This window comes from Chanodichthys erythropterus, chromosome 19, assembly GCF_024489055.1.
Source record: "Chanodichthys erythropterus isolate Z2021 chromosome 19, ASM2448905v1, whole genome shotgun sequence".
Lineage (NCBI taxonomy): Eukaryota > Metazoa > Chordata > Actinopteri > Cypriniformes > Xenocyprididae > Chanodichthys > Chanodichthys erythropterus.
This window is the reverse complement of record NC_090239.1, coordinates 14,168,681-14,291,981: the sequence shown is the minus strand read 5'-3', so window position 1 is coordinate 14,291,981 and position 123,301 is coordinate 14,168,681. Positions and strand designations below refer to the sequence as shown.

The following is a 123,301-nucleotide window of genomic DNA, read 5'->3' as shown; positions in this document are numbered from 1 at the left end:
GGATAAACTCACTAGAAAATCATGTGATATTATAAAATCTTGAGTGGGCTCTTTTAAAGAGTTAGTTCATCCAAAAATGAAAATTCTGTCATTTATTACTCACCCGTAACACCTTCGTTCATCTTCGGAACACAAATTATGATGTTTTTGAAGAAATCTGAGAGGTATCTTGTCCATACAAAGCAATTTAACTACCACTTTCAAGGTCCAGAAAGGTACTAAAGACATTGTTAAAAAAGTCGACGTGACTGCAGTGGTTCAACCTTTATTTTATGAAGCGACGAGAATACTTTTTGTGCACAAAAACAAACAAAAATAACAACTTTATTCAATAATATCTTCTCTTCTGTGTTATTCTCTGACACTGTTTACTTTCAGCATCTTTAGTACCTTTCTGGACCGTGAAAGTGCTGGTTAAATTGCTATCTATGTATGGAGGAGTCAGATACCTCTCAGATTTCATCAAAAATATCTTCATTTGTGTTCTGAAGATGAACGAAGGTCTTACAGGTGTGGAACGACATGAGTGTGAGTAATTAATGACAGAATTTTCATTTTTGGGTGAACTAACTCTGTAGGCGACCACCAAGCAATGCCACAACAACCCCACAGCAACGCTCTGGAAACAAACCACAACACCGTACCATTGTGGCAAGGACTTTTGCATAGGCAATCATCATTTACTTTTTTTCTGAAAATCTAAAAATCTAGTAGGCTTTTACATTTGTCTGCAAGGTAAGGCTTATGTTAGCTTATGTATAATCTATAAAGGTTCCTGGGGTGGTAAAAGGTTCAGTTTAGAAAATACACCATAGTACTTTCCTAAACACCTGTTTGTTGATATGCACTGAAAAAAATGAACCATAAAGTCATCATGCTCAATGATGATTTTGATGAAATTACATCTAACATGTAATCATATTTTGATTATTGCATAATTAGCAAATGAAAATCTCTGAAATTATCATGAATATAAACTCTTAAGTGCAACTAAAAATTCAACCAAATTGTTTTATGTCGCAACCAAAACACTGAAACACCACTAAAAATACATAACACCTGAAGTGCAACTATTGTTTTTCATCATTGGAAAGAAACAGGTATGCAAAATGGCTCACACTGAGTTCTCCTATCACAATGGAGAATAATTTGTAAAAACATGTTCAAATTGGAGCACCAAGATATTCACTGTACTGTACTAAAGGCAAAACAATAAATAAGTTCTTATAAAACATTTAAAAGGTTATGAAATGCCAAAGTGTTAAAATATACTACAAGTACAATTGTTTGGACTATCACAGTCTTTCCTGCAATTTGAGCCTCAGCTCATTTCATTGCCCAATAGCCCTGTGTAACTGCAAATAATAAATTGCACAACTTGACTTGACTAAGTACTTAATATGTTACTAAAAATAATTCTGTTCAAAACATCTGGATATTATGAGAGCATGTTTTTGCAGTATCACTTCCCCAGGGGCTTTTTGGCCAAGGTTGGAGGGGTGGGTGGCTTTTACCCTACATGTGGTGAAACCCCCCCCCCCCCCCAACCTTTTAACATTTCTTCTTACACATATTATGTTGGTCTATCAATATATACAGTACCTAAACATAATCAAAATAAATTGGCCTTGCTCTGATTAAATTCTGTTATTAATGTAATAACTTTCAAAACAGAAGACTGAGATTGTGCTGCCCCAATGTGATGTAGTCCCTAGTCTTTCACATGCATTAAGTGCTAGCTCAGCATCAAACTGCTGATTCAGAATTTTGCAAACAATTGTGAAAGGCAAGCAAAAGCTTTAATGATATGATGCAAATGAATCAAAGAGACTACACTGCATGAACAGGAGTCATTCCACTGAGCAAATGCAGGGCAGACCAAAAAAAAAAAAAAAAAAGAAAAAAAAAAAAGAAGCTATACACACTCCAAAAAAGAGCTAGGGTAAGTCATATACACTCTAAAAAATGTTTGGTTAAAAACAACCCAAGTTGGGTTGAAAATGGACAAACCCAGCAATTGGGTTGTTTTAACCCAGTGGTTGGGTTAAATGTTTGCCCAACCTGCTGGGTAGTTTTATTTAACCCAACTACTGATAAAAAAATGACTATATGGCTGGCTTAAAATTAATCCAAAATTAAAAATCAGACACATAATTACTAGAGGCAACGATAAAAATCAAAAGGGGTACATTTATTAATAAGCAATTTAATAAATGTTTATTGTTTATTATAGCATATTTTGGGTTAATTTTAAGCAAGCAATACAGTAATTTTTATACAACAGTTGAGTTAAATAAAACTACCCAGCACGTTGGGCAAACATTTAACCCAACCACTGGGTTAAAACAACCCAATTGCTGGGTTTGTCCATTTTCAACCCAACTTGGGTTGTTTTTAACCCAGCATTTTTTAGAGTGTATGTTCACCACATTTCATGTCCTGTCTCTGCATAAAACAAATATATTAAAATGATTTTTATTTATTAACTTTAACATAAAACGAGGGCAAGAAGTGGTGATGGCATAGTAGGCAAATTATTTCTAACAAAAATAATAAAAAGAAAAATAACAATAAAGACAACAAGAATGAGTAAATGTAAGAACATCTGTTTTTCACAATAAATGAATGGTACATTTATGTAGGCTATGTTTTCTATCAGTGTCACAGTACATCTCAGTAGCGAGGTAGATAGATCTGACACTAATGTATGCAATTCAGAGTGAATAATAGATTTCTAAACTACTTTTAATCACACAAATATGAACACTTCCGGTCGCCCCAGGGCAGTTGTGTGGCCTCGCCCTTTTTATAAACAGTGTAACAGAGTCGAAAACATTGCATAATATAATAATAGGCGCACCTGACTCGACCTACACAAAGATATGGAAACTTTATTTAAACAAACACACTGACCAGAGGCCTACGGTACCCTTTATAAAAATTACGGGTCGTTCAATGTGGAGAAAACATGGCCACAACTTAGACATTAGACCGCTGATGGTATACTCACGATCGATGGTCATGATATTAGATAGTGGCTGAGGCAAACATTGAGATAAAAAAGAGGTACAGTGGGTTTGGGCACGACTCGTTGCTGTCAAATCGCAGCAAACGAAAACACTTCAAGCGACAACAAATTCAAAACAGTATATGCTACTCAACTGTATTTTAACTGGGTCTAAAAATTAATATATGGTGGGAAAGGCAAATTCAGTTGCAATATTTTTAAATTCATTTGACTTTAATTTGAGACTCATGTCACAAAGTAGTTCGCCTACATCTCTTTAGGCTGTTTCATTTTCACAACAATGTGCTTTGCACTTCCTCTTCTTCTTCCCTCCGCGAACCGGTTCGTGTGTGTGTGGATAAGCTTATCTCTTTCAATTTTTTTTTTTATTTCACTCTCTGAACTCATTATGTGGGATGACAAGTGACCAACAAATACCTTAAAATTTTTCTGACCTACAATCGTTGACATTAGCATATTTTATTAGCTTTTATTTCTGTTTGGAGTCTTGAGAGTAAGAGATGGGGACGGCGGTTGATGACATCAGACAACTATTAAGAGGTACTCTCCATTGTTTCATTGTTAATTGAAATTGAATCAGATTTTTGTGCTTCTTTAATATGCGTAAATATACGCTACCTATTTTCTTACTGTATGTTTTATCTGTTTTTATTAAGGTAAACTATAGCATTTGATAAATGTCAACTTTTGTCTTTAAAGAAATGCTTCTAACATACTAGGCTAAATAAAGAAAAAAGAGGGAAATCACACACACACACACACACACACACACACACACACACACACACACACACACACACACACACACACACAAATCACAGGACTTAAAGCACCTGTTTAGGTTACATCTTAAAGTTAGTTTTCCAATTCATTGTAAACATGTCATAACCAGATTTGTGGTTTATGTTTGTTACAGACTCGATACAGACTATTTTATGATTTCAGTAGTTTTATTTTCTCTTGTAATTATTCTGCTTTGCTGTGTTTACTCTAGAGGAAATCATATTGTACAAAATGGTACTTCATGAATGATGCCATGAGATTGTTATCGTTGTTCTGACACGCAGACAGGATGACTATTGTCATTTAAACAATCTGGCGTCAATGACATTTGCATGAAAAGAACAATCCTTTTATGAGTATTTGCATCTTTCAAAACATGTATGCTACTGAATGGCAAAATCACATGAGATAAAGGTCACATTTTTCTCTTTCCACATGTTGAAATTCAACATAAAAGTTTGTTTCATTATGTCATTATTTTTGCTCATCTTGTAAACAGACTTTAACATAGCATTAGTAGTTTACTGAGGTTGTTTTTTCTCTCCTTTTTTCAGACTGTGAGCTGTTTGTTTTTGATATACTCCAAGATGAGAATCTCAGTAATGCTGCTGGAGAGGCCAGAGAAATTCTCCTACGAAATTTTCTTGTCATCCAGAAGAGGTGAGGGATGTCACAGTATGTTTTATTCACGTGCAAGTATTAGAGCTGACACATACTTGCTCCTCCTTGTTTGTATTGCACAATGAAGACCACAAAAAGTATATAGAAGCAAATCATCTGTGCTCCTAGTCGAGCTACAAATGAAACACAACAGTTAAACAGACAGGAAGCAAATTGCTCAGTTTTTCTATTGTTGTGTTTTTAGAAGCAAGGAGTACAATTACAGCGTTGGAGTGGTTTTGTGGTTTGCTGTGCTGAAACAAGGTGTTTGCAAGGAGAACAAACATGAATACTTAGATGTCAATGCATCGTTTGCAAACGCTGCAATGCACAGTTTTACAGTGCATGTGTTACAGATACTCAACCTGCCATCAATCAAACGCCTCTTCAAATCTTTTTGAATTTGTAGTACGACTTTCATTGTAGAGCTGAAATGTTTATCTAGACTAAGAAAGATGGTGGAACAATGCAAACATTACATGCACTTGATTATAAGCATTATGCATTTTAATAAAACTTTTGAGCATTGCAAAGTCCATTTGTTTAGAAGGTTATTTTAACGTTCTTCTCAAAAACATTTCTAAATTCTCTCTTTACAGGCACCCACAAGAATTTCCCCACAGAAGTAAGTGAACAGCTGTTTCATAATTCGAATTAATTGCTCAGCGAGATTTCCGTTCAGATTCAGTCTTTCCCGGAACAATGGTTCTTTAGAAAACAAGTCGTCGGTTTGAAAAAATGATTAAATTTTCCTTCCACTGCATGTATATCTGTCGAATTCACTCAACAAAGTTTCTACTTATGTGAAGCTCTTGCTTTTTTTATTTATTTTTTTTTTATCCTAGATGAATCCAATCTTGAGGATAGTTCAGATGACAACCGCAGCTCCAGTCTGGGACGCTCTGCCCCCTCAGATGATATGTCAGTGGCCTCTGACTACCAGGAGGAAGGAGCCACAGAGCGTGAGTTTAAGCCACTCTAAGAGCATTTGAGTGTGTTTACTCGTATGTCTAATGCATGTAAGCTGTGATAAGTCAAGACAGGAAACTTGTCTAAAGCATCTTTAGCACATTTCTTGTTGTGGGGGTTTCACTGGTAATGATGAAATACCCCAGTGGAGGTGTTTGGTAACAGATCACCCTCTAGTGGATTCCCACAACTCTGCTGCTGGCATTGAGGAGTGTGTGGAGGGGGAATGGGAGGGTGGTCATTTACCTCCATAGAAAAGGGATGAAGAGCTCCCTCTAGTGGCAGGCGGGGCGGGATGTTTGTGTGTTGAGGCATGCTGGGTTCTTGGGGTTAAACTGTGGCATGTTTGCCTGTGTTTAACAATGGTGTCTAAATGTTAGCTTTCTTGTGCTTCTGACACAAAGTAAATTTACTTTTTTGTATAGCCTACTAGAATTTGAAAAAAGTGAACTGGAATGAAATTCAAAGTTTAAAAAGAGTTTAAAAACAGGATGTACTACAGATTGAAAATGGCCTGACAAAAACTGTGTTTTGTGTTTGCTGATTGTTTTTTTTTGCCAATATGGCCAGTTTGCTGTTGCTTCGGGCCAGATCTGTGACTGATCATCCTTGGCTCCTCTGTAACCAGCTGGTCTTGAAACTCAACACTGTACCTGAGGGCCGTTTAATCCATTTTCTCTTCTTTATCACTCATCATACGGCTGACAATTTTTTTCAGAGGCACCAAAAGCCTGGAGCTTTGCAGAAAAAGCTAAAAGAAAAGAATTAAAGGACGTTCAATTCAATATCATTGATCTCTAGTTAACGGCTCTGAGATGCTTCTGTAATACGATTAAAGGCGAAGACAATTCTCTCTCTCTTTTCGCTAGATTTTACTTCATTGAAATATTTTCTTCTTTTAACAGTTTTCCAGATTGAACAGAAAAAAAAATGTCAGGCTACACAATTGCCAATTGTGAAAACCATAAATTATTGTTTTTATCTCGAATACATCTTCTTGTTCACTGACACGAAACTTCTCACCACCCTGGTAAAAATGAATACTCCATTGTCCCATTTATTTTATATGTTGTTTGTAATTTAGCAACAAAAGAGGTCAAACCTGGATGTGCTCCTTTGATTCGCTTCTTTGCCGGAAAAGGCATATAAGTCAAAGAGGAGTAACTCGAAGAAGATTCGCATCATGTTGCTCTTTCAATAAAGATAATGACCAGCAAGGGCAAGTGCAGTTCAGGGTTCATGTTTAGTTCACCAGTTGGGAATCTCACATCAAACCCTACGATAGGACATTTGGAATTTGAGCGGGAGAGCATTTCTGAGCATATGAAATTAGAGAGAGGAATATAATCAAGAAGATTAAGGTTCAAATGTGCACCTTTTTCAGCAATTCCGATTTAGTTTGTTTTCTCATTTGCCTTTGATTCAATAAAGACGCTCCATGCTGTGAGCCCTTCTGATTTTTTTGCTTAGCTCGATTGAATGAAAAACAAAATGCATATGTGATATGAATGAGCTGGTGTCCTTGCATGCTGATATTTTCAAATTTACCCTATTGTAGCGGAGGGTAAATATAGTTCAGGCATTCAATTCTTGCACCGTTACTCGCTCCGTGATGTCACATGCTTGCCAGTGTGAGGAAGGGAAATTGACTGTGTCTGCTTGTGCTCTAACCTGACTGGAAGACGAGGCAGCAGTTGACTCGTCGATGGGAGGAGTCAGTTTTATTTCATTTAGCCTGCTCTGCCTCCCTGTCTCCAGAGGGAGGTTTGACAGTAGATTTGTTATAGCTGACAGGAACAGATGGGCGCTCTATTGTCAGGGCCCCTGTCTGTATGGTAATGTGAACTGAGTTTCACCCGCAGACCGCACGGTTGACCCCACCGTGCCTGCAGCCTCGTCTGGATGACAGCAGCCCTGCAGCCGAGGATGGGAAGCCCAGGGCAGGAGGAGCCTCACAGTGGGGTGGACTTTTTGCCAGGTCAAGTTTAGGAAACGCAAAAGTAGTAGAATAAAAACCATTCTTATAACTTTGAATGGCCTGAGGCGTAGATATTTGACTGGGTTTTTCGCATTTTTATGTTGCATACACAAGATGTCAGTTCCACCAATCATTTCAGTAATAACAAATACAACAGAAAAAAGGCGTATGGTTTGTCAGCCTGACAGGAGTTTGTGTGTTTAAGAGGCTAATATCAATGCATGTCCTATCAAAGGCTGCACATGCTCTGGGCTCTTTGTGTGCACTGACTTGATTTATGTCCAGAAACAAAAGCCCCTCTCGTTCCTGTTATCTTACCCCACCACGGCTCTACAGGCAAAGCTGCAGAAGCCAATCAGAGAGAGAGAAAGGCCAAAGATTCAGAGTTAAGTTGTTTCTTTATCGCAAATTAGATCATCAAGATGTAAATTTGATTTTTTTTCAAGATCTTAGAGCCTCTTAATTAATGGTAGTGTTGCTTAGGAAATTGATTATTGTAATGAATCTCTGGAGAGGCCAAAAAGAGCTTGCATCAATGAAAAAGACATTTTAGCCTGGCAATTAAGCGATCCCTCGCAAACTAAAGTGACCAGCCTAACATGCAAATCATCATCGCGGTTACTGTCAAGAATTTCAGAGGGGCTCTATCCTGAAGCCTCATCTTGTCATAGTTATCCTAATGCAATGGCATGTGGCTATGCGAAGGTGGAGTCATGTGATTTTAAGCACCTTACATGACCTCACTGTTTGAGTCAGCTGGTCCTCATCCATGTAGCCTCCATACTTTGCAGTGAGTGCTCACACTTTGAGTGTTTTCCTCCCTACAGTAAACTTTTGACCCCTGGGTCTTGTTCTGGTCATTTCATGACCTGTCTGAACTCTGTCTAGGGCAACCGTGTCTACATTATTGACCTCAGTTGCCATAGCCACAGCACAGTTCAAATAAAGTTTCCCTGGCTAGGACAGGATTATCAAACACTTTTCCGAAAGCGTCCTTCCATTCTAGTAATCATCCATTAATTTTCCTCCAATCACGATTAATATTCCGAAGCGGTTATAGAAAGAGTAAAGTACGAGGCATTGGCAGGCTTCATAGGGCATGTTAAATGACTTCGGCAAAGATGACACCATCTTTCCTCTGCGCTGTCGTTTTTCCCACCCTCTGTTTCCCTTTGCTTTAATTAATTGAAATAGACACATATTAGACCCGAGCATCCTCAGTGCATCGCTGCTTCTGCCGTACGGGTTCAAAAGTTCACTCCACTCTCTGAAGGCTTCGATGCTGCTGAAAATGCTGATATTTGCTCTCGCTCTGTCTCTCGCTCATTTGTAATTTCACTGTTTCACCCAAAACACGCTCTCACTTTTCTCTCCTGCCCAGTAAACTGATCATTCGGAAGAGATTTTCAACTGTTAATGTCATATCATTGTCAGTCGCCCTATTCATTGTGCAATGATGAGTCAACAGAGCGTACATCACTATATTCATCAAGCGTTTTCTTTCATTGGTTAGGAAAATATTGCTTCTGTGCTCGATATAATATGTCCAGGTCTAGCAAAAGTTGGCATGGTTGACGAGAGGAAGTCTTTCATGATTTGCAAGGTATGAAATAAGCAGAATAGGAAGTCACAACCTTGAGTGTCTAATCTTTTTTGCAGCCTGTCAGTATCGCAGACAAATGGCAAAACGATTCAATGCTGTGGGTTCAGCTAGAGGTTAGCCTTCCCAGGTACCTCCAGCTCTCTCTCTCTTTCCTCTCCCCCTTACCCATCTTGCAAATGAGAATTTGATTTTTCTCTCCACTGGATTCCATTTCTGGAGATTGATGAAGTTTCAATGCAAGGCCCAGGTGGCCTGATGCTTTCATTGGGAAACAAATGAAAGCGTGTGTAGGTGTGTTTGCTGTACACCCACAGGGAAGCAGTGCTGTTCGAATGTCTTCTGTGTGTCTTTTTGAGTTTTAGCTAAATGCAGATTTGCTCTTGGCAACCGATGATGTGAATGATCATGTTGCATTCTTAATAATCGTTGTGTGTTTTACAAGGGCGTTTGTGGAGTGTTTTTATGCTAGAAATGAATCAAGAACTTCTTTTGTCTTTATATTTACCGACATAATCCATTTGACATGTCTGGCTCTCTGAGGTTCTGTTCTACAGCAGCATTTGGAATGTTTTCACATCTTTAAACTGACCAGAAGATCGTTTTTTCCATGAAATGTCTTTCTACCCTCTGATTTGTCAGCCTGTAGGTATCATTTATCTGTCCAAAAATGGAAAATATTATGCTAATTGCCTAATTTACCATATGTTTTCAATTGAGTGTTGAAACATGTAATAATCATAAAAGAGTCTTTTCCCCACACGGTTCTGAATTTGAGTAAGGATCTTCACGAGTGAGAGGCTATATTTAAGTTTGGGAGGCTTAGGCTGGCCTGGTAATGCACATCACTGCAATGTGTGTATGATAATAAAACACAGCCATCAGTAACCACTGAACCAAATCGGTTTCATGATGACTGGCAGGGCCATGATATGACAGATTCCAGTGTACAACAGAAAAAAACCCTCTTGATGTTATCACAAGATGAGGATTTTCTGTGAAGTGATCTTCTTTTTTTTTTTTCTTTTTTTTAAACAACATTTCCTGGCTGCAGTCTATAAGCATCTTGAGCCAATACAAACACTTCAAGTTAACTTATCCTGCACTCCTAAATTTTATAGAGTAGCTTAAGATGGAAAATTGTTTCCAGATTTTTGTTGTGTATATATAATAAATTATTTAAAATAAAGCACAAGTTTTATTATTATAAAGAGAATATTGCTCATATATGGCTGGATTAAGATTACAAACGTGTAACTGTTGGCTCGTGCACTTCTACCATTTAAACAGTTAAGCCTTTGAACTTTCTACTTATTTACTGAGGGGATGCGCGCGGTTCTTCACGCGCACTGTAGGCCTGCGCGTGCTACTCCACAAAGCCAATAGGCGAATAACTAGAATTTTTTTTAAAAGAAAGTATTTATAAAGCGTTTTTGCTACTGAATATTGTTCTGATATCTGTATATTGGGCTACCTAACTAAAACGAATTCTAAACGAATTTCTTTTTTTTTTTTTTAAATAAGAGAATCCCAAAATCATATAAAACATAGCAAAAGGGGAAAAGTAAATAATAATTATTCTTTTTTTTTTTTCTTTTTTGGAAACGAAAGTTGTTTAACAGAATGATAAATTCTATAGCATACGAATTAAATTTTCTTGCATTAAAAATAATTAATCTAAAAAAATGCATTATTTAATTCTACAAATACTATCTATTCAAATCATTTTCAAATAGGCTAAAGTACAATACTGTTTTGTGAAGTCCTCTGATAATTAGAAAAATCATAATTTTAAATTAATAAAGCTGACTGATTGTTTAAAATAAATAATTAAATATAAAGTTTTAAATGTGAACGGCGTCTGGAAGACCAACACATCCCAGGATTTTTTAAAACCTGGAAAAAAATCGTGATATATCCTTTTTAGGCCTAAACACACAAGAAATATCAACATTTGTGGGAAACAGTGACAGATGATATTGCTGTTATTTTTATTATTATGTCATTTAATTATTTTTCTTATTTGTATTCGTTGTCATGTTCTTTTAGATCTTTTGTATATATTGAATCAGGCTACTTTAATACAGTCAGTGTACTTGAAGTTCAGTCTTCACTTTCCCTCAACAGGCGCCCTCTGGTGGGCTTTTTAGTCCTTACCGATTTCCTAAAATTAAAGCAATTCTGATGATATTTACACGTTTTATATAAACTAAATGACACTTTTCGGCTCTCACTTAATACTATCGAATTTCACGGTTTTTTTTTTCTGAAATGCGAAATTTGATGATTTTTCACTCCCTCATTCTCAGTTAAATAAAACAGACCCACAATAGCAGCTTTCTGGAGTTTATCAAACGGTCATAAATACCTGTGTGACACACATGTATGCGAGCGTTAACAAACACGTCAAACTTTACGACCGTGCTGCATTCCTCATGTGATCGATGCTCGATTTCATGAATCTTGATTTGCCGTCTGCAGACAGTCGACACGTGTCCGCTGGCATATTTCATCGTTCTTGCATCAAAAGTGTTCAAAGAAAACCTAACAAACACGCAGACAAGAGCGTAATACATACTGAATATTCCAGCAGTATTCCTTTACAGACCTTTGATGTCATGTTATTTTTTATTTTCCTCGCGAGCTGTTCATATGCACTCATTTAAATCCAATAAATCGATATTGCATTTGGGAGACCTTGAAGTATCATAATAGACATATTTTGTTTCAGCATTAGTGTCAAGTACAAGAAAACATGAAATTTTATTTTATTGTTCGGCTAAACAAGACTTTTTTTTCTCAATACAGCATATTAAATGGGAAACGAATGTAAAAGAAAAAGAGCAATTCTAACAAAACTGGCAGTTGTTAGTTGTGACAAATGTAGCCTATACATTGTCCCATTCATTGCAGTAGAAATAGATTGTAACCTGTCTGGTTAGCCATGATATTTACACTTTTTTTTTTTTAAACATGTAGATGAAAACTGTGTGTGTGTATATCAAATTTAACAAATTGACCTGAATTAGTTGATACCAGTTCTGTTATTTAGCATCCATTAACAACTGCAATGCAATTATATATAAGAAATAAGAAATTATACTTCCTTACCTCCGTTTTTTTTTTTTTTTTTTCTTCAGTCCTGTAAATCCTTTATATTTTTACAGATTTACAACTGTCACCTCAGGAGGGAGCTGGACATGATTCAGCACTGAAGTTAATTTCTAATTGGTTGAACTGATGCTTTTACAATTCATCCCGAAATACAACACTCCCTGTCTCCCCCTTTTTTCTTCTCTTTTAGGAATGTCTCAATTTCTCCACACATTCGCTTGTGACAGAGTGTAGATCTAAAATTATATTGAACAGCTATTAGAAACAGCAGCAGTGCAATGCTATATTAAAAAATAATTATATTTGCCTGAATTAGACACTCTAATATATAAGCAGTTTATTTAAAAAAAAAAAGACTTAATAAAATAAATATCCCTTTTAGTTTCTTATGTAAAATAAATTGAGAACCTTTTTTAGGGTTTATCTTTTCTTTTCTTTTGCAGCATTTATTTGAAACAGGAACCTGCTCATAGTTTTTGTTGAAATAAACACACGCTCATTTTTATCGTATATTCATGTTTAGTTAGTTCATTTTTCTTTGTGAATTGGCTATAACCGACAGCACCGAATTCCAAGCTTTCTCATGCCTCAGCTCCACTAGTTTAAGTATATTTCCACATCTCGCCCAACTCATTTTTCTTTGCGGCCGTGTGTGATGATGACACTGCTTTCGAGTCATATCTCCTCTGGCTGTCGCACCCCAGTCCACCTCTCTGCCATCTCAGGATTATAGTATTTGCAGTTAAACTTTTGAATGGATGTCATAATATATGGGGGTAAAATTTATAGAGCTCTGGTCTCTCAACGGAGGACCCCCTTTGCTTTCCCTGCTCATTGCCAGGCTATAAATTCTCCTCTTGTACGGTGCGGCTCGTCAGTAAAGGAACAATGTTGTGGCACTAAAGCATGTTAAATGGTTTCCCACATCATGTGTGAAGCCCACAATTGCGCCGTTAAACAGAGGCCGGCTAAAGGTCCGTCCTGGAATCTTGTAAATAATAAGTAATACTGCAAAACTGTTCAGGGGCTGCATGATTTCAGGTCTCATGTTGTGAATAACAGATCCTTTTCATTCAAATCGAATCAGTTCTTGTTAAGGACAATTTAGAGAGGTGATGTTCAATTGAGCCATTCACCTAGGGATCTCTCTCTCTCTGTCTTTCACTCCCCCTCCCTAATGCCTTTCCTTCTTTTTTTTCCTCAGCCTCCTAATGTTTGCTATGCGCAGGCATCGCACAGAGGCCACTGCCTTTCCCTTTAATGAGGAAAAATGTGTCAATTTGCTGTTCTCTGTGTGCAGTTTGAGTATTGGTGTGCGGTACAGGGGGGTTAAGGATGCTCGGAGTTCTCCTTTTTTCTAATCAAGTGCTTTACAGGAGAGCGCAGTAATTCCGTTCTCTCCATCTCTCCCTGATCAGCATTCCTTCCCTGCCTCTCTCCTCAACCCCCCAGGGACCCTCGTGCCTTCTGTTTCACCTCATCTCTGAGGTTCACGCCGAGGTCAGCCGCAGGCCCGTGCGTCCCGTGCAAACAGGATAGGGCAGCGATATGATGCAGATTTTGTGCATTGTTTATACTGTATTTTTTTGTATTTTTGGCACATTATATATAGTGATTGGTTGAAATTCAATTTTTTATTTATCAATATTGATATTTAATAGTGCATGCTCATTTCCACCATTTTACAGTATCCTTTGCCGTCATCTTATGTTCACTTAATCATTTAAAATGCTATTATAATTTCATAAAACTGTTAAATGTCATCTTTAGCAAATCGCAAAATTCCATTTTCATACTGTACATTATAATGTTTTGATGACTAAATTTAGTTGTAGTGTTTAAAAGGATTAACTCATTTTTAATTTATTTAGACAAAATAGAATATAATTTTAATATTCATAATCTTTATCGACTTAGTAGCCAGAGAATTTGGTGCAGTATAACAAGATTCTTCAGTATGCAAATGTGATCACATGATTGGTTAGTAATCCTTCATGGACTTCTATAATCAATAGTGTAAATATGTTAGTGGTCTTGACTTTTGTGTCCACTAAATCTACAGTAAATCACTGTATTGTGTCGATGGTCGCATTTGGAAATGTCAAGGTAAACCTGTATGTAATGTAGTCATTTAATCTTTCAAGATATTTAATAATTTGATCAATTATGTGCATTTTTATCATTTCAAATGTCGTAAACAGAGAAGAGAAACATTATGCACACTATCTTGCAAAAAGATACCATATTTCAAAATTTAAAATATATTTATTTCATACTAAGTATACTTATTTACTGACATATCGCTTGAGACTTGCTGATATAAATATTATAATTAAACTTTATTTGGAGTACTTCTTTATTGCACATTGCACATTTCTTAATATTAGGCCTAAAATGTGTTTTAATATCACTATTAGTATAGGATGCACACTGTATAATATCAGTCTTTAAATGCAAGATATTTAAAGTGTACCTAAAGTATACTTGCAACTTTAGCACATTCAAATATACTTAAGTATATCTTTAGTTGGACCTCAGCACTACTTCCGGACAACTAAAGCGCATTAAAAGTACAAAATTCCAGTTTAGCAGACTTTACAATTTAATATACCAAAAGTACAATTGCAGGGTATTTATATTAAGTACATAAATATGTAAATATATTTGTAGTATACTTAGCACAAAATAAATCAGTTTTGGTATATTTATTTTTCACTAGAGCAGGCATTATAAAAAGATTGAAAACAATCTTAAATGTGTAAATGAAACTACATTTTGCTTCATTTATGTCTTTGACAAGCCTGACACTACTGACTGTGCCCCTTCATTGACTCATAGCCACTCAGCTGATGCTATTTAATGGTGTTTTACATTAAATTCCTTGGATCATTACAACATTAATCAAATTTTTATAGCTGGATCACCTGCTGTGCTCATAACATCACCTGTGAGCACAATATCATGCATGTTGGTGAGGATGTTAAATGCGCACAGAGCCCAGCTTTATTATCCAACACGAATACCTAATATGAGCTTATGACGAATGGTAATTAATTAAAAAGTATATGAGGTTGTTTGTTTGCCACTCATTTGAGACCTTCTGCTCTTGCTGTAAAATCCATTTTTGATGTCATTTTTACAGAAGGGTTCTCAGCAGAACGAGTCCGTGAGGAGTAAACACTGCAGCACATTGGTGGTGGCAGGCAGTGTGCTGTGGAGTGATAGGAGTAGTGTGACCTGGAGCTGTGCCTATACCTCCATGTTGCAGAAGGAGGGGGAGGGAGGCTGGGCCGGCCATCTCTTGGTTCTCCGGTATCCCGCCGAGCTGTTCTCGTGGCATCAGTCCCCGCTCTCCTGCTGCCATGGCACTGATGAACGTCCCTCTGCGTGGCACGCTCAATGCCTCACTCCACCAATCTCGCCCTGCCACATTGCAGAGGCCGCGTCATGCATCACCACAAAGCGTCTAGCAGCCGTGGAGAGCGCCTAGAGGAAAGTCATTAGCTTTGCGTCGCTCCCTTTCTCCTCTCCCCACATCTCTTCGTTTTTGTGTGGCTCTTGTGATGAGTTACTGACAAAATCAAGCTTGGAATTGGACGTCTGCTTAACGAAAACTAAATATATAAGTAGTCTGATTTATGTTTTTCCTTTTTTGATACAATTTGATGCTCTATTTTTATCACTGAATACTTTAGAATAATTGATGTTGGCACCAAACAACACGAGAAAACAAGTCGGAAAAGGCACAAAGCCTCTGAGAACGATGGTGATGTAACACTCTGAAATATTCATAAACATCTACAGCACATTTAAATGGAAATGATTGGCCTTATGCTAATTAAGTAGGGAGAATGCAGGGGGCGAGAGTTAAGAAACCTCACTGCTCTGAATAATTAAAAATGCAATTTATAGCCGAAATGAAAATCCTCAAGACCGGTTCCACGTGCATTTTTTATGATGCTTTAATAGTTCTACAGAGGTAATTGATTGTGTTTATGATGGTTTTGAATGTGCAGGTTAGAATCAAAGGAAACTGACCGAATGTAAGAATCAGGCAGAAATATAATATGGTTCGGCCTCTTGATTTTTCCCTGCCTTTTTGGCAGCTTTTTGTCCTCTGTGCCTTTAAAAATACCAAGCTCTGATTGGTTTGAAAGAAATGACTGAAGTTGAATGTTGCATCTGTTCGTCCAATCAGAATCTTGGGTTTCCTTGGAGACAGTTCAGAATGGAAAAACATGCCATTTTTTTCTGAAGGTGAAATGTTTGGTTACACTGCTACCCTGTGGAAGAATCACGAATATAGTGACTGGCCAGATACACGCCCACTGTTTAGTTTCCTCGGAAAGGCAGGTCGTAGGTTGTGAAGAATGGCGAATTTGTGTTCAGTCATTCATTTTACCGTTGCTTAAGTCTCTGAAAGCACCATGGGGTCAGACAGCGAGGCCTGAGGAAGAAGGTTGTCAGTAGGTGTGTGAAGATTAGAGAGACTGTTAATTGTACGCCATTCTCGCATTTCTTCTGTTTATTCTGTTTCTTCTGAACTATTACCGGGGCTTGACCTTTTAGATAAATGAACAGAGGGGGATGTGGATGGATGAGGGGAGTAAAAGGTGTCAGGACGAAAGCGCACAGGGAGAAAAATTAACAGAGAAGTGGCTGGACTGAGGCCTCGTTTTTTTTTCTATGATACATCAACTTACCCTTGACAAACAGTGTGTAGTTCAGTTGTATTTATGACAACGTAGATGTGACCGTGTGTACAGAAAAGGTTCATGTGTGTTCGTGAATGTGAGTGAGGGTCAAAGGGCTCCTCTCTGAGATGGTCATCTGTCTGATAAACTGGACACATAACATGGCAGGCTACAGAGCTCGGTGGTGATGTCACGCAGACTGGGTGCGTTTGATGAGCTGAGTCTTATTTATAGGGGCATTAGATTCTCCAAGCTGTTATATTCACCGCTCACATCCCAGTTGCACTCATCGTTGTTCTTTTAACATTTTTTTTTCCAATGACAAGTCCTAGACATCCCTCTTAAGATGGTTAAGACTGCAAAACATTGTCTGTTTTATGCATAGAATGGCAGCCTTAGCTCAAAGAGAACAGATACCACAGAGATTACTTCAACATCAGCGTGCAGGCAAGGAAGCATCTGCTCATGTCTAAATGAGTTTTAAATAAGTCTGGTAGCGTGCCCAGAGGCCCACCTGTCGCCTACGCTCTCTTGAGGTTTGAAGCTGATGAAAGCTGGATCGCGAGGGTGAGGATTTGTGTCTCGTTTCTCTGTTTGCAGCAAATTGTTCGCCTGCGCTGCCACTCTGATATGCCCTAGAAAACATGCTAAAAATAGATGTGTGGGTGCAGATTTAAGTGCAGCAAGCCCTGCACCACATTTTGATATATTCCTATTACAGTTGTCATCATATTAGTGCTGAGACAATTTTTTATGAGTGGGTCTCTCTTCCCCACGCCGAATGAGTCGGTTCTACCACAGAGGGCCCTAAGCTGTAAGATAATGGTAAAAGGTAAATTTAGTATATATACATATATCATATAGATTTATCATATATGCATTGCCGTTCGTAAGTTTGGGATCGGTAAGATTTTATGTTTTTAAAAGAAGTCTTACCAAGGCTGCATTTATTTGATTAAAAATAAAAAAAGAAGAAATATTATTACAATTAAAAAAAGCTGTTTTCTATTTTAATATATTTTAAAGTGTAATTTATTCCTGTGTTGGCAAATCTGAATTTTCAGCATCATTACTTCAGTCTTCAGTGTCACATGATCCTTCAGAAATCATTCTAATATGCTGATTTGCTGCTCAGGAAACATTTATTATTATTATCAATGTTGAGAACAGTTGTGTACGATTTTTTTATTTTTTTATTTATTCAAAATAACAGCATTTAACTGAATTTTTTTTTTTTTTTTTTTTACTATACTATGTGTTTGTGTAAATATATATATTTACACACACACACATTTGTTTTTGTGAATTGTAGGGACATTCCATAGGCGTAATGGTTTTTATACTGTACAAACCGTATTTTCTATCGCCCTACACCAACCCTATCCCTAAACTTACCCATCACAGAAAACTGTGCACATTTTTACTTTCTCAAAAAAACTAATTCTGTAGGATTTATAAGACTTTTGAAAACTGGGTACATGGGTAATGTCCTCATAAGTCACCCTCTCCTTGTAATATCTATGTCATACCCATGCAATTATACAAATTTGTGTCCTAATATGTCACAAAAACATACACACACACACACGCACACACACACACACACACACACACACCATTGCATTGACAGTGCCATTTACAATTTTGGGGTCAGTCAGTCAATTTTTTTTTTTTTTTTTTTTTTTTTTGAGAGAGAAATTAATTCTTTTATTCAGCAAGGACACAAAATGTGATCAAAATACTATAAATTATATTTCTAATAAATGCTGTTCTTTGTTACTTTTATGATAAAAAAAAAAAAAAAATCAGCAAATCAGCATGTTAGAATGATTTCTGCCATCACAGGAATAAATTATATTTTAAATATAATATTAAAATAGAAAACAGTTATTTTAAATTGTTACAATATTTTACAATATTACATTTGTACTGTATTTTTGATAAAATAAATACAGCCTTTGTGAACATAAGAGGCTTATAAAGAGTATAAAAACATGGGCCTTATGGGCTTGAATATATGTGTTACTCACTCATTTTCTTACTTCTTATGTGTCACATTACCACATTCACAACATAACATTTCCTTCGATTTCTGATTGACAGTTTTTGAAGAGATCCCTATGGTGGCTGCACAGGACCTGAGTAACATTCTAAAGCAAGGCTACCTGGAGAAGAAAAGACGTGGTAGGAATCTTAGAAATCACAACCATCATAAGTCACATAAGGTCCACAAGCATGTCTAATCTTTTTCTTTTTTCAGATCACAGTTTCTTCAGCATGGAATGGCAAAAGCGATGGTGTGTTCTGAACAACACCATATTTTATTACTTCGGGAGTGAGAAAGGTGTGTCCTGTCTCGTTGAATAAGTCTTTATATAAACATCAAAGACGGAGATATTAAGAAACTTTGGATTTTGTCTTCTAAATTCAGACAAGCAGCAGAAAGGCTCGTTTTATATCAACGGCTACAGTGCAGAGATGGTCCCCAGCTTACGCAAAGACTCCAAGAAGAATTCATGCTTCGAGATGAGCGCTCCTGGAAGACGTTCTTACCAGGTTCAACACACACAAAAATGCAGTCACATTGCTCATTACTGTATCTGTGTTCAATTATCTTGCTATCATTACAATGAAGAATGACAATAGCCGTCAAATCAACAATGATAGTTTCTCTCTGCAGTTCACTGCCAGCAGTCCCCGTGAGGCAAGGGAATGGGTGGACCAGATCAATTTTGTTCTTAAGGGTATGTGAGTTATGAAATACAGCTTTATTGGAATACATAACATATGTTATATTATGCTGAATGCATCTGACTTGAGCCAAGCACCACGGTGATCATATTGATGTGAAAAGGGCAGTTTTATAAAAAGAGGCATACCAATAACTTTCCTTCTGGCTCAGCCAATAAGATAGGCTCTAGACCTCCTCATGCAGCACGTCACTGAGCTTCTGAGTCCAACGTGCCTCAGGCTGCCTCCTCTTCCCCGTAGCGCAGCGCTCTTTACAGGAAATTGATTGGGATTTGCCCGGTCATCCTTTAGGGGCATCGATCTGGTCCTGCTTGGCATCCAGGCAGTGAGGATACGATAGCCTGTGTTACAGAGCTCAGTCACCTGCAATCAGGCCCTCACTTCATCTGAGACAGATCTGAGGCACCCTCGCCACTCTAAAATGGGCTCAATGCGGCCCTCTGATTTGCGGGAAGTAATAGACACTCCTGAGATAGTTTTCTCCCTTCCCATCCCCCTTCGCACATGTAGATACAGCCAAATGGCACAAGCATCATTCAGTATTAAGGAGTTATAAATGTCAATTTTGGCTTTTTTTTTAACAGATTTCTGTGCAGTTACATTTCTGATATTATTATTATTTATTTTATTTTTTTAATAAATCCTCCAAAGCTTCAGTGGGGTCCAAAAATGCTGAAAATCACATAAAGTTGAATTTAAACCTGGGAAAAAATGAATGTTTAACTAATTATAATATTTAATTTTACGCACTATTTGTATGCCACTCATTGAAAAAGCAAATTTGTGACATTAAATTTTCTTAAATCATGTTGAGAACCAACTTGTAGAGTTAATGCAGCTTAAATGTCAATGTCATTTAAGCTAAATTGTGACAAACCAAGAAAAAAAAAAAACAGGACTATGTAAATATGAAATTCTTGTTATTTTTGAAATTCAGCTTTGCACTCAAATTAATTTTATTTTATAATAGAAAAGCATTAAATAGAAGCCTTTTGACTAGTGGTCTCAGACTTTTGGGGCCCCACTGTATGTAGATATGCTGCCGTTTTTATTATTTAGGTGTTAATGATTGCTTTTTTGACTTTTCTGTAAGATCTGAGCTCTAACTTCATCCCCTTTGATGATGATGAGGAAGAGGAGGTGGAAGAAGAGGAAGAGACTTATGATGACATTGAACGAGCTACCACACCACCACCACCACGTCCTGGGCCAGCGCCTGCACCGGTTATAACCCCGACTCTGGCACAAACCCCCCGAAGCAGCCGCGAGGAATGGAAGGACCAAGCAGGGACTCAGGAGGATGACGAAGATGAAGAAGAGGACATTTATGAAGAGCTTCCAGGTATGGAAAAGAAACGTTAATTGGCCATTTAAACAAAAGAGGGTTAACCCTCTTTTGTTTAAATGGCCAATTGAAATTTTTTTTATTCTGATTGCCTTGATCACTTGCTTAAAATACTTAAATCACATCGGGTTTTTACTGGAGCAAAGCAACTGAAGTTATAACCATCAACTCTACAATGTTGAACACCATCAATAAGAGCAAATTCATCAAGATCTGGTCACCCAAAGTGATAGCAGGACCCTCGGAGGACCTAATGAGACCTCTGAGGAGAAATACATCACTCTGGAGTGCTGTCATTTTCACCTTACTTTGCCATGTGTGCTGGGCAGCTGAGCTGGCCACAGATGGCGGATCGAGTGACCACCTCTCTCACTTTTCCGTCCTTCATTCATCTCTCTCTCAACCTCTTGCACCTCTCAGATTTTCAGTTTGGAAAAGTGCTGAGCAGTCTTTTTATGGCATTGTCTAAAAGTGGTGAATTAACTGTGCTCATATATTAACTAATCTCATTAAAAGAATCATGCATATGCGATCGTGTATCATACCATTCAAAAGGTTGTATGATCAAGAAATTGATATATTTATTCAGCAAGGATACATTTAAGCAGCACAACCGTTTTCAGCATTGAAAATAATAATAAATGTTTCTTGAGCACTAAATCAGCATATTATAATGATTTCTGAAGGACATTAGTAATGGCTTTAAGTGTTAATGATGAATCTCATAGTATTTATATTTGATAGTATAGTATGATAGTATTATATATGATAATATAGTATCTATCATAAAAGTTTGTGTTTATATAATATGTGTGTGTATATATATTATATTTTTATATATATATATATATATATATATATATATATATATATATATATATATGTGTGTGTGTGTGTGTATATACAGTATATGCATAATAAGTATATGTTTGTGTACACATGCATACATATACAGAATATGGATACATATAATATATATATATATATATATATATATATATATATATATATATATATATATATATATATATATATATGGTTGTATATTCTGTATATGTATGCATGTGTACACAAACATACATGTATGCATATACTGTATATACACACACATATATATATGTATATAATGTGTGTATATATATATATATATATATATATATATATATGTATGTATATATATATATATATATATTATTATATAACACTATCACTAACACTAACACTATTACTGGAATTTTTTATGATTCAGAATGCACACATCAATTTACACTTTGACAATTTTGATATTGAGGTGATTATCGTCTCTATTCTTTTTCAATAAAGGCATATGTAACAGATTCCAACACATATTTTAGACATATTTTACCATATGCACACGCGCATATGGTCAAGGGCTACTTTAGCTTTACAGGTTTTTTCCTCATGCTGTTCCTGGAAGCTCAGGGCAAGCTCGTGCTGTGGGAAGTATAGGGTTGCTGGACGGTGGTTTTATCGGCAGGCTGACAGCGTGAGGATGGATGTGGGAGACAGAAAGCTGGGCTATCACTGTCACCTCATAGACCTAGAGGTGCCACGCCCAGAATCAATGTCTGTCTGCCTGAAACACACTAGCCATCTAACCCGGCCTGGCACCTCCCCTATAAATCAAACGGAAGCTGGCTATTCTGCCAGCACCACAGATATTGTTTAATATACATATAAAAGAGTTCAGAGGTACACAAAGTTGATCCAGAAGCAACACTCTCAGAAAAATGGTACAAAAGATGTCACTGGGACTGTACCCTTTTAAAAGGTACTATTTAGGTACTAATATATAGTATGCATCTTTGAGGACTCTTTAGGTACAAAGGTGTATCTTTTGAAAGGGTTCTTGTTTTATATTTCTATAACTTTTGACCCTCTGTATTTTTCAGATGATGAAATTTCTGACAACGTTGAAGAGTTCAGTGAAAAAGCTGGTGAGTACTTTGTGTGTGCATTGGTGGAGGGATGCTGTAAATTGCCTTTATTTTTCTTTTTAAATCTCTCCGTTGTTTTTTTTTTTTTAAATAAAGGGTCTTCAGATTATGCAAATTATTACCAAGGCTTGTGGGACTGTGAAGCGGATGGACCTGATGAGTTGGCCTTTCAGAGAGGAGATCTCATCTACATCCTCAGCAAGGTCTGTGTTTGCTCCCTCCATCTCTCACATAAATTCACACACACAAGGTCAGACTTTTAGTTCAGCACTGTTGGTTTGTGTCCTTGGCTGATTTGTTGGTTAAAGCGTTCTGCATGTTTTTTGATTTTCTTTTCCTTATCTCGCTCTATCCATCTCCTCACTAATGATGAATAATACGCAGCTGGCCATAAGATGAGTCATATCGGTCAATACTCACTGACTTTCTCTTAGCAGCTATTCATTTACTGTATTCTAAATGACAAAGCTGGGATGGTCTTCACTCAGTCAGTGCGTTCTTATTGCAGCATTTTACAAAGAAGACTTCAGACAAAATATAATGCATCAGGATTTGTACATTTTTATTTCTGTTGATAAATCACACAATTTAAAAAAAATGAATTGCATATCAGCTTTCTAACAAAGCAGTTACATTTTACATAAGATTATCCATACAGATATCCAAGAGATTTGCAGGCAATAAATTGAGCCTGTTTTGTAGCATGTCATATTGACTTAACAGAAAACTGTTGTACATCTGTGGTCTGTAGACCACTGCAATACTGTGGCCACACAGGCACATTCTCAATAATAGGCCGTTGATTCATCGCTGTAGTTGAGTCTTGGAACATTGAGCGATCGGCCAAGCAAACTACTTTATTTGATACATTCCCTTTAATCTATATATTTTTGTGTTTTACAAATGGGATGTGAGCAGGAATGCATAGTGTAGCTGTTTCTTAAAGATACACCACTGATAGAATCAATATATTTTAATTTTGCCTTTAACTGAGCTCAATGTTATCTTAAAGGATTAGTTCACTTTCAAATGAAAATTACCCCAAGCTTTACTCACCCTCAAACCATCCTAGGTGTATATGACTTTATTATTTCTGATGAACAGAATTGGAGTTATATTAATAAATATCCTGATGCATCCAAGTTTTATAATGGCAGTGAATGGGACCAACAAGTATGAATCTCAAGAAAGTGCATCAGTCCATCATAAACGTACTCCACACGGCTCTGGGGGGGTTAAAAAAGGCCTTCTGAAGCGAAGCGATGTGATGCATTTGTGTATGAAAAATATCCATATTTAACAAGTTATAAAATATCTAGCTTCCGCCAGACCGCCTTCCGTATTCAACTTACGAAGAAAGTGTAATGCCTCTCGTAGTTCAAAACACTTGCGCTACGTCCTACGCTTTCCCTATTCAAATTACGAAAAAAACATAACTAATGCAACATCAGTTATGCCCTTATGTAAGTTGAATATGGAAAGCGGTCTGGCGGAAGCTATATATTTTACTTTATAACTTGTTAAATATCGATAGTTTTCTTACACAAACGCATATTTTCGATTCAGAAGGCCTTTATTAACTCCTGGAGCCGTGTGGAGTACATTTATAATGGATGGATGCATTTTTTTGAGCTTCATACTCATTGGTCCCGTTCACTGCCATTATAAAGTTTAGATGCGTCAGGATATTTATTAATATAACTCTGATTGTGTTCATCAGAAAGAAAAAAATATACACCTATGATGGCTTGAGGGTGAGTAAATCTTAGGGTAATTTTTCATTTGAAAGTGAACTAATACTTTAAGAGAGATAGTTCACTCAAAATAAAACTCTGTCATTGTTGTTTCAAACCTGTGTGATTTTCTTTCTTCTTTGCAACACACAAAAAAGATATAAAAAAATGTTTCAGTGTTTTTTAGGCCATACAATGAAAGCAATTTTGCATATAAAAGTGGTCTAATAATAGCATCCAAACACAGCCCTGGCGTCTAGGCTAAAACAATGCAAAATTTGGGCTGTCGGTGAAAATTTAATAGACCAAATGAAACCAAACACCTTGTAATCACTGGTGACTTTGCTTACATGATGGAATATCATACATCTCGCAAGTTATTTTTGCAAAAACGACATGCAACCAAAGGTTATTTTGGCTATAAGTGGGTTACTTAAAGTTAGACTATAACAGGTTATGGTGAAATGATGGCTATTGCTTGCTGGGTACTGACTTTCATTACATGGACAAAAACAGCTCAAACATTCTTCAAAATACCTTCTTTTGTTTTCCACAGAAAAAAGAAAATTGGATAGGTTTAGGATGGCTTGACAGAATTTTCATTTTTAGATTAACTATTCCTTCAAGTTTAAGAAAGAATTCTACAAACATGTTAGACACACTTGATATTTAATTAACACTAATGAAATGTACAGATATGACAGCTAATGAACCCTATAATCAGGATTAAATAACAAGACAGCTAAAACAGGTTTGATTCTGTTATTCAGAAAAAAGTGAGAATATGTAACATCCGATATGGTTGGTTATCAAAACATGGTAAGGATGTGCACAGGTCATTTATTTTTATCTCATGCCATATTTCTAATTTGTGTAAACAATGAGTCTAACCATCTCAGATAGCTGGAGCATGACTCTGATTTTGTCATCAAGCTGTTATTATATTCAGGCAAGTAGATTTATCAGCTCTTACTTTTAATCCCTCTGTGACTGACACGTAATTGAAATAGCTTTTATTGATGGCAGTATTTTCGAAATAGCTGCACTTGTATCGCTCAAATCTCTTAGACCTCTTCAGATGCATCCTCAGAATCATTTCAGACAATGTGGGGCTCCTGCTCTTGTTTTACGGGTGCTTCCCATGGAACGTTGACCTTACTGAATGAAATATAGGCCGTTGGCTAGAACTCAAGCCTAACTCTGGCGGTCCCACTCATAAAGCAGTGGTCATAAAACCTGAGTGCATAAATTCTGCTGCACAGAGGCGTGGAGGGGAGGCCAAGTATATTTGTGTCAACACCAAGCGTAATTACAAGGTGATAAAGACGTGGAAGGTGCTAAATCAATTCCTCTAACCAACAGGTTTTTGAGGGAGCGCTATGATTGACCGCTGTGAAGTCACAAATCAAAGAGGTCGACAGCGCTGTCACAGCATTGGTGTAAGCAGAGCGTGCAGATTAAAAAAAGCTCTCTCATCAGTCTTTATTGATCCACCACTTACAGTGAATAAACAGCTATTCGGCTCATCTACACAAATCACTACACGTATCTATAATATGTGGGAGCATTTTGGAGAGTGCCTACAGAAAATAGTTAATGGCTTATTAGTAGAGTATTTTGTTTATACTCAGGTGGAAGCATGGAAATGAAATTTAAAGACATCATGATAAAGTTTTTCATGTTGTTTATATGTCTATGTGGTGTTTTTAATATGCTTTAAGACAAACCATGTGCAAATTCATCAGTCAACAACACCATTGCTGAGTATTTTCTTCTTAAAACTGCAGTGAACCAAAACTCGATTTCAAACAGCCTGTTTCCTACCGTCACAAACATGTGACCAATCCATTCAACATGTGGGGCGGGGCTTTTCTCCATTGATTCTCTATGATGTTCAAAGCATTTCCAGGCATGCTGACTTTTAGAAGGTTGCGAATGGGAACATGGTTTGTGTAACATTAGCAACACATTTGCTGTTTGATTTGCTGTTTGTAGTCAAGACAAAAGCTAATAATATCAATTACCGCTATGTGTTTGACGTTGTAGACAGCGATACATAAAATGCATTACCATTCGAATACTTATCACGACCCTGTATAATTCACTCCTCTTCATCTTCTTCTGAATCAGTTTCTGGTTCAAACATTTATGGTTGGATTAAACCAATATTTCCATTGGCAATGTGTAACGTTTACTACATTTGTGACTGAATGGAACAGGTAGTCTGAGCTGGTGTCATTAATTGTAGACTAGGGCTAATTTGCATATTCATGTATCCCCCTATACTAAATTGAGCGAGGGCGAAGAGTTACATTCAAGCTATTTTAAAGAGTTAGTTCACCCAAAAATGAAAGTTCTGTCATGAATTACTCACCTACATGTCGTTCCACACCCGTAAGACCTTCATTCATCTTCGGAACACAAATTAAGATATTTTTGATGAAATCTGAGAGGTATATGACTCGTCCATAGACAGCAATATAATCACCACTTTCAAGGTCCAGAAAGGTACTAAAGACATCGTTAAAACAGTCGACGTGACTGCAGTGGTTCAAACTTAATTTTTTGAAGTGACGAGAATACTTTTTGAGTGCAAAAACAAAACAAAAAATAACAACTTTATTTAACAATATCTTCTCTTCTGTGTCATTCTCATACGTTGTTTATGTCCAGCACTTCCAGGTTCTTTATTGGCCAGCTCCTGAGTCAGCATCACAAGCATGCGTTGTGCTGCTCACGTGTGCAGCTTTGGCCAATACTGAGCTGGCGTAAACATGGTAGCCTTCCCTGTGCTTACTGTGGCAACTGCGTTAGGATAATGACAGGGAAGAGAAGAGATTGTTGAATAGTCGTTATTTTTTGTGCAAAAAAAGTATTCTCGTCGCTTCATAATATTAAGGTTGAACCACTGTAGTCAATGTCTTTAGTACCTTTCTGGACCTTGAAAGTGGTGGATATATTCCTGTCTATGGACAAGTCATATACCTCTCAGATTTCATCAAAAATATCTTAATTTGTGTTCCGAAGATGAACGAAGGTCTTACAGGTGTGGAACGACATGAGGGTGAGTAATTAATGACAGAATTTTCATTTTTGAACATGAAAAATTTTGAACTAACACTTTAAGGCATGAAGATATTATTTTCAAGATATTATATAGAAGAAATAAAGCAATACAGGCTTGTTGCTATCCCCCTTTTTTGGTAAACTACACCTTTACGTTCTGGACTTCACTGCCGAGTGATTCATTTAATAAACCCAATGTTTTAATCTTCTGGTGAGTTAATTTTGTAAGCAAATCCGATAGTTGCACTAACGGCTCCCTGTTTCCTTCAGATCAGCCTCCCCCTGCCGCCATTGCTTTCCTTCTCATGCCGCATGGCTCCTCAATCAGAACACTTGAACATGAAATAGTGGCGAACGCTAACATCCATCTGCCAGCTTTATACAGCCTACTCAATCCTCAAGGCTAAAGAATCATGGCAGCAGGACAGCAGGATATTTGTTTTTTTTTCTTCCTACTCTAATCACATTGCATGTTCGCTACCACGTAACATATATACTTTACTTTGTCTTATTGTTGTAACTCTCGCTCTTTGCGCTATAGTTGGTTTTCCGTGTTCCGTTTTTTCCTACTTATGTAGTTGAAGGGGCCCATGGAGACTTTTCTTAACCATTCTTTTTTCTTCTTCAACCATGCCATCCTTTTGCATTCCTAACTCTTAATTTATGCCCCTAGATTCAAAGTACATGACTCCCAAAGGTCAGACCCAACACATGCCAGTATTCCCAGTGGAATCCTCTTAAAATCCTGGAATGAGAGGCAAAGAGATTTATTGCACTAAAAATGGAGGCAAACTTCTCCAAGATCCTTTTAACATGCAAGCCCACTGATATCCCTTTCTTTCATTTTGCCCTGGCTTTTCTATAGAATGTGCTTTACACTCTCACCATTAGGGGCTGTAAACCAGGAATCTTGGATGCCAGTCTAGACAAGGGCCAACCCACTGTTAACATCTAGATGCTCCATCAGTATGGCTGTAGACACTACTGCCACCTTCTGGCTGACATTTGTAAGCTTTTTCAAGCTAGGTGGCCCATCTAGTGTTTTTTTTGTTTTTTTTAAACAAATACTTGATAGTTTGTGTGGAAAACCTGGCTCTTTTTGCTGTATATTTTTTACTTATCATTTAAAATTTTATATTTATATTTGCATTTTATGTTTTTCTCCTATTAAGCCATTTCGACTACTATTTAATCTGATAAGCATGTATGTTTATGTGTATTTCTATTATGTTCCACTGTGCAGGTTTTTACAGGTAGACATAAATGTGAATTTGCCTATGAATGTGCAGTTCTCACAGACAAAACTGGGCGATTGTGACTGTTATCTCCTCCCCTGTGGGACACATCCTAATAAACTTCAGACAGATGACGGCTCCAGTTGGCCTCCCGCCCAGGGGGTCAGTCTCCTACAAAATGCCTAAAGAAAAGAAAAAGGTGCCATAAAAGAAAAGGAAAATCCAGTGGAAATAGACAATCCTTTTTAACTCATTCTCACACACTCATCTAAGGGCCTGCCTTCTTTGTGGCAACATAGGCACAGAGGTGCTGTATAGACATATTGAGCTTTCTATTTACCAGCAGAGGCATCAGGGGGTGAGTCTGGGGTTCTGGGGTCATGCAGAAGGCAACGGTCATCTCCCGGTCAACTACAGTAGGTCATTATTCAGCCTAAGCCAATAGTCCAGAACTGCACGGCGGCCGCCCCTCCTCACACTCTGCATAATTATTATAAATGGGAGGCCACATAAACAGCCATCATTACAGGCTCTCAGCAGCATACACAATCCACTTTAAATGCCTATTAAGTTTAAGTGCCATCAGTAATCCCCAAGTGTACTTTTACAACGGCAGATTATTTGGTCTTCCACATTTTTACTCGATGTCGCTCCTTCGAGTGCCCAGGATTTGAGATTAAATAAGGCCTGTGGTGTTTCCTCTCTGGTTTATTTGACTACGCAATACAAATATTAATACTACAAGTTATTAATGGCTAGCTAAGATGAAAATGACATGCAAATGAAATGCACTGATTGAGATAAATTGAACGACGGCTGTCTTTGCTCGAGCAGCAGATCAATACCTGTTCGCCACCTGCCGTGTCTGCTGCTTAGGACTAGCAAACAACGTGACGTATTGGTGTTTGTCTTTTAAGATGGCTGGATGAGTGAGTCCCTGTGCAGCACTGAGCGTGTGGAGCCGATGCTTTACGACGCGAGTTAAGGAAAGAGAAGCGGGAGAGGAAAAGTGGAGGAGGGGGTTGTAGCACCCGAGCGCCGGGTTCAGCGGCGGGGCAATGAGAGACTTCCTGCGCTCCATCACTCCCAAGGCCTACCTCAGTCAGCTGGTGGCCAGGGGCAGAGGCCTCATGTCTCATTCTTATTACCATGTCTCCTGCCTCCACAGTGCGTGTGTGTGCGTTTCTTCTCGTAACAGAAAAAAATGAATGCGTGTGGGCACCGAGGGAGAGTTTGCAAATAAGGGAAATGATTAAAACACGATTGAGGAAGAAGGCGTGCATGCAAAGCATGTCTTCTTGGAGGGATTTATAAAATGGAGAGGAAGAAAAGGAAGCTCGGTATTCTGGCGTTAATATAGACAGGAGACACTTTTAAGCCTGTCATGATTTTGTTCAAGTCAAGCCACTCCTTTTTAAGGCATCATTAGCTGTCAATCTGTCCCCTGGTCACTGGAGAGCAATGGGCCCATCTGAATACCATTGCCAGCCTCCCCCTGAGTGAAAAATAAATGATATCAGTGGCACACTGCAGGTGTTGTCATGGCAACACGCACTCTTGATAGCTCCCTGTGCCAACTCCGCCTTCCTCCAGAGAAGGTCATGCGGAGGTCAGCGCCATCGCAACGACACACTTCACTTTCTCAGCAGCTGCCCACCAGACCTAGACCAAACCGAGACGCACCTGACCCTGTCCTGTTACAGAGCAGCTTCCAGAAAAGCCACCCATTATCCCAGTCCCATGCAGTTCTTTCGGGTAAATCTCTATAACAACCCTCTATACGGTCAGGCGCAGATTGGATGTCTCCCAAATGCCTCTAGCTGACAGATGCATTGCCGAAAAGCAGATTGCTAATACTGGGAGGCAGGAAAAATGAGGCAGGAATGAAAAGGACACGAGTCATCGAAATGGGACGGACTGCACTGGAATGTATTGACTCTCTTTCTTGTACTGCATGTGTACTCTGTTTGAACCCACAGTTACACCATGTTGGGGAGGGTGGGGGCGAGGAAGGCGGGGCAGCGTGGAGGCTTGTTGGATGGGAGGAGGTGCAGCGCGTTTTAAATGGCTTCATTAGCCATGGACACACCTGTGATTTCGAGGAGTATTATACAACAGTTTGTTCTGGTCCTCGACTTTCATTGCTATTCTAAGATTGCTGATCTACAGTTCAGCTGGACTGGGACTTTTCACTGTTTTAACACATTGCTTAAGTACAGAAATACTGTCAGTTTGTGCAGTACTAGTGTGGTTACATCATTAGGTGCATCAGTTAGCTGCATCAGTAGGTGGCGATAAGCAACTGTCTGTTCATGAATGAATCAGTGACTGTATCCAAAAACTTAGGCAGCTGACTTGTTGCCTCGCTGCCTTATCAGGCAATGACTTTGTAGGCAGCGTTTGCACACTAAGGTCCCTTTCGAAACTGATTTTGAGCAGACTTCTGAGGCAGCGTAATGATTTAATGACCTACAGCAAAATAGAGAGAACTTTGGTGAAAACTAAGCAAATATTTAATAATCACAGTAGTAATTTCTTGCTAGAAATTACATCAAAAATGGAAAACTTTGGTTAAAAAAACCTACATTTACACACAAACTGACCACCAACCACAACTTTCAGACACCATCTTTCTTTTTTAGCTTAACTTTCACGGAATGGAACACACAGGATTGTGGGATATCAAAGGCAGCAAAGGAATCAATGAATGGTCCAAATAAATGAGTCATTGAATCATCAACTCAATCGATTTATCTGAAACACTGACTCATTCTGGAACGAATCAAGTGTTTCTTTATGAGGGATTCATTGAATCATTTCCTCAACTGACCAGTTCAAAATGAATCAGATTTAGGAAAAAAAAAACAAGTAATTAAACCCATTTTCACTATATAGTATATAATTACAACATGCATAATCTAAATAACAATAAGGACACAGTTTTGAGGATTGAAGAAGCATCATCAGCTCTCCATCACAGTGAAAATCATTTACTCAACTGATTAATTCAAACAATGATTCATTCATGAACAACGCTGTTGCTCCATGTGAATGACCTGGGAGTTTTGTGTTTGTGCATTGAAAAAAAAACCACAAGGTCCAGCAACGTGTTTTTTAAAAGTTGCATTTTTAACGTGAGTTCCATGTTTTTAGAACACTGTGACATGCACAGGATGCAGCAAAAGTGGCGAGACATGAGCGGAACATTCAAACATGTCCATCTCTTCTAGTGCATGTTTGCATAGAAAAAAATGGAAAAGCAGCGCATTAAAATGCAAGTCTCGCTCTGTGTGATTGTGATTGCCCCTTCTGGTAATATTGAGTCTAAAATGTAAGTTACTCAGTATTAACTTCTTGTTTACTGAACTGTTGTATAAGAGCATCAATCTACACCTCCAACAATCCCCATCTGCATAGCTGTATGCGTCTCAAACAAAGAGCTCAAGTTCTCAGATGTACCGTTACTGAGGCGTTGATGCCACAACGGCATTCAGCTCACCGTCCAGATGGATTTTATTCCGTATAGCATCATTAAAGCGCCTCATCTGCATGGGCTGAGGACTACATTAGGCTCTGAGCACTGTGGGTGTGCTTAAAGAGAGGAAGGTAATTAGTTCCTACTCTCCTCAGCAGGCAGTGGATGGATGACATGCTCATCATGTCTAAATGTACAGTGTGCGCTTCTAGAATACTAAAGCTCTTAAAACACTTCAGTCTTCCACTGTCAGTCTATCTCTGTGTTCTTTAATCTCCTCATTTATAACCCCCTGTCCACCTGAGTCTGTCTTCATTCATTAAAGGCCAGATCTGGGGCTCTCTCCACTCTTACTCTGAAGAGCTTTGGCCTGGACTAGCTCTTGTATTTGATTTTGGAGAGGAGTGAATTGAAAGAATGTTACACAAGGAGCTTCATGACAAGAATTAGGGATTTCTTCTGCTTCGCTCAAGACATAAAATAACTTATCCTGTCATGCGGTTCCAGCACCCAAATAAAAATATTTGCGCATCCAAGCACCAATGTTAAATCCTTGTTTCTCCAGTTCCTAGTCCCCTAAATGTCAATATCTCTGGCGGCAGTTATTACCTCTAACTTCTAACAACATAATCATCATACTTCTTTAATTACCATAGAAATTACTAAATTGGTATTTTAAGATTTAAATTAACATTTATATTTGCATTTCAATGGCTGTATGCAGGTGCATGTCATTTTGTTCTATTAAAAACATTTTTACACTTTCTTTTACATGCAGTTTAAAGGCTCTGCTGAGACATTCAGCAGATTTTTCTGACAAGACTGAATACGAATATACAGTGAACATATATGAAAGTTCAGTTTTTGAATTCTAAAACAAAAACTACACTCTAAAAAATGCTGGGTTAAAAACAACCCAAGTTGGGTTGAAAATGGACAAACCCAGCAATTGGGTTGTTTTAACCCAGAGGAAAGGGTTAAATGTTTGCCCAACCTGCTGGGTAGTTTTATTTAACTCAACTATTGTTTAAAAATTACTGTATTGTTTAATTAAAATGAACCCAAAGTATGTTGGAAATGAACATTTATTAATGTTCAATGAATAATTATTAAACAATAAACATTTATTAAATTTCTTATTAATAAATTTATATTAATAAACTATTAAATTTATATTAATAAAATATTAAAGCTTATTAATAAACATTCACCTTTTGTCTATTATTGTTGTCTCTAATTGCATCTGGTTTTCAATTTCCCAACTATTTTGGGTTCATTTTAAGCTAGCCATATAGCAATTTTTAAATAATAGTTGGTTTAAATAAAACTACCCAGCAGGTTGGGCAAACATTTAACCCAACCGCTGGGTTAAAACAATCCAATCGCTGGGTTTGTCCATGTTCAACCCAACTTGGGTTGTTTTTAACCCAGCATTTTTTAGAGTGTACGCTCTCTAATGTAATGAATTACACCTGAGGTTAAAAATCCTCACATAATGTTCTGTATTTTTGTTTTTCTAAACTAGGAATACAACATCCATGGATGGTGGGTCGGGGAGCGAGACGGTACCATTGGCATAGTCCCCAAGGAGTTTTTGCATCCTGCTTATATTCTATGAGGTACTTATATTCACAGAATAGTTCTACATGATCATTGACCACACTGTAAAAAATCAAAAGTTGAGAAAACTTAAAAGTTTAGGCAACAAAATTCAGCAGATTTTTGAGTTTTCTCAACTTGTTTTTGTAGGAAGTTTTCAGTTTTCTCAACTTTTTGTTGTATAAACTGAATACAACAAGTTGAGAAAACTCAAAAATCTGCTGAAGTTTGTTGCCTTAAACTTTTAAGTTTACTCAACTTTTAATTTTTTTTTTACAGTGCATGGGACATAAACAGCTCCCTAATTTTCTTAAACTGAGAGTGGGAAATAAATGTAAAGTGTATTAACGTATTGTTAAAGTTACAAAAGCCATTGTCCTTGATGAATGAACTTTATCACTGTATTAAAGTTTAAAAAGTTTTCAAAATTGCTTCAGCATTAAATCCAATTCCTCCATGCTGACACCTGCTGGAAATTATTGCAACTACAAAGAAATATGGCAGTATTATTTTAGATTCACACAGAGGCTGCATCCTAAATCGCATACTTTTGAGTAGATACTTCTTTTGAATAAGTAATTACTTCATGACTGCAAAAAAAAAAGTAAGTTCTATATAGTATGAATGTGTGTAATATAAATGTAATCTGGGCATACTACCTTAACCATGCTTATCATGTGACCTACCAAGGTTAGTTGCATCTTTTCACAGCCATTCACAATTACTCTCCCGTGGCCTCATGGGATGGTAAAGTGTCCATTGTATGCACACTTCAGAATCTCGCTGGAAGTAGTAGGTCATCTGGGTACATTTTGCATACTCTTTTATGAGTGCTATGAATTTGGATTTACATACCTCTTTTGTCACATACTGTTTTTCACCTATTATATAGTAGAAAGTATGCGATTTCAGATGCAGCCTTAGTATATTGTTCAAACTGGTGTTAATTTTGTTTTTTTGTTTTCTCTTCTAGGTTTGCTTTTTGTGAAGATCACAGAATTTCCAGGGTTATAACACTTTAACACATCATTGTTTAGAAATTGTAAATGAGTAGATTATAAAAAGAGTTAAAGGGACAGTTCACCCTAAAATGAAAATTAAGTATATTTAATGCCATATGCCCTGCTTTCTTTTATGGACCACAAAAGGAGAAAAAAAATGTCCCGCTTGCGCTCGTCAATATAATGGCAGTGAATAGCGACCAGAATCAAGCTTTTTAAAAAAGACGCAAAAGCATCACAGAATGAACCCATGCAACTTGTATTTTCCAAGTGTTCTGGGGGTATACGATATGAAATTTAATGAAAATCCTGAAATTGGCCGTTGGTCTTCAGTGCACAGCTATGCAGTGTGCTGGACTATGACGCATTTTTGTAGGCCAAAACCTGGAAGCGAGTTAGCATTTTAGCACTTCCGGTTCCATCATCCCAAAGTCAATGGGTTTTTTGAATGGGGATTTGGTTAAATGGCTAAAATAAGGTCTGTGGTTAACACAAGCTCGAGATTATTTCATGTTGTATTCTACAACATAAAATACATCAGTATTAACCTACCCATGATTTTTTTTAAGCTGTTACGTCTTGAAAATGAAAGTTGCTAATAAGTGGCTAAATTGTACTACATCACACCAAACAGTTAAGCTCAGTCTGCTTTTATGGGCTAGTTATGCTTATAACTGCGCTCTTACAAACTATTCTAGTTGAAATTTTTCGGGGAAAATGTTTTTAGATAAAGACTGAAAGAGTTGTAGAAAGCTTAGTGTTGGTGACGTTGAAATTGTGCGACTGTGGTGTAGTTCGCTTGTAGCCTACCTTTAGCCTTTTGCTTATGGCAACTGCATTTAGGCTTCAAAATTCATAAAAGTTGTGTTCATCTGAAAATTATCTTGATGGACAAAACGTTTAAGTATCAAACTTTCATTGATCACAGTGCTTATTTTTTGCAACAATCCAGAAGCCTATGGGAAAATCCTATTGGTTTTTTGTCGAGGGAACCAGCGTGATACCATCTGCCAACAAAGTGACGTCATGAATCCACTACTCTATTCACTGCAACTATATGGACGAGCGCAGACGGGACTTTTTTTTTTTTAATTTCCTTTTGTGGTCCATAAAAGAAAGAAGGGCATATGGCACAAGGCCACCCAAGGGTGACTTAATTTTCATGTTAGTGTGAACTGTCCCTTTAAGTAAAATATCATTTTAGTTCATTTCTAGAAAAAAAAAAAAAAAAAGACCAAATAATTTGTCTTGCATGTTTTGTGAATGTCTTTTTTAAATTATCAGTGTACACTAAGTTTAGGCATATCTAAATCTAATTTTTTTATTTCTTCAAGCACATTTTACACAAATGGTGTACATATAAAAAAACATTTGTAGTTTTGAAACTTCTTTTCCAGTTTATCTCATTGATCATGTAAAGACTGATCTATTTCAACAGCACAAATTACTGAATACAGTTCTTTTCATTCACAATTTAGGCTGTGGCAGCATCTCGAAAAAGCCATCTACTGGTTGTTAGGAGTTATTCTATATGTTGAGATGCGTTTTCTTCTTGACTCTGCATTTGTATTTGAAAATGTTTAGTTGACAGTAGTTGGTAGTATAGACTAACCAATTCAGCAGATATTACTCAAAGGAAATAACCTGTCATACCACAGTATGCTTTAGTAAAAATAAAGAGCTTTTCTACTTTGGACTACTTGTATTCGTACATGGACTACAATTCTAGTGCAATGCTAGTTCTTTAATATGGAACAAGGAGTAAAAATATTCAGGACAAAAGCACATCACAAGAATGGCAGTTAAGTACGTGCCTTAAGTGTATTGTAAAAACAATAGTTTATTCAGCAAAATGTATCACTCTTAAAACTGGACAAAAAGAACCATAAAAAGCTTCCAGAATCTGATGAATCAGTAATTTCAAATGAAAATATAATATTCCATCATGTAATACCTGTCAGCTCACCCCAAATAAAATATTGCAGATGAACCGCCTTGCTTCCTACATGTACATTTCAGATGAACAACGTAAACTGCTTAAATGAAATACAGCATCAATAAGAGCTTCTCTGCTTCTCGACCGGAGAAACCGACCATCATCATCATCCATATTCACCAAACCCCCTAAGGAGGCTCAGAAACACTTGAAATGGACTTAAAAACAGAACTACATGGAATTTGGCTTTGCAAAAGATAAAAAATGAAACCCAATGTTGAAATGTTTCTTTAATTAAAGAAAACCAAATCTGAGACAGTTTTCTCGGGACGCATGTTCAGGCTCTGCCTTTATACATTTACACTGTCCGCTAAGAAAGAAAAGAAAAATCAAAAAGGGCTTCATTTTAAAGTGTTTAAAATAGTGACCATATGTTACAATTCTATCTTAAGTGGCATGTTCTATCAGGCCTGATTGAGCGGTCCCTCTCTTGGCCTGGATATAATGGGTGACAGGACTGCTCTAGAACCATCTGAAGGCTAAAGCTAGCTCCAAATGGTGGAACAACGGGCCAAGAACGAAAGGGGAGGGTGATCTTAGTACAGAGCATCGGTATTGCTGCTCCTCGGCCTCTTGATCTTCTCGATGTTCTTCAGGATCATGTCATGTAATGTTACCTGCGAGACAAGTTTGATTTATTAACACAGTAATCACAACTACACCCATGACAGCACATATATGCAGTATGTCTACACTTTAAATCAAAGATATTCTTCAAAATCATTTGCATAATTATATATTTGTTACAGCAATACTTACATATTGATTTCTCAGCTCTGACACTATAATCTTGAGGCTGATGTATTCCTTCTCATCAATCTCGGTCACTGTGCGACGATAATCCTCCTATAAAAAGTAAAAATATATATTATGCATATATTAAATAACTAGTGCTATCTAACTGCTATGTGTGTGTACTGAAGATATGACTTACAACATGAGGGTATTTTGCTATTTTGGAAACCAGCTTTGCCCTTGTGATGTAATACCTGCAAAAGATAGTATTTAAAAAAATGTGAAGAATACAGTCTGAATGTAAATCTTTTCTGGCTAACAGTGATGTACCTGGATATCTGATCTAAGAAAGAAGCTGCTTCTCCTTCCACTGTTCTGAGTTCAGCAACCGTCTCCTCCTGTAGAAAGTGAAGATAAACAGAATCACAACCAGGTAACTGCCTGACAGGACCAAAGCTTCCTTATTGTTTCTTTTTAAAACCAAAATTTACCATAAACCGAGGAATTACTGCTTGTCCTAATCTGCCTACAACAAATGTAGCTAAATAAAGAACTGAAGAACGTGGCACCATACCTGAATTGAGACACCAAAATTGTTGCCATCTTCTATTCTTGGGATTAACAATTGAACCCACATCTTGACCTAGAAAACGAAGGAAATGACATTTACCCAGAGCACTTTTAATGAGAGACAGCATGTCTGAGACTATGGTTACATGGACCTACCGTGTTGCACTTTTCTATGAGAGTTCTGATTTCAGGTTTGACCTTTTCAATCACCTCCACCAACTTGCCATTGCTTTTCATCATTCCACCAGGCATGACAAAGACCTTGGTCCCGCCAACTACAAACAGAAAACAGGATAATGTTTTTGGCATTTCAAACTTGCTTTAATCACTTGCCAAATTAAAGACACCATTTTCTTAGGCAGGAAAACTCACCTTTGTCATCTCCTGCACCATCTTCGAGTTTCCTCTTCTTAGCATTTTGCTATTAAGAAAATATTTCAAGGTTACTGGCTGATCTTTTTGTTTCATGTATGGAAGCTTATTTCCACCACAGAATAAAAAGGTAATTGCAACTTTCTCACAATTTTATCTTTCCCCCCCCTCGAGTTCATATATCACAATTCTGAGGGGAAAAAGTCAATTGTGAGATAAAAAGTTGCATTTATCTTATTTTTTATTCCGTGGCAGAAACAATCTTCCAAAATGTTTTGCACAAAGCAACAAAAGCCTATTTTTTCCCGGAGTGTCTAGTTTCACCAAGTGCAAATAGCGTCCCTAGTTGGCAAATGCTATTTACACTAGCTCCGCCTACCAATGTCTGATTGGGCCAGATTTAGTTTTAAAAAAGAAATGCAAAAGTGTTTATTGGTTAGGGTTAGGGGAAGTTGTATAGAGGGTTTGTATTTTCCCAATAAGCCAGCATCCATTTAATAATTTTAATAAATATAATCATTTACACTGATATTATTGCATCATGTTACTGTACAAAAATACTGAGGTGCAAATAGTATCTGCCAGTATAAAGTATAGATAGCATCTAACTACTATTTACTCTTATTGCAAAGAACTGATACTTTTACATGGTGTAAATAAAATCTTTCGCTCTGTTCACCTAATGAAAATTGCGTATCGCTAAGAAAATGCTGCTATTGTCACTTAGTGTAAATAGCAACTATTAATAAAAAGTATCCAGTTAAGTGACTTTATATCACTCTTTCAACTTGAACTGCTTTTTGACTGATGAATTAAAGGATTAGTTCACTTCTGAATGAAAATTTCTTGATAATTTACTCACCCCCATGTCATCCAAGATGTTCATGTCATTCTTTCTTCAGTCAAAAAGAAATTAAGATTTTTAAAGAAAACATTCCAGGATTATTCTCCATATAGTGGACTTCAATGGTCTCCAAATGGTTGAACGTCAATTAGTTTCAGTGCGGCTTCAAAGGGCTTTAAATGATAGCAAACAAAGAATAAGGGTCTTATCTAGCGAAACGATCAGTCATTTTCTTAAAAACTAATATGCGCCTTTTAAACACAAATGATCGCATTGAAAGTGCTTCTGCCAGACCGCTTTCCGTATTCTTCAAAAAGCTTACGCTGTATGTCCTACGCCTTCCCTATTCAACTTATGGAAAAAACGGAACTGAGGCCACGTTCGTTCCGTAAGTTGAAGAAGGAAGGCATAGGACATACAGCGTAAGCATTTTGAAGAATACGGAAAGCGGAAGCACGTGCAAGACGATCATTTGTTTATATAAAGCATATACAGTTATATTTTTTTAAAAAATGACAGATTGTTTCACTAGATAAGACCCTTATTACAAGTCTGGTCTCATTTAAAGCTGCACTGAAACAGTAATTTTGACCTTCAACCGTTTTGAGGCCATTGAAGTTCACTATAAGGAGAATAATCCTGGAATGTTTTCATCAAAAACCTTAATTTCTTTTCAAGTGAAGAAAGAAAGACATGAACATCTTGGATGACATGGGGGTGAGTAAATTGTCAGGAAATTTTTATTTGAAAGGGAACTAATCCTTTAATACACTTGACTTCTTACCCCCTCAAGCCCATCATGGATGTCTGTAAGTAGAATTGGGTCTGGCACCGTCAGATTGATCTCTGAATGAATTTCTTTCAGCTCACGGATATTAATTGTGGGATCCTAAAAAAGACACGACAATAAAAATGCTGTTTAGTACATCTGAATAAGTGAGTTTCAAGAATGCATCATATTCTATGATTAAACACTTACCTTCAAAAACTGGTCCAATTCTAGCAATTTCTTCGGGAAAAAGTTTGCAACCAAATCCTCAGCCTAATTTTGAATAATTAAACCGTAAGCTGCCCAATTGTAAAAGAAATGTTCATACATAAACTCTTGGTAAGTGTAGTACCTTACCTCTGCTGTAATTCGTTCCCTGAAAGCGTCAACCTGGAAAGACAAGAAATATTCACATATAACTATTAAAAGCCGTTCACTCTTAAAAATAAATAAATAAAACAACGGACGGCCCTTCTATTTTAGGATGCTAAATGTTGTCAACATGTAGCATATAATCGTGCCGCTTCCCACCATCCCATGACTTGTTAACCTCACCATCTTTGCCGTGATCCCTTGCTAACATTATCAACGACTGTAATGTCAAAAATCGGGACTGAAGCAGTTGTGCATTTCTACCGCAGCAACATGCTGCTTGTGCTAAAAACACGCTTGATCCACACTCGCGGTTCACGCTGACTCCACCGCGCATGTGGGAGCTCTGGCTTCCCCAAGAAGATTTGAAAAATATAATCCGCATATACTTTATCACAATATGTATTTAAAACAGAAGTGATTTTACAAGAATATGTGCGTGTAGAAGTTAGCTAACGCGCTCACGAGGTGACTCACGAGCAAGCCGGTTAGCCGCAAGCTAACATTTACAAACAGTTCATCTGAGTGCTCCTTATTTAAATAAGGTAAGCAGTGAGATATTTACCTTTGTCTTGATCTCATTGTCCACCTTAAGAAGCGAAGACATCGTATTAATTCAATAAATGAGAAAAATGAGGGATTGTCCTAAAAGCATTAACTAACCGTGTGGCTCACTAACTGCTGTCAGCCACAAGGCACTTGAGCGCTTCTAGATGACGCAAAAGGCTTCGAGGCTGTAGAAGTGAAGACATAGAAATCACTTCAGCGCTGTCGTGTGGGAACATTTCATCTTCATTCATTTTTATTTTGATACATTTTGAATCATCTGGTATTCATGACAAAACCAAGTTAATGAAATATAGTGGTCGCGTCGACGTAAGAATGTAATCAGCAGCGCAACTATTGCTATAACGGTATCTATGTATTTATATCTATGTTCGCGGCGACTTCGAAAGACGTATGTGCATGCGTGCGTCATATTTTCGTCTGTAAAAATATTGTTTATTTAAATCACAATATCAACCGATAAAATACTTCCACGAGCTATTTAAATATGTTTGATGATAATATTCGGTAATGATAATAAAAAAAAATATTTAGTTAGGACCAGGACGTGAGACACTTCCTGTGACGTGTGTTGGGGGCGTGTACGAATCTAGCGATGTAAACAAGAACGCAAAAGACAAGTCTCACAGTGTTGACACCACCACGGGCATTTTTAGAGCATCATATCCCCGCATCATACGTGTCAAGTGACTCTGGCTCACAGTCATGAACCTCCCCGTCACTGTCAAAGTGAACTTTAGGGGCAACGTGAAGAAATTTCCAGTCTTGGACACGAACAAAGCACAGTGGGAGACTGTGGAGGCCTGGGTAAGGAGTCATTATGCCTTGCTGTGTGGCGTTTATGTGGGGACGTTTACATTTCTTGGTCCTGGAAGGCCGTAGCTGAGGCCTACATAAACAAACCTCAACCGGGAGTATAATACGTTTAACCTTCAGTCAAAACATTTAATCCTATCATAGCAGATGTATCATAACATATATCTCAGTTGGGTCTTTTATACAAATCTCAGTGATCTAAATTGCAACAATATCTGTCATTTGCTCTTGACCTTTCTTGTTCAGCCATAAATCAGATGACGGCTTGTAAATAAAGAGTAACGTTGGAGGATATTGTTTTTCACGCTGATCTGCATGTAACTCTTCGATGTCTTAAAAAAACTGCGGTTCTTGTTGGTGTTTGCTTACATTGTTAGTTGACTTTATGCCTTTTTATAACTTCTAGATTAAAACTACATTCGGCTTGAGCCATTTTCAAGTGAAATATTTTGACGAGGACAACGAGGAGGTAAATAAATCAGTTAAATTGATTTCATAGTTTTACAGGTTACATTGATGGCTTGTCCTTTTAACATACAAGTATGACAAACTCAGTAAACTATTGTTATAAATTTAATTTCAAAGGTACTTCTATTGACATTGTTCATTTATTTTTATAGGTGTGCATAAACAGTCAAGGTTTGTAATAATTAATGGTTTTCACAAAATATGTTTTCTGTAGTGTTGCAATATTGATGTCATAATAAATATGAAATATTATTGTTTTTATTATTTGACAACATTGCAGATGAATATACAGAAGCTCTAAAGGTAAGAACATAAATATTTTATTCAATCATTTTTGTGATGCATGAGTGAGTCTACTCCACTGAGGCCCATGCTGTATTAACCCGTGTGCGGTCTTCGTTTGGGGTGTACACTCAGGTAACAAAATGTAATTTTGTAACAAAACAAAAAAAATACATATATATTATGTTATTATAACATATATATAATTTTTTTTTTTTTTAACAAGTGTAATTTTACTCTGTTTATTAATGTTTTTACTCCACATTTGTGCAGAAGTCAGTTTTTCAATATTGTTACATTATGATGAGACCCTGCTTAGAAAATGGACAAAATTCATCCGTTTAGAAAATGGACATAATTCATCCTCAAAATCAACATTATTGAAAAACTTATTTTTTTCCTAAAAAAAAAAAAATGCTAAACTTTGACTAAAAGTAATTTTTATTGTCATAATTGTGATTTCATAATACATAGATATAAATCCAACTGAAAAATACTTGTGAAAAGATGTCTTTCAGTTAGTCAAATAGCACATAGCAAATAGTCGAGCTCTGCAGCCGTCTACTGGAAAAAGTGATCATTTTTTATTACTTTTAAAACTGCATTTTCCAAAAGATGGGCAAAAATCTTACACTAAACCATGTCAAATTATCCATGTCATCCCTATGAATGAAAGTTAGAAATGTGGGTCTTTTATAAAGTGAATTTTACATAAAAAGCTGTTTTTGTATAAAAACCTATTTAACAAAATATATTTTTATTTATTTATATAAATTTAAAAGATAAGATAAATCCTCCAAAAACTGCACAAATATGAAGTAAAAACATTAATAAACACAATAAATAATATATATATTTTTTAAATATATATAAATTTTGTTACAAAATTACATTTTGTTGCCTGGGGTCTCTGGTGACCCCAAAGACCCTGAGTGTGACTTTTTTTCCATACAATAACATAAAAACAAGATATCACTCCATTTTTTTAAATTTTATTTGTAGATCTAGAAAGTATTGACCACTGTACAAAGTTTTGTCATTTGGACAAAAAGACCCCAAAGACCCTGTAAGGGTTAAGTTACCCGAATGCCTTTGATTGCTGTCATTATCATAATTATCAATGTAAAAAAAGGCTTTAAACAAGATGTCTTTTTTTTTTTTTTTTTTAATTTAGAGTGCATTTAAGCAAGCCAATCAGCTACACATGAATGTCTATAAGATGAAGGGTCAGGCGGAGGGTGGTGCAGTGAAGCCAGAGCTGAAGGAACTAAAAATAGATCCTAGACCAGCTCCACCGTATCGAGCAAGGGTCAAGATGGCAGACAAGGAGACCCAGGTGACCCCCGAGCGGGACACGGTAAGCAGTTTGCGATCTTGTAATAAAACATACTATGTGCCAGGGGTGTAAAACTCAATTTTTGCCTGGGCCATATGAGCATTATCTGTACCCTCAAAAGGGTTGACTGAAAATCTAAGACCAGTATCGTTACTTATTTATCAGGGGCATTTCTAGAGCATTTTTTCGCAAAAACTGCACCAAAGCATTCAATTCTGGTGATTTGGGTTGTAGTGTTTATTTATAGTATGTAGCAAACATTAACATAAGTATGTGCTGCATACAGATAATTTCATAAGTTCAATATTACAGTTTAATTTCCTGCATATAAGCCTTTTTTAGTTATAAAAAAATGTTACGCTTTGGTTGATGACAATAACAAACTCCACACATTTATTCATTGGAGCTCTGCATTCCTATTTCCATGGCGACGCATAAAGCTGTTACTTAGCGCTGTGTGATTATTGCTGCTTCCAAGGACATAAGTGTAAAAAAGCAGTCAAAAGTTAAAAAGCATATTGAAATGTAGCAGTAGATCATGTCACGCACAATGTTGTAAAGGCACTGGTGTGATCATATGCATCAGAGGGTTAATAATCACAAGGAAAGCACTAAATGAAAAGCGTTAACTGAAAAGTGATAACTGAGGCGTTTCATGCATACATTTCAGAAATGAACTTGTAGGCCACTTGAAATGAATTTGGCCTGTGGGCCTTGAATTTGACACCTACGCTATCTTTATAGCGTGAGCTGTTTATTAGTTCATGCATATCTTGTAACAATTTTTGTGAATACTAATGGACTGGCTTATTGCATTACAAGAACATTTCAGACTGAGAACCTGTTTTTGTTGTTTTCCTTAAACAGGCTGTGGCCAAAGAAAACAAAGGGATGAAAAGCGAGGAGGAAGCAGTCCCAGCGTGGTTCAAATCCTACATGGACAGGGTACTGTTTCTTTAAAAAAAATGTCAAACTGATAATTTTATAGGTCTTTCATGGGTCTTTTCTTTAGCTGGTCCAAATTTTTTGCAAGTGTTCTCAATCTACCTTGCAGTTCAAAGATCAAGTGGTAAGGGAGGTGGTGGACAGGATGTGCAGTGAGTTTTCTGGCCAGTGTTGCACACACAGAGCCTTGGATCCTCCCACAGAGGAGCCAAGCACCTCCGGCACTCAGAAAGCTACAAGCTCCACCACGCTAAGGGCCTCTAGTTCAACTCCAAATTGCAGTAGCTGCAAAGGACCAGCCACTGGGGGAGGCTATCAGTGCAGGTGAGAATGTCCTAAAACTTGTTTTACTAATGCCTCTCTTCAAGAATATTTATTAATTACACACTATTTGAGAAACTGAAACACAGGATGTGTTTATTATTTATTCATTTAATAAATGAAAATAATGTCATTTATTACTCACCCTCATGCCGTTCCACACCTGTAAGACCTTCGTTAGTCTTCGGAATGCAAATTAAGATATTTTTGTTGAAATCCGATGACTCAGTGAGGCCTGCATAGCCAGCAATGACATTTCCTCTCTCAAGATCCATAAATGTACTAAAAACATATTTAAATCATTTCATGTGAGCACAGTGGTTCAATATTTTTTGAGCACTAAAAAAAATGTTTAAAAAAATAACGACTTATTTAGTGATGGCCGATTTCAAAACACTGCTTCATGAAGCATCGGAGCACAGATGAATCAGCGTGTCGAATCAGCTGTTCGGAGCGCCAACGTCACGTGATTTCAGCAGTTTGACGGTTTGACGCGATCTGAATCATGATTTGACACAGAAGAATCATAACACTCCGAAGCTTCAGGAAAGCAGTGTTTTGAAATCGGCCATCACTATATAAGTCGTTATTTTGTTTTTTTGGCGCACCAAAAATATTCTCGTCTCTTTATAATATTAATATTGAACCACTGTACTCACATGAACTGATTTAAATATGTTTTTAGTACATTAATGGATCTTGAGAGAGGAAATGTCATTGCTCCCTATGCAGGCCTCACCGAGCCATCGGATTTCAACAAAAATATCTTAATTTGTGTTCCGAAGATGAACAAAGGTTTAACGAATGTGGAACGGCATGAGGGTGAGTAATACATTTATTGCGGTTATAAATTCATTATTTTCATTTTTGGGTGAACTTTAATCAAAAGTGACTTACAAATGAGGAATACAATAAAAGATTCATCTTAAATTGGCAATAATGCTAGCAATACAACATCGTTCAAACATCATTCAGAATAGTACATGCTAGTGAAAGTATAGACATTTTTTCCCCAGCAGGATGCAGTTAAAGAAATCAAAACTGACCATTTATTTTTTTATGGAATATTACAGTATTTATTATAAATGATTTATCTGTGCACATCATTTTTTTTTTAAATTCATGTGCCCTCATAATCTTTAATCAAAATAACTTCCCCTCAACTTCTCTGATGATGTGTTTACTGACGATAATCCAGTCAATTCCCAATGGACAAAATCAAATCCTGCTCTACTTTTTTTTTTTTTTTTTTTTTGTTTGTTTAAGAAGCCATTTCACTTCAATATATACATCACAATAAAGAAGAAAATGCTATCACAACTTTAATGCAAACTTTAAAGGGTTAGTTCACCCAAAAAATACATTTCTGTCATGAATTACTCACCCTCATGTCGTTCCACACCCGTAAGACCTTCGTTCATCTTCGGAACACAAATTAAGATATTTTTGATGAAATCAGAGGGTATCTGATCCACACATAGGCAGTAACGTCACTGCACCTTTTGACATCCAGAAAAGTAGTTGAAAACATGATTAAAATAGTCAATGTGACTACAGTGGTTCAACCCATGTTATGAAGCGACAAGAATACATTTTGTGCGCAAAACAAAACAAAAATAACAACTTTATTCAACAATTGTGTTGAACACGTAGTGAACTCAGTGCAGGTTTCCTTGTTTATGTCTGAGCGACAACTCCGTATTAACCGAAGCTGAACACGTGAGCAGCACGAAGCATGCATGCACTGAGTTCACTATTTATGACAACAGTTCAAATTGTTGAAATAAAGTTGTTATTTTTGTTTTGTTTTTGCGCACAAAAAGTGTTTTTGTGGCTTCATAACATTAAGGTTGAACCACTGTAGTCAAGTCGACTATTTTAACTATGTTTTCAACTACCTTTCTGGATGTCAAAAGGTGCAATGAAGTTGCTGTGGATCAGATACCCTCTGATGTCATCAAAAATATCTTAATTTGTGTTCCGAAGATGAACAAAGGTCTTACAGGGTGAGTAATTAATAACAGAAATTTCATTTTTGGGTGAACTAAACTTTTAAAGCCCGCATGAACCGGAAGTTGCAAACGACATTTCTCCAGTGCTGTGACGTATTTCCAAGTGAAACGGAATATTGAATAGAGGGCAGAGTTTTACTTTAGCACTCCTCCTCTCCATCTCTCGCTCATAGCAGACTAACGGTCGGAGGGGAGTGGTTTAAGCAATTTCAACCCATGCCGTCAAACTGATGTCATTAGAGAAGGGGCACCATTGCAGAGGGGAGGAGCATTTTCAGATTTTAATTAAATATTACGAAGCCAAACAATTTTATGTATGTGGATTGACTTGCATGGATGAATTTGTTACCACAAAACTAGCAATTTGAGCTAACAAAATAAATAAGGTCAATTTTGATTTCATGTGTACTTTAAGTGCTCATGGGAGAGTTTTCAGCTGTTTCTTGAATATAAGATTCATCTGTCTGGATAGGGTTAGGAAGATCTTCCGACCAGCAAGATGTCAAATGTAATGCTCAATATAAAACATTTCTCTCCTTTTATGTGCAGCGTTTGTCCATCTTGCATCTTATGTGAGCCATGTAGTCATAAACACGATCCCAGCCACAACCTAAAGAGAACAAGGACTCCTTTGTCTGTCCCTGAACGTGGAGTTACTCCGGAACCCAGGCAAGCCAAAATAAACACTTGGTGCTCAGAATTTTGTAGTGTATCATTCTGCTTAGCCTGAATTGTTGTTAAGCGATATACTTATACTTGCTAATTGAATTTGATTCATTTTGGCTCATTCTCAGGTTTCTGAGGCGGGGTGACAGGACGGTGCGAAAGGCGGAGAGGCAGCGGCTGAAAGCCGAGCGGAGGCAGCTGAAGGCCGAGGTGAAGGAGATCAAGAAGAAGCTGAGGCTGGAGAAGAGAGGTCTGCTGTGGAGTGGAGCATCCAATGGGACCGCCAGCACGGGCCTTGCCCCCGCTCCCGCCCCGACTCTAGGCCCAGGACCAGCCCCAGCTCCGGCCCTGTGCCCAGACCCTCAAACTTCCAGTCCAGAGTAAGGGCCACACTGAGAGGGGTCAGGGCTGGGTGGCCTCCCTGCCCAGCCCAGAACAATCATTATCAAGATTATCACATTGTCTGTTATAGTTGAGTTATCGCTGGCAAGTGGATGGAACTACCTCAAAATGCACCCGCTGCCTTTATGTATTACGTCCTTTTTATACTTTTTTGATATGAGCTTCAAGAAAAAGACAGACGCTGAAACAAAGCTGTTCTGATGATCCTCTGTGCACTCAAACCAGGGGTCCCAAGGTCTCCTGCTCCACCTTGGTGCCCACAATGACTGCCTTGTTTCTGGATGAGAATCTACCAGATGGCACTTGTCTGGAGCCAGGCACCAAGTTCATCAAGTACTGGAAGATGAGGAACACTGGCAACATCAGCTGGACATCGGATACCAAGGTACTTTTTAAAACCCACTAAAAGTTAATATATGGCGAAAAAAATGAAAAGAAAAAAGTGTGGGCTGCTTTTGCATGTGTGCTTTTGTCTTTGTAGTTGAAGTTTATGTGGGGCAACCTGACCCTGGGGTCACGGGACCAAAAAGAGGTGGCAGTGCCCTTTCTGCAGCCGGGTCAGGTCGGTGTGGTGAGTGTGGCGTTTGTTGCACCCCTGCTGGAGGGCACCTACACGTCTCACTGGCGCCTGGCACACTGTGGAGTGCAATTTGGGCCCAGAGTGTGGTGTAGCATTGTAGTGGTGCCAAGCGCAGGGCAGAAACTCAGCGCCCACTGCAGCAAATCACTGGTGAGTCAACTTTAAACCTTTGTGGCTTTTCAAATATTTTCTTTTTAAGGCCATATGTTGCAACGGTATTGACTGTATTTCCTGAGATTGTCATCAAATACTTAATCTTCCCCTTTTAGAGGACAGATCTCTGTCTGATGGGGAAAGATGGCATGTTTTGGTCAGGCACCAGAGATTGTGAAGTGTCTACCAGCTCCCGTAGAGAATACTACATCCCCTCTGTGGACTTACTGACGGCACAGGTATGTACGTTGTCGGACACAAAAAACATCTTATGCTTGCTCGGTGATGTGTGCCTAACTAATGTCCAAAGTCTTGTTGTCCAGGATCTGTTGTCCTTTGAGTTGCTGGATATAAACATTGTGCAAGAATTGGAGAAAGTCCCAGCTAACACTCCAGTTGGTAAGGCCTCATTGTGGTTACAATTATGTAATATATCCTCCGGGAGAATCTGTTCCTCAATGTCAAGTGCATAATTAGTCTGGCCTCATTTTTGGAGTAATTGTGTAATCTCCTCAGATATGACCCCCTGTGTGTCTCCACCTCTTCATCATGGACCCTTGTTTGGAAAGCACAGAACGGGACTAAGCAAAGTCGAGGCTGGATGTTCAGGCAGGAAAAAACCTCAAGGTTAGAGCATCTGATGTGGAATTTGAATTGCTGGTTTGTAATTGCATCTAACAACCACTACAAATGATCTCTCTCTAAATAGCAGGATAGGTCCTATATACTCAAATCTGTAATTCACGTACATTAACATTGAAAAGTTTGGGATCGGTAAGATTTTTTAAATGTTTTTGAAGTCTCTTATACTCAGCAAGACTACTTATTTAAAAAAATACAGTAAAAACAGTAATATTGTAAAATATTACCATTTGAAATGACGGTTTTCTATTTTAATATATTTTGAAATCCTGTCATGGGAAAGCTGATTTGTCACATGATCCTTCTAATATGCTGATTTGGTGCTCAAGAAACATTTCTTATTATTATCAATGTCGAAAATGGTTGTGCTGCTTAATATTTTTCTGGAAATGTGAAATAGGATTATTTTTTTTATTTGAAATATAAATCTTTTGTAGCTTTACAAATGTTTTTACTGTCACTTTTAATCAATTTAATGCATCCTTGCTTAAATAAAAGTATTAATTTCATAAAAACAAATCTTATTGACCCCAAACTTTTGAATGTAATTCATCAAACAAAGTGGATTTTGCAAATGATTGACACTAAACATTTTTTCTTAGTTTCTTAGTCTTGTTTATTTCTTAGTAGAACAAACAATGTGTTTGGAGGATAAATGTCCTCCATTTTGTTTTTTTACATTTTGCAACTAGATGTATAGATCTGTTGAAGGCATTTGTGAATCAAGGCCTATATGACTGGATCAAGAGAGGTTGGTAGTGATGTGGCTTGTTCTCTGTTAGTGTTGCAGCCTCAGAGACAGAATGAGCTTCTGGACGTTCCAGGGAATGAGGACGGAGATGAAGACATCAGTGGGACTCAGTTTGTGTGCGAGACTGTGATTCGTTCTCTCACTCTCGAGGAGGAACCAGAACGCAAACCTCAACGCAGGACTCGGCCTAACTTGAGGAGGCATGATGGTGAGTTTCTTTCTGATGTATTAGTGCTCAAAGAACTTTTAATTTACCCAATAGATATTTTACAGACCTCTATTATTTTGTTAATTTTTCTCCTAATTATTTTGCAGTTCATAACCCTGCTCGCTTTCAGGAGAGATCATTACAGGTGAAGAATGACAGACCTTTGCCAATCATAAACAGGCCTGAGGCTCCAGCACCTGTGCCAAAGCCAGTCTTAACAGAGGAACCGGTCATGCCAGGTGTGCATGTTCTCCCTTTTGTTGTTTGTTTTTATGTCACTGTTGCTTAAACAGACATAATGAATGTGTTGAGGTCACTGTAAATGCAGTGCGCCCTTGGACTTGCATGCTTTTTTCTGCATGAACTGTACCTTCTTTCAATTCACACTTGGTTATTTTCATAGTCTTTTCAGAGGCTTTGATTGGCTCAAATGAAAACCTCTACACCGACCCAGCTGCACAGGAGGAGAATGAAGAGGAAGTGGAACACAAGGGACATGAAAATGATCAAGATAAAGAGGAAGAAGCAGGAGAGTGGGATGAGGTGAGCAGCCAGGTGTCCTCTGCCTCATCTGAGGACTACATTGTCATCCTGCCTGACTGCTTCGATACTTCCAGGCCCCTGGGAGAATCGATGTATAGCTCAGCAATGTCCCAGCCCGCAGTCCCTCTTGTTAACGAGCCAGAAGCACCGCAAATCCCGAGCACGGCTGAAGGAGAGAACGAGGAGCCCACCCCTGTTCCAGCCCTTCAAAACAGCCTGAACCGGATGCTGTGGACCTCTCAGATACTGGACACTCCCCCTCTGATTCCAGAGATGGTACCTCCATCCATAGCTCTCTTGCCACCCCCATCTCTTCGAACCCACAGGTTAAAAAACATTTAGAGAACTTTCTAATTCTTTTTTGACTAATTAATAATGCAGAGTGAATGTAATGTTTATGTGAATGTATTGTTTTAATCACTTTATGATTCTTTTGCAGATCAGTGAGATCTTATGATGCTTTATGATTCTTTTGCAGATCAGTGAGATCTCATGATCTTGAGTCAGGACTAGGGGCCTCTGAAGAGAATGCATCATGCCAATCTGAGGATGACTCAAGTGGTGAGTTTTCTCGTCTGCTAGCTAGACATAGTGGCAGTTGTGGGGAAAAAATGGAAACCTGACACTGATCTGCAAAAGAATATGAATATGAATATAAATAAAAAAAAAATACACATATACACACACATATACACACATACATATTTTATATATATATATATACGTACATACATACATACATACATACAGCTATGGAAAAAATTAAGAGACCACTTAACATTGATTTCTGAACTTGGAGTGGTCTCTTAATTTTTTCCATAGCTGTATATATATAAAAATCTTAATATATATATATGAAGAGTTTCATTGCAAAACGAGATAACTCCGTTTTTTTAATTTTTCAAAAATCTTGTTTTTTGGTTGTGCATTCCAATTAATATCAATTCAACTGCAGTTGGTTTGTTTTGATTTAAACCTTCATAACTTAAAAAATACAGCTAAGTAACACCATAAAACAAAATAATAACATGATAACATAATAATAAACATGACAAATGTTAAAAACGGAGTTATCTCGTTTTACAACGAAACTCTTCATATATATATATATATATATAATATATATGCAGAAACAAATACATAAATAGATAAAAAATAAATGCGAACATAGTTTTATTATTATTATTATTATGGAATTAGTGTTAAGCATTTTTAGGTTTGAGTGTGAGGCAGGAAGTGTTCACCAAGAAAAACGATACCATTTTAAAATATATTCAAAGTAAAAATGATTCAAAGTAACAATTATTTAATTATTAAATATTAATTAATATTAATATATATATATATATATACAGCTATGGAAAAAATTAAGAGACCACTTAACATTGATTTCTGAACTTGGAGTGGTCTCAATTTTTTCCATAGCTGTATATATATATATATATATATATAATATATATATATATATATATATATATATATATATAAATATATATATATATATATATATATATATATATAAAATATATATATATATATATATATATATATATATATATATATATATATATATATATATATATATATATATATATATATATAAATATATATATATATATATATATATATATATATATATATATATATATATATATATATATATATATAAAATATATATATATATTATATATATATAAATTTGGTTCTGTAGACCATACAAGCCCACTGTCTAAGAGTAAGAGACTGTATTTGTTGTCTAAGCTAAACTAGTTGTGTAACTTTGAGCTATCTTAAAAAAAAAATGTGTGACAGAATTGTGTTGTTTCTTTGGCCTAGGTTGCAGATCAGCTCATTCAGAGGCCCCTGTTAGTGCCTTTGAGACCTGCAGCTCCCAGGATCTCAGGTATTGCAACACAGTGAGGTCATTTCTGCTTGCATGTATTACAGACATCACATTATAATTGTATAATTATTTCAGGATGCATATATTTCAAGAAAATGTAAAGAAAGATCGGGTTTTTGGATATCTACATAAATGTCATTTTTAAATCCACCTTTTGCTAACTGTGAAAGTTTGAATGCAGCAGAAGAGGAAGTAGCTCTGCACACAATGTTTTCCTGTGGTTGACCACATTTTTTCTTAGTCAGTATGGTTAACATAACACCTTTTTAGATTCTTTTGAATAATCAAACTATTTACAATAAGCATGTTAAAGCAATGTTTTTTTTGTTGACTGTTTTTCTCATAGCCTTGTTTCATGATGGATTTATCCATGTTAATCTCTCGAGTCCTCTTGTTTTTTTTGGCACGGGATTGTTATGACACGACCTTCTGTTCCTGTTTTTATTCTGCAGGGCTCGTCACGGTGGTCTGACAGAGGGGTTGGTGAAGGGAGCACTCTCTGTGGCTGCCTCTGCTTATAAAGCACTCTTTACAGGCCAGAGCACACCGGCACAGGTGTTAGATTTTTCCTCATCAGTGCACGACACATCAGAACATAAACAGTCAACATATATTGTCTTTTCTGTCTATTACACTACCGTTCAAACGTTTGGGGTCGTAATTTGTCTTATAATCTTAAGATCACTAATATGGAGCACCTAAAGGCACATGGTGATAGAAAAAAATTATGAGATAAGAGGGAAAAATATATATTTCAGTGCTTTTGCGTTCCTCTGAGAATCTTTGCATTTGGTCGCAAAACCTTTGTTCCATCACAAAACGAGCGAATGCAAAGTTTCGCAAATATTTTGTGAGAGAATGTGAAAGCATTGACACAATTTTTCCTCCCATCTCATATTTTTTTTCCATCACTCTGTCCCTTTAGGGGCTCCGGACACCAATGCTGCATTTATTTGATCAAAAATACAGTAAAAACAGTAATATTGTGAAATATTATTACTAATTAATTTAATATATTTTAAACTGTAATTTATTCCTGTGATGGCAAAGCTGAATTGCCAAACGATCCTTTAGAAATCATTTTATTGTGCCGATTTGGTGTTCAAGTAACATTTTTTATTATTATTATTATTATTATCATTGTTAAAAACAGCTGTGATGCTTAATATTTTTTTTAGGATTTTTTGATGAATATAAATTGCATTTATTTGAAATATAAATCTTTTCTAACGATGTTTACTCTCACTTTTGATTAATTTAACGCATCCTTGATGAATAAAAGTCTTAATTTCTTTAAAAAAAATAAAATCTTACTGAACGTCAAATTTTGAACACTAGTGTACTATTTCTAAAGAGTTGTGCCATGCATTGTATACTTCATTGTGGCTTTTTTGCATTCTTTGTTATCTCTGAACCCTGGACTTGGAATGTGAGTGACCTTTAACATAGTAACTTTAGTTTGGTCCTCTTTCAGCGGCCTGCCGTTGACCCAGCCTGCGAGGATGCCTCCATGATGGCTGTTTTACAGGAGATGGGTTTCAGTAACCAGCCGCTCAATCAGAGGTTGCTGAAGAAGCATCACTACAGTTTGCTTGATGTGGTCAATGAGCTGGTGCAGTTGACCGACAGCGAATGGCACATCTCAAGACATTAGGAAGCACCGTGGCAACCTCAGTAAAGTATAAGAATTGTAAATGATTTCATTGTGTTGCAGTATTTTGGTGAAATGCCTCTGATGTTCTTTTCTTAGAGAAATAGTTTGGATTCTCGAAAAAAGAGAACTATATCACTATAACTGACCATAGCTGCAATGATGCAATTACTTGATTGTACAAATTTAGTGTCATGTTTGTAGGACATTATGAATGGGGAAACAACATAAGGTTTATTAAGCAGTCTTAATGCTATCTTTATTCAGTGTGTGTGCCCTACTAACACATATAGACTGCTGTTAGGTAGGCTTCAGGTATCTTTTGTACTGTTTGATTAGATAAGATGACTAATTTGAGACAATACCCAGAGGGTTTCCATTTGTTTGAGCACTTTTGCCTCTCAGAGGAAAGATATAAAAAGAAAAGCTTGTGTTGATTTTGTTATTTGTCACAGTGACCTCTATATTTGTATATCTTATTTTAAATCACACTAATTCATGTCACACTAAGGTGTTGGGCTGCCGGACATATAGGAATGTGCAATGAGTTTTTCCAGTCGTGCTTAACTCAACCAGTGATTGATTGGTCAAAGTTTTTGCTAGGTACCAATTTTGGTCATATCTGTCATTTTCATGTGCAATGTATTACTATGAACTAAAGGCTTATCAACATGGCTTTTTGTGTCCAGCACAGTGAATAAAAAACATTCCATTATCGTTATCAGTGTGTTTGAGTTTTATTCACATTGCATAATCATGAGTCTTCTTGCTATTGTTTAAATCACACCAATCAGCAAAACTATGTTTGGTTAATGGACACACATCTGAAGTGCTGAAACACTGGAATGTTCTAAAGGTTAAAATAGTAATGGCTTTAGTCAGCTTCCTCCTTCAAGGCAGGAACTGAGTACAGATTCCCCAGTCCCTATGTTTTGTGTCTTTGTTTTGTTTTTTAAATGATAGTTTTGTTAATCGTCAAATTATATTTTGGTATTTGATTCATTGAGCTTTACTGGAATGTGTAATGTTAATCAGAACATAATGTATGTTGTACTGGAATAAGTACACAACAGATATAATAGGAATTCTTTGGGATTTTTGTGCAGAGATTTAAATGTTATTCTATAATACTTATTATTTAAGTATTTAATAATTAAACAATACATTTCAGTTCTCTCTTTTTTTTTTTTTTTTTTTTTTTTTTTTTGATTTTTCAATAAAATATTTTATGCAGCATCAAAAGGAAAGGGGAAAAACAATGGGGAAGGGGATATGTATTCTGTTTTAGAACAATTCACATATATCCAATCAATGATTATTGTTTACATTACAGTACTCAATCCATTTCTTCCAGTATTTTACAAATAGATCCTTATATGTCTCAAAATAAAAGCCAATTGTATATTTAACAATTTATATCCATTCTCCAAGAAATGTCCTGCTTATACTCCCCTTACACGCTACACTTAATATATTAACAAGATATACATCTCTTCTCGGCACAGTGTGTGTAATGTTTCTAATGGGTGTAATACAATATTGTGAAATTCACTTGGTGTTTCATATCCGAAAATCTTTTTTTAACTCCAACAAAAACATGTTCCAAAAGGGTAATATTTTTGGACAACTCTAGAATACATGAACATTGACTGCCCACACATTCTCCATCATAGTTGTGGTGTGGATAATTGTTTACTTTATGAGAAAAACGCACTAGATTTTTCCATCTCTGTGAACAGGTATGTTTGTGTGTCTTGCAAGCAAAATACCATTCTTTATTTGGAATTTCTTCCCCTAATTCTCTTTCCCATTTCTGCTTAATATACCTAGATGTGTGATTTTATTTTTTTTCAATTCTCCATCATGAGATAGAGCGAGAGAAGATTATTCTGGGATTAGTCAATCAACTCTGCTAATGTATTCAGTTCCGTACTACCCTTTTTTAAATCCCTTTCAAAATTTCACTTCTCTTTTAATACATTTTTATATTTTTTATTTTTCTTTGTAAATCTCTAAGAAGTCTTGAAACTAATTCCAAAATAATAATAATCCCAATTTATATGCTATATGAAATGTTACTACAAAATGCTGTAGTCTCAGCCAATGTTATCTCAGTATCGATTATGACCACCAGATGGCGACAGCAAACAGCTGTGAAGGACCAAAATAGGGAAGTAGCTGAGCAGTGCGCACTCGAAAGTTCATTCTCGAGTCTTGAAGGAATGTGGCATGTGGTGTCTACAATAATTTACGCAACGAATGACATTAATTTGCGGGGAAAGAGTAAATCCAGATATCAAACAATGCTCAGATGAATTCACGGTAAGTGGTAAGTGCGCTTTGAAGATTTGTCATAAATCCATTTAATAATGTTATGATGACACGACAAGATGTAGGAAGGAAACTGATATAAATGTATGCAGTCTTTTGCCTTAATCTTGCCAGTCATCTTTGGTGCGACATTGTGAGGTTTGTCTGTGTAACGTTACTTGTATCTTTCTCAAAACGTTGTTAACCTTACACATTACTGCTGTGTTCAGAAACGTATAAAAGTTGCCTACTAACATTAGACACGTTTGGACTTGGAGTCAAATGCTGTCCAGGTAACTTAACTTAAACAGACTATTTTGCATTATAAGATAGCTAACTCTAAATATCGTTTCCTCACAAAATGTTGCAGCTGGAAGCGGTTGCTATAAATTTGGTTTCTTTTCCCTAAACTCGAAAGTTGTCGGTGATCACCAACATCCGAAACAATCACAAAAGATAATGTTTGTAACGTAATTTGGGTTGTGAACTATTGCTTTGCACTCTTCCATGCCACTTTATTTACTTTAATTCAAAGTTAAATTATGTCAATTGAAAGAATGTTGACTTGTATAAATATTAGTATATGAAAATTATGTATACAAATGTTTCCTCAAAGGTCACGTGAACCGTGCCGTATAAAGTCTTTAATCAAATGATGGAACTTTGTTCCATTATGATCTTTGACGTCTTTTGCATTTTTATTGCTGTGGAGATTTGTTGCTTTTTTCGGGATATTTTACTGTTTTACAGCTAGACCTTGAGTGGATGTTTTGGAGACAGTTTGGATTGTTACTGTAATGTATAACTAGAACAATATAATCACTGTCACCCTAATCTAAAGTGAAAATTTAGATTGAGTGCTTGTTGATTATGTCATCAATTTACAAACCTTAGTGGAGCTCTCTTATTGTTTAGGGTGGAGGTCTTTACTTTCGACCTGATATCTTCTGGAAATACAGCATTATGTCCCTGAATAAAAATGGAGAGAAACGGAGGCTTTCCAGATGGTTGGACTATGGCAGTATAAATGGGGAAGTACAATCAGATCCATGTCCTACCTGCCAGGGCACAGGACGCATACCGAGAGGCAGGTTTCAGTGTTTTTACTAATTTTTTTATCATTTGGTTACAAATAAAGTTTCTTTAAAGGGTAAAGTTTTCACCCTTAGTCTGTCTTATCTTGACCCTTGACTTCTTCAGGTCAGGAGAATCAGCTCGTGGCAGTCATTCCTTGCAGCGACCAAAGGCTAAAGCCTCACCACACGTCAGTATCACTATGACAAGCAGCCTGTATTTCTGCTATTTTCTCTTTTCGGTGGTTAATAACATCATGTTAATATTTTCAAATATATTTACAACATTATTTAATGTCCCACAGGAAACTGTATGTGTGTATATCAGTGGGGGTTTGCCTCCTGATCTGCTCGTTGATCCTGTTTTTCCTCTTCCCACGGAGTATGGATATGTCACCTGTGGAACTACAGTCATCTATGGTCTATTTCACTCCAGAAACAGTTAAAATGGTGGTCACGGTAGGTGATCTGACGCACAAATTACAGTCTAAGATTCGACTGCTGTATTGCAGTTTTTTATAAAGCTTGTAATCCTATGTATTATCCATTCTTCAGCACGAAATGAACCTCACCAACCAAAACTTTGTCAGTATCAAAGCTGCAAATCTTAGTGTGCAATCATTGATTTTCGAGACTGTGGTTGGCAACACCAAGTACCCCAGTGTCACCATACTTCCTCCTCGATCACAAAAAACGGTAAAATTTTTTATTATTCAAGCGAATTATGTAAAGAATCAGATGACTTATACAAGGCAATGGAAACCTGGGAAGAGAATTATGAATGAATCTAGCAAAAAAAAAAAAAAAAAAAAAAAAGCTTTCTTGAAAGCCTCCATTTATCCTGATAGGGATTTCATTCATCTTTCTTTCATCTTTCAGATTAAAGTTATAGCCGACATTATTATTGATGACACAGGCCTTAAGTAAGTAATGATTTAATCAATATCTGAACCTCAATTAAGGTCTTTTAATCATTATGTATGGTTTCCAACTATAATTTCAGTGTAAATTACATCATGTTTATGACAGTGTATATGACAATTTTCATATACACAAAATATATCTAAAAAACGCTTTCTAACGTCTGTTCCTTTTACAGTAATTACTGCAAGTCACGTGCCTTTCGGATTCACACCTTATTCTTACATTTGCAGTAAGTATACATTTTTAAGCAAGTATGCATTTCTCTTAGCATACTATTTGACTGAATCAGTGAAGGATGGTTGCCAGCGTTGGTTGATGTTTTGAAGGCTGGGATTTGGAGGGTGCCCATTAAATAATTATTTGAATTCATGTCTGGTATAACATTCTAAAATCTATTCACTGTAAATACAACAAATGACTTGTATTTCAGTCCACATGTAATGTTAAATCATGTTTGAGAGAAGCAGCAGTCAGCAAATGGCAATAACAAAGTCACTTAGTCCATTTATATTATGAGGGTCAGTCCATCTCAAGCAGTCCAATGGAGGTTGCTTGACCATATAATTTTTCTTTTTTTTTTTTTTTTTTGAGTGATCACCATTTTTTTTTTTTTTTTTAACTAGGTTTAACTACAGTGGCTATGTTTGTGTCATGGCCCACAACACATTTTGGTTATACAGACCTCAATATCTCAGCTCACACGAGCTGACTCGTGTAAAGCTTATTCATGTGCCTTAGACTTGCAATATAAGGCCAAATTTAAAATGAAGATTACTCTTAAGGATCAACTTTAGGCTTTATAAAGGAAAGGAGTCTCAGGTGTAAGTTTTAGTTTCAGTACCTAAATATAGTATGCATGCAAAAATGTCAATGTTTCATTTCCCTATCTTTAGTGTGGGTCCAGATGGGAACCTGAAATTTTCCTCTATGGAAAATAGTCCTCTATGGTAGCATTCTGCTTAAAAAATGTTGAGTTTGAGTTCTCAAGCAGGGGGCTGGGGACCACAAGGGGGCCTTAGCAAACTTCTAAAGGGAACTTGGACATTTATGAGGCCCCCTATCTGCTGTTTTAGGCCTGACAAGCATAAGCTAAAGAGTGCCTCAGGGATGACGCATTTTTGTAGGCAAAACCCGGAAGAGAGTTAGCATTTCAGGACTTCCGGTTCCAACGCCGTAAAGTAAATGGGTTTTTTGAATGGGTTTTTGCTAAATCGCCTGAAATAAGGTCTGTGGTAAACAAAGCCTCTAAATACTTTCACGTTTTGATCTATGACATAAAACACACCAGTTATAACCCACTTGTGATTTTTTTTTTTAAACTTTTACTGTGTCTTAAAATCGGCGGTTGCTAACAAATTGCTAAAAGGGACTACTTCCTTTGCCGGGGACTTTAGACGTCATCATTAAAAACGGGACATTTGGACAGCATTTCTCATGAAAAAGTGGATAAGTATTTATAACAGCACAGATCATAATCAGCGAGCATGTTTATAAATAAAGTTGTTTTTTAAATAAAGTTTGAGGAAGCTTGGTGGTGGTGACGTTGATCCGCGACTAAGGTGTGCTGTAGTCCTTTGATAGCTTTTTATATCTGACGACTTTATTTAGGCTTCAAAATGTATAAATGTTATTAACTTGTAAAGATGATCTTGATAGACAAAATGTGTAAGTGTCATAACCCTCTGTTAAACACAGAGCTTATTTTCTGCGATTTTCCAAAAGTCTATGGGAAAAATGCATAGGCTTTCAACCGAGGGAACCCGTGCGCCGCTAACTTCCGGGTTGGCCTACAAAAACACGTCATCCCTGGGGTACTCTAATATATATATATATATATATATATATATATAATGTATCTTGTAATGCACTATAGAGATCAAGTTTTATTTCAAGGAGTTCAGACCATCCTGAACTAAAAACATAAACATGTAAACATCCGTATTGTAAGCCATAACACACATGATTACTGTGGTTAAACCAAGTAAAATAAAAAAAAAAATTAAATAAAATTGGTCAAGCCACAGGCATATCACCCTGTAGCCCAAGACTGGTTGCCCACTGAAGCCAAGCAGGGTTGAACTTGGTTAGTAGCTGGATGGGAGACCTCTTGGGATAAGCAAGTTGCTGCTGGAAGAGGTGTCATGAGGTCTGTGTGTGTCCTAGCACCCTAGTACAGTGATGGGGACACTATACTGTAACAATCACCGTCATTCGGAAGAGACCTTAAAACAAGGTTCTGACTCTATGTGGTCATTAAGGCACTTCTTGTAAAGAGTAAGGGTGAAACCCTGGGGCCAGTTGTTCTAAAGAAACCTGATCGGATTTCGGCTATCGGATTGGATCAAATCCTGAAAATGGGTTGTTCAAAAGAAAAAAAGGATTTCTGAAATCAGATTAGATCACAAAATCCAATCTTGGTTTTGATCTGGATAAAATCATCAGTTTGTTTTGGTCAAAATGTTTTAGTAAGATTGGGATACCTTTGATCCAAAAAAAAAAAAAAAAGTATTATACTGATCACATCAGAAGGGTGGATTTCAGGAACAAAAATGTAATAAAACCTTAAAACTGGACAAAAATTACAACATTTTTATCATGTAATACAAATACACACATTTTTTATTTTGCTCTCAAATAGTTTAACTGTTCAAGGTGCAATATGTAAGAATATTGCAGTAAAATATCCAAAAACCACTAGGCCAGTGTTTGTTCACTTGAGTACTTACAACATCCCAAATGTTTGCAACTATTTGTAAATCGTGGGAAAATTGCAATTTTGACCAAGGCTCCGGGACGTGTGAGGGGTCGCCTGTCAGTTGCATCATATCCGCGTTACCCTCGGTTTCTGGTCTTATTTTGTAGAAACCATGGAAACACCAAAGATGCTTTAATATTTACATGTTTTAATAAGCAAGGGCACAACTGTTTTGATATATTTATAGACAGAAAACGAATTATTGTTATATAGCTCAACACGTTTAGTCTTATTGCTTGAATCTAATTTTCTTATTTTTTTTGTGAGTACCATGCTTTACCATGCCTCAGAGAAAAACACTGTTTTGTGAAGTAGCTAACATAGCATAATCAGATGCAGCTTTATTTTTAGTAACATTAATACACCATTTTCTCCATCATATGTTTTAAAATTAATTACATGTCATTTATCAACACAAGCCATCCAGTATTTAATGATATTCTAAAATCCATCTATCTTACTGCAGTGTGCAACAAGTGTCTCACAGCAGCCGCCGAGTGAATGCACAGAGTAACGTTATAACATTTTCAACACTCTCAAATGTCTCTAATATGATAAACAGAGCTGCGTTACCTCATTCATGACAAGAGAAGTGGAAGCGGCGCCGGTGACTGCGGCATAATAAAAGTTCTGCTGCTTATGAGGCATGTTGGGCAATCGCTCCAATGGCCTCGTTCAGCTCCCACAACACTCGGTCCTGCTCTGGTTCATACTACAATAATGTTAATAACGTTAATAATCGCATCCATGAACATGATTTCTTTCCGAGTCATATCTCAATTCTTTTCCACCGGCTGCTGAGGTAAAGACCACATGTCCCAAGATTCCGTGCTCAAACTTGGCGTCATCAAGCTACGCCTTTGTTTTTAATAGAACTCTAGCGACCTCTAGCAGAGATCTTACTATTTTACATAGTGCACCTTTAAAGTAATAAATTAGAAGTAGACATTAGGCTAAATATTGACTTTCGGTAACCTGTAAAGTAAAAAAAAGGATTTTGGTGCCATAAAATAATCCACAAACAGCTGTAAATATCAAACAAAAATATTTAATTCAAAGTGTTTTTTTATCACTGTTTGTAAACTACATTGGCACAATCATAAGAGATGAACCTAAAGTTCTTTGGGAGTGAACGCAAAGTTTTTCGGATGAACTGAAATGTTTTTTTTTTTTCCCCATCTCATATTCTTTCTATCACCATGTCCCTTTAGGGACTCCGTAGTACGGAAGAGGATTAGGGCCGTTAAATTACGAGAAAAAATTCGTTAAATTATGATAATTTTTTTTAAATTTCGAGAAAAAAGTCGAGATAAAATGTTGAGAATAAAGTCATTAAATTATGAGAAAAAAGTCGTTAAATTAAACGAATTTGTTCTCATAATTTAACGACTTTTTTCTCATAATTTAATGACTTTATCCTCAACATTTTATCTCGACTTTTTTCTTGAAATTTAAAGTGTTTTTTCTTGTAATTTAATGACTTTATTCTCAACATTTTATTTCCACTTTTTTTCTCGAAATTTAACAACTTTAATCTCGAGATGGTTTTATTTTTTTATTATTGCTTGGCCCTAATCCTCTTCTGTACCGTAGCACACTAGTAATCCAGATTTGGTAATCTGACAAAATGTGTATCTGGATTAGGGTGATCCAATCCAATTTTGCTTTGAAAAAAAAAAAAGCACAAAAGTGAGATGGATTAGCTGATCCTGGATAGCAAAATATGGGATTTCCAAATTCAGACCATTCTGATCCAGATTAAACTTTTTGAACAATTGGCCCCTGGTGTCCTGGCCAAATTCTGTCCTAATAATCCTCATCCTTTGAATTGGCTCAATCACTCTCTCTTCTCTCTACCTATAGCTGGTGTGTGGTGAGCGCACTAGCGCTGTTGTTCTGTGGATGCCGTCGTATCATCAAAGTGAATGCTGCACACTGGTGGTGGTTGAGGAGAGACCACCCATATAATTGAGCACTTTGGGTGTACAGAAGTACATAAGTAAAGCGCTATATAAATGTCTCATTCATTCATTCAAAATTGATTGGTCAAACAACCGGTGACCCATGAATGACTTTTCACAAACTCAGTGTTAGTTTTTTTTTGCTGACTCTCAGTGATGTGAACTTTGTGGACTTTGGTCTATATTAAAATCTTACAGGTTATAAAGTGCATGACCAAAAAAAAAAAACCCACACCCATAGTAAAATATCCACACTACCGTTCAAACGTTAAGGGTCATCTTATGCTTATGAACAAAGTCTCGTATGTTCACCATGGCTGCATTTATTTGATTATAAATACAGCAAAACAGTAATATTGTGATACAATGTATAATGTAAAACAATTATTTTCTTTTATATTATATTGTAAAATGTAATTTATTCCTAAATTAGGCAAAGCTGAAATTTAGCAGCCATTACTCCAGTCTTCAGTTACATGGTCCTTCAGAAATCATGTCAAAAATGCTCATATAACATTGCGCTGCTTAATATTTTTGAAGAAATTAAATCTTGGTCATTGTTCATTTTCTTAAACTATGCATGCCACGTGTCAATGTTTGGTTATATAAATTCAGTTCAATTCATATTTAGTAATTCATGTACAATTCCTTGTGTTCTCTACAGATTAAACATCAAAGTCTCCTACCTGTCCCATTCAGAGGAGATGTCTACAGATGCCTATGAGTATATTGACTGTGGAGTGAATTCCACTATGCCTCATCACTTCCCTCTGCTTTAAGAATAAACCATTGCCAATCTATGGCCATGAATGTTGATGAAATACAAATCTTTAAACAGGATTGTAGTTTACTACAGTCCGTTTAAATGGTTTTTGATTATAATGACAGTAGCATATGATACAGTACAATCACTGGAATAATGAAGATGTGTTGCTAACTTAGACCAGTTTTCTTGCTTGTTGATTTATTAGTGTTTACATAATATAAACGTTTTAAAATTTGCACAACACCAATTTGCACATTAAATGTTAATTTTATTTGTTGAGAATTCTTGAGCAAATTATGCATCAGAATTGTTAAATACACAGTTCTGTTTTAATTAGCATTATGAAAGAACAATAAAGTCTGGTTTCCTGTAAAATACACCTTAATATGTGGAGTTGGTACTGTCCAGTAGTCTGGCCTTCATCTTCACCATTGCTGGGAATACTGCAAGGACTGAAGCAAATCAAGCACACATCTTATGTAGATGCTGCTTTTTTTTTTTTTTTGGATCATTTCCACCTTATAAATTCTTCAAATAATCACTGTGAAATTATACACATACATGGGCTGGACAAAATAAAATGGTTCTAAAGTCAAACTGTCTTTATGTAAAGGTAAAAAATATAAATAGATAATATCTAACCACATGATCTGTTGAATCTTACTGCTACATTATATAGGAACAGGTTAAAAAAGTTTGCAGTACTCACTGTGTATCTTTTCATCTTGGCATGACACTTGCAACTGCATTGCTCGTCAGCCTCTGAAGAAAACAAATATGTTTACACTGACTGCATTAAGATTCCATGTATTTTATGTTGTAGTTAATTTTGTATTTTGATCATTCAAATTCAGTCACCTCTAAAGCGGTGATTCTTTGTTCTTAATGGCATGTAAACAATGGAGAATTCTTGAGTGTACTTATGTTTGACCTGTTATTATGAGCAGCTTTACCTACAGACCCTGCAGGTTTACAGGGTGTCATATGTGCTTCAGAATGCTCTTTCTTTTTACCTTGCTTGTCTTCCTTAAAAAATAAATAAAAACCCATATTATTTAGATGTATTATTTAACTTGGATGACCTTTTTATTTTTTAATAAAAATATGTGTTCAAAGCTATATTTTTAACATAGGAACCTGCTTAACTGAGGCAGATAATCTGCGATCCAGCACTTGCTGACGGCGGCGGGCCTCCCAGTGCATCGCTGACATGTTACACCACAAGCTGGCCTGTAACATGAGACCGTTTCCTGATTAATGAAATTCAAACCCACATGGTGAGATGTTTCCTTTGTCATGACACGCTCATAAAGAAATAAACACTGAACTGATTTCCTAGCTGCTCATAAATGTTGACACAACAGGACAAAGCTGAGATAGCAGTGAACGCAATGAGGTAAACAAAAATAAAATATTCATAATGTGACAAGTCGTTGCCGTTTTAGATTTGTAGCGTATTTAGTCCTGTACCATTCATCCTGTGCCAGCCCGATACCGTTACATCACAAGTGTCTACTATAGGCAGAGCAAAAACATGCAATAATATGTTCTAGATTAAGAAAAACTACAATAAACAATATTAATTCTGAAAACTGCCAAAGAAAAGCAGATTTGCAGAGCAGTAGAAACAATTTACCAAGTTCAGTTGTTCTGCAGGTATGTCCAATCCACACCGGACAACTCTACGTCCTTTTTGGAAGGCTTGTTGGTTTCCTAGCAACGTTCAGCAAAAGCTTTCAACGTGCTGACGCCACACGTACGATTGTAGGGCGTTGTCAATTTAATTGTTTGTTAACCCTCTATGGTACGGTGTTGCCTCCAGGCAACATGGTCTATTTTAGTTTGTTTTTAATAAAATAAGGCACCAATTGATTAATCAAACGTATCTCAGGACAGAATAACTCAAATACTAATCAATAAAAGTGCAAAAAAGACCAAAACATGACCAACAGGGGTCCATTTTGTGTCCTGTTTCAGCACGTCACATGGCTCCATATTTTCTCCAATGAAAAGTGCTTTTTCACTTGTTTGTATCTATTTAATCACCCACCAAAGAGTAACACTGGTAAGTAAAGAAGTATTTTCAAGAACTTTACATTATATATCATCAAATGTTTTAGAGAAAAAACAAAAACAAAAAAAACAATGGAATCGCATAAGGCCATACAGGCATAATAGGTTTGAATACAAATGTATTATTTTTGTAAGGAAAAGAGTTAGAATTATCTAAATATATTTGCATTTTCACATGATTTTGTAATGCATTTATGAGAATGGTAATTGACATACTATATCTGCAAATATTATGATCTGCTTATTTTCAATAGAGTGAGGGTAAGAGAGAAGATGGAGATGATAACATGATGGTTTGGTAATACTTGTGTTCCACTATGGTACAATGTTGCCCGAGGGCAACAGCTGGATATAAAATGTTACTTTTTATTAAATATGAAACTTTTAATACATTAAAAACTGGATATTTTTTTTTTTTTTTTGTTCAAGTGTCTAGTTAAAGAAATTGATGTTTTCAATAAATATATTCCTTTTTTCTACATGAAAATGCCAAATGTTAAATTTTTTCTATTGTGTAATGTTGCCTCGAGGCAACATACTTATAAAAAAATAAATAAATAAAAAATGTATGAAAATGTTTATTGATATTGTTAAAATGACTAATTTTAAGCAGCAATATTTTCCTCATTGATATCATATTGTGTACCATAATTAAGTACTATTAGAAAATAAAAACATACTAAAACCCTCTGAAAATTTGCAGAGTTGATTGAAAAGGTTTATTATAGACATTTTGCTTGTAACATTAGATCACAGCCTTTTACAGTGTTTAATTATTTTATGAAAAAATACTATATTAAACAACACTATAGTGTATTTGAACGATACTATAGTAAATTGTAGTATACTGTATATATTATAGGATTTACAACTCGTTGTTAATGAATGCTATAGCATACTATATAAAGTGAACTGATTAACTGTAATAAATACTGTAGTATACGTTTTTAACTGCAGTAAACTGTGTGTTGTAGTATAATATACCCTATAGTTGTAGATAACTCAGTACAGTATTGGGTAATTTGTTTATATTAGGTTACTATTTATATTATCACAGCGACTATAGAATTACTACAACAAATTAATTCAAGTAGCCTACTTTAATATAATATTGCTCAAAAACACTAGTATAATTACTATTAAGTTTTTTTTTTTTTTTCATGTGGGTTAAAGTTATGGTACCCTGGCTTAGTTATTAAATATTTTAAACAAAACACTAACTTTTGTAATGTAGCATATGATATGTAAATCTAGAAAAACGTGATTTTGGGATTTTGTAGATGTAGGCCTACTTTCTGAGCAGCTCTTGCTGGTTACTACATTATGTTCGCTAGCGTATTGTGATAAATACATTTTATAGAATAAGCTTTTTCTTAAGAAATAATTTAGGGGGAAGGGGGAACCCTCCATAATTCGCACTCATACACAGCAAAAATGAGATACAAGATCTACTACTTGGTAGTTTCGATGCCTCAGGCTCGCCACAGAGAGGTGCTGTTTGGGTAGAAAACAAACACGACTTGACATTCGATACGAGACGCAGAACAATCAGACGCTAGAGGGAGTCGCGAGGGAGGAACGAGGGGTTCACGTGACGTCACATGCGGGGATTGTTGTTCTGGATCTTGCGCGCTCGGCTCCACTTTCATCTCTGAGGTCACTGGTATCGGAGGGAAGAGAGACTCTGGAAAATGATCAGTGTTTTGAGTCGCTTTGAGAACTGGTCGACTATGTTTTTAAAGTGAGAAATGGAAAAGCTGCCTGTTACAAGATAGACACCTTTTAGGTAAGTGTAGTAAATTCTGACAAAGATTAAACAGCTTCGTTTCACAAGCGAGGTGCTCGCTACACTGCGGATTTCGGTCTCAAGTATCTGCTGAATTTGCTCGACAGAGATGTTTTTGATTTTATGTTGTAGTCTGTAACCTTTTTAATGATTTTTAAAGTTGTTTCGAATAGGATTTTACTATTTTAAACTTTAAATGACCCAGCTTTCGTACATTTGACAGTAGTTGTAATATTACTTAGACGTTGGCATAGCCTACCCATAATTTCCATTTAAACTATATGCGTAAATGTAAAAATAAATAAGTTTTTTGCCTGAAATTATATTAGGTTTTTTTTTTTTTTTAAAGAAATCTATTTCTGTTTAGACTGTTAAGAGGATTAGGTCGGCAAGCATTGAGAGCAACCTCTAGACAGCTCAGTCTTTACCTACAATTAACTTATTTGTTACTAAAGAGTCTTATAGTTAGTTATTGTCAATATAAAACCTAAGCCTTTTTGGTAATTTAATTTAAACATTTATTTTTTTTTGTATATAACCAAATACTTTTTCATTACTTTAACATTTAATTTAGTAACTCCTAAAACGTTGCAGCCGGTTTACTCTTTGTATTTTATTTTCCTTTGCTTGAAGGCAAATCTGGTGAAGTTGTAAATAACTTCCATATCGGTGATGATAATCAGCTTTTGTTTTTCTTTAATTAGGTTCCACACGGTGCCGGCGATCTTACAGCACCTCTGTCTGCCTGCAGTACCTTTGAAGTAGGTGCAAATGCCAAACACTTAGACGAATCTGTTTCTCCTTACAAGAGGGTGAGAAAACCAAGTTGCCATGGGAAACCAATTGACAGAGATTGCCCCCAACACACCGTTCTTGCCTAACTTCCAGTCCCTCCACGTTGTGGTCATTGGTTTGGACTCTGCGGGCAAAACCTCGCTTCTCTACAGACTGAAGCTGAAGGAGTTTGTTGAAACTATCCCAACCAAGGGATTTAACACTGAGAAGATTAAAGTTCCGGTCGGAAATGGCCGTGCCATTACCTTTCAGGTGTGGGACGTGGGTGGTCAGGAGAAGCTCCGGCCTTTGTGGAAGTCCTACACGCGGCGCACGGACGGCATGGTCTTTGTGGTGGACTCCACGGAGGCGGAGCGCATGGAGGAGGCTAAGGTGGAGTTGCACAAGATTACTCGTACGTCAGAAAACCAAGGAGTACCAGTGCTGGTGTTAGCTAACAAACAGGACCTTCCAGTCGCACTGCCTGTTTGTGACGTGGAGAAGGTGTTGGCTGTACATGAACTGAGTGCCTCCACCCTACACCACGTGCAAGGGTGCAGTGCGGTCGACGGGCAAGGGTTGCAGCTCGGTTTGGAAAAACTGTATGATATGATCCTCAAACGAAAGAAAATGGTTAAGCACGGCAAGAAAAAAAGATGAGCTGACTGTGACAGCCTCGTGGACCCTGAGTTGTTGTAGGATTTTTGCAAATCCCTGAATGAAGAAAATGCTCCAGATGGCCCAGTGGCCAGGAGAAAACAGATTTGACCTTTATGTGTCACACAGTATTGAACTGCTTTCTTCCATGCCGAGTTATTGCTGTGCAGCTCCCTTTTGTAATGAAGGAATATGTGATAGCATTGATAGGCTGTAGTATCAGCAGAAATAAGCCTATATCCTGTTCTTTCTTTTTTTTTCAAGCAAGAAAGAGACTGAATCATTGCTTGGCTGAATATTGATTTCACCAGACTTCAGGCATCCTTTTTTCACATTCTTTGAGTTGATTGCCAGCGCCGATATAATAAAAGGCCATATACATGTTCACGCTATGTTAGTTGTGAAACGGAAGTCCAAAGCGAATCACTGAGATTCACTATTCGCGGATCTACATTTTAGTTGGAATACCTGTTTGTTTTTACATGCTGTAAATAGTTTTTGTAATGCTGTAGAATTAATAAATTATAGATGACTTTGACACAGTCAGTGCTTCAGAAGCCATATCTTTTCTTCCTGAGGCTGTAGAGTCTTTGCTGAAATAAATGATAATCTTTATTATAATTTATTATCAAAACTTGTATTATTTATTAGATAGATAGATGGTTTTAATTCACTGTGATGAAACAGAAAGCAGCAATTATTAAAGTATTAATAGAGCAGGCGCTCGTGATGATGTCATCAGTGTTCAGGGAGAGCGTCCCACAGGAAATGCATTGATGCTGAAAGAACATTGTTTGATGTAACCTTGATGTTATAGCCTCATTTGGAAACGGGCGGAAGCAACGTTATATCACATTTGCTGACACATTATACAAAGATAAGAATTTATTAAACAGCCAAAGTGAGATATATGCAGGATGTAGAGAGATAGGCATACAGAATGGACAGTGATGCAAATCTACTCTAATTTTGAGGTTTGAAGCGTTTTAAGAAGGCAAATGGTTTTTAGATGTCCCGACCCCCATCATTGCACAGACAGACAAATCTATTTACTTTGCTATCAACTTCCTAGTAAAGCAGCTGCTTTGCTCTGATTGGATTAATTGGTGCTCTGGGTTTATGGTGAGGAGACTGAAACGGATATGATTTATAACATCAGTGAATGTGGTAATGTAATAAGACTTCTGGGCCTGTGGCAGGATGATATGTAACTTGCCATTTTGATAATTTGTTTAGGATTAAAATATTTGTTATACTATATAACTTGTGTGTTTTTGAAAACAATATATGTGTTAATTAAAGTTAGTGTTATATTTCAGTATACTGTACAAAAGAATTGTTGGTTTAACTTAAAAAAGTAAGTTACCTGGTTGCCTTCAAATTTTGAGTTCATTGAAATGAAAAATTTGAGTTAATACAATGAAGGCGATTGGTTTAATAAACAGAAACTCAAAATATTTTGTTATCTGAACCACATTAATTATTGAAGATGATTTGACAAAAGAAAAAAAATATTTTTTACAGTGTAATAATACCTATGTTTCCAAACAATGGACAAAAATAGACTGATTTATCCATCAATATCCAATATGCATCTGCTTTGCTGAAAGGGACACCACCAAGGTAAATGTTAAAGATTTTATTGATCTCTACACCCTGCCTCCACTCCACCTCAGAAAACAGATGCTTGTCAAGGTTTCTGATCGACGACCTCTGGCTATCAATACACCATGAGTATCACAGAGGTGGAGCTCTGAAGACAGGGACAAATGTCATGGTTTCAGTGGCATTTCACTTAACTGGTTCTCTCGATGTTATCTTAAGAATGAGGCAAGTTATCCTGCTGAGCTGGTTAATTAAGAACTGGCATTGTCCTCTTCAGCTTAAGACAAACAGTAATCCTCTCTGACAAGCTGGATTTTCTTATGTAAATGTTTGTCTAAATATTTTACTATAATGAAGTGGATTTGAGTCTTGTAAAAAAAAAAAAAACTTGGAAGTTGTCCTTAAAAAGCATCTGAAAAGGGTTATGTAACAAAGAGCTGTTCCAGACCACTCTAAATTGTTCATGTCCCCTCAGGTCAGCCATGCATGATGTCACATTGAGATGAACGGTCATTGATAATGCACTAAACAAGCCCTGTGGAGTATTTCCAGCCTCACCCAAACTATTGAGCTGCCAACTTTGCACTCAACATTTAACTTTTGTGGGTAAACATGCTTCAGACCTTCATGGTGGAATTTTATCAGCGCTTGCAGATAACTCAAAGGCTGTTCCATGTGGCATTGTAGTTTGGAACATAACATTTTCCAACATTTTTCTGATTTTTTTTTATTTTTTTTTTTTTTTTACAAAATTACCAAAGCTTCCAGCGGCCTGATATTCAGGAAAGGGGGAGAAAAAATGGCAATGACAAGGTAGCACATAAAAATATGTTTATTCACAGTGATGCCAGTTATAATCTGATGTTTTTCTGCTTCTTGGATCATTGTTAGTGTTATTAAACTGGGGCTTATGTTTACTTTGGTTTACTTTGACAATCCCACTAAACTGAAATGTTTTTTTTTTAATAAAATCAGCTGAATTGTCTGTTGCAAATATACACACTGGATGTGTGATTCCACTTCACTTCTTTATTGCTTTTATTTAAAGTGCAAAAAACACAATAACTTTAATTTTTTCTTTCTAAAACAACCAAAATCTATTGGATTTTTGTAAGATTTTTAAAAGTAGAAAATGATTCTTTTTATTTAGCAAGGAAACATTCAATTGATCAAAAATTGTTAAAAAAAAATCTAAATGCTGTTCTTTTTAATGTTCCATTCATCAAAGAATCCTGAAATATTAAGCAACACATTTTCAACCTTTCAACACATATTTTCAACCTTGATAATGATAAGAAATGTTACTTGAGCATCAAATCAGCATGTTTTCTGAAAATTCAGCTTTGCCATCATAGGAATAAATTACATGAAAAAAAATTAAATAGAAAATGGCTATTTTAAATTGGAATAATTGTCTACTGTTTTTACTGCATTTCAAATTAATGTGAACACAAGACACTGTTTTTTTTTTTCTTTTTTTTTTCCAAACTTAAAAAAATCTTGCTGACCCCAAACTTTTGAACAATACACTGTAAAAAAAATCCCGTTGTTTCTACGGAAAAATACCGGCAGCTGTGGTTACCAGAACAATACTGTAAAAATGACATCTAACCGTAAACATACTTACGGAGTTACATGTGAATTTTACATTTTAAATCTGTTAAATTTACGGTAAAATAACGTATTTCATTAACTGATATAATGTTAATTTACCAACCTAATGAAGTACTAATATCTGTTTTGTACCTTTATAATACACTGACAGTCACCAAACACAGTGGTGATGAGAATCACATGATGAATCAAAGTTCATCACAAGCAGCTTTTCCACAAGCTGAGGAGGACAATACTAATATAGAGAAGTTGCACACAGTGTCATTCACACACACACTAAACACCATCATGGTAACATGCATGAAATTTTAAAAATGCAATAAACATTAATTTAACAACATTAGATGTAACATAAAACCCTAATGTAGATAACTGATTAGAAAAAAATGAGAAAAACTAAGAAGAAACAGAGTTATTTCAGCGAAAATATATCAAATGTGAAGTGTCACGCAGGGAATTGTGGGAATGTCAATATACGGTTTTTCACTGTAAATTTTACAATGAATTGTTATTTTTCACATCCAAAAACTGTGAATTTAACGGTATTTTACCGTAAAATGACATTAAATGTACCGTTAGATCTATTACAGTTATTCACCGTATATAGTACGGAAACTTTCTGTAAACCAATCAACAGTTTTTCACCGCAGCATTTTTACAGTCTTTTACTGTTAAAATCACGGTCATTTTTTACAGTGTAGGTCTGTCATATCTGTGGTGTAGAGCACTGTGGGTGGATATTTTAATTGTGGTTATTAATAACTAGACTAATAACTATTAATAATTAGGGGATTTTGGCCCCTTCTAACTATTTACAGGGGCTTAGACTTAAAAACTCCCAAACATCTCAACAAATGGCCCTTTGAAAACAACCCCTTTTTATAATCTATATCCAGCGGAATGTCAATTTGAAAAGTCGCCGTTTAAGCATTTCCTGTGTCTACTGTATTTAACAAAATAAGGATCTAAATGTTGGCAAAATGATCTGTCACTGTGTTGACATGGACCCAAGTAAGGCAGGGGAAGCCTCTGGGATTATTAAAAGATTAAGAAAGGGAATCACAAGATGGCAGGTGCATGTTTCAAATCATGTCACATCCATCGTGGAGTGTTTCCCCACAGTCACTGTACCACGCTTTATCCTCATTTATTTTGATCTAGGATAGAAAAAAGCTCCCTAAATTAAATGTACACACAAAACAACAGTAGCTCTTACAGTATGCATCAAATGTGCAGCTGAGCTTTCTTTTTATATCTGGGCTAGATTAGAGGACAATAACATCAAAAGCTGCCATCCTGGGATGCAATTTTGGCCTCAATCCTGCTGTAATTTCACACATCACAAAAAAGAGCACATAGGTGCTCAGGGAGCCCCTTCTGTGGAAGAGCTGGCAAATCAAACGGCCCTGACGTTCTTATTTGTCACCTCAGCAACTGTGAGCGTGTAACCATGGGTGACCTCAAAGAGCTGCACAGGACCTTTTAATTGCCTTTGTGGCTGGCTATGTATTTCATGTGGGGGTGACACAAGGGGCAGAAAGGGATATAGAGTATATATGGCTGCTGTGTCTCTTACGATCTCCAAAATTCTCGCTAGCTATATTGCTAAATCCAATATTGTCTTGAATGGCACCTCACGGGTCTGGAAGAGATTCAGCGCAGTATGTTTGTAAGACCGCCCCTCACTCTGGGGGATGCAATGTGTTTATCGTTTAACCGTTGTTGTCAGGAGGCGGCGATCTCTCCAGCCAGCACTATTTTCCACAGGCTCGTAAAGCTGCCACTGGGACTGAGATGAGAAAGTGTCCTGCAGAGTGGGATTGTCGGGAACCGAACAGAGTCCCAGGGCATGATAGCATGGGTCATAAATCTATACCCCAACTTAAAAGGTTTGCTGGGGAAAACACTGCACTTTTACTCTTTGGAGGTTGAGGAAAACACACTGGAACCATCGAAACATACTGGACTTTAAAGATGGGGTGGAGTTTTAGTGGGTTTCAATGAGCTCGCATCTATCTCTTCATTAGACTTAAAGAAAAAAACATCAATTACTCACCCTCATGTCACATGTCGTTCCAAACCTGTAAATGAAGATATTTTAAATGAAATCTGACAGATTTCTGTCTCTCCATTGACAGTCCACGCAACTACCACTTTTTAAAACGGTAGTTAAAACGAATGACGAACAGATTTAATTTACCGTTTTATTCACATATAAACACTGATCAGCAAACATATACGAAAAAACCTCATTGGTTATCGCACATCCGAACATGCTTGAGCTTCTGTTTACCACAACTGATGTGTGCATTGATGAATGTTTATATGTGAATAATCACATTAACGTAAAGCAATAATGACAAATTTCTAAACTGACTAAACTGCTCAATTCATATGGATACATTTTACGATACTTTTAAGTACTTTTTGAAGCGTTGAAGTGGTAGTTGCATGGACTGTCAATGGAGAGACAGAAATCTCTCAGATTTCATTAAAATCTTAATTTGTTACAAAGTTGAACAAATGTCTAATGGGTTTGGAACGACAGAATTTTCATTTTTGGGTGAACTAGCCCTTTAATGTACTGTGATTAAGTGGGGAAAGTATGGTGATATCTAATAGATAAAATGTGTACTCTATTTTTGTAGTATCTAGTAAATGTTATTTAGGTTAACTTATGCAACATGGTTCTTAGTTGCCTTGCCTGGTTTTGTAAGTGTGATTCATTAGGCGGGAGGCCCCCTCTGGAATTATTGCCTTACATAAATACCAAAATGCTTGTGCCAAAGGTTTCACATAATTCAACAATGGGCCTCTGAGCATTCAAAACATACCTCATTAATGTACTAATACCTTAACATCTAAAATAATCAATAAGATTTGCTCCTCTAACCAGCAAATAAGGATTGGATAGATACATTTGACACGTAAGATTAAGACAATTTAATTCCCACTGCAATTTCATCATTTTACAATTTGACCATTTTAAGAATGCATAGTGTTGGTGTATACTCTTTGTGTCTGCATTGCTTTAAAATCCTAGACATGTTAATCCTAAATATTGGAAAGGCGTTTTGTAATGCCAGTGGTGCACAGGCAGGAAAAACAGTTTTTATGTGTTTATCAACAGTGTTTTCTCTGAGGTCTAGTGATCCTGTACCAGGATTATCCCAGTATCCCATCTGGTCAGACAGCTCTTGGGGATTTAATGTAGCAGCATCTGATCTACTGCTAAACTCAAGAGCTGATTTATGTATTGCAGTGTTGTGGTTGCTAAGAGCGATTGAGAATTGATCTGCCTCTCTTTCGGTACATTGAAAATCCGGGAAATCAAACCTGGAAATAAAGTTTTAGGATCTTGAAAAATTAGGATGAAGAAATCACATTCAAATTAAAAGAAAGAAGAAAGTCTTAGAACAGTGAGGACAAAAAATGCTGGAAGTCCAGGGTGCAGAGCAGGTTTAATAAGCAGATCTGTAGTAAACAGTACAACCTATACAGTATGTCTTCTGCAAGATAGGTCAATGAGTTTTCTTTTACTTTCATTAAGTTAATGTACCAGACTCAATTTTGACGACAACAGCACATAAAACATGGATTTTCTGAGTCAGCATGTCTGAAGCTTCGGGTGCTTTAAACATCGCAGAGTACTAATAAATATAGTGTAATTCAGCTCTGCCTATTTTGAGAAAAAAAGAGAGGAGATATTCCCTATAAATGTTATGACAGAAAACTAAATAAGTTCCATTAAAAAAATACTGGAACAGAATTCTGTCCATTTCCGTTAGCAGGACCACATGTGCATTCTTCTGCTGATGTGGGCAAAGCATACTAAATGTAAGTTTCCTGCAGTGGCACAACCAGGGCTTGACATTAACACCCGCAGATTTCAGCAGTGGCGTGTAACGCAGCCACTCCTACTAGCCACTTTGATGGGTTGAACTGTATATATAATATACATTTTTCAGTAAGGCATCTGAAATAATAAAAATATAGATGTTTCGATACATATTGACTTGATAGAATTGATACATGATACCAGCTGCACTTTCTCTCTCTCATCTCTCTGACAGCGAGTTGACACACAAACCCGCCTTCCCTCCCTCACTTGTTTTATTTGCTCCGGATGAATATTGTTGGTGTAACAGGGCTTGAATTCTGGCATGGGATTGAGCGTGTTGTGCATAATTTTACTCATTCCTCACACTCAAAGTGCGCGCACATAAAGCCACTTTGAGTTCGTTTTCACTGTCTAATTGTGTTTAAACAGTCAAGTACACACGGTAATGGATCCATTATACGGTAACCGTATAATGGATCTGTGCATCAGGTCTTAAAGTGACAGCAGCCTAATATACAGTGTCCTCCACAATTATTGGCACCCTTAGTAACTATGAATAAAAGCAGCTGTGAAAATAAATCTGCATTGTTTATCCTTTTGATCTTTCATTCAAAAAATTCACAAAATTATAACCTTTCATTTAAGGAAAATAATTGAAAGTGGGGGGAAACTTTTGCAACCTCCTTTTGCCAAGATAACAGCTCTGAGTTTTCTCCTATAATGTCTGATGAGTTTGGAGAACACCTGACAAGAGATCAGAGATCATTCCTTCATGCAGAATTTCTCCAGATCCTTCAGATTCCAGCTCCATGTTGGTGCTGCTTCTCTTCAGTTCACTCCACTCATTTTCTTTAGTGTTCAGGTCAGGGGACTGGGATGGCAGAAGCTTCATTTTGTGCTCAGTGACCCATTTTTGTGTTGGATTTGATGTCTGTTTTGGATCATTGTCCTGATGGAAGATCCAACCACAGCCCATTATTGGATTTCTAGCAGAAGTGGTCAGGTTTTGATTTTTTTTATCTGTTGGTATTTGATAGAACCATGATACCATGTATCTGAACAAGATGTCCAGGACCTCCAGCAGAAAAATAGGCCCACAGCATTAAATATCCAGCAGTAGGCTATATTTAACCATGGGCATGGGGTATTTTTTATCCATGTGTGCACCAAACCCATCTGGTGGGTTTGCTGCCAAAAAGTTATTTTTTACTTTCATCTGACCATAGAAACTGGTCGCATTTGAAGTTATGAATATGCTGGAGATTGTTTCTTGATGAGAGCAGAGGATTTTTCTTGAAACCCTCCCGAACATCTTGTGGAGATGTAGGTGTTGTTTGATCATTTTTTTAGGCTTTCTGAGACTCAAGGCTCAACTAATCTCTTATTTCATAATGTGAGTTTCCCCCCACTTTCAACTGTTTTCCTTAAATGAAAGGTTAGAATTTTGTGAATTTTTTGAATGAAAGATCAAAAGGATAAACAATGCAGATTTATTTTCACATCCACTTTTGCTCATATTTACTAAGGGTGCCAATAATTGTGGAGGGCACTGCACCTGCTGCCAAATTATGAGTATTAAATTGGTATTGATGTCAAAATTGTGGTCAAGCCCTGGGCACAACAATATACAGCCATCAGCATAATTTGATTCCCAAACTAATTCCTCTTATGAGCCAGTTTGTTTTTTAAGTGAATTATAAACATACAGTGTGACCAGTGTAGTCTTATTTCCAAACAAATTACTCTTATTTTACTGAATAAAATACATACAGCACAACTGGCATTGTCCAGTTCCCAACGAATGAATTTATGAGTTGGTTCTTTTAATAAATTCAAAATGCAGTGTGCAGGTGCAGTCCGATTCCAGAATGAATGACTCTAATGAACCAGTTCTTTTACTGCATCACAGAGTGCCATTAGCAAACTAATGACTCTTACATGCCAGTTCTTTTGTTTTGACATAATACACCTTGAGAGACTGTTACTGGTTAACATTTACTGCATGTGGCAATGTGTGGTTAAAGATGCATTATGCATTTTATTAGTGATGTTTTATAAACAATCAATTAAATATATCACATCACATTTTTGTACACATTTATAACACTTCTAAAGTAACAACATTAATTCATTAATAAAATCATTAATTCTATTCTATTCCCACTCCTACTAAAAACCCAATGTGCAAAAGTAAAGCTAGTTAGGCATTTGTGAGCTCTGCTGTATGCTATTCTCACTGTTGTCATCTTTTGCATTGTTTAAGCATGTTTGCAGATGCAGCAAAATTCATGTTTTTTGTACCATACTATTACTTCTCAGCAGATCAAAATCTCTTATATCACTCCATCAATAACCTGCCTACCCACACTCAGGGCTCTTCTCTCACCACCCACTGTTTGCTTTCTGATAGTAAAGCAGTTTTTAGTGTGGGTGGGTGATCTCTCACTCCCCTGTGCTGCCTCTGGCAGAATGCATGCTGGTGCTGACACCTTTGTTGTACAGCAGGACACCCCTCCTGCTCCAGACCAGCATTCCATCTCCCAACTCGTTTTGCTATACAGTATTCTAGTATCATTATTGCTCAACCAGCCATGGAGAGTAGTGAGTGGGGTCATGGTGTGAGAGAAAGGAACGCACGTGTGAAGTGAAGCCCACGTGAGTGTGGGAGCTCATGTAGTAAATGACTCACTTGGTAACAAAAAAAGTCCTCTTCACTAGTTTAACAGAGAACATCTCTGATTTAGCATTAGAAATCTCATCAGTATATGTTCATATGAAAGCTAGACCAATTCCAAAAAAAGAATAAGGCAAATTCACTTAACAGTTGTGGCACATCCAAAAAAAAAAAAAAAAAAAAAAAAATGTTTTATACATTCATTTAAATAATATTTTAAATCTAGATTTTGTTAACACTTTACTGTAAGTTTCCATTCGTTAACATTAGTTAACATGAACTAACAATGAAAAATAATATGTCTGAAGCATCTAAGTTCAGCATTTACAAATACATTATTAAAATCAATTGTAGCTGTTAATATTATTTAATAGACCTTAACTCACATGAACTAACAGTACACAGTTTTAATTTTTAATTAAATAGTTTTTTTTTTAATTAAAAGGTTTTGCAAGTTGATAGTGTGCGGGATTCATTTTTTTTTTTGTTTTTTCATAATTAAATAAGGGTAACAATGATAAATGTTGTAATAAATGTATTATTCATTATTAGTTAATGTGATATTCATTAACTAACGTTAACCAATCGGACCTTATTGTAAAGTGTTACCTGTCATGGTGGTCAAGTGATGCATGATGCAGGTAAGCCAAGCGAAATACTTCTAATAATAATCACTGAGAACAATCACAGGGAATAATACACAAACCAATAACCAAAGACAAGAACTGACAAAGGACTGAACAGAACAGGGATTATATAGGCTATACATATGAGTAAACAAAGAAAATAAATAAGAAACAGGTGAACATAATTAGGAGCCATAGTAACAAACAGGGAGCTAAACTGAAAGGGTTAGTTCACCAAAAAATGAAAATTCTGTCATTAATTACTCATGTTGTTCCACACCCTTAAGAACTTCATTCATCTTTGGAACAAAAAAATTACGATATTTTTGATGAAATCCAATGGCTTAGTGAGGCCTGCATTGACAGCAAGTCAAATGCCCAGAAAGCTACTAAAGACATATTTAAAACCGTTCATGTGACTACAGTGGTTTAACCTTAATGTTATGAAGTGATGAGAATACTTTTTGTGTGTCAAAAAAATGAAATAACTTTATTCAACAATATCTAGTGATGGGTGATTTCAAAACACTGCTTCATGAAGCTTCGAAGCGTTACAAATTTTTGTTTCGAATCAGTGTTTATCTAACTGCCGAAGTCACGTGATTTCAGTAAACAAGGCTTTGTTAACATCATAAGTATTTTGAAATTTCAATGGTTCACGTGACTTTGGCAGTTTGATATGCTCCGAACCATGCTTGAATGGAAACACTGGAAACAGAAATACATGAACAACAACACAATGAAACAGAACTCTGACAGATACCATTATTTTTTATTGTTATTAAAGTTATTCATTTAATAGTATTAATAGAAGTATTAATTATTATTAATTCATTATTAAATTATTTATTCATTTCAAATGATTGTATTCATTAATCAGCTATAAACCAGTTTAGCTTGGCACTAAGGGTGCGTTCACACTTGTCATGTTTGGTTCGATTAAAACGAACCCTGGTGCGATTGCTCGGTTAGTGCGGTTCATTTGAACATATGTGAACGCTGCCATCCGAACCCTGGTGCGCACCAAACAAGCGGACCGAGACCGCTGAAAAGATGGATCTCGGTCCGCTTCCAAACGAACTCTGGTGCGGTTCGAATGATATATGAACGCAACACGGACCAAAGACATGTAACCGAACCAAAAACAGGAAGACGAGACACTAAAGTGGACAGAATTCTCACGCATGTCGGTTTTTCTTGTCATAGTCGCGAGTTTGCTCATCACAGGCATCAGACGCGCGTCTCCATGTAGCAGATCATTTGTGTGTGTAACGGATGGATTCCCGCCGGTGTTTTGACTACTTTACACATTTTATAAGCTCTTCGCGAGTTCCCAACTGGCCAAAATACCATCACATGCAGGCTACGCCCCGCTACGCACACACAACTAGCGCATTTTACCTCAGCACACAGCATTGTTTTGGATGTTCGGTATGTTTCGTCTCAAAATAGGCAATACGTTATAAAATCCGACCAATCACGTTGTGAATGTATCCCTATGCCTTTAGGTTCGGTGATAAAATTGCCAATGTGAACGCTAATCGGACCAGGACTAAATGTTTTTTTTTCTTCTTTGGTCCGGACCAAATGAACCAAACGAACCAAACTACAAGTGTGAACGCACCCTAAATGTGTCTAAAGTGGGCCTTCTCAATGTCATTCTTACCAGTTCAAACACACAGCTGTTCATCAAATTATGATGCAATGTTTGAGTTCAGCACATATTTTGTTACTTGATTTGAATACTTTCAGATGCTAAAACAACAGAGACAGCATGTGTAAATAAACAACAATGTTAAAACATTTCCTCCTAAGACTTTTGTGCAAACATATATGAGGTCCACAACACTCTTGGCTTTTCACGGCACTCACACCCTTTATTTTAGAAAACAATTGCCCTATTTTAAGAAGCCAATCTCCCTTAATGCGTGGCAGGGAAAATAGTCTTCATGCTGGCAGCTGGCAGGCGCTGCAGGTGAGAGTTCAGGTAGCTGTTAATCATGCGCTGCGTGTGGGTCAGCTTTGAGCCCAGGGCTGGGAGCCAATCACGGGTTCCTCTCATGATTGTTGAGAGGAACCCATGCAAAGCAGATTGGGTATTCACTCCACAGCCCCTAAATGGACACCTCCATAAAGACGCTTTTGTTTATCCCTGTTGCTACCCGGTTCATCACAAGCTTTCCCGGGCAATTATTTTCTGGCTTGTGCTCGCTTGGTTGATTATTTTCTGAACCCGTTCTTTCAGAGCGGTCATCAGCTCGAGTTCAGAAAGGTAAATGGACATCCTTTTATTCCACTCTTATGGGTTTCATAAATTTGTATATTCATTGCTGTAAAATAACCTTAAATGCCCAATGAATATGCTCAGTTCACATATGATCCAGCAATTATAACAGACAGCTAAATGGCATTAAAAAATTGTGAGAGAATAATAAAAAGCATGCAGCCAGAGATGACAGCATTACTTTTCCATTGCCTCATACGTTAGAACTGACGACCAGCCAGACTCCTTGCTGTTACTGCTTAATACCATGTTTGGGGACAAACTCACTCATCTTCTTGGAAACAGCACTTAATGCAAGTAAGTAACTGACATTTGGATAAACATCACTAGGGTTTGTTTGGATAGGATCAGTATGTTTAAAGTTTAATCACAAGCAATGAAGACACACGCATACTCATTAAACTTCTTCAGAACAGGTGAGAGATGGAAACTTAATTTGTTTGACTGTAAATATAATACAGAAAAGATGGCCTCTTCACCAAATTTTATTATGACTGTCATCTTGAACTCTAAAATTAGACAAGAATGAATGCTTGTATTTGGCATTTCTGTGGTCTTATTTAAGAGAGGGTGGCTAAGCAATTCTCAAATCATGTGGAAACAGGAGGTCAAGAGCTACAATTAATTTACCATAGAACTATGGCTATGAGGAGAATAGAGTAAATCATGCAAATAACAGGATAAGCTAATGGTTTTGCTGTATTTTAGAGTGGCTAATTGCTAATACTAGTAGCAAACGCTTTGATTCTGGTCTACTGTTTGCACTCATTCCATTTCCGTCTCATTAAACCCACTGAGCCACCATGAAAACTCACTAGTATTGCTAGAATAAATGAGACATTTAATTTGTCCCCAGTGGCCAGTTTCAAACATTCAATTTAAAAGTTGCATTTTAGCCCATCTTTATTCAAAATAAATGTTATAAAGAACAATTGCTTGTACAACCTGAATTCTGGAAATGTTGGGACATTTTGTTTTTAAATTTGAATAAAATGAAAACTAAAAAACTTTCAAATCACATGAGACAATATTTTATTCACAATAGAACATAGATAACAACAGACATAGATAACAAAACATAGATGTTTAAACTGAGAAATTTTACAATTTTATGCACAAAATGATCTCATTTGAAATGATGCCTGCTACAGGTCTCAAAATTGGAACAGGGCCATGTTTACCATGGTGTAGCATCTCCTCTTCTTTTCAAAACAGTTTGAAGATATCTGGGCATCAAGGTTATGAGTTTCTGGGGTTTTGGTGTTGGAATTTGGTCCCATTCTTGCCTGATAAGGGTTTCCAGCTGCTGAAGAGTTCGTTGTCATCTTTCGTTTAATGATGAGCTCGTCTAACACTTTTCTTTAACACTTCTCTAAGAACACTTATCCACTTTGAAACAGTCCATTTTAAATGAGCCTTGGCCCACAGAACACGACGGCACTTCTGGACCATGTTCACATATACCTTCCTTTTTGCATGACAGAGTTTTAGTTGGCATCTGCAGATGGCACGGCGGATTGTGTTTACCGACAGTGGTTTCTGGAAGTATTCCTGGACCCATTTAGTAATGTCATTAACACAATCATGCCGATGAGTGATGCAGTGTCGTCTGAGGGCCCGAAGACCACGGGCATCCAATAAAAATCTTCGGACTTGTCCCTTACGCACAGAGATTTCTTCAGTTTCTCTGAAACATCTGATGATGTTTTGCACTTTAGATGATGAGATTTGCAAATCCTTTGCAATTTGCTGGTGAGGAACATTGTTTTTAAAGTATTCCACAATCTTTTTATGCACTCTTTCACAGCTCTGCCCATCTTTACTTCTGAGAGACTCTGCCTCTCTAAGACATCCCCCTTTATAGCTAATCATGTTACATGTGCCAACTTTTTTGAGACCTGTAACAGGCATCAAATTTGAAATGAACTTATTTAGTGAATAAAGATGTAAAATATCTCCATTTAAAAATGTGTTATGTTATCTTTGTTCTGTTGTGAATACAATATTGGCTCACGTGATTTGAATGTCTTTTAGTATTAATTTTATTAAAATTTAAAAAACGTCCCAACATTTCCAGAATTCGGGTTGTAGTTTTATTATGTGAATTATTCATTGGGCACCAATGACATGTTTTCAGTTTCTAGCTGAAAAGTGTATGATTGCTAAACAAGACAAAATAAATATAGGCTACTCAACACTTTTAAAAGTAAAGGTTCTTTACTGGCATCAATGGTTGAAGAATTTTTAACACACATGGAACCTTATTTCTTTATAGTGGAAAAAGCTTCTTAAGATAAATATTCTTCATACACACAAAAAATGGTTCCTTCAAGAACTGTTCACTGAAAAGTTCTTTAGTGAATCATTAGGTGACAATTCTAAGTATATTAAATATAGTACGTATACTAGGCATATTGCATTTCCATTCTGTGTGGTCATAATATTTTCCCTAAGTATCAAGCAATTACGACGTAAAAGTATCATGCAACATTATGACACACTGTTTTAGGAATGTGTTGAGCACTGTACTCTCTGCCTCCCGCGTCCCACAATTCCCACTTTGCGATATGTGGGTCAGCATTAATGTATGCAGCACCTGAGCTAATTGGTGCAGCACAGAATCTGAAAGAAAAAAAAAAAACCTGTAATCAAAAACTCAGACTATCAAAGTACAATCAGGATATGTCATCCATTTCAACGTATGTGACTTCAAAAGAGTAAATCTATGTGAGATGGTCTGCACAGATAGACAGGCAAACACAAAGCAACGACGTGAGGCGAGCTTGACAGCACTCAATTTCGAGGCAGCAGTCGAGGGGAACAGAGCTGTCAGAGAGGTGACTGTAAAGGACGATGGGGAGTGTGAGGAGTTATGGATGTAAATAGCTCAGTTGTATGGCACAGGAGAGGAGAAGAGAGAGCAAATGGATGATACAAAGCAGCAGCACCGGAGCTTGCAGCTCTACTCCCCAGGCAGATTCACACACTTTACTGCATTGCAGAGGAAAAAAGGGGTGGTGGTGTAGGGGTTGTTTAAACACACACACACACACACAAACTCTCAAAAGCTTCCCTCACTTGTTTTCTCAGCGATCAGCAAAGATTTTTCTTATGCTGAATTATTTAAAGAGTCAAGGTTGGTGTTTTTCTTTAAAACACCATAGGCCTAAATAAAGAGATCTACTTATATAATTTGTATAATGATTGGATGAAAGTACACTTAAGGGGTTAGAACCAATCTATACATTACCATATACTCATTTGCATGCAAATGCAAATCAGTGCATACATTAAAACCAGAGAATGGTTTTATCATATGCATGGATCTCTCCAAACACACTGACATTACTGTGGATAGGTAACCTCTACTGTCCACCTGTCTCAATAGCTGAAGTCTGACCCTGATCTGTCCTCTGGAACCCACTGTGGGGTACAGAGTAAGGCTAACCGCTGTTAGAAACCATGCCAGCGCCTAGTTTGGCAGAAAAGTTTTTATGTCCTCACTTGATCCTCCATTGCAAGGTTAAGTGATCACATGCAAGAGGGAGGAGATACGCCCTGAACAGACAATGTTAATCTTCTAATAGATAAAATTCCTCCACTCCCCCCTTCAAGTAGAAAGATAAATTGAGTTGCAATGAGACAATCTTGTACTTTTGAAGTATAGTATGGAATGACTACACATGCATAAATGTTCTTCTGGACTGGTGTTGAATCCAAAAGTAATGTGAGGGCAGCCAGTCTGCCTACAGCAGGAGGAGGCGTTGTAGTGTGTGGGGTGGAATAATCAGAAATAATACAAACAATGCCAGTTTTCACTAAAACAATCTGTCAACATTTTATTAAACACAGTTTAGTAACACAGTTAGCACAGTTTAATGATACAGTTATTAAACAGAATGCTTTAAATCTAGCTATCTATTAAGTGACACATTTAACCGATGTGTTCAAAAACGCTAAAACATTCGGGAACTAGTGCATCCGAATATGCCTACTTGCCTTCTAAATAGAATGCGAAAAACTACTTGAAAAAAGCAGTATGTCAGAATTCGTAGTATTCACAAAACAGACAAAAAGTTGATGGGTGACTGAAATTCCAAAGTGCCCATCTACTTTACCATCCCATGGGGCCACATAAGAGGATTTGTGAATGTCAGTGAAACAACAGAACTGAAACCTTAAGTCACATGACAGTGACACCATAATGGGTGTAGTACATTCAGGTTTCATTAATTCTACATACATTATAGAACATACTTTTTTTAATGGCTGTGAAGTAGAGTCCTGCACACGGGCAGGTATCCGACGGGTAACCCACTTATTTTTGATGTAACGGGTGTAATAATATTTATGCGTCGGGTGCAGTGAGGGTCGGATGGGCAGTAGGCACAGACGGACTTGAGGGTCCAATAACCAAGACTATTTCGATTCAGTTCAGTATTTGACAGCGGATTTCAAATGGTCCTGTGCTTATTTGTGTTCATGCTCTGTCTGAAAACTTTTAAATGGTTAGTTCACCCAAAAATGAAAATTCATTAATTACTCACCCTCATGTTTTTCCAAACCCGTAAGACCTTCGTTCATCTTTGGATAAGAAATTAAGTTATTTTTTGATGAAATTTGTGAGATTTTTGGCCTCCGATAGACTGCAACGCTATTACCACTTTCAAGGCCCAGAAAGGTAGTAAATACATTGTTAAAAAGTCCATGTGACTACAGTGAAATATAACAACTTTATTCAACAAATTCTTCAATTCATTGAATCATTCAAAGACTCAATTTGTTTAAAAACGCTGGTTTATTTACGAATGATTCCAGTAGCTATATTTATGAATTAATCATTAATTCATTCCCTCAACCAGTTCGTTCAAAAATGCTGAATCATTCAGGAACAAAACACCACTACTGTGTTCGCTGTGACTTTGTTTGGAACTATCTTCCTTGACTTGAGCAATATTGTGTCTAAAATGTAAGTTCACACCAAGGACAATAACTATAACAATAAAGATATCATTCTAAAAATCATTCTAAATGTAAAACAATAGCAGAGTCCACACCACAACTATAATGATAATGGCACAAAAGAACGATATTATTGGAATCACTTTCAGAATTATTTTTTTCAGCTGATGAGCAATAAAAACATTGACAGCCAATCAGAATCCATACTGCTCTTAGGAACTCAAGCATTTTGTCACGATCACAGTCTGTTCCTGTTCACCCCGGACTCCATTTCCCATAATCCTCTCTGCCAATCACCTGCACTCACTCCATCAATCACTATCACTTATCACCACACCCAGCTGCAGTACATTAACAGGACTATAAAGGACTCACACTCACACCACCAGTTTGCGAAGTCTTGATTTCCCAGTGTGTCATTTCTGAGAGTTTCTTTGTTTCCTGTCTGCCCGTGTTTGATCTTGCCTGTTGCTGTTTATTGACCCGTTGCTGCCTGTCCTGACTCTTGCCTTGTATACCGACCTGTGAATGATATCCGCCTGCCTCGATCTACTGCCTGTACTCTGACTACGACTCTGCCTGTTCCTTGCTGTTCCTGTTTGCCCCTGATCGACCCAGCCTGTACGACTATGCTCACTTTGAATAAAAGCTTGCAAATGGATCTCTGCCTCAGTCCCGCTTCGTTACACATTTAAAGCAGCAGATGACAACTGCGAAACTAAATGTTATCATACACTGGTGTGAACCTAATAGTTATCTTTTATTTATCGATTTAATAGTAATTAATAGTTATCAATCTTGGTGTGAACGGGCCTTTATTTAATATTAACTCCTTATTTATAGAACCATAGTATAAAAGCAATATTACACAATCATGCTGCATCCTTGTTACTCCAATAACTTCTTAGAAATGGCACAAGCCATCATTACTAGATAGATAGATAGAATAAAATCTAAAGTTAAAGGGATAATTCACCCAAAAATAAAAATTTGATGTTTATCTGCTTACCCCCAGGGCATCCAAGATGTAGGTGACTTTGTTTCTTCAGTAGAACATAAATGATGATTTTTAACTCTAACCGTTGCCGTCTGTCAGTCGTATAATGCGTGTCAATGGGAATTCCATCTATAGGAGTCAAAAAAACATGCACAGACAAATCCAAATTAAACCCTGTGGCTCGTGACGACACATTGATGCCTTAAGACACGAAACAATCGGTTTATGTGAGAAACCGAACAGTATTTATATAATATTTTAATTCTACCACACTATGTCCAACTGACTTACCAACCTTACCAACTGGATGTGCAAGGCAATTGGACATAGTGTGGTATTACAGTTAAAATATTATAAATACTGTTCGGTTTCTTGCATAAACTGATCATTTCGTGTATTAGGACATCAATGTGTCATCACAAGCCGCAGGGTTTAATTTGGAATTGTCTGTGCATGTTTTTTTGACTCTTATAGATGGAGTTCCCATTGCCATGCATTATATGACTGACAGACGGCAACGGTTAGAGTTAAAAATCATCATTTGTGTTCTACTGAAGAAACAAAGTCACCTACATCTTGGATGTCCTGGGGGTAAGCAGATAAACATCAAATTTTCATTTTTGGGTGAACTATCCCTTTAAAGCAGGACATTTCCCCTGTTTGTTAAACTCCAAACAACCAGATATCAATGGCACACTCCTCTCCAGCACATGCAGATACACTCATAAGAATCTCACTTAAGTGGAGCTCGTGTTACCACATAAGCATGCATGTGCGGGGGCTGAGGCTGTGGAGAGGCGTCAGTGCACTGCCTCCAGCCGACAACTCCCTTCTGCCTGAGATCAAGGCCATCTGAGTGCACAGTCATTCATTCTCATACAAAAACATGTGGCATGTGCTTCTCAGAACTAGGCTTCAACTAATCTGCCCAGTAACAGTTGCAGTGAGCAGTGGAAGGAGCGAGTAGTGAGGAGATGGGATAGTAGAAGAGGAGGAGGTGGAAACCACTAGGAAAACAATCCAGCAATAGCTAAAGATAGATCTGAGCTTCCAGGCACGCTAAGGCCTGGCACACTCAAGGTTAGTGTATGCACTGGGCCACGCAAACACACATGCGCACAAGCAGATAGGAGGCCAATGGAGTCGATAGACAGAATAAGCATTGCTTTTACTTATTTGGAAACTCACATGGCCGTCGACATTCAGAACAGTGTTATTTTAGTATAATTTTAGTTTTTTTAATTTTGTATTTAATTTTAGTTAAAGTTTAAGTAAATTTATTGTGCTTTTGTCATTTAAGTTTTTTTTTTTATATGTATAACATAGTTATTACTTTTTATTTCAGTTTTAGTTTGTTATTTTAGTACATCAAGCTAAATGAAAATGAGAAATACTGCTTTGGCAAAATTAAAATAAAATAATAACTAAATTTAAAGTTTTATATTTTATTTGATTTCAGGTAATGTTTATTTTATTTTCAAGTAATTTTTTTTTTTATGGTTTTAGTTTTAGTTATAACTCTGATTCAGAGTAATGAATAATGCATGGTGATCTCGCTTCTATATGACTAATGTAAAAATCAATAGATTGTAAGCTTCATTCTTGGCTGCAGATGTTGCTTGTAAAAAATCACATATGGCCTTTGTGGAATGATATGGAAAACTATGTATTTCATCTAGATTTTATGTTTTATGTACCAAGTTCTGTCATGAAACTCTAGATGGCACAGGCTGATAAGTCCTTAACACAACCTGCTGACAATTACTAGTTAACTACATGGCACAAGCTGATTGGTTTCTGTTGCATCTGCAAGAGCTTGCTACTCAACATTTAAATAGTTGGTCAGTGTTTGCTGTAGCATTTTCCAGCGTACTTTAAAAGTTCCTCTGAAATCCTCCGCCTTCCCCAGCTCCACCTGTATAGACTTGCTAGGTGTAATTTCATATGTGCTCACAGCAATGTCAGTCATACTGTGTATATGAATGTACATATGCTGTGTGTGTGTAACCATAAGGGCAGTTATGGGGCCTAATGGTTAGAGAGTCAAACTTGTAACCCGAAGGTCGTGGGTTTAAGTCTAAGTACCGTCAGGAAATGTAGGTAGGGGGACTCTCATTTTCCACAACTGAGGTGCCTTAAGCAAGGCACCCAACCCGAATCGCTCCCAGCAAAAATGGCTGCCCACACACTCCAGGTGTGTGTTCACGGTGTGTGTGTGTATTCAGTACTCTCTGCTGTGTGTGTGTGTGCACTTGGATGGGTGTAATGCAGAGCACAAATTCTGAGTATGGGACACCATACTTGGCTATACTTCACTTTCATGTATAGGCAGCAGCAAGTCTTTGCTAAGCTCTTCAAAGAGCTGTCATGATAGAAATATTTTCAGTAAAGTTACATTACTTATATATATAGTAAATGTACAAAAAATGTGTATACAGCCAGCCAGAATAAGGAGATCAGTGTTTAACCTAAAATTTAAAGGGATAGTTCACCAAAAAAAAATAAAAAAATCTGTCATCATTTACTCACTCTTAGGTCACTCCAAATATGACTTTCTTTCTTCTGTGGAAAACAATTTTTTTTTTTTTTTTTTTTGGCCAATACAATGGAAGTTAAAGTTTTTAGTGCATCAGGTAAGTGTTAGGAACATCTGCTCGGACGGACTGTCACGTGTACAGTACTTGCTCCAAGCTGTGGTTTTGCACAGGCCCATCATACTGTTTAAAGTGGGAAGAAATTATGAGAAACACCACATTACTCTAGGTCCATTTTGGGTAGCATTTTCACAGTACTTGGCTTTGGCAGCATAACACACTACATTTGCAAAGGCTTTAGATAGAACTGAACTTGTGCTGAACTCCAATGAATGAGATCTTTTAAATCCAAAGTAATACGTTCAAGGGGCCTAAGTTAGTTTTTTTTATTATTATTATTGTTGTGTCTAGCCAATAAAGCCTTGTAATCTTTCCACTGAGACACACTGAGCCATTCGGAGACGTTTGGCCAAGGTAATATGGTCTTGCCCCTTTGGCTAACCTAATAAAGCCTAACCTCTTTCCGACAGGCCTATTACACCAGTCTAGCCTTGTTCTTAGGTGTGACATCCTGTGTTCTTTCCGAAGGGTGTTGCAGTCTGAAGAATGCAGCTCTTTTGAACCTTTTTATTTAAAGCAACAGAATCTGGACTTTAGATCTTTCCCCTTAAACTGCAGAGAGATATTTTCTGAAACATATTATTTGGTGTCAGAAATGTATAATTACAGTTTACAAGTATTTAACTCGCATAAGATAATTGTAGCCTTATTTCAACCCCTGTGCTTACAAGGACTGAATCCTCATGTGACAGAACAGTCATCAATTTAGATTCAAAGATACAATTTGCTCAAAAAAAAAAGAAAAAAAAAAAAAAGTCCTCTCAGAGAATGAAAACAAGTGCAGCCTTCAAATTACATAAGAGAGCACTGAGGAACAGCCATCGGGGCTTGTGTTCAGGGCCGGTTACATACTGAACTCATGATGTGGAAAACAGTACTCTACTGAGTACTGATGGGGACTGTTTCATGGCACGGATGATGAGAGGAAGAGAGACATCACAACACTTCTACAGAATCTTTTTGTTTGTTTGTTTTCATGAATACAGTTTTTAAAAAAAAAAACTAAGCTATTTGTGTTCAACAAGACCGCTATTGTATTCATTCTAATTTGGTCAGGAATGTTTGTTAGAACTCGAATTATATAATACACAAAAGACGCCTATCTGTACTTGATAAGAGGACATCTGTTATTAAAGGTGCGAAGAGGTGCTTTAGATAAACTTTTCTAGCATTAAGATTTGTGGTGCCGTTGTCTTTTAGCTGTAACTTACAAAAATGCATTAAGGTAGAAGGCATTTCTACTGCAAACACACCAAAAGCTAAAGCTATTTATGCTCCCTAAAGCGGGATCTCTGTTAACAACATATCTCAACTTTAAAAAACACAGCACTACATCAAGTTATCAGTATTGTGTTGACAATTGTGGAGACGCTTGTTTATTTGAGCAGCAACAGACACCTGGTCAAAATGTATTTAATTTAATAAAACATGTTTTAATCTCCTATGAGAGCTGTTTAAATTTACATTCACATGCCTACCCAGAGTACTGAATAATGCAATAATGACTCAATATAAGCTATAGTAGTAAAATGAATAATTTTACATTTTCCCCCACAATGTATATGGTATCTGTGCAACAAAGAAGAAAATAACAATAATACATAAACAGAAAAGCTTAAAAGTTTGGGGTTGGTAAGATGTTTTTGCAAGAAGTCTCATATGCTGAAAAACACACTAAAAATATGATTACAATTTATAATAACTGTTTTCTGTTTAACATATTTTAAATGTAATGCTTAATATTTTTGTGGAAACCTTGATAAGTTTTTTCTTCAGGATTATTTGATGAATACAATGTTCAATAGAACAGCATTTATTTGAAAAATAGAAATCTTTTTTTAACATTATAAATTATAAATGTCTTTGGTGTCACTTTTAATCAATTTAATGCATGCTTGATGAATACAAGTATGAATTCATTTGATGATCTTATATTAAATATCATTGACCTGAGCCTTAAAATATAAAGAAATCATAAATCAATACATGTTAATGATGAACGCAAATGATCCAGTGTGTGAGACACTATAGGATGTGCAGCGATTCGGTGTGCTCTGTCCTGTTATTCAGGTTAGAAAACGTCCTGCTGTTTAGTTATGCACCAGTGGAATCGGAGAGGGTATGCGGGGGGTTCAAAGAAAGTGCAGATCAGCATAGATTTAAATGACAAATGTAACCACATGCACTGGGACACAGAACATCTTATAATGGTTTTTAAAAAATCATGATCGTTTTCAACATGGTCAAATTTTAATGGATAAAGGCTAAATATGTTTCTATCTTTAAAAATATGTGTTGTTTATTAACAGTTAAAGATGAACAGCTATTTCTCCAATCTGAAGTCTGAATGCATCTTTTCTAACCCTCACTTTCTCGAAATAAACATTATAATTCTCAGGTCTAATGCAGACAATTGAACAAGAAGGCTGTGGACCAGATGACCTCATCTCAATGACAAACACGAGTGTCATGACCTCATTTCTCAAGTGTTAGATTCATGCGGCCATTATACAGCCAAACACAACAAGCTGACAATTGTCAAGGAGGTCAGTCTCAGTGTCTCTGAAACTCTCTTGGTGTCTCTGATCACCTTTGCAAAGTCAGGCTCTGTTTCTTGCTGTCATGTCCTGAGTCTGCTCCAGGTGCTTCAACAAACAGATGGTTAGATTATGCATGAGTCCCTATAGTGCAGAGCTGTCTCAGGGGGCTATCTTGTCTTTAGTCGGCTAAAGGTCATTAGTCGAATATTCTTGCAGAACGATCTGACAGCGATGATGAAAGCAAATGCTGAAAGTAAAAATGCCATTGCCAAGGTCACAATCAAAATGATTGCTGTGTTGCATTTAGCAAGACATGAATTGCTATGATAATAACATGCTTATCCTCATAGCTGTGGTTAAGTGCTCTCACGAATAAATATGCCCATTAAAAATCTAGAGCTCAGTGCCACTGCCACCTACTGGCTGACAAATGGTATTGACTACTGCAGTAAGATTTTCTCCTGAATACTTGAATTTTCTTTTTAGGTCTAACAATAGGGCCAAATACATTTCTGCAAGAGACATTTAACTTTCTCCAACACTCTGAGGGTTCAAAGCAGACTGCTTCATATATGCATGCAATATATCTTTATTGCTCCAACTAATCAAAATGCAAATTGTGTAGTCACATTCCCTATGGATCTCTAGACAAACATGCTGATTTGGTATGAGGGCATGTTGCTCCCAGGGGTAACGTTCATGTCTCTTTGACAAACATACAGGTCTACGCAACCCAAACGTACAAAGCTCAACAGTATATGTGTGCGTGTGTGTGTGTGTGTATATATATATATATATATATATATATATATATATATATATATATATATATATGAAAAATATACAATTATTCTATGTTTGCTAGAAATAATTATATGTGCAAGAAATAATATTTATACATTTAATATTTATATTTTTAAATGTTAAGTTATTTTATTTATTTATTTATTTAAATTACAAATTAACAAAAGGAAATTGGAAATTTGCAGCTAAAACGCAATACATAGTATAATTATTTTAAATTTTTGTTATAATATTTACAATAATTTGTTTTCTTATAAAAGGAAATTGGAAATTAGCAACAAGCTGGAAATTATAGTTATAATGTAATCCATATATATATATATACTCACTTAAATATAAAATGGTATTTGGTAGAAATAATATTTATATTTGTAAATGTTTTTGTAAATGTTTCTTTTAAAAAATTCCAATTTTCAACTTTCTGTAGAAAATATAATATTATTTTACACATGACAATCAAAAAGTGATTAGAACAAAATAATTATGTAAAAAAAAAATTATATTATAATGTATTATAATGTGTTGTCAGGGTCTCAGGTGGTTTAGTTTCTTCTTGGATTAATTGGATGGACATACAGAGTCCCAAGTTGTCAATAAAAAGACAATTTAACTGATGCTGTCCCTCCTCCAACCCTATATTGCTTCCCAAATATTCAAATCATGCCTTTGGCTACATTTTACAAAGGGAAATCTACACAAGCGCTCTCTCAGTAAGAAATGTAAACACAAGTGAAATAAATAATAGGCATCTTTAGGCTCGTTGCTATGTACTTGCATGACACCTCATTTTATTGCTATGGCAACAGACAATGGCTGGCTTTCTGTGTCAAATATTGTAATAGCATGTCATCTACAAAGTCACAAAGAGTATGCAGACAAAGACATTTAGACTTGACATTCCAAAAAAAAGTGTCCTCACAGTAACTTTAAGCTTACTGCTCCAAAATATAATCACAGACTAACCAGTCAGATTGATTGTATTTATGCAACTGCAGAACAGAAGTCACAGCAGAGGTCAACTGTTATTGGACACAAGATCAGCTCTAAACACTCTTCTCTCATTGATCAGCTGTTCTGCCAACGTCGTCTATTGGATTCTGTGACAAGCTGAGTCTCTTACATAAGACAGCTGGAATAAGGACACTACTGCTCGCTTCTTTTATGTATTTCACTTGTGTACTTAAATTAAAACATCTTAAAACCTGTATTTTGTTTAGTAAATCCAGGTGGTGTTATTTCAGTGGGGGAAAAACATTTAAAGGTGCACTTAGTATTGTTTTGTCTAAATAAAAATGTTTTACACTTAAATACATGTATTTTTGAGAAATGTCAAATAAAATGACTGATATGACTAAAGTTATCCGTCTTCTAAAAAAAAAAAGGTGTTTTTCTACATGAATATTAAACACGTAAACTATGACTGAATGAATTAAACATGCATGACTAAGGCAGAGCAAATAGTTTCTTTCATTGTGTTTTGACCTTTAATCCAGTTTATATATATAAATATATATATTTTTAATATGCTGTCTGTGCAGATTTGTTTAAAATCTAATAAATGTACTGTTACTCCCTCTAGTGGTTTAATAGATAATTACAAATTTGGGTTTAGGATATTATTGTTTACAAGCTTTCACGAAACAATGCATTATTATTTATTTTAAAGGTGCAATATGTAAGCAATTTTGCAGTAAAATATCCAAAAACTCAATTGCGCCTCTCAATTGCGTCATACCCGTGTTACCCTCAGTTTCCGGTTTTATTTTGTAGAAACCATGGAAACACCAAAGACGCTTTAATATGTACATGTTTTAATAGACAAGGGAACAACTGTTTTGATATATTTATTGACAACTACTTATTGTTATATAGCTCAACACGTTTACTCTTATTGTTCAAATTTCATTTTCTTGATTTTTTGCAAGTAGTCTACCATGCTTTACCATGCCTCAGAGAAAAACACTATTTTATCAAATAGCTAACATAGAATAATCAGATGCAGCTTTATTTTTAGTAACAGTAATACAGAATTTTCTCCATCATACAATAAGTTTTAAAATTAGTTGCATGCATTTTATCAACACAAGCCATCCAGCATTTAATATGATATTCTAAAATCGATCCAGCTTACTACAGTGTGCAACAAGTGTCTCACAGCAGCCGCCGAGCGAACAATAACGTTATAACATTTTCAACACACTCAAATGTATCTAAAATAATAAACAGAGCTGCGTTACCTCATACTCATGACCGGAAAAGTGGAAGCGGCTGTGAGGTGAAGACCACATGTCCCAAGATTCCGCATTCAAACTTTGCGTCATCAAGCTATGCCTTTGTTTTGAATAGGCCTCTAGCGGACAGAAAATCTTACATATTGCACCTTTAACACTACTCATGCACAAGGCAGTAGTAGTTTATGAGTAGAAACAGCAAAACTGGAAAATGACACCCGAGGAAAGGCAAGATGGAACATAATGGGAAGTAGGCCTATACATTTCTTCAAATTAAATGCCTGTGAATAGAGCATTAGTGTGCTATTAAAGACACTTTATATGAGTGAAAATGTACTGTAAGACAATATAAAACTGGCTTAATATGTGAACTTCACAAGGATCTGTGGCTATATATAGGCCTATCAGGTATTCCCTTCGTTGTGATTCCCTTCACAAGGATGGCAATACAAACATTTTTTTGACCTTCTAGAGACATACGCAAATTATGCCACTCTATCAATATCCAGTTAACTTTCTTTCTATTATAATACACTTTTGGCCCAGATAAAAACATGTTTCCTTCTGGGAGAACTTGTAATAGACTTCAGTGTCTGTCAAATTTGACATAATCAAGCAAACAGATGAAGTTTGGGAGTTAAAATATGTGGGTTAAAAGCCACTTGTTTGATTAATAAAGAAGAGAGAGAAATAAATAAATAAATAAATAAATCTTAATTAGCCTACTTTTATTAAGCCTGCCTGTCACAACATCAATTAACACACAAATCTAGCCTCACATGAAGGGAGGGGTTAATGCTCAGTGATATTCTCGTGTTACTAGATCAATGGACGTTACTAAACGGATTACTTGTAGAGAATAACCGTTAAGGACACACAGCAGGCGACATGAATGAGTAAAATGCTGTCTAACCTGTCTGAACTGTGGATGGATTCGGCGATTGAGTAGCGTCCCCTTTAACACTGCTCTCATTGACTCGTGTATCGGTGCGTTGTCGCCATCTTCCGCCAGTTCTGTTACTGACCTCACCGGAGCATCACATCAGACCGCCGGTGGGCGAGTCCGGGTGTGTCTGTCTGCCTGCGAAAGAGCGGCCGTGCGAGCGTGCGTTCGGGAAAGCTCGCAAATAACACCGAGAGGGGAGGGAAATAAAATGCTGGGAAATCGAAAGCGGTCACATCTTCATCACTAGACACTTGTTGTTTCTTTCTTTTTTATTTATTTCTTTTTTATTTTTTTGCTTTTGGAGGAGGATAGAAGCATGAAGAAGCATCTCAGCCCCGCGAAGGGACCACTGGAAGTCACCGTACCAGACACCGAGGTGACTGTACAACAACTCAACAAGCTGCTGTCAAACGGCAGCGGTTTCTACAGCCTCCCAGCACAACATTTCAACGAGGTCTTTCCCAGGATTTACATCGGCAATGCGTAAGTTCAAACGATCTCATGTAGACCTGTCTGCAGGAAAACACTGACAGTTATCTGCTTTCAGCTGTTGGTCAAATGTGTTGATTCGTGAGGTGACACTGGCAATTGATCTGTAGCAGGATCAGTAAATACTACCCGAATCTTTTACATTGTCTAGGTGCGAAACAACAAACCTGTGAATGGAGTGTGTCACATCTCCACCTAAGAGAACAATCACGATTTTGATAACGTTTATATAGCGAGTCAGTTTGAGTCAAATTGCAAGAGAAGCTGCTTTTCTCCACGACCGTCCTCTATCGGTAACATCTCGCTATCTCACTGAGATCACTGGTTACAAAATCACTTCATTTCCACGTCAGTCACGTGTTTCTTTGTATTAAATTATTACTAATGCATATTAAGTGCATATTTCCTCTCTCATGGAAAGAGAAAACGAGCTCAAGGGGTTTTAATGAGTCGTATTTTTTTTTTCTCGATTCAAAGATTAAAATTCTTGCCGATTTAACTGCATCGATATTGAAAGATGATTGAATCATGTGCTAAAGAAAATAAACCTAATTGGGACTTTGGACTCAAAATTATATGTGTAACTTCTGTGACAAGTCAACTGTCTTCATTATTTGCATGTGGATAATCATAAAAACTATAAAGGTAGTCAGATTATGTTAGTTAACTTATTTTCAGGTTTTAAAGTCACCATGAAATCCAAATTGCCAATTAAAAAAAAATCTTTAATCAAAATTAGGCATCCAGAAGCTCCGGTTCCTATAAAAACAGTCAAAATGAGACACAAGGGATGCGCATTTAGGACTGTGCACGAGCATTAGCTTGATACGGCCTGGAAAATACAGTTTTTTTTTGTCAGGATTTGAGCGTTTAGAAACAAAATGTATGAGAGTTATTGTCAGATTTCATTGGTGATTTTAAATATTAAATTTATTCGAAAGCTTGGCAAACAGCTTTGGAGAATTTAATGTTTCCCCATACAAAGAGATAAGAGCTGCACTTGCATGCCCAAGAGGCATCAAAGATGGCCATCGAGTAACTAGTCTTAAAAGGTGCCCTAGAATCAAAAATTGAATTTAACTTGGCATAGTTGAATAACAAGAGTTCAGTACATGGAAAAGACATACATTGAGTTTCAAACACCATTGCTTCCTCCTTCTTATATAAATCTCATTTGTTTAAAAGACCTCCGAAAAACAGGCAAATCTCAACGTAACACCGACTGTTATGTAACAGTCGGGATAATTCATATGTACGCCCCCAATATTTGCATATGCCAGCCCATGTTCAAGGCATTAGACAAGGGCAGACAGTATTAACGTCTGGATCTGTGCACAGCCGAATCATCAGACTAGGTAAGCAAGCAAGGACAACAGCAAAAAAATGGCAGATGGAGCAATAATAACTGACATGATCCATGATTACATGATATTTTTAGTGATATTTGTGAATTGTCTTTATAAATGTTTCGTTAGCATGTTGCTAATGTACTGTTAAATGTGGTTAAAGTTACCATCGTTTCTTACTGTATTCACGGAGACAAGAGCCGTCGCTATTTTCATTATTAAACACTTGCAGTCTGTATAATTCATAAACACAACTTCATTCTTTATAAATCTCCCCAACAGTGTGTAATGTTAGCTTTAGCCACAGAGCACTATCAAACTCATTCAGAATCAAATGTGAACATCCAAATAAATACTATAATCACATGACCCAACACATGCATGCAGCATGCATGACGAACATCTTGTAAAGATCCATTTGAGGGTTATATTAGCTGTGTGAACTTTGTAAATGCACTGTATTATAGTCGAGAGCTCGGGGGGTGGGGTGGGGTGGGGGGGCAGGGAGTGCACGATTTAAAGGGGCCACAGCCTGAATCCGTGCATAGTTAATGATTCCCCAAAATAGGCAGTTAAAAAATTAATTTAAAAAAATCTATGGGTTATTTTGAGCTGAAACTTCACAGACACATTCAGGGGACACCTTAGACTTATAATACATCTTGTTAAAACTGGTTCTAGGGCACCTTTAAAGGGACTTTGCTAATAGCACATTTTACTAATTGGTTCCCTCGTTTTAAGTAAAGCTGGGTGCACACTATACAATTTTGGCTACAATTTTCTGTCTGAGACAAAATTTGAGAATCCTAAAAGATCCTGGCTCAAAATCTAAAGTCTTTGGACTTTGACAGCCGATTAATGACCAGTGCGATCAAATTTTACCTCACAGGAAATTCTGGCAGTGTCAAAACTTTTAGGCACAACCTCGTACGGCAACCGTCAAATCAAAAACCAATAGGAGCACAGAACCTGATGACACAATCAGTGAGACAACAACAAGCCACCACTTGCTCCACACTCGTTTTTTTTTTTCTTCATTTTCTTTTCAAGAAAAGCCATGATTAAAATGAATGCTAGAGATTGTTTTTGTTTGCTAGCCACCATTTTTATCCCGCATGTAAAGGCAGCTCACTGTCTCCGAAAGTTTCACGGATTGATAATGTAAAACTCCAGAGAGTCTTCTTGCGTGCATCCACTTTTAACATGTCTTGACTGCCATACAGTCTGACATTAATGACGTCTAAGATCCTACAGTGTGACATGACTTACAGCAGGGATTATGTTCGTACAGTCTGACAAGCAACAGTTGTAAAGGACTATTATAAATCGTACAGTGTGCTCCTGGCTTAAATCGTGCACACTATATGATAATTCGTTCCTGTGATTTACTAAATTGTGGCCACATTCATTCCCTTGTTTTAGAATGAATATGTTTGAATACGTTTAACATGGCCACGATTTACTAAAACAAGAAAACAAATTCTTAATTCGTGGGAATGAATTCTTAATTTGTGGCCATGATATTTTTGTCTGTATGACGCATGTCATGTGCAGGGCTCCTTACAAAATAATTCCCCTCCCCCTTGCAGCAACATTTCTTCTTCTCTGATGATGTGTTTAGTGGCGTGAGGGCGGGGACAACCTGTCACTCACATGAGATCACAGCAATAGAAGGCCACAACAATTCAATCAATTCCCGACAGACAAAATAAAGTCCCGCCCTAGATTTTTTCTTGCTTGAGAAGCCATTTTACTTTGCGTTAGATCATGATTACATTTTTAGTATTGATTTGTTCCTGGAATACATTTTTAAAGTAATGCACGAGGACAATTGTTTTTGTGCAGTGAACAGTCTTGAGTATTTTTGTTCTTTGTCTAATACATTATGGGAAGTATTTTAATTACTGTATAGATGAATTTTAAAAGTTTGAATCGAATGAATGTTGAGTACATCGAATCAAATGCTTTTGAATTAGATCAGAATCAGTTTGCTGTCAATTCAAAGACTCACATCCCTTCACTGAACTCACTAAAGTAGTACTGCTCAGAGGCAGATCAAAGAAATTATAAGATGCAATCAGTCATCATGACATCAGTCTGATTAGTTCTCTAAAATATTAGTTCTGGCTAGTTTGTTACTAATAATATGAATGACAAGAAATAAGAAAAACTTATTGTAATAGTAATTGAATAACAATTCAGTAAATTATTTAACATAATATATAAATTGAAACATACCAATATACTAGCCAGGTACATAAATTGCCCAACTTTTGGCCATTTTGTGATTATCAGCATTTGCATTTGCGATTGTGCCTGTTTGGGGCACAGAGGTGTTATCTCTCCCATTGTGTTAGCTCCAGAATGCTGTTATTCTGAGCGGATTTCAAATAAATAAAAAATGTTTTATTATTGAATATAATGTGTATTTCTGTAATGAAACTGTAATGAACTACTAATGGCAACTGATATTTTGAATGGTTGGTGTATTGCTTTATGCTTTAATTTTCATTGCAAGACTGTAAACAACACCCCATCTTGGACGGCATTATGTTTTATGAGTTACTTTCTCAGTGTCACTTTCTTTAATAAATTATCTCACATAAGCATCATTGTATTGGATAACTATAGAACAAGCACATTATCTTTTTGTAACAATCAATTTGAGCATAAAACAACAGTCTTATGTGCCTGGCTTAGTCTGTTTTCCTACGAGCAGCAGGAATTTACATGTGGTCATTTGTAGACATTGACAGAACATTCTCACTGAGCTTCTAATGTCTGTATCCACCCTGTCTGTAGCTTCCAGATTTATTTATATTCAATTATAATGTAATAGATAGATTGATACATAGATTGATACATAGATCGATACACAGATAGATAAAGTCTACAATATAAGCAAAATATACAATATACACACCTACATGTATGATAAATAGACAACTTTAAAAGAATATACTTTTTAGACAAGTAACCCCCCCCCCCCCCCCCCACACACATACACAATATGCACAGTATGCACAAAAAAGTACATTTTGCTCATGTATTATATTTCACAATGATTTACAATTAGATTGAATGAATGATTTATATTAGGACAAATATTACAAAAACATAATGTCTGAAATTAGATGATCCCATCCATAATTACCTATCTAGATAAGATTGAATGTCCACATCGTTTTTAGCACGTACTGCACTGTTGTTGCTTGTTCAGATTCTTGCCAATACAGCACATTCATAAACTGAGTGCAGATATAAGAGTGTGCCAAATCTTTGGGATTATCATTTAGTTAGTGTTATGATTGTAGGATTTGATCTATGATACTGTTTGTAGTAATACAAAGTCATTATGATTATATATAATAATTAAAATCCTAGAATTTTGCTTGTGCTGGTTATTGATTATGTTTTCAGCATTTGTGTGACATTGTCACTACTAAAAAAATGTATCAGTTCATGTTAAAAGTAACCTCCAGAACAATATGGACCTTTTACCTTATGTAAAGGTGCAGTATGGGGCAATGGGCCACTTTTTTCATAGCACACCACTCTTTGTAAGACTTACATTAATAATGCATGTTAAGGGACTGCAGTGAACAGAGTGCAGGACAGGTGAACAAGATGCAAAGCAAACACTTTCTCTCTCTGTCTTTCTCTCTCTCTCTCTCATGCACATGCATACACACATACATATACTAACACAGGGAGAAATATGACCACAATCTGCAAAGGCTCCATATAGACAGAGTCTCACTGGTTAGGGGAGAGTTTGAATTATGGGTGTTGGGTGGCGCATCAGAGTCCATCACTTCATCACCTCTGAAGTGCCTGCGCTGCTGGCAGAAACGGAGACTGATGGGCTGCTACATCCTCCAGTTGTAAAGCAAAAGGGCTGCAGACTTTATCTTTATTTAGGGTGTTCTTTTGAAATATTGTGGAAATACAGTGTCATATATATATATATATATATATATATATTCTCCATATGTGCAGTCTTTAATCTACTGCATAGTAACGAGGGATGATGGCGCTGAGGAGAGGACGAGAGAGACATAAAGAGGCTGGATTTTTAGCAGACAAAGATGAAAGAGTTCCAGGTGCTAAAGCAAAATACAGACAATGCAACTACATGTCAGAGCATTCTGCTCCGCTCTCTTCTCATCTCTTGTTTTCTCTCTCTGTGGACTTAAAGTCCTATTTTGGGCACTACACTGGACGCCTATGGCTCTTTGTATGCCTCTGGGCGGCAGCCAAGATCTCCTTGGTGTGTCTGTTCTGGTTTAGAACACGGCTGTCTCCAGGGGCCCTCTGACATCGGCCGACATCTCTGCCAACTAAAAGCGGCTCCACAATTCACTCCAATCAATCTCAAACTAGACACAGAAAACCGTTCCGTATAGTTGGGGCTTTTTGGGTGGGGTTGGCAGGGTCTTGGGTTTGTTGGAACTACAACCTCAGAATGCGCAGATTGCCATTGTTTATCGCAAATGCATAAAACTTGTACATAACAAAAGGGGTTACGTAACAGTTTATGAAGAATGAATGATTACAAGGTATTTAGAAGTGAAAGAACACGAGAAACGTCATTCAGTTTTAATATACCTTTAAAAATATATTTGCAAATAATGCTCTGTTTACACTGCCAGCGATTTTACAATTGAGTATAATGCAGATAAAAATAAGAGGCCCATTCACTCAAAGGACGAATTGGAATCACTTTCAAAAGAATTTTTATTAGCTGATGAATGATAAAAAACATTGCCAATCAGAATCCATTCTGCTTTAAAGAGCTTGAGCATTTAAAGAGGCAGAGAACATAACTGGAGCATGTGCTTATAACAAACTACATTATCGTGCATTGGTGTGGACCCTAATATAAATTTATTATTATAGTTATCTTCCTTGATGTTAATGGGCCTTAAATTTCAGCTTAAAAGAATCAGCTTTCTTTCTGCCAGAAATGAATGCCAACAATTTCAATTACATGGTTTTCCATGCATTTTTAAAAAGTGTGTCACTGTGGGCAATTGTATAGAACAGTGTCTTCACTCCTGTTGGTAGATGCTACATGTTGAGCACCAGAAAGGTACTAAAGACATTGTTAAAATAGTCCACGTGACTGCAGTGGTTCAACCTTAATTTTACGAAGCGACAAGAATACTTTTTGTGCGCAAAAATAAAAACTTTAACAGTATCTTCTCTTCTGTGTCATTCTCCTACGCTGTTTATGTAAATCTATAGGTTTTTTCAGACCTTTCAATGTAATGGACAAAATAAGCTCACGCAATTTATTTATGAACACGCCCAGAAAAACACGTAGAGCATCAGCTTTCATTTCTGCTCTGATAGACGCAAGACCACGGTGAATGCTGTAAGTGCATGTTAGAAATAAGGAATGGTGAGAGAACATTGTGTTTGGTACATTTTTTGTCTTCAAACCAAACTTGGGTCTTTAGCCGATACACTTTAAATCCTGTCTGGCTAGCACACTTCCCATAATGTTTACTTGTTAGGTCAGTAGGCGGAGAGCAGGTGGTCTTTTGTGCTGTTGGAACACATTCCACCACATGAGCGTCTACACTACTGTAGGAAAGCAATCCGGTCAAATGAGTTTTCGACTACCTCTGGAAGTGGCCTAGTAATGTTTATGAACATCACCACTATTTAAGATGATGTTTCATAATCTTACTTCTTATAAACTTATTACTTTGTGTTACTGAACACCCACATCTAGTCACGATTCAGTTTTATATTGCTTTGTTGATGCCAGTTGCTGGCAGCAGGAACGGGGCTTCATTGAAAATGAGCAATATGGTCATATTTTCTTGGTTTCATTGACTCAGTCTCAACACATTTCTGGTTTTGGTTTTGACTTAAAGGAGCTGGTCTCAACTACAACACTGCCTTACAACATTACAAAATTGGTTTGTTTGTTCCAGGTGAGCTTCACACGTGCTCTGCTTCTGCTCCCCAGGTTTGTGGCCCAGAATGTGATGCGTCTGCAGCGGCTGGGTGTGACACACATACTGAATGTCGCAGAGGGAAACTCTTTTATGCATGTGAACACCAATGCCGAGTTCTACACCGGAACTGGGATCACATACCACGGCATACAGGCCAATGACACTGAGCAATTCAACATCAGTGCCTTCTTTGAGGAAGCGGCAGACTTCATTGATAAGGCTATGGCACATGGAAAAGGTTGGCTGCTCGTCCTTCTATTTTTGTAACTTTTTTGTCTTCTTTAGACCTACAGTATATAAGTTAATTGTAAAGAAAGTATTTCCCATTCAACAACAAGACTATCCCAAGATATTACAGAAATCTTGTTCAGACTATTCAAAATAACACAGATTGTTGATAATTCATATAAAAGGTGCCCTAGATTCAAAAATTGAATTTACCTCGGCATAGTTGAATAACAAGAGATCAGTACATGGAAATGACATACAGTGAGTCTCAAACTCCATTGTTTCCTCCTTCTTATATAAATTTCATTTGTTTAAACGACCTCCGAGGAACAGGCAAAGCGCGAGCTCTTGGGGCGTGGAGCACAAGATTTAAAGGGGCCGCGTACCCTGAATCGGCGCATTTATAATGATAGGCAGTTAAAAAAATTAATTAAAAAAAAACTATGGGGTATTTTGAGCTGAAACTTCACAGACGCATTCAGGGGACACTTAAGACTTATATTACATCTTTTGAAAACATCACCTTTAAGCCTGCAATGTCTTTGCAGAGATAAAATACATACATGACTATGCTGTGGTATTCATAACTTGACCTTTTCTCTAACAAGCCAAGTTGCTTATTTTTGCACCAACCCTTTTCCCTTATGCCAGCATTCGTGTATTTATCACTGTTTTTTAACAAACAACAAGCAAAAGTCAGGAAGTAAAAAATGAAAGTAAAGAATACAGTAGATTTATTGAAATGTTATATGTATCCATGGATAATAATGCATCCCAAAGTGGACCTGGTAGTCTCTATACACACATTTTATCCCTAGATATCTCACACCAGTCGTTTTAATTGGTGCATTTAAACCCATCTTTTATGGCATGGATTTTATGCCATCTCCAACACAGAGGAGCAATTATAAAGCGTCTTAATTGCAAGTCATCTTGGCAGCAGGAGCCCAGTAAGCGGTAAATCAGACAGCAAGCCTGGGTCGAGGGAGGACACTAATCTTTTCACTGAGAGCTTAAGCTGAAACAAAACCTCTAGAATATATGCTGCCACTTCACAGCCCGGCTGAGCTCAGCTGTGACATTTGCAACAGCCATGCTTACAGTGGGCTTGATGTCATCTGGTGAATTTGCAGGCTGAATCACAATGAGCAGTGGGAGGGATAAAGGTCTGAGTGCTCCCGCTGTCTCTGAGTCACACTGAATCTGTTTTAAAAATATGCTCTGCATAGGGGTGGGTCACGGTGGCAGATTTGTTGACTAGTCTTAGATTCTTTCTTGTTTTAAGTGTAGATGCTTTAAAGGTGCACTGCAGATGATTTTTTTTTTTTTTTTTTTTTTTTTGTGCAGGATTCCATTAGGTGAGTACCAAAAAAAACAAAACAAAAAAACTTTATTCTTGCCTTCCCTATACTGTGAGCCTAAAATGGTTAATTATCTTGAGCAGTAGGGTCATAATTTTATGGGAAATCTCACTTATACATAATTCATCCTTGATGTCAAAAAGTGACATCCAAAAAAATGTGCACGTGTCTTGCAATTTTAGGTTTCAGTGATTAGAATTGAGAGGCCAAAGTTCAGAGTACAGTTTAGATGGTAATTTGTCATTCACACAGAACAAATTTAAAAATGTGACGAAGGGCAGTGAATGGAAAAAAAAAAAAGCAAGGTTTAGAAATACCAAAAGATGCGAGTGCAATAGTCTGTCAAGCATGTTGTCAGAGAAAGCAGCAGAATGAAATGCAAAAATGCATTTTATGTAAACTACCTCATGCAAAATGGACGGCCATGACTCTTGCTGTTTTTTGAGGCTTTGCAGCATGAGGTTTTACAGTAGAATGGTGTGTCAAATTAAAATAGCTAAATGTTTTAGTTAAATAGTTGAGATGGTTGAGATAGTTGAATAGTTGAGATGCCATTCACGTTGGTCATGTTGGTGGTACCATGAGTTAAGTAATCAGATTACATTTTTCAAGTAACTAGTAAAGTGAAACATTACTTTTAAATTTACAAATATTATCTGAGTTAATTTTTCAAACAAGTAACGCAAGTTACTTTGTTTTCCCATTTATGTACACCTCTCCTGTCCCCATATTGAGAGAAATCAGGAGTGAGGTGCAGAGGCGTCGTGTGTGCTGTGTAAACATGATGGTTTTTGTAATTCTAGACCAAGGGTGGCAAACTCCGGTCCTGGAGAGCCACAGTCCTGCAGAGTTTAGCTCCAACCTTGATAAAAACTCACCTGCCTGTAGCTTCCTAGTAACCCTTAAGACCTTGATTAGCTTGTTCAGGTGTGTTTGATTAGGGTTGAAGCAAAACTCTGCAGGACTGATGCTCGCCACCCCTGTTCTAGACTAAATGTGAGTAGGCATTTACTCATTTCACTTGCACAAAAACAAATTCAGTATTTCTCAAATTAAATAAAAACAGTGAAATGGAAACTCTGAATATTACGCAAACCTGCAATAATTAAATGTTAAATAACACAAATATACTTTATGTATTTAATCTCACTTTATTAACCATTGTCTTTGCTGCTGACTTTTGATGATCCAATTCAACCATACTATTAAGCAACCTATTAAACATCACATTTTTGTCTATTATTTTTTATTGCTGAAGTAAGAGTTTTTTCATCCTGTGTCCTATTCTTCTGCAATCCAGAATGGCAATCCACAGCTAAAAGGTTTGAGCTGCGCTCTCTACTGTTCAGGCGTGAATTTGCATTTCCTTCTGACAGGCTTATTCATTTCACTTATTGTGTAAAAGGGCCTTTACATTTGCCAAAAATAGAACTTTTTTAATTAAAAAACAAACAAGCAAGCCCAGCCCAGATGAGAAAAAAGTAATGCAAAAGTAATGGAACAGTTAGTTACTTTTTTAAGGGAGTAATGCACATTACTTTTAAATGTTGGGAATTTTTCCTTCTTATTACAACTGTGAGTAAGCTACATATACTGCAAATGTCAAAGCGCTCATTCTGAAATCTGAATAAGATTTATGCTTTTTTAAGGTATGCGCATGCATTTTAATTTGCCTTATACAGTTCTTCACTGCTGTTATATTATGTTATGTGTTAGATAATATTGTTTTAATTTGTACACTTAATTCAAATTATTTGACATTGGTTTGGTTAACAGCATGTATTTCAATGCAGTTAATATAATGACTTAAACACTGGTTGAGTTAACATTTATTTAAAGAAACACTTAGGCATGCTACTAAAAACCAGAACATTTGCATGGTCCTGCCTTTAGCTCTTTAATTATTATTCCTCAAATTCATAGAGAGCCTGAAGTGGACATTGGTCCATAAGAACACATCAGAAAAAAAAACAACAAAAAAAAACACTTTATCCAGAGAAATATTGCTGGCTGTGAATAGACTTAAAGGATTAGTTCACTTTAAAATGAAAATTACCCCAAGCTATACTCACCCTCAAGCCATCCTAGGTGTATATGACTTTCTTCTTTCTGATGAACACAATCGGAGTTATATTAATAATCCGAGCTTTAATAAATCCATATTTAACAAGTTATGAAGTAAAATATCCGCCAGACTGTCTCCGTATTCAACTTATGAAGAAAGTGTAAAACTCTCGCAGTTCTCTACATCCTACACCTTTCTTAGTCAACTTACGGAAAAAGCTTAACTGATGTGACACCAGTTCCCTTTTTTCCGTAATTTGAATATGGAAGGTGGTCTGGTGGAAGCTACATATTTTACTTCATAACTTGTTAAATATGGATATTTTTTTTTACACAAATGCATCGCTTCAGAAGGCCTTTATTGACCCACCGGAGCTGTGTGGAGTACATTTATGATGGATGGATGTGGATGGAGGCACTTTCTTCAGCTCATACTCATTGATTCCGCTCAGCCATTATAATGCTTGGATGCATCAGGATATTTATTAATGTATCTCAGATTGTGTTCATCAGAAAGAAGAAAGTCATATACACCAAGGATGGCTTGAGAGTGAAAAAAGCTTGGGGTAATTTTCATTTGAAAGTGAACTAATCCTTTAAAGACGTGAAATATTATTTCAATTCAATTAATATTGTCCATCCGAGCAAGATGGTGCAACCGGCCCAAGAACACATTCTTTGTGAACATGCACATACTTAGAAACCAACTGGCTAGTCAATATTGAAAATATGTAGTTTTGCATATCTGTAGCTCTGCATTGATCCACAGGGAGCAGAGATTTAGGAATCAATGAAGGCTATCTCCTTGACACATAAACAGCACAAAGACTCACAGGAGAACATAAGTAAGCGGGGCTGCTGGTAGAGGAAGCATCAGGTTTCAGATCCTCTGCTGTATCTGCCAAATAAGCACAGCAGAGGCTGGCAAGGTGAATTCCTCCAGGAGAGTGGGCAGGTCAATAATGAATGTGTACGTGTGTGTTTGCATGTTTGGAGGGGATTTGGCCTGAAGGTTGACTTGAGAAGGTTCGCAATGTAATATATTAGACGGATGTTGCAGCAGAGGCCACATTTGTATCCTCAAAGGATGAGATCTTGGGTAGCGCTTCAAACTCTGCCTTATTAAATCTTTTTATTTCTCTTCTAGGAAAGGTCTATGTTCACTGCCGTGAAGGCTACAGCCGTTCGCCCACTATCGTCATCGCTTACCTCATGCTCCGTCACAAGATGGATGTACGAGTTGCCACAGCTACAGTAAGACACAAGAGAGAGATCGGCCCAAATGATGGATTCCTCTGCCAGCTATGCCAACTCAATGAAAAGCTGGCGAAGGAGGGCAAGTTGAAGACCAAATGATAGAATGTGCTCTACCCCCATGTATACTCACAAATGCAGGCGCACACAATCAAACTAGTGTGTACAATATTTCCTGTCCAAGTATATTAACAGAATGTATGCATACATCCAGAGCATATGCATGGAAGTATACAAAGTGTATTCAAACACACACACTTTCACATACACACTCACACGAGGTGTTGTCAGTATCCTGAATAATTACTCCTGTTTCCAGCTGGCTGGTAAAGGGAAATTTACTGGCATATCTGAATAATTAAGGCTGTAGAAGGAGCAAGGGTAGCATTTTATATGTCATTACAACTGTTTTGTTTTTGCATATCTCCCATGATAATCATTGTCTGTTTTTCACCAGGTACACCTAAAGCATTCCAATTGCCAACTATTTGTATATCTCACAAATTCAACTTTTGGAGCATATTAGCCCAGTCGTCATCTGTAAAGTAGAGCACAATCATCCAATGGGCTCCTATTTGCCAGAAATACTGCAATTGTTCATTCCTTTCCTATTTGTATGTGGAGGAATATGATATTTAGGTATAAAAAAGCATGAAAATACACCTTTTAACTAATTTACAGAACTATGGCCAGATTTTTTGATGGCTTTTCAGCATTTTAAATCAGGACTAAACAGGAGGACAAAACTGTTGTGTACCAGCACACAACCCATTCACTCTTTTAACACGAGATAAATTAACATTCCACAAATAGTAGCATACAATCAACAAGATATATCTACAACAAGCCAACCGTATGTTGTAGCTCGGATTCAACAGACGCTACAAACAGGTTCAACCCGGTTCTATGCAGCAGTGATAATGAATCAGCCCCATTAGATCTCTTTACTCTGGAATCACTGTCTCTCACTGCCAAGTCTCATGCCACATTTTGTCCACCACAAGATCACAATCAGCCTTGACCAGAGAGACACGTCCGATAGGTGGAGAGCCTCTGCCATGCCAACTGCCTAATGATGTGCCCTTACACAAGGTTTGTTACCCAGAGGCTTAGTGCGCCTTTACACTGCTAGTTTAAAGATCACAGGAAGGAATGCAAAGTGTGTCAGTGACGCCTGTGGAGCGTAGATATTTAAAGGTAGTTGTTGAATTAGAGTAGGTTTACTTCGGGCCCAGTCTTTAAAACGGCATCGGTTTAGCACTGGAATTGACGCGTTTTGCTGAACTGCTGACTTGTTTCAGGTTTTAAAGGGGTCATATCATACATATTTTTATCATTTAATAATTTCCCCCGAGGTCCACTTATAACGTTAGTCAAATTAAACAGGCCGTTTTTGCGGCTGTGCCTTTAAGACTTCTATGTAAGCATCCTCTTTGCACATGAAACTAGTTTGATGAGTTACTGATGGTTGTACAGCATCTTTGCAGTAGGCTCACAAAATGGACCGCATTGAAATGAATTTTTTTTTTGATCAGACTGAAATACAGCAACAACACACAGAACATTTCTCTTATCGGAAGTTATTTTAGTGTTTAGAAATAACAGTATCAATCTTAGTTTGCCCATATCTTTTTCAGGACTGGTTGGGCCATGGTGATGTGTAAATGTTAAAGTATTGGCCTTTTTGATGTTAAACATTTCATAATTAGACTTTATTTTTTTTTTAGCTTGGCTTTAGTAAAGGGTGTTTTTGGATTGGGAAGTTTCGATTTCTTTAAGTTAACCCCAAAAATGTGATTTTTCATGATATGACTCCTTTAAAATCAACCAATCATTTGGAATAAGTGCATGCGACAGTTTCAAACATGTAGCTTTTTGAAATAATCTAATTTCTATTGTCAAATTGGATCAACCTAATACAGTATTAATAGCCCCTGGGCCTCTGCATATTTATTACTGAGGGGAAATACTATCATACAAATCGTAGGCTAGATTATAACACAAAGCACTACTTATGCCTCTTTTTTATATTTCTATATTCCAGATATATAGCCTATACTTGTATATACATATTTAGATGTTGACATATATGAATGTAAATGAACTGTCCATAATATTTGTGTATGACCAGTATCTATTAACAATAGAAATACCTAATATATTGTAGTCAACATTCACTTTACTTTAAAATACCATGAATGCCGTTGCACATTTACCCATTGTTTCATACACCTTATTGTTTGCTGAAAGCTACCATATTATTCTTTTCACTGTGATGGAGTGTGGTGTGTTTTGCTATATTATTTTCTTTTTAAAAATCGCTTTTATTGTATCATAGGATCACAGTCTGTTTTCACAGCTCACACTGTTGCAGGCTATCTCACAGCATTCATCCTACTGTACTTTATCTTTGGGATTTTGTCAAAGAATATTTAAAATTGACAAATACATTTATGTATGAAAGCATTCAAACTATAAACATTCCTTTATTATGATCTGGAGACCTAGGCTTTATACAACCTAACCAACTGTAGCTATGGAACCCTGTGTGCCGTCATAAAAAACGTGAACCAATGAGGATGGTCTGTGCCAATGGCAAGCAAACTGGGTGTTTATCAGTCATTATCACGTCTAAACTGAAATCTGCCTGTTCTTTCAGAATTTTTAGCAGCAACTTTTAACCTCAAAAAGCAACAATGACGCATTTTGACTACGCATATTTGGAAATTTCAACATAAAATGTGTTTGCTGGCGCTGTTGGCTTCAATGCTTCAGATGAGGAACACACCCTTTTCTGAAATGGATCTGTGGAAGGAGAAACACTGCCATCTGCTGTCGATAACCCGTGTGGTTTGCACAAACTGTCCTGCTATGTATTGCCTTTTATTCATATGTATCCGATTGTATGTTACACGGTGTATAGAAATTGTAATTATACAGGGAAGATTCAATGAAAATGGTCGTACCACTATATGGCTTAATGATGTCAATAGTATTTAACAATGAATCACAATGCTGCTTGGTCATTTTGTATTTATGTCCCATTATCAATATGTGATTGTTTTTTATTTAATATTTTCAATAGCACTGATGTTAAAGGAACACTACCCAAGACTGAACACGAACTGTCTAAATGAAGCAACATTGTGGTGCATTTTTGGGCATCGGTGCGAAGTATTGTCTGCATTTTTGCGTCGAAATTTGTTTTGTCCACGTGTACAAGCACATAGCTGCATTCATGTGTGCACGCCGCTCACTAAGCGTAACTCTATATCGTCTATGTGCAGTCTTTTACTCCTGTATGCTTTGTGTTGTTGCTGTAATGTGATATTGTAGATGATTGACCACTTGTTTGTTGTAAAGGACGTGGAAACCTCAGCAGTTGCAAATTTGGCAGGAGAGTTTGGCATAAATGCTCACACTCTCAAATTATGTTTAACATTTTGAGTTAGGGAGTTGCTTGATGTGGCTAAATGACAGAATTCTGGTTTTGTTTTAATCTGACTTAATCAGGAAAGGAATTACAGAATGCTTGAAATGGAGGTCAATTGAATGCATTCACATGACACAGGCTGTCTAAACATCCCACCTTAAAGCCTTATCCTGAAGATGGATTATATTTTTGATTCATGTCTTCACTTCACAAAGCAAGGTGTACAGCTTCTACAGACACTTTGTTGAAGTGCACTTGATTAAATCACAGTTATTTTTCTTACATTGGAAAATTGTCTTCTTTTGTTTTATGATGTCAGATATAAATAAATAAATGGCTAAAATTAAAATATTGTGCTTTTTTTTGTCTTTTTATTTATGCAGCTCGGTTAGTGATTCTCAACTGGGAGTGTGCATTGTTAAACCCATAAAATTACAAATCAATATAAAATATTAGGTTGACAATTTGTGTGAATGACACTTGTAGAGAACTATTTACGCACATACACTACTGTTCAGTAGTCTGGAGTCCGTAACACATTATTTTGAAAAACATGAAAGCGACAGTACAAAGATTCCTATTTCACATAAATGCTGTTCTTTTGAACTTTATGTTCATCAAATAATCTTTGAATTGTGTTTTCACAAAAATATTAAGCACAACAACTGTTTTTAACATTGATCAGCATCTTAGAAGAATCATGTGACACTGAAGCAAGTAATAGCTGCTGAAAGTTAAAACATTTAAAATTATATCACCACAAATTCTTGAACAGTAGTGTACATGGATAAATATAAATATAATACACTGTAAAACTCAAGTTCAGAATACTCAAATGTTTTCAGGTAATGAGTTTTCTCAAATATTTTAAGTAAACCAACTAATTTTTCAAGTTAGTAGAACCTAAAATTTTTATAACAAGTGGGGCGGGGCCGAGAGCAGTGGAAGCAAAGCGAGGCCATTGTGGTGCACAGGTGTCTCTCATTAACAATCACATCACCTTCGCTCCCACAGTTCTCAGCCTCACCCAACTCATCATAATGTTAATTACATACAGTTCATTTACATAAACATCACATTCAGATCTTGGTTAAATGTTAGATAGCAAATAACACATGCTATTATAACTATCAAAGAGATTTTCATTATATTTTTGCATGTATATAATCAAACAACATTCAGTATATGTGGTCTTAAAGTCCTCCTGAAATCAAACTGTAAGTTTTTCAGTTTTTAGTATGAATATGTTAGCCATAATGTTATGAATAAGCTGGTGTGTTCCAAAACAATTACAAAATTCGCATTTAGGAGATATAAGCATTCAAAACTTTTGGTCTCTCATTTCCGCTAAAATGCATCATGGAATTTCATGACATCACATCGCACTTCAGCTTCTCATCAAATCTTCTGTCCAATCAAATGCTCTCTAGAATCTGAAGTCCCATCCCCTCCTACACTATCAACAGACACTGAAGCTGTGGTTGAAATTGGTCATTGGCTCACTATATAGAGAATAGGGAACGATTCAGACAGTGTAAATATGCTTTCCATTGATGCGAATGAAGTCTGTTTTCACGTTAGTATAACGTGAACCGCCGCAGCGGGAGCACAGTCTGCTCTGGCCCAGGGACACGAGAGCACAGAGTGGATCATATCCATGAGTCGGCTCACACCACGAAAGGTATCATACCCATTTAAATTCTACACAGAAGGAAAAGGGTTTTACTGAGTTTAACGACTCTGCACTGTAAAAAAAATCCCAGTAAAATTTACGGTAAAAAAAACAGCAGCTGTGGTTGCCAGAACTTTACCGTAAAAAATACAGTAGCAACGTAAAAAAAAAATCTGTTGAATTTACGGTAAAATACCGTATTTCATTAACTGATATAATGTTAATTTACCAACCTAATGAAGTACTAATATCTGTTTTGTACCTTTATAATACACTGACAGTCACCAAACACAGTGGTGATAAGAGTCACATGATGAATCAAAGTTCATCACAAGCAGCTTTTCCACAAGCTGAGAAGGACAACACTAACGTATAGAAGGAGCACACAGTGTCATTCACACACACACTAAACACCATCATGGTAACATGCATGAAATTTTAAAAATGCAATAAACATTAATTTAACAACATTAGATGTAACATAAAACCCTAACGTACATAACTAATCAGAAAAAAATAAGAAAAACTAAGAAGAAACAGTTATTTCAACGAAAATATATCAAATGTGAAGTGTCAGGCAGGGAATTGTGGGAATGTCAATTTACGTTTTTTCACTGTAAATTTTACAATGAATTGTTATTTTTCACTTCCAAAAACTGTGACTTTAATGGTATTTTACCGTAAAATTACATTAAATGTACCGTTGACAGTTTATGTGACAATTTTTCACCGCAGCATTTTTACAGTCTTTTACTGTTAAAATCACAGTCATTTTTTTACAGTGTGGCAGAGCTGTGATATAAACTAAACGCTACTGGCTATTTTAAAAAGGGGCGGGACTGTTCAATCTATCACTCTATCTTCCTGTTTCAGTTGAAATTACTTCAGCAAATTCAATAATGCTGCATGTTTTAAAACATTTCAGTGGGCCTTTAAATGTCTTGCAGCCCATCCACAACCTAACCACAGGCTCTACTCTTCACCACAATGGTAACCCTACAAAACTAACATAACAGAACCCCCTGTAAATCACAACATTAAACACTAACTTGTGTATCCCTATTTGCAAAAACAACAACAAAACACTTAATTTCAAACATTTATTTATACAGTCTGATGCAAAGAATGCTGGGAATTAGAAATCTGCTGCATCTCAACTCTATAATTTTAAGTTCAGCTTACTACAATGAAATTTTGAGTTCACGCAACTTTTTTATTAAGTACAATGAATTTTTTGTTATTTATCGTATAATACATAACAGTGATACTTTGAAAAGTGTAACATCAACCTTTAACACATTTTTCCTCCCTTCTTTTTGTCTTGTATTGTCTCCAAAGTTCAAAGCCAGAAAAAACACAACTTTAATATTACATTTCATTGTCTCATATTATTCATATTGCTCAATGCAATACTAAATTATTTTTTGCATTTCCTCCTGGAAGCATGAGAGGGACTCATTTCTCATGTACAAGAGTAGTTTGCATGACAATGCACTATTAGTTCTCCTTAAGTGTTGCAAGCAGTCCATGTCTGTGGGCCTCTGCGGTCTTTGATTACAACAGAATGAGGCACATGAAAAAGCACTCACAACAGCCCCTAATTACTCCTGTTAGGTAACAGAGATAAGTATGTCAACATTCAGCTGAGTACAGACTTTAATGACAGACTTTAAAACATTTGAGAAACCTCAGCGATTCTACAAAGACTGTGCAAATGAAGGACTTCACTAAACTAGATTTAATGCATATCATAATTGTTAAAGAGATCATTATAAAATATGAGAGAAGGGTTACATTTTTGGGTCAGGGTGTGTGAATATTTAGGTATTTATGGAAGTACAGTATGTACATTATTTATGCACATATTCAAAAGATGCTTTATGGTACTTTATAGTCTGTCTCCAACAGATGGAGACAAACGCTTCCATAAATCTGTTCCTCTGGGGTCCCGTGCTCCTTGTACCATGACCCGCACACTAACAAAATTTTCTTTTGACGAATACACATATTCATATCCACGTACTCATATAACACTCTGTCACAGAATCACAAAGGACAATTTGCCTGTGATTTGATGCGAATGGTCTTTGAGGTCCTTTAGCATTTGTTCAGCACACCTGGCGCTGGGGATGACCAGCTTCAGACTTCATATATCCACAAGGATCACTGAAAATGTTCAAATCAATTGGTCTGACACTAGGGCCGATCTCTATCCATGACCCTGTGCACGCTGCAATTACCCAAGCCCAGCTGTGGGGTCCTTTGAGACTGCTGTCCAGGGTCTCTCTCCACCCTGTCACACTCACAAACCATGCAGGACCACGGAACCAGACCTGGAGGAGAAACAAAGCACTTCAGACATTGGAAAAAACACAGCAGCTAAAACAGAGCAGGCTGGGATGTACACACACACACACACACACACACAAACACACACACACACAGGTTTGTTTTGCTATCAAAGTGAGGACAGTCCATAGGCGTGATGGTTTTTATACTATCCCCCTACACTACCCCTACTCCTAAACCTACCAATCACAGAAAACATTCTGCATTTTTATGTTTTTAATAAAACATTTAGTATGTTTTTAAAGCTATTTTAAATATGAGGACTCATAAAATGTCCTCATATTTCATGTGTAATACCCATGTCATTATACAAATTTGTGTCCTCATGAATCACCAACCCTATCCCAAACCTGCCCATCACAGAAAACTTTCTGCTATTTTAGATGTTCAAAAAAGATCTTTTTGTATGATTTATAAGCTTGTTTTGTCATGTGGACCAAAAAATGTCCCCACAAGGTCAAGATTTACTGTGATTACTATACATTTGGTCCCCACAGGTATAGTATATACTATAGTATATACATATATACAAGTATAGTATACTATAGTATATACAAGTATAGTATATACATATATATATATATTTACATTTAAATTCTTTTACTATACATAAACTTAATTTCACAAAACACAAAAACTAGAATTGAGATGATAAGGAATAAATGATGACAGAATTAGAATTTTTGGGTGAACTAATTCTTTTAGGTCATGGGTGATATGTCAGTGTTAATTTGTTAAATTAATTAGAAAGAAAAGGAAAATATTATTTTAAGAAACTTATAATTGTGTTTTATATTTTTTATAAACATTGCCTGACAGGCAACAGGTTACATTTTGTAACCATCAGTTGGGCTTTACCAAATTCCGTAATAGATCATTTGGCAGAAGAACTTAGTTTCAGTAATAAGAACTAATCTTTTAAAAATCTCATTATGGCACTTCTTGTGAATGATATCCCCCTTTTCTTTGTCGTCTTCCTTAATGACTGGCTTAAATGAAAAGCATATGATGTTTCCCCTTTTCAACTTTTTTGTCCCATTTCACTGCATGCTCCCATAATGAAAACTTAAGAAAAAAAGGAACATCTGTGGAGCAGCACTAATTATTGGGAAATATGGGAGAGAACATTCTTGGAATGGATGGGCTTCAGATCCTCTTCCAAGCACTTGTGCCCGCAGTGGTGTTGCTCGTTTCATCTTCCTGCACTCTGCTGTTGTGTCGTTCCTGCGGGGCCTTGCCAAGTGCGTCTGATATTTATTAAAGAACTGTCATGTAAAGAACAGCAGAATATGGCTGTGTGGCTCCTAAGGGTCCAAGTCAGATTGCTGGCGAGATACTGGCGGGAGTGTTTGATTTGGAAGCAACTGGGAAGGATGTTATAGCTGGATGCACTGTTATTTTTCCAAAGTCATTGTTTGATTTTAGGCGTTAAATATGCACACGGCACTTGTTCCTAGTCATGTACAACAACAAATTAGATACATCTAAAGCACAACTTCATTATTGTAGGAGATCAACCGTAATGATCTCTAATTTGCCACAGACACAAAAACCACATGAAAAAGGATGTTCAGCTGTGTTATTGATGCACAAATAAAGCCAGAGCTAAGATACAGCATGCGTTAATGAAGGACAGACTCCACAGTTGACTCCCATTTGCAAGGTCAAGTATTAATCCATTCGCTAGATTTGGAAGACATCAAAGTCTCAATGCAGAAAACCAAAGTGGCAAAAAGTATTTAAGTAAACTAATGTTTGTAAAATGAAAAATACAATGAGCTCTATAACAGGGTACCGCTAAAATGGTATGCATTTTGTTTGACATACAATGACTTTTCCTCAAAATAACACTTTTGACTTCACAATATGTACATAAATAAATTACCTGCTATATGGTGACAACAAAAATGACCTTTTAGAGTGACCTCTGACTCAAAGGAAACCCAAACGAAGAAAGTTGCAACAATATATCAGCACAAAGTTGTCTTTGGCAGTCCATGACAAATCGACAGCATCGACAAAACCAGACGGAAGGAAAGTCCACACTGTGAGGTGTCTGAAACCTGTCCCTTCCCAAAGCAGGTTTATTTTCTCAGCACAGTCTCTTCAGTGTGGGTGGCCGGTGGGAATATCTTTCCTGCTACTCCATCATCAGCTATCTTCATATGACAGCCAGTGGCATGAGCCTGTTTATTAGTCCTGCTTATAATTAGTCTTTATTGGATTAGATACCAGAGAGCAAGATTATTTTCACATGCTTGTTATCTGGTTTTATTGATCCCATAAAAAAGCAAACTTGTGGAGCTTTTTGAAACGTGCTCTTGAAATAACTTCCTTTCCCCCCTCCTTCTCTTAAAACCCAAATAAATTCCAGCATGCTCAGCAGCTGAGCCTTTTAATACGTTCATGCCTAATTAACGCACTTTTGCTGAGCATTCTGGGAAATGGTGGCGCTCTATCAGAAGAGCAAATCATCATTGTGTGTTTCTGCTTTAAATTTCAATATTCGCTTTCAGCTTCCAAATAAATCCAGACACTTCCATTCAGAAAATTAACACCCAATGAAAGAATGATTCATATACCATGAAAATGGCTCTTACAAACTGTTGCAACATATTGATCCACATATTTTGAGTCTTCCGTCAAATATACAAAATATGTTCCATCTTGACATTTTCAATAACAAGTAAGCTATTTCCATAACAAGTACAATGCTGATGTATTAACACACAATAAAATGATAAATGTAATCAGTACGCAATGAGAAAACTCTTCTAAATGTCGCCACAACTAGAATGGCTCTGGTATAAATCCTGAATACAGCATGATTGTCATTTACCAAAAAAAAAATAAATAAAATAAATAAATAATAATAATAATAAAATTGAGTAAATAATATCTATAATGACCCACAAGTTGAACATGATTTCACCAAGTACAACATCCTGGTTCAACATCTTTGTTGATCCTGGAACAACATTCCAATGAACCTATCAGATTTGAGTTAAGTTTACAGTTTATGTCAAGTTTAGGCTTAGAACCAGGATTAGGTGCTTCTACATCAGTGTTATTCACCTTTTCACTCTGATTTTAAGGATAAGTTTTGGGTAGGGTTAGGTTTAGGGGTAGGGATAGGGTTAAAGGTGCCCTAGAACTTTTTTTAAAAAGACGTAATATAAGTCTAAGGTGTCCCCTGAATGTGTCTGTGAAGTTTCAGCTCAAAATACCCAATATATTTTTTTTAATTCATTTTTTTAACTGCCTATTTTGGGGCATGATTATAAATGAGCCAATTCAGGGCTACTGGCCCTTTAATTCTCGTGCTCCACGCCCACGAAGCTCGCGCTTGCCTTGAACAGTGCATAAACAAAGTATTACCCTCAAATGGATCTTTACAATGTGTTCGTCATGCATGCGTCGGATTATGTGAGTATTGTATACTGTTATATTGTTTACATTTGATTCTGAATGAATTTGAGGCTGTGCTCCGTGGCTAACGGCTAATGCTACACTGTTGGAGAGATTTATAAAGAATGAAGTTGTGTTTATGAATTATACAGACTGCAAGTGTTTAAAAATGAAAATAGCAACAGCTCTTGTCTCCGTGAATACAGTAAGAAACAATGGTAACTTTAACCACATTTAACAGTACATTAGCAACATGCTAAACGAAACATTTAGAAAGAAAATTTACAAATATCACTAAAAATATCATGATATCATGAATCATGTCAGTTATTATTGCTCCATCTGCCATTTTTCGCTATTGTTCTAGCTTGTTTACTTAGTCTGTTGATTCACCAGTGCAGATCCAGACGTTAATACTGGCTGCCCTTGTCTAATGCCTTTCATAATGTTGGGAACATGGGCTGGCATATGCAAATATTGGGGGCGTACACCCCGACTGTTACGTAACAGACGGTGTTATGTTGAGATTCGCCTGTTCTTCGGAGGTCTTTTAAATAAATGAGATTTATATAAGAAGGAGGAAACAATGGATTTTGAGACTCACTGTATGTCATTTCCATGTACTGAACTCTTGTTATTTGACTATGCCAAGATAAATTAAATTTTTCATTCGAGGGCACCTTTAAGTCAGGTCACATTTACTCATTTGGCACTTTATACAATATAGTTTCAAAGCAGTTTTACAGTGATGATTCAATGATGCAAACAGAGTTCATTTCGGCTGTTGCAGCTCTTAAAGAAAACAGTGTCATTGTTCAGGTGAAGGCAGTTCAGTGTTGAATCAGTTCCATTCTTCAAAGATCAACAATTATTTAATTAGTTCATTTCATAAAGCAGTTCTGCAGAAAACAGTAATGTCATCATCAGGGGTGCATTTCCTGAAAGCATTGTTAGTCAACTATGGTCATAAGTCCCATTGAACTCTATTGGTACTGACGGAACTTGCGACCATAGTTCGCTTTGGGAAACGCACCCCAGTTCAGTTCTCATCCAATAGCAGTGCAGTCAAATCAATAATATTGTTGAATATTAAGTGCCCCCAACTAATCAAGCCAGAGACTGATGGCAAGGAACTCCATCAGGTGACAGAATGGAGGAAAAAACCTTTGGAGAAATCAGGCTCAGTCGGGAGGCCAGTTCTCCTCTGGCCAACAAACAAACACGGTGTGATTATGATCCAGGCTGCATCAAAAGTCAGAAATCAGATTGTGGATTGGTAGCATTCAAATATTTTATCCAAAATTGAAAACTAAATTTCAGACAGGAATATTGTTCCAGTATCAACAAAATATGTTGAACCAGGAACATATCTTACTTGGCAAAATCACAGTGATCATATAATCGCACAGTGTGTATAAATGACAACGCCAAATCACTTGAGAATTTCAAGACATTGAAATGACGTTGTTCTGCACAATCTCACTTCCAGTAACCTTGGATCTGATTTGATTAAATAAATAAATACTTTTGGAAAACTTGCAATCTGGATTGTAACAAAGTGAATCAGAGAACAATGACGCACTATATTTCTCAATAATATTCTCTCATAACTGAGCTTGTAAGCACTGTCCATATATTTCTCCTACAAATCCATTTGCTTCATCAAAATGAGTTTAATGGCTTTTGGTTATTTTTCCTCACCATGCTAGCTGCAACTACACTACCAGCCTGTGTGCATATCTTGTAAAAAGCATCAGTGGATAAATATTGAGTAGGTGATCATTGTTTACAACTGCACTTGTGGCAGCTCTGTTACTGCACATAGAGTGGTTAAAGAGTGGTTAACACATGGACCCAGCGGTCAGCAAGGTTTGCCGAGTCTCACAATAAAACCACAGCTGAGGTTTCCAGTGCTCTTAAACTCAAATGAACTCTTTAAAAACATGATTTAGTCTTGGAAGTGTGTTTTAGTATGATT

General features: G+C 36.7%; 6 protein-coding genes across 9 annotated transcripts; 5 read left to right on the top strand and 1 right to left on the bottom strand.

Annotated features, from left to right (window-relative positions):
• Positions 1 to 3,168: 3,168 nt before the first annotated feature.
• On the top strand, positions 3,169 to 36,107 carry skap1 (src kinase associated phosphoprotein 1). The gene is made up of 13 exons (XM_067370230.1): positions 3,169 to 3,568; positions 4,366 to 4,471; positions 5,071 to 5,096; positions 5,317 to 5,433; positions 18,930 to 19,010; positions 19,087 to 19,170; positions 19,258 to 19,382; positions 19,507 to 19,570; positions 20,671 to 20,919; positions 22,836 to 22,880; positions 22,977 to 23,083; positions 33,915 to 34,008; positions 34,962 to 36,107. The coding sequence occupies exons 1-12, from the start codon at positions 3,529 to 3,531 to the stop codon at positions 34,005 to 34,007; spliced, it is 1,137 nt and encodes a 378-aa protein (XP_067226331.1). The 5' UTR covers positions 3,169 to 3,528; the 3' UTR covers position 34,008; positions 34,962 to 36,107.
• Positions 36,108 to 36,209: 102 nt separating this feature from the next.
• Positions 36,210 to 41,370, bottom strand: psme3 (proteasome activator subunit 3). The gene is made up of 11 exons (XM_067370231.1): positions 41,213 to 41,370; positions 40,633 to 40,665; positions 40,486 to 40,548; positions 40,291 to 40,395; positions 38,663 to 38,711; positions 38,447 to 38,565; positions 38,295 to 38,363; positions 38,051 to 38,118; positions 37,920 to 37,974; positions 37,745 to 37,831; positions 36,210 to 37,602 (listed from the first exon to the last, which is right to left on the bottom strand). The coding sequence occupies exons 1-11, from the start codon at positions 41,252 to 41,254 to the stop codon at positions 37,522 to 37,524; spliced, it is 771 nt and encodes a 256-aa protein (XP_067226332.1). The 5' UTR covers positions 41,255 to 41,370; the 3' UTR covers positions 36,210 to 37,521.
• A 432-nt stretch (positions 41,371 to 41,802) lies between these two features.
• Positions 41,803 to 55,721, top strand: nbr1a (NBR1 autophagy cargo receptor a). The gene is made up of 21 exons (XM_067370229.1): positions 41,803 to 42,021; positions 42,437 to 42,499; positions 42,651 to 42,669; positions 42,779 to 42,801; positions 43,955 to 44,137; positions 44,984 to 45,061; positions 45,171 to 45,385; positions 47,944 to 48,063; positions 48,189 to 48,440; positions 48,688 to 48,847; positions 48,944 to 49,192; positions 49,312 to 49,434; positions 49,519 to 49,594; positions 49,712 to 49,822; positions 50,620 to 50,796; positions 50,904 to 51,035; positions 51,200 to 51,665; positions 51,818 to 51,900; positions 53,176 to 53,242; positions 53,695 to 53,797; positions 54,717 to 55,721. The coding sequence occupies exons 1-21, from the start codon at positions 41,920 to 41,922 to the stop codon at positions 54,894 to 54,896; spliced, it is 2,982 nt and encodes a 993-aa protein (XP_067226330.1). The 5' UTR covers positions 41,803 to 41,919; the 3' UTR covers positions 54,897 to 55,721.
• A 1,350-nt stretch (positions 55,722 to 57,071) lies between these two features.
• On the top strand, positions 57,072 to 65,763 carry tmem106a (transmembrane protein 106A). Of its 2 annotated transcripts, none has more exons than XM_067369818.1 (8): positions 57,072 to 57,215; positions 58,119 to 58,290; positions 58,404 to 58,467; positions 58,582 to 58,735; positions 58,832 to 58,972; positions 59,156 to 59,199; positions 59,376 to 59,429; positions 64,581 to 65,763. In XM_067369818.1, exons 1-8 carry the CDS (start codon positions 57,153 to 57,155, stop codon positions 64,693 to 64,695), a joined length of 807 nt encoding a protein of 268 aa, XP_067225919.1. In that variant the 5' UTR covers positions 57,072 to 57,152; the 3' UTR covers positions 64,696 to 65,763. The 2 variants fall into 2 exon arrangements, with proteins under 2 accessions (XP_067225919.1, XP_067225920.1); XM_067369819.1 differs by having other exon boundaries at positions 57,083 to 57,222.
• Positions 65,764 to 68,389: 2,626 nt separating this feature from the next.
• arl4d (ADP-ribosylation factor-like 4D) lies at positions 68,390 to 72,486 on the top strand. Its single transcript, XM_067368957.1, has 2 exons — positions 68,390 to 68,541; positions 69,246 to 72,486. The coding sequence occupies exon 2, from the start codon at positions 69,373 to 69,375 to the stop codon at positions 69,973 to 69,975; it is 603 nt and encodes a 200-aa protein (XP_067225058.1). The 5' UTR covers positions 68,390 to 68,541; positions 69,246 to 69,372; the 3' UTR covers positions 69,976 to 72,486.
• Positions 72,487 to 97,866: 25,380 nt separating this feature from the next.
• dusp3a (dual specificity phosphatase 3a) lies at positions 97,867 to 114,226 on the top strand. 3 transcript variants are annotated; one of them, XR_010892639.1, is made up of 4 exons: positions 97,867 to 98,233; positions 105,566 to 105,792; positions 110,355 to 111,553; positions 113,121 to 114,226. XR_010892639.1 is itself a non-coding variant. In XM_067369337.1 (4 exons), exons 1-4 carry the CDS (start codon positions 98,067 to 98,069, stop codon positions 110,985 to 110,987), a joined length of 570 nt encoding a protein of 189 aa, XP_067225438.1. In that variant the 5' UTR covers positions 97,867 to 98,066; the 3' UTR covers positions 110,988 to 114,226. The 3 variants fall into 3 exon arrangements, 2 of the variants coding, with proteins under 2 accessions (XP_067225438.1, XP_067225437.1); XM_067369337.1 differs by having other exon boundaries at positions 110,355 to 110,461; positions 110,919 to 114,226; XM_067369336.1 differs by having other exon boundaries at positions 110,355 to 114,226.
• Positions 114,227 to 123,301: the final 9,075 nt, after the last annotated feature.

Bases quoted from the DNA above. Each gene is read 5' to 3' on its own strand.
- skap1 (XM_067370230.1), top strand. From the start codon at position 3,529: ATGGGGACGGCGGTTGATGACATCAGACAACTATTAAGAG. The intron at 19,011-19,086 runs GTAGGAATCTTA...TTCTTTTTTCAG, and splicing joins CCTGGAGAAGAAAAGACGTG to ATCACAGTTTCTTCAGCATG. The intron at 19,571-20,670 runs GTATGTGAGTTA...CTTTTCTGTAAG, and splicing joins GATCAATTTTGTTCTTAAGG to ATCTGAGCTCTAACTTCATC.
- psme3 (XM_067370231.1), bottom strand. From the start codon at position 41,254: ATGTCTTCGCTTCTTAAGGTGGACAATGAGATCAAGACAAAG. The intron at 38,712-40,290 runs GTAAGAAGTCAA...TTTTCTTAATAG, and splicing joins TCCATGATGGGCTTGAGGGG to CAAAATGCTAAGAAGAGGAA. The intron at 37,832-37,919 runs GTAAGTCATATC...TACTTTTTATAG, and splicing joins TAGCAAAATACCCTCATGTT to GAGGATTATCGTCGCACAGT.
- nbr1a (XM_067370229.1), top strand. From the start codon at position 41,920: ATGAACCTCCCCGTCACTGTCAAAGTGAACTTTAGGGGCAACGTGAAG. The intron at 49,823-50,619 runs GTTAGAGCATCT...GTTCTCTGTTAG, and splicing joins AGGCAGGAAAAAACCTCAAG to TGTTGCAGCCTCAGAGACAG. The intron at 51,901-53,175 runs GTGAGTTTTCTC...TCTTTGGCCTAG, and splicing joins ATCTGAGGATGACTCAAGTG to GTTGCAGATCAGCTCATTCA.
- tmem106a (XM_067369818.1), top strand. From the start codon at position 57,153: ATGACATTAATTTGCGGGGAAAGAGTAAATCCAGATATCAAACAATGC. The intron at 58,468-58,581 runs GTCAGTATCACT...AATGTCCCACAG, and splicing joins AGGCTAAAGCCTCACCACAC to GAAACTGTATGTGTGTATAT. The intron at 59,200-59,375 runs GTAAGTAATGAT...TTCCTTTTACAG, and splicing joins ATTGATGACACAGGCCTTAA to TAATTACTGCAAGTCACGTG.
- arl4d (XM_067368957.1), top strand. From the start codon at position 69,373: ATGGGAAACCAATTGACAGAGATTGCCCCCAACACACCGTTCTTGCCT.
- dusp3a (XM_067369336.1), top strand. From the start codon at position 98,067: ATGAAGAAGCATCTCAGCCCCGCGAAGGGACCACTGGAAGTCACCGTA. The intron at 98,234-105,565 runs GTAAGTTCAAAC...TCTGCTCCCCAG, and splicing joins AGGATTTACATCGGCAATGC to GTTTGTGGCCCAGAATGTGA. The intron at 105,793-110,354 runs GTTGGCTGCTCG...TTTCTCTTCTAG, and splicing joins GGCTATGGCACATGGAAAAG to GAAAGGTCTATGTTCACTGC.